Raw genomic sequence first — 139,129 nt, 5'->3', positions numbered from 1 at the left:
ACAACCCCCGAGGCGCATCCGTCTTCCACGTGACCGCCCGGGATCCCGACAGCGAAGAGAACTCTCGAGTCACATACTCCATTAGCGAAGGGCCCGAACACGGACCGCCTCAGTCGACCTACGTGTCCATTAACTCGGAGACCGGGGTCCTGTACGCTCTGCGCTCCTTCGACTACGAGCAGTTTCGGGAGCTGCAGCTGCAGGTCACCGCGCGGGACGGTGGGACCCCGGCCCTCAGCAGCAACGTGTTGGTGACTCTGCTGGTCTTGGACGAAAATGACAACGCCCCGGAGATCCTGTACCCCTCCTTGCCCACGGACGGCTCAACCGGGGTGGAATTGGCTCCGCGCTCGGCTGAGCCGGGATACCTGGTGACCAAAGTGGTGGCAGTGGATGGCGATTCGGGCCAGAACGCCTGGCTGTCCTACCGCCTGCTCAAGGCCACGGACCCGGGCCTCTTCTCAGTGGGGCTACACACGGGCGAGATCAGGACGGCGCGGGCCTTTCTGGAAAAGGATGCCCTTAAGCAGAGCCTCGTGGTGGTGGTCAGGGACAACGGGGAGCCTTCTCTCTCTGCCACCGTCACTATCACGGTGGCCGTGGCCGACAGCATCCCCGAGATCCTGTCGGATCTGAGCAGCCTCTCGAAGCCCGCAGACCCCGAGTCCAGCCTCACACTGTACCTGGTGGTCGCGGTGGCCGCCGTGTCCTGCCTGTTCTTAGCCTTCATCATCGTGCTGTTGGCCCTGAGGCTCCGCAGGTGGCGAGCTGCGCGGCTGCTGGAGTCGTCGAGCGGGTATCTCGGCGGCGTCCCGGCCTCGCACTTTGTGGGCATTGATGGGGTCCGAGCTTTCCTCCAGACTTATTCCCACGAGGTGTCCCTGACCACGGACTCCCGGAAAAGCCAGCTGCTCTTTCCACAGCCCAATTACTCTGACACTCTGACTAGCCAGCGGACTTATGAGAAAAAGGAGCCTTTGTTAGTGCCTGAGGATTTGAACCTGGTCAAAGATGACCAGTCTGTCCTGCAGGTGAGTGTCTTTTTATAATACTTTTGATGTAGGTTACACTATTTGCCTACTTAATTATATGTATTTCTTCAGTAGTCAATTCTTACTTTAAAGGCGTCCTGATAAATGAATCTTCTCTTTTTAAAGCAACTAGTTACTGATTAATGCCAAATGTCATTAAAATGGTTGAGGCTTCACGTTTCTATTTTTTAATGATTTTCTGACTATTCTTATTGGCTAATCCAATGCCGATATATGTAGTTCTCTGCAATTGCTCGAGTATCCTGGTATCCTAGTCCTTTGTTATAAAAAAACGCCATTGAAGTTTGCATGTGAGTTGTGACCGAGAATGGTAATGTGGGATCCATCATCATCATCATCATCAATCGTATTTATTGAGAGCTTACTGTGTGCAGAGCACTGTACTAAGCGCTTGGAAAGTACAAATTGGCAACAATTGTAACAACAATCCACAGGCCTGACCACATTGGGCACACAAAAAGTCGTCCCTTATTGTGTTGCAATACTTGATGTTTGTAGAGCCTGATGCTCCTTTTTCTTTTGCCTCTTTGCCTCTCTTTCTATACAAAGCTTTTCCTCAGAATCACTTTCTTTTTAATGACAATGCGCCGTGGAGATCTCTCCTTAGCAACTGACTCACAGTTTTCAGCTGTGATACTGCATTGCCTGAGGCTTTGTTTTACCTTTTATCGGCTCCTTAAAACTCTTCCTTTGTCCTCCTTGTTTTAGGTTTCCTAATTTCAATTTTCCACAATTCTCAGCCTTTTGATATCCTGCTGTAGCTCACTCTCCTCATATATCCCACACCACATTAATTAATAAGACCATCCCACCGTCAGTAGGAATTGCGCTTGAATAGTCTTTCTTTAGCTGGTGATTGTTGGCGCTGAGCCATCCTCATCCTCTTAGTTCCCCAGCAGCCAACAGCACACGTTGCGAAACGGTTGGTTAATGTGTGGGTATAGAGATCGTAATATGTCGGGATACAATCCCAGCAGCAATCACTTCCATGTTCTTATCCGATTTGAACTCCTTTGTTATGAGTATATGAGACACTCATATATCCGCGGTACCAGTAGTTGTGGTCTTCCTTTGAAAATCAAATTAAATTTCTTTTTTGGTTATGAAACAGAAAATCTCTGTGTGTGGGACTTGGACGTGTACTTTGAAAACATTTTTGAATGGAAAAGAGTGATCTTTCAGGACCACATGATCTAAGAGAGATACATAATATTTATATTCTGAAAAGAGGACTAATATGTTTTCTACATCTTTATTTCTAGCCAGAAGAGTATATTCTCACTTCAGGGAAATAGATCCTCTTTATACTTGGAGTAAAAGTATAAACGTTTAGGAGTAGTAAGATTGGTATTTACTGAGCTCTCAGTGATCACATTTTGCTGTAGTAAACTCTTGTGGATGTAAATAGAAGCATGTGACTATATGTTGCACATTCACGATCCTTATACCCATAATTTTTCCAATCCGTAATTTAATTTAATGACTGTCTCTCCCTGTGGATTGCAAACTCCTCGTAGGCAGGGATCTGCACGCAGTGAATGCTCAATAAATGCTATTAATTAACTGATGGATGTATCATGTTCCCAGTTCATGATGACTGTTCACTCTGAGAGGGGAAACGGATGTGGAACTATCTACAAACAGGGTTGGTCAGAATAAGAACATTGTTCAATCTTTTAAGAACATGTATGTAAGTGTTGGAACGCCGTATAAATATGTAAGTGCTAGATGGGTTTCTGTGACCCGGAACGTTAGGAGTTCATTGGGGAAGGCTTGTTGGAGAAAGTGAGATTTTATAAGGGTCTTTAGCATTTTAGCACTTTAGCCTTTTAGGTCTTTTATTTGTGAACTGTGCTGTAGGTGGGTTCCTTTGCTATGCCCCCTTTATATATATATATGATGTACGTTGGCTAGTACTAGACCGATCCTCTGTAATATTAGATAGAATGAAAAGAAAAGTCGGTGGAATCTCTGATCAGCCATCTTGTCATTAAAAGCTTCGGGAAGTTCAAAAATTTATAACTAAATCGAAGTGAATATTGAGTTAATAAAGGCACTACTGAAATAGCGATAATTCCAAACTCTCGAGAATGTTCCTAATTTATGTGTTGGATAATAACCATTTAACCAAGACCTTCTCTACACTAGTGGCTTGAATAAAATATACTTTATCTCCACTCCGGTAGAATAGAAGGTCTGGCAGCTAAAACATAAAACCTGAACTTTTGGTACCACAGATACGGCAAGACTTCTTCCCATCCATTGTGCTCGTTTGAGAAAGAAGTTAGGAAGGCACCGCCCATTGGCTTTAAAGGAAAGACTGCAGAAATAATAATAATTATTATTCAAAATAACAGCGATAGTTGTTAAGCGCCTACTCTGTACCAAGCACTGTTCTAAGCACTGGGGTAGATACAAGCTAATCAGGTTGGACACAGTCCCTTTCACATAGGGCTCACAGTCTTAATCCCCATTTAACAGATGAGGGAACTGAGGCCCAGAGAAGTGAAGTGACTGGCCCAAGGTCACCCAGCAGACAAGTGGCAAAGCTGAGATTAGAACCCAGGTCCTTCTGACTCCCAGGCCGAGGCTCTAGGGAACTAGGCACTAGGGCACTAGTGCCTAAGGGCACTAGGAAATGCTGCTTTATCCTTTACTAAATATGGCAACAAAGTTCAATGCCTGATTGATGTGCCTTTCTATGGGGTGTATTTGGAAGGATTGGCCTTTTCTGGGCTATTGCTTTTGTTTTTGACAACACCTGGTGCCATTTCTGATTCTTCCTGAAGTCTCGGTTCAAGAATACCACCCTCTGATAGTCGGGTCTGTCTATCACTGTTGTCTCTCAAAAGCCGACTCCTGTCACTGCAGGACATGTTTTCTTATGTCTTTAAAGTATTGTAACTGTCTAACGTTTTGGATAAAGCAATTGCTTGGTTATCTTGATATCATCTCACATAACTCAATGGGTGAGTCAAATGACACAGGTAATATCAGCATATCCAAGCCATGCATGAGCACCATATAGATCTTGGAAGAATAATTATAGTTGAACCTCACTGGTTGGTATTTGGTATTTGGTGATTGAGTTGAAATTGCTCTGGATGTTGCTTGCAGCTTCTATGCTAGAATATAGTCTATATCATGGTTCCAGAAGAATAAAAACATCTCATAAATATTCTTGAATAGAATGCAGTTTGTAAATGATGGCAAAATTCACCCTTTCCCTTAGAAAGGGGAAATTTCTATGATGAGAGTGAGAGTAAAATCGAAATCAAGTTCACAGAGTCCGTGGAAAATTTTTAAACATTCCTTTCTATTTTGTTCAATGGCCTTGAGAACCAAATTTCTTTACAGGTATGGAATTTCAATTATTATTTACTAGCAAAAAAGGAACGTGTAGAAGGCAACTTTCACACAAATAGCTTGCCATGCCTAAAATAACACACCTCGGAGGAAATGAGAATGTATACTCCCCCCAGAATGCTCTAATTTACAGTGGTTACTGTGCAATCAACCCCAACCCCCTTTGGCACACAATATTTTAAAGAAGAGACACTCTCAGGAAACTGAGTCATAATTAGAGCCGTTATGGATTAAAGCAGCATATTAATTCTTCCACGTCTACTCCAAACTAAGAGGCAGGAAATGCATTCTTATTCAGATACGTCTTAATAATTAGAAAAAAAGATATTATCTTCTACATTTTTGCATCACGATGAATTGGAAGAAAAAACGTAAAGCTGCATTACCTAAGAAGAGCCCACAGGGGCCGCTGTCGGCCACAGAGAGCCAGACATGAATTCCGAGATCCATTGGAAACTCCTGCAGGAAAATCCCTTGCACAGTCTCAAAGCGCAGAGCCGGGGCACACATTCAGTCGAGCTCGCGAACCCCCGTCCACCCTGAAGCCCCGGGATTCGCAGCCAAACAAAGTGGGAACAATAATTCTTCTTGGCCGTGGACTCCCTCTTTGCAACGGCCATTTGAATCGCCGATTATCAGAGCCGAAGCGACCTCAGAAGCGAGAAGAATGGGGACGAGCCCGGAGCAGAGGGGCCGGGAATGCAGGCGGCAAGTACTGTTTCCCTTCTTGTTCTCTTTGCTGTGCCAGGCGCTGGGCGAGCAGATTAGCTACTCGATCCCCGAGGAGATGGCAAAAGGCTCGGTGGTGGGGCATCTGGCTAGAGATCTGGGGCTCAATATCAGAGACGTGTCGGCTCGGAAGCTGCGGGTTAGTGCCGAGAAGCAGCTCTTTACTGTGAGCGCCGACAGCGGGGACTTACTTGTCAGCGACCGGATAGACCGAGAGCAAATATGCGGTAACAAACCCGAATGTGCTGTGGAACTGGAAACTGTAGTTGAAACCCCCTTGAATGTTTTTCATTTGCGTGTGACCATCACGGACATTAACGACAATGCTCCCCGTTTCAAAAAACAAAACATTGATTTAGTAATCAATGAACTTGCTCTCCCGGGAGCCAAATTTGGATTGGAATTTGCGCAGGACCCTGATATTGGAATCAACACGGTGCAGAGTTACCATATCAGTCAAAACTCGCATTTCTCGCTGGTAGTAAAAGAGAACCCGGATGGTAGTAAATTCCCGGAATTATTATTGGAGAAGCCTTTGGACCGGGAGCAACGGAGTTCCCATTATTTAGTCCTGACGGCTGTAGATGGAGGGGATCCGGTCCGCAGTGGCACCGCCCAGATCCGGATCAACGTCACTGACGCCAATGACAACGCCCCCGTGTTCAGACAGGACGTGTACAAGGTCGGCCTGAGGGAGAGCCTGCCCCCGGGTTCCCCCGTCCTGCTCGTGGAAGCCACTGACCGGGACGATGGAGTCAATGCGCAAGTCACTTACTCATTTAAAGCAATTCAGGACGACGCTCGAAATGTGTTCAACTTGGACCCATTTAGTGGACAGATTAAAGCCAATGGGATTTTAGACTTTGAAGAAACAAACACTTACACGATTACTGTGGAAGCGAAGGACGGCGGAGGTCTGACTGCCGAATGCAAAATCATCATAGAAATTCTGGATGACAACGATAATGCCCCGGATGTGACGTTTACATCGGCATCCAGTACGGTTCCTGAGGACTGTGAGCCAGGGACCGTGATAGCGCTGATCAAAATCCGTGATCGGGACTCCGGAGACAATGGGGCGGTCACGTGTCGGATAGAGGGCGAAGTGCCTTTCAAAATCATATCCTCCTCTAGTAATTACTACAAGCTCGTGACGGACAGTTTCCTGGACCGAGAACAGACCGCCGAATACAATATCACAGTCACTGCTACAGACAGGGGAAAGCCCCCTCTCACCACCTCCAAAACCATCTCCCTGTTTATCGCTGATGTCAATGACAACCCGCCCGTGTTCCCCCACGCTACCTACGAGGCCTATGTTCCCGAGAACAACCGGCCCGGAGCCTCCATCTACCGGGTCAGCGCCTCCGACCGAGACCTGGACGATAACGCCCGCATCTCCTATTCCCTGTTGGACAGCTCCGAGTCCGAACTGCCGCTGTCCTCTTCCGTGTCCATCAACTCTCACAGCGGGGACATCTATGCGCAGCGCTCCTTCGACTACGAGCAGTTCCGCGCCTTCGAACTGCTGGTGCAGGCCCAGGACTCCGGCTCCCCGCCGCTGCGGGCCAACGTGACCGTGCGCGTGTTCATCGTGGACCAGAACGACAACGCCCCCCGCATCCTCTACCCCTCCCTGGGGCCCGACGGCTCGGCCCTGTTCGACACGGTCCCTCGCTCGGCCGAGCCCGGCTACCTAGTCAGCAAGGTGGTGGCCGTGGACGCGGACTCGGGCCCCAACGCCTGGCTGGCCTACCACGTGCTGCAGGCCAGCGATCCCGGGCTTTTCAGCCTGGGGCTCCGCACCGGAGAGATCCGGACAGCGCGGGCCTTGGCCGATGGCGACCCAGCCCGGCACCGCCTGGTCGTGGCCGTGCGGGATGGCGGCCAGCCGCCCCTCTCGTCCACCGTGGCTCTCCACCTGGTCTTCGCCGACAGCCTGCAGGAAGCCCTTCCCGAGTTGAACGACCGCTCCTCCCCCACCGCCAGTCAGACCGATTTGCAGTTTTACCTGGTTTTGGCTTTGGCCTTAATCTCCGTTTTATTCCTCGTCACGGTCATCCTGGCCATCGCGATGCGCTGCCGCCATTCATCGAAACCCGGAGTGTTTGGCTGTTTGAGGCCGGCTTTGTACTCCCAGGCGGCGGGGCCCATCTTTCCCCCCAATTACAAAGAAGGGACCCTGCCATATTCGTATCAGTTGTGTTTATCGTCGGACCAGGGCAAAGGCGAATTTCCTTTCCCGATCTTGAATGGCCAAAGAACTTTAGGAGGGGAAGTCCGGTCAGATTATCCTTCTGATCTGGTGCCCGAGGAGTCAGCTAAAGATCTTGAAAATATTCTAAGCGATTTTGCTAACTCTGCACAGGTGAGTGTGTAAATTTCTGCATTTCCTGAATGTTATTATTCTTCCATTTAGTGAATGTATGTTGCGACTGTTCCTCATTTGTAATATGCACAATTTGTTTTAGGCGAAATTTGTCCCTCATGCAATTTAGGGAAATAAAAGGCAGGGCAGAATTTGGATAAGGTCTTTCACGTTCAGCTCTTCGGGAGGTTACTATAATAGGAGAAAACCGTCAGCGTTTTCTTTACACCTCTGGTCTGGTCTCATGCTTGCTACACGAATGGATCTGAAGATCAAAAGGACGGAGATGGAACCTCCGGCGCTTTGGAAAACAGTCCAATGTGTGAATTTCAGTATCTAAAGAAAATCCACGGGGAAAAATCAAGGAAAATGAAATTGGTGGAAAGATTCGCTTGGAACAATGGCTAAACCAGGGCGACCTGAGGGATTCACACATTCCTTCTTACGTTCCAGAGAACTTTCCGTTCCCGTACTGTCTGCAAGCAAGGCATGGATCAGGCTCGCTGAATAATTAGTTCCCACTTGCGAACGCTGGGAATGCGAGGACAGCAGGAGGAGCTCTTCCGCATTGGCGGAAAGGAATTGAAAAATCCCTTCGCTGATTTCAGGAATCTACAGTTCTTCATTCATACTCTGGGCGCCGCTGTTGACCGGTCAAGAGGGAAACGCAGACAGATCCAGCCGGGGGCCCGACCCCGCTGTAGCTTACTCGGGTCCGGTTCTTTAAGGATTCGAACCTCCACCACCGAGCCTTCAGTTTGAAAGGTCCATCCCTCCAGATATACCGGAGTCCGAGAAGGAAATCGGCAAAGCCCGTACCTTATCGGGGAGCGGAGAGAACCGAGCACCCGAGCAGCCATGGCAGCTCCGCAGATGCGCCGGGACTGCAGAGGGCGAGCCCTGCTTTGTCTGCTCCTGGGGATCCTGTGGAAGATTGGGTCCGGACAGATCCGCTATTCGGTGCCCGAGGAAATGGAAAAGGGCTCTTTCGTGGGGGACGTGGCCAAGGACCTGGGATTGGAGCCCCGGGAGCTGACGGAGCGCCGAGTCCGCATCGTCTCCAGAGGTAGGACGCCCCGTTTCGCTTTGAATGTCAGAAGCGGCAGCTTAGTCACAGCAGACAGGCTAGATAGAGAGGAGATTTGTGCCGATGCTGATAAATGTGTTTTGACTGAAGAGATTCTCGTAGAGGACAAAGTGAAGATTTACGGGATAGAAGTGGAAATAACCGATATTAATGATAACGCTCCCCGCTTCATGGGAGAAGAAATGGAAATAAAAATCAGTGAGAGTTCAGCTGTGCGATCCCGATTTCCCCTTCCGGAAGCTCATGACCCGGACGTGGGGGCGAACTCCCTGCAGGGCTACCAGCTCAGCCCGAACAGGCATTTTTCTCTGGACGTGCAAGACGGAACTGACGGGTCCAAGAATGCGGAGCTGGTGCTGGAGCGGGTCCTGGACCGGGAGGAGGAGGCTGTTCACCACCTCGTCCTCACGGCCTTGGACGGGGGAGATCCGGTCCGCTCGGGCACCGCGCGCATCCGTGTGACAGTGGTGGATGCGAATGACAATGCGCCGGTGTTTACTCAGTCTGTGTATCAGGTGAGTATTCCGGAGGATGCTCCCGTAGGCACCCAGGTGGTCACGGTAAACGCCACGGACCCGGACGAGGGAGTCAACGCCGAGGTGACGTATTCATTCAGGAAAATAACGGATAAAACCTCCCGGATATTCCAGCTAAACACGGTAACTGGAGAAATATGCACTTTGAAAAATCTTGATTACCAGGAATCCGAATATTATGAGATGGAAGTTCAAGCACAAGACGGACCTGGTCTCCTCGCAAGAGCGAAAGTGCTGGTGACGATAGTGGATGTTAATGACAACGCCCCGGAAGTGACTATCACATCTCTGACCAGTTCAGTCCCCGAGGACTCGCCCCCGGGCACGGTAATTGCACTTTTAAACGTGCACGACCGAGATTCCGGGGACGACGGCCTCGTCACGTGTTCCATCCCCGATAATCTGCCCTTCAAATTGAAAAAATCCTATGGAAATTATTACAGTTTAGTGACAGACAATGCTCTGGACAGGGAGTTGATTTCGCATTACAACGTGACGGTGACAGCCACAGACCGAGGGTCCCCGCCCCTTTCGGCACACACTTACATCACCCTGCATGTGACAGATACCAACGACAACCCGCCTGCCTTCGAGCAGACAGCCTATTCCGTCTACATTCCCGAGAACAACCCCCGAGGCGCATCCGTCTTCCGTGTGACCGCCCGGGACCCCGACAGCGAAGAAAACGCGCGAGTCACTTACTCCATCAGTGAGGAGCCCGGCCAAGGACCTCCTCTGTCGTCCTACGTGTCCATTAATTCGGAGACAGGGGTCTTGTACGCTCTAAGGTCCTTCGATTACGAGCAGTTCCGAGAGCTGCAGCTGCTGGTCACCGCGCGGGACGGCGGGACCCCGGCCCTCAGCAGCAACGTGTCGGTGACTCTGCTGGTCCTGGACGAGAACGACAACGCCCCGGAGATCCTGTACCCGTCCTTGCCCACCGACGGCTCAACCGGGGTGGAGTTGGCCCCGCGCTCGGCCGAGCCGGGATACCTGGTGACCAAAGTGGTGGCAGTGGATGGCGATTCGGGCCAGAACGCCTGGCTGTCCTACCGTCTGCTCAAGGCCACGGAGCCGGGCCTCTTCTCGGTGGGGCTGCACACGGGCGAGATCAGGACGGCCCGGAGCTTCCTGGACAAGGACGCCCTCAAGCAGAGCCTCGTGGTGGCAGTCAGGGACAATGGGGAGCCCCCTCTCTCTGCCACCGTCACTGTCACGGTGGCCGTGGCCGACAGCATCCCTGAGATCCTATCGGATCTGGGGAGCCTCTCGACGCCCGCAGACCCCGAGTCCAGCCTCACGCTGTACCTGGTGGTCGCGGTTGCCGCCGTGTCCTGCCTGTTTTTGGCCTTCATCATCGTGCTGTTGGCCCTGAGGCTCCGCAGGTGGCGAGCTGCGCGGCTGCTGGAGTCCTCGAGCGGGTATCTGGGCGGCGTCCCAGCCTCGCACTTTGTGGGCATCGACGGGGTCCGAGCTTTCCTCCAGACTTATTCCCACGAGGTGTCCCTGACCACGGACTCCAGGAAAAGCCAGTTGCTCTTTCCGCAGCCCAATTACTCTGACACTCTGACTAGCCAGCGGACTTATGAGAAAAAAGAGCCCTTATTAGTGCCTGAGGATTTGAACCTGGTCAAAGATGACCAGTCTGTCTTACAGGTAAGTTTTTTCCTCTAATATTTTCAGTAAAATCTCCCTATTGTTACATTTATTTCCTGAAGTTTCTACGAGATCCATCTATGACATTTTAGGGTTTCCGGAAAATAAATGTTTGGATTTTTATTTTTTAATGCATCTACTTTCTGAATTGTTGGAAATTACGTATAATTTAATTGAGAGGTTTTCCAATATCTATGTCTTGTGCTTTTCCAACTGCTGTTTGCAGCAAATGCAATTCTGATATTTTCATTAATTCTTGCGTTTTCTTTAGAAGGTAAGAATATAAGAGAAGGTTTATACATTTTCCACATCTTCATTTCTTGCAAAGAGAACCCAGTCTTCCTTCAGGGAAGTAGAAGATGTTTTTTTCAATGAGTTACGGGCAATTAAGCCCTTGGCAATAATGGTAGTGCTGAGGATATCTATCAAGCACTTGGAAAGTGTAACAGAAACTTGAGACTTGTTCTCTGCTCACATAGAGCTTTCACTCCAATTTGTGACACAAAAATATTTATAAAAGGTAAACCGAATAAGTAAATTAATAGTCTAATCTATTTTACATATGGTCATAAGTGCTGGGGGTATAAATAAATAAATATCTAAGTAGTACAGATGACTGGTTGCTGTGGCTGTGGCAGTTTACGGGGATGACTTGCTGGAGATGGGCGATGTTAAGGGTATTTAGCCCTTTAGAAGTTCAGCCTTTAGTGCTTGTATTTGTGAACTGTGGTCTTGGTGGGTTATTTTGGCATCCTTCCTTCCGAATCTGGGCTGGAGCTAATCTCTAGACTATAAGATCATTGTGAGCAGGGAAATATCTGTTTATCGTTGTGCTGTACTCTCCCAAGCTCTTAGTACAGTACGCTGCATATAGTAAGGGCTAAATAAATACGATTGACTGACTGACTAATCTCAACTTCCATAACAGTATGAACGACGTCAGGAGATAGAATTAATTATTCGGGAAGTTCTATCATTCATAACTAAATCGCGTTGACTACAGAGTTCATAAAGGCGTTTTTGAAATAGTATTAATTCTCCTTTTGAAAGATCAAATTTCAGCCTTATGTAATAGTTTGTAATTTAATCACAAACTGCTCCAATAACAGTTATAGTTCCCATGAAGGATGTTTTCAGGATGAACACGGGGGATCAGTGGGACAAGGGGAATTGAAGTTTTCTTTAATATTCAATGTAGTGTAGTTTTCTTCTAGGGTACAGTGAGCTGTTTGCTGTTTACTTATTGGTGGCATTCGTTCCTTATGAGACTCCAGTGTACCAGAGTCTTCAACTTAGTCAGCTAAGATTCCCATAAGTTACTTCTAGTCTGTGATATATAAAGAGATGCAACATTTACTTTTGGAGCTCATTCTATCTCTTATTTTCAACTACCCCTCCCCCCCACATCCCCAGAGTGTAAGGTCATTGTGGGTAGGGAATGTGACTGATTATTGTTGTATTGTACTCTGCCAAGTGCTAGTATAGTGCTCTGAACACAGTAAGTGCTCAATAAATACGATTGAATCAATGAATGAACTATCTAGCCATGTACCTAATTATCTATTGAGTCATATATCTATAAATACAGAAGTCTCTCAGTTCTGAAATTTCAGAACTGGGGCTTATCCATTGATACTCATGGGAAACTCCAAGCATCAAAGAGACATCCTCCATACTCATCACCTTCATATTCACAAATGATTCTCCTTAAGGTGAACTTCATTCATTTCCAAATGTGGTGGAAACCTTTAACCTTTGACTGATAGGCCTTTCCAAAAGCCATATTTTGAAAACTCTCCATTGCTAAACTATGTATTTGGTTTTTGAAGCACCTGATGTGGTTTCAAACTTTTCTACTTGAAATCCTTATCTTTCTGAAATTGCTGTTTAAGAATAGCAGCACTTGTTAGTCTAGTTTGTTGATCATTGCTAGTATACATCAATTGATGATGAGCGCCCTTGTATCTCTGAAACATCTGAATACCACCCGTCATGTTTGATTGATTAAGCGAGTGAGTGAGCATCATAAAGCAAATATTTTGGTATCTTGATAGCGTCAGTTCTTCTCACATAACCCAACCAGTGACATTTGGTGTGAGCAACACTTACATCCGGAAGAATACCTTTAGGGGTGAAACTCGCTGAGTGTTATTAGTTTTAGCCATTGGCCTTTGGTGATCGAGGTGAAATTGCTCTGGGTGTGCTATCTTTTCTAGAACATGTCCAGAATAGGACATCAAAGAATAAAACACCTAATAACTATTCTTAAAGAGAAAATAGCCTGTAAATGGCCTCCAAAATGTTTATTTCTCTGAAATGTAGATGAAATTCCACGATGATAGTGCATTTCAAATCGAAATCAGAGTTCTTAGAGTCCGTGGAAAAATTTAAAACATTTCTTCTGTACTAATTATTGATCTTTGGAGCCGAATTTTTGGAAGGGTAAGGTAAGTGTAAGCAAACAAGAAGCAGGATGAAGAAAAGTCCCCATAAACGGCGTTCTATTTATATATAATTGCAATTGCACAAGTCAGAGGAACCAAGAGGGTATATCTCCCACATACTCTCTAAATCACGGTGGATAATGTCTAATCGCCCAACATCCCTATTTCACACACAATTTAAAAGAAGAAACACCACCAGAAAATTAAATAGGAATTCTAAGCAATCTGGATTTTTTTAAAAAGGTAATTCTCCTCCTTCCGGATAAAGCATCACTGAAGAGTGGCATTTTGTACAGGTGATTTTAACGGTAGGAACCGGATAAAGCATCACTGAAGAATGGCATTTTGATTTTAATGGTAGGAAGAAAAATATTAATATCTTCAGATATACTTATCAAAACTAAAATTTCCTGGAGGAAAGGAATAAGATGCAGTTCTGAAACTGAGCTCACAGGGGCCGCTGTCGGCCACGGAGAGCCAGACTCGGAGACCGAGATCCATTGGAAACTCCTGCAGGAAATTCCCTGCGCAGACACAGCCAGAGCAGAGCCGGCGTCCACATTCATTCGGGCTCGCGGACCCCGTCCGCCCGGAAACTTACGGATGCGCATCCAAACAAAGGGAAAATAATAATCCTCCTTCACCGCGAAATCTTGGACTTCAATGGCCATAAGGATCGCCGACTATCGGTACTGAAACGGAGCTGAGAAAGAGAGGAATGGAGAGGATCCGAAATCAGAGGGGCCGAGAAGGGAGGCGGCAAGTACTGTTTCCCTTCTTGTTCTCTTTGTTGTGCCGGGCGCTGGGGGAACAGATTCGCTACTCGATCCCCGAGGAGATGGCCAAAGGCTCGGTGGTGGGGCATCTGGCCGGGGATCTGGGGCTCAATATCAGAGACGTGTCGGCTCGGAAGCTGCGGGTTAGTGCCGAGAAGCAGCTCTTTACTGTGAGCGCGGTCAGCGGGGACTTGCTTGTCAGCGACCGGATAGACCGAGAGCAGATATGCGGGGAAAGGGTGCTGTGCGAACTACAGCTGGAATCCGTGGTGGAAAATCCCCTGAATGTGTTCTATATCCATATCGCCATTCAGGACATTAACGACAACTCCCCCTTATTCAAAAAAGAATTTGTCGATTTAAAAATGAATGAGTTAGCATTACCGGGTGCCCGATTTGGATTGGAGTCGGCCGTGGATCCAGATGTTGGGATGAATTCCGTCGACACATACCAACTCAGCCCGAATCAGCACTTTTCTCTGGCGGTGAAGGAGAGTCCGGACGGTAGTAAATTTCCGGAAATTGTATTAGCGAAGTCTCTGGACCGGGAGGATCAGAGCTCCTATCACCTACTTCTGACCGCTGTGGATGGGGGAGATCCGGTTCGCAGCGGCACCGCCCAGATCCGGATCAACGTCACTGACGCCAATGACAACCCTCCCGTGTTCAGACAGGACGTGTACAAGGTCAGCCTGAGGGAGAGCCTGCCCCCTGGGTCCCCCGTGCTGCGGGTGGAAGCCACCGACCAGGACGAGGGTCTCAATGCACAGATCACCTTCTCCTTCAGCAACATCGAGGACACCGCCCGGCATATGTTTAGCCTGGATCCCGTTAGCGGAGAAATAGTAACCAAAAGGACCCTTGATTTCGAAGAGGCAAATAGGTACAAGATGGATGTGGAAGCGACCGATGGAGGTGGTCTGACCGACCAAACCAAAGTGGTGATAGAAATTCTCGATGAGAACGACAACGCCCCAGAAGTGACGTTTACATCTGTATCGAGTCCCGTTCCCGAAGACTCTGTATCTGGAATGATGATCGCTTTGATCAAAACGCGCGATCTGGATTCGGGAAACAACGGGGAGATCGCCTGTCGGATCCAGAACAATGTTCCTTTCAAAATCGTATCCTCCACCAAGAATTCTTACAAACTGGTGATAGCCAGTGTCCTGGACAGAGAGGAGATCGAGGAGTACAATATCACAGTCACAGCTACCGATAGGGGAAATCCCCCTCTTACCACCTCCAAAACGATCTCCATTAGGGTCGCTGATGTCAATGACAACCCGCCCGTGTTCCCCCACACTACCTACGAGGCCTATGTCCCCGAGAACAACCGGCCCGGAGCCTCCATCTACCGGGTCAGCGCCTCCGACCGAGACCTGGACGATAACGCCCGCATCTCCTATTCCCTGTTGGACAGCTCCGAGTCCGAACTGCCGCTGTCCTCGTCCGTGTCCATCAACTCTCACAGCGGGGACATCTATGCGCAGCGCTCCTTCGACTACGAGCAGTTCCGCGCCTTCGAGCTGCTGGTGCAGGCCCAGGACTCCGGCTCCCCACCGCTGCGGGCCAACGTGACCGTGCGCGTGTTCATCGTGGACCAGAACGACAACGCCCCCCGCATCCTCTACCCCGCCCTGGGGCCCGACGGCTCAGCCCTGTTCGACACGGTCCCTCGCTCGGCCGAGCCCGGCTACCTAGTCAGCAAGGTGGTGGCGGTGGATGCGGACTCGGGCCCCAACGCCTGGCTGGCCTACCACGTGCTGCAGGCCAGCGATCCCGGGCTGTTCAGCCTGGGGCTCCGCACCGGAGAGATCCGGACAGCTCGGGCCTTGGCCGATGGAGACCCAGCCCGGCACCGCCTGGTCGTGGCCGTGCGAGACGGCGGCCAGCCGCCCCTCTCGTCCACCGTGGCTCTCCACCTGATCTTCGCTGACAGCCTGCAGGACGCCCTTCCCGAGCTGAACGACCGCTCGGCCGCTACCTCCAGCCAGGCCGATTTGCAGTTTTACCTGGTTTTGGCTTTGGCCTTAATCTCAGTCTTATTCCTCGTTACGATCATCCTGGCCATCGCGATGCGCTGCCGCCGCTCGTCGAAACCAGGAGTGTTCGACTGTTTGCGGCCAGATCTGTACTCCCAGGCGGCGGGGCCCATCTTCCCCCCAAATTATGAAGAAGGAACGCTGCCGTATTCATATCAGTTGTGCTTAACGTCGGACCGGAGTAAAGGCGAATTTACATTCCTGAGTCCGAATGGCCAAAGAACTTTGGGCGGGGAAATTCGACCGGATCTTACCTCTGCTCTGGTTCCTGAGGAATCAGCTAAAAATCTTGATGTTATTGTGAGCGACCCCGCTCTCCCTGCGCAGGTGAGTTTATAAATTTCTGCATTTCTCGAATGTCGTTATCCTCCCATTTAGTCCAGTTCCGCCGTAATATCCAAGGTGTTTCCCTATTGCGATTTTCCACATTTGTATTATAGTTACCCAAATGCACTGATCGTTCATAGATAAATGTTTTCCGGGATATAACTCTGCAAAAAACAGTAAGCTTTCGAACAGTCTTTTGTACCCATTAAATGGTTATAAGGGACCATGTCTCACAGCATGGGATACTCCAATTTTCCATTTGGGGAACGGATCTCAGTGATTTAATTGGAAACATGGAGAAACGTCTCTCGTCACAACTACTACATGAAAGGTGATGGGGATCAAAGCGGACAAACTGGAATCATGGGACGCGTTGGAAAAAATAAATCCAATATGTACATTTCAGTATCAAAAAAAATCCTTACGGGAAAATCAAGAGACGTGAAGATTGGCTAAAAGTCTACTACAGAATCAGCTAGGAGTCGCTTAAAGACTCAAGTATTTATTCATTCATCCACTCACTCGTTTATTCTTAAGGAAAAACTGGCCCCCTCCTGGGCGCAGGGCGTGGAAGATCTTGGGAAAAAGTATTTCGCATTTACCCGATTTGAGGCAGATAGGACGGCAGGAGGAGCTCTTCCGCATATTCCAGAATAGAATCGTAGTCTTGCCACTGATTTTCAGGAATATGCCGTTTTTCCTTCGGACTCTGGGAGCCGCTGTTGACCAATCAGGAAGAGAAACGTAGAGAGAGATCCAGCCGGCCCTTTCCCGTTGTTCCACTGCCCAAAACACGGCCCCAGCGCAAACAGACCCTGGGGCTCCACGAACCCTGACTCTCCCACCCTCTGGCTCTGGAGGCCGGTCCTTCCGGACGCCCGCGACAGAGGAGGAAATCTGTACAGCTCGAGCCGGGAGGGAAAGCGGAAAGGTCGGAGAAACGAGGCGACGATGGCGGCTCGGCAGAGGTTCTGGCACCGCAGCGGGCGAATCCTGCTTTGTCTGCTCCTGGGGATGCAGTGGGAGACGGGGTCCGGACAGATCCGTTATTTGGTGCCCGAGGAAACGGAGAAAGGCTCTTTCGTGGGGGATGTGGCCAAGGACCTGAGACTGGAGCCCGGAGAGCTGTCGGAGCGCCGCGTCCGCATTGTTTCCAGAGGTAGGGCACCTCGTTTCGCTTTGAATGTCAGAAGCGGCAGCTTAGTCACCGCGGACAGAATTGACAGAGAGGAAATCTGTGCTCAATCATCTCCGTGCCTGATAAAGTTTGAAATTCTGGTTGAGGATAGCATGCACCTTTATTCTATAGAAGTGGAAATTACTGATGTAAATGATAATCCTCCCCGCTTCCGCGAAGAGGAACTAGAAATAAAAATCAGTGAAAACGCAGCGCCAGGGATTCGACTTCCCCTTCCCGAAGCGCATGACCCGGACGTGGGGGCGAATTCCCTGCAGAGCTACCAGCTCAGCCCGAGCCGGCATTTCTCTCTGGATGTGCAAAGCGGAGCTGACGGGACCACGAATGCGGAGCTGGTGCTGGAGCGGGTCCTGGACCGGGAGGAGGAGGCTGTTCACCACCTCGTCCTCACGGCCTCGGACGGGGGAGATCCGGTCCGGTCGGGCACCGCGCGCATCCGTGTGACAGTCCTGGATGCGAATGACAACGCTCCGGTCTTTACTCAATCTGTTTATCAGGTGAGAGTCAGGGAGGACGTTCCCATGGGGACCCAGGTGGTCACGGTAAACGCCACGGACCCGGACGAAGGAGTCAATGGCCATGTGACATATTCGTTCCGAAAAATAACGGATAAGACTTCTCGAATGTTCCAGCTGAACTCCACAACTGGAGAGGTGTCGATTTTGGCAAATCTCGATTTTGAGGAATCTGAATTTTATGAGATGGAAGTTCAATCCCAGGACGGTGGGGGTCTTCGGGCCCGAGCAAAAGTTCTGGTGACAGTCGAAGATGTGAATGACAACACTCCGGACGTGACCATCACCTCTCTCACCAGTTCAGTTCCCGAGGACTCTCCCCCGGGGACGGTAATTGCCCTTTTAAACGTGCACGACCGAGACTCTGGGGACAACGGCCTCGTCACGTGTTCCATCCCCAATAATCTGCCCTTCAAATTGGAAAAATCAATAGATAGTTATCTCCGTCTAGTGACGGACCGAACCCTAGACAGGGAGCTGGTCTCGAATTACAACGTGACGGTGACGGCCACAGACCGAGGGTCCCCGCCCCTTTCTGCTCAAACTCACATCTTCCTGCGTGTGACAGATACCAACGACAACCCGCCTGCCTTCGAGCAGACAGCCTATTCCGTCTACATTCCCGAGAACAACCCCCGAGGCGCATCCGTTTTCCGTGTGACCGCCCGGGACCCCGACAGCGAAGAAAACGCGCGAGTCACTTACTCCATCAGTGAGGAACCCGGCCAAGGACCTCCTCTGTCCTCCTACGTGTCCATTAACTCGGAGACTGGGGTCCTGTACGCTCTGCGCTCCTTCGACTACGAGCAGTTCCGGGAGCTGCAGCTGCAGGTCACCGCACGGGACGGCGGGACCCCGGCCCTCAGCAGCAACGTGTCGGTGACTCTTCTGGTTCTGGACGAAAATGACAACGCCCCGGAGATCCTGTACCCCTCCTTGCCCACCGACGGTTCCACCGGGGTGGAGTTGGCTCCGCGCTCGGCCGAGCCGGGATACCTGGTGACCAAAGTGGTGGCAGTGGACGGCGATTCGGGCCAGAACGCGTGGCTGTCCTACCGCCTGCTCAAGGCCACGGACCCGGGCCTCTTTACGGTGGGGCTGCACACGGGCGAGATCAGGACGGCCCGGAGCTTCCTGGACAAGGATGCCCTCAAGCAGAGCCTCGTGGTGGCGGTCAGGGACAACGGGGAGCCTCCTCTCTCTGCTACCGTCACTGTCACGGTGGCCGTGGCCGACAGCATCCCCGAGATCCTGTCGGATCTGAGCAGCCTCTCGACGCCCGCAGACCCCGAGTCCAGCCTCACGCTGTACCTGGTGGTCGCGGTGGCCGCCGTGTCCTGCCTGTTCTTAGCCTTCATCATCGTGCTGTTGGCCCTGAGGCTCCGCAGGTGGCGAGCCGCGCGGCTGCTGGAGTCTTCGAGCGGGTATCTGGGTGGCGTCCCGGCCTCACACTTTGTGGGCATCGACGGGGTCCGAGCTTTCCTCCAGACTTATTCCCACGAGGTGTCCCTGACCACAGACTCCCGGAAAAGCCAGTTGCTCTTTCCTCAACCCAATTATTCTGACACTCTGGCTAGCCAGCGGACTTGTGAGAAAAAGGAGCCTCTCTTAGTGGCTGAGGATTCAGGTTTTAGCAATGGAGATCAAAGTTTCCTCCAGGTATGTGCTCTTTCTGGATATTTGCCTTTTCAACAGTTAACCATCTGTGTTTCCTTTGAACCACAGGAAAGAAAATCTATGCTTTGGCTGAAAAATACAATTCAGTATTTTGAAAAAAATGGGTTTTCTCCAATTCTCTAAATCTATGCGACTTAATTGTTGTTTGAGATTCTGTTTTCTTTTCCGATCTCTTGTTTCGGGTTTATTATGTTGACTGGATTCTTCTCGCTGAAAAACTTAGAAATTAGAAATGAACCACATTTTTTCGTGCTGGGGTTTGCGGGAAGGAGGAGGAAGAAGACAGTTGATATAGTCTCGAGGACTTTCTCTAGCTTCCTTTGACTTTTGTATAGCCCTCGTTCAACTTCAATTCTGCTCTAGTCTGCCTTGTTAAGATAATGTTTAGGAAGCATCCAAGCTCCTTTAAGAACCATTTTACTTGCTCTCCAAAGGATAATGTACTGCTAACGGTCCCTGGTTAACTTAGTGCTATGGAAGAAAAATTCAATACCTTTTCTTCTTAAAAGCAAATAAGAACCTTTTAAAAATATTTCCTCTTTATTCTTTCAGTAGTACTAGGCATAATGGTACTTATTTAGCGTCCACTGAGTACAATGCAGTTTAGTAATCACTTGAGGACAGTGCAAAGAAATGAAAGAAACGTTTCCTGCCCACCAGGAGTACACTCTAACGGTGATGCATCAAATATGTTTTTGATTATCCCAAAGAGCCCATGAAGGGATGGATGTGTTGAAGAATCCAGTGGAGAGGAATATTATGACGTTAGGGCTTTTTTGAAAGTCTGCTTTTTCAAGTCACAAAAGACAACTTTTCAACTTGAATTTGGGGGACGCTGTTGGGGTGAGATTTTTAGAGGAGCTTGTGGGATGGGTTTAAGAGCTACAGACGAAATTAGGAGAGTTATGAAACAGGAGGCTCAATGTGTGCTCTATTTTCAACTGCTCCTAAGTCCTCGGGTCTTTTGAGAGACCTGAGAGTCCAGTTCATTCAGCCATGGGCGAGAGAGAAATGGCTTCACCCAAAGCTGATAACCCTTGGAAACAGCGAAGACCCACGGAAGTTCTATGTGGTGTTATCCCAAGCGCTTAGTACAGGGCTCTGCATATAATAAGCACTCAATAAGTGTCATTGATTGATTGACTGATTCTTACCATAATGTTTGTATTTTAAGTGTAGTAGTAGTAATAGTAGAAGTAGCAGGTAGTAAGTATAGTAGTAGTAGTGCATTCTCTGTCCACAAGAAGCTGACTTTCTAATGGGGCAGACCTAAAATATTTAAAACTATACAACTGAATGAAAGTATATAATAAAATGAACTTAAATATGTAAAATGAAATAGAAGAATTCAGACATGCTCTTGAGCCTGGATCTGGGAATGTTCTCTGAATTCTAATCTTCCTCTAGGGCACATCTAGGGAAGTATTTGACACTGAATATCTTTAGCTCTCGGCAAGCTCTTTGAATATCGAGTTTCCTGGAGATCCTGAACGGGGATTTGAAAAACAATATCCCTGAGCAGTCCAAGTACCTTCAGAACTTGGTTAGGGGCTCTACCGCGCCATTCATTAGCTCTTGGTTAAGGAATTTTTACTGGGTCCGGAACATCAAGGGTGAAGATTTTTAATTGAAGAACCATCTAGTTTTTTCCGTGGTGGAGACAGGTCCAGTGGGAACTCTGGATTTAACTGACTAACCCGGGCGGTGAAGATGTCAGCGGCTACCAAAGAAACCACCTGCGGGGTCCTGGCACTAAAGGACAGTTTCAGCACTGAGCTGTCGTCAGTGCGGCTGTCCAGCACGTGAAACACCTTCGGATGCATTTCACTATGTGTTGCACTCCTCCCTACCTGCTCTCTCGTTGCACTCCTTAATGCAGCAGGAACATGATTGGCAAAGACGAGAGAGTGTAAGTGGCACTAATAATAATAATAATGGAATTTTTCAACGCTTACTATGTGTTAGTGACTGTACTAAGCTCTAGGGTGGATACAAGCAAATCAGGTTGGACACAGTCCCTGTACCTCGTGGGGCTCACAGTCAAAACCCCCATTTTCCAGATGAGGCAACTGAGGCACAGAGAAGTGAAGTGACTTGCCCAAGGTCACACAGCAGGCAAGTGGAGGGCCGGGGATTAGAACCCATGATCCTCTGACTCTCAGGCCCGTGTTCTATCCACTACACCATACTGCTTCCCACTACGCACTACGCAAATCACTACTGTAACTCTGCGCTGACTGTTGTGAAGTTCAGCAATGCGTGTGTGTGCGGTTTGCAGAATACATCAGACCGGAGCCCCTGAGATGAGAGTTAGTCCGATCAAACTCTCTGCAAGCCTAAATTCGGCAAAAATTCCGTTGGAAACGCGGACGAGAATCGCTTCTTTCTGGATCTGGGAATGTTCCGATCCCAAGGTGGCGCTGACATAAGTTTCATGGGCCTGCAGTTTTCCTGTTGAGACTGAGGGCGCCGCTGTCGGCCAATGCGGAGCCAGAATTCCCGCCGAGATCCACCGGACGGGAATTTCCTGCCCATTCCCACAGAGAAGAGCCGGCGCCCAAACGCACTCGGACCCAGGGACTCTGGTCCGCCCTAGAGCGCACGGATTCCCAGCTAAGCAAAGCTGAAACAATCATTCTCCTTCGCCACGGATACCTGGACTCCAGTGGCCGTTTAAAACGCCGATTTTCCGAGCTGAAGCGGCCCCGGGAGAGAGAGGAATAGGGATGAGCCGGGAGCAGAGGGGCCCGGAAGGCAGGCGGCAAGTACTGTTTCCCTTCTTGTTCTCTTTGTTGTGCCGGGCGCTGGGCGAGCAGATTAGCTACTCCATCCCCGAGGAGATGGCGAAAGGCTCGGTGGTGGGGCATCTGGCCAGGGATCTGGGGCTCAATATCAGAGACGTGTCGGCTCGGAAGCTGCGGGTTAGTGCCGAGAAGCAGCTCTTTACTGTGAGCGCCGACAGCGGGGACTTACTTGTCAGCCACCGGATAGACCGAGAGCGGATATGCGGGAAAACTGTACGTTGTTCCATACTGCTAGAGGCAGTTGTTGAAAATCCCCTAAATGTCTTTCACGTCAATGTGGAGATTCAAGATATCAATGACAATCCCCCGCGTTTCCGCAGGAACTACATCGATTTAGAGATTTCTGAGTCCGCTGTGTCTGGTGCTAGCTTTGCCTTAGAACCCGCTCAAGATCCAGATGTTGGAATCAATTCCTTAAAAAATTACCTGCTCAGCACAAATCCGAATTTCTCCTTCGATGTGAAGGAGACAAAAGATGGAAACAAATATGCCGAATTAATTGTGGGGAAGCCCCTGGATCGGGAGAAGCAGAGTTCCTATCATTTAGTGCTCACAGCTGTGGATGGGGGGGATCCGGTCCTCAGTGGCACTGCTGAGATCCGGATCAACGTCACTGATGCTAATGACAACGCCCCCGTGTTCAGCCAGGACGTGTACAAGGTCAGCCTGAGGGAGAGCCTGCCCCCTGGTTCCCCCGTACTGCGGGTGGAAGCCACGGATAAGGACGAAGGCACCAACGCACGGGTCACCTTCGCTTTTAGTAATGTCGCTCAGACTGTCCGACACGCGTTCGCCCTGGACTCCGTTAGCGGAGAAATTTCAACGAAAGGGATCCTGGACTTCGAAAGCATCAAAGGCTATTCATTGGTTCTTGAGGCGAAGGACGGCGGAGGTTTGGTCACCCGGTGTACCGTAGAGATAGAAATTCTAGATGAAAATGATAACGCTCCCGAGGTGACGTTCACATCCATCTCCAGTCCGATTGCCGAAGACTCTGAGCCTGGGACAGTGATAGCGCTGATCAGGACACGTGACCGAGACTCAGGAGACAATGGGGTGGTCACGTGTCGGATAGAGGGCGAGATTCCTTTCAAGATTGTCTCCTCTTCCAATAATTACTACAAGTTGATGACGGGCGGTGTCCTTGACAGAGAGCAGACTGCCGAGTACAATATCACAGTCACGGCTACCGACAGGGGAAGCCCCCCTCTCACCACCTCCAAAACCATCTCCCTGCTCGTTGCTGATGTCAATGACAACCCGCCCGTGTTCCCCCACACTACCTACGAGGCCTATGTCCCAGAAAACAATCGACCCGGAGCCTCCATCTACCGGGTCAGCGCCTCCGACCGAGACCTGGACGACAACGCCCGCATCTCCTATTCCCTGTTGGACAGCTCCGAGTCCGAACTGCCGCTGTCCTCGTCCGTGTCCATCAACTCTCACAGCGGGGACATCTATGCGCAGCGCTCCTTCGACTACGAGCAGATCCGCGCCTTCGAGCTGCTGGTGCAGGCCCAGGACTCCGGCTCCCCCCCGCTGCGGGCCAACGTGACCGTGCGCGTGTTCATCGTGGACCAGAACGACAACGCCCCCCCGCATCCTCTACCCCGCCCTGGGGCCCGACGGCTCGGCCCTGTTCGACACGGTCCCTCGCTCGGCCGAGCCCGGCTACCTGGTCAGCAAGGTGGTGGCGGTGGACGCGGACTCGGGCCCCAACGCCTGGCTGGCCTACCACGTGCTGCAGGCCAGCGATCCCGGGCTGTTCAGCCTGGGGCTCCGCACCGGAGAGATCCGGACAGCGCGGGCCTTGGCCGATGGCGACCCAGCCCGGCACCGCCTGGTCGTGGCCGTGCGGGACGGCGGCCAGCCGCCCCTCTCGTCCACCGTGGCCCTCCACCTGGTCTTCGCCGACAGCCTGCAGGAAGCCCTTCCCGAGCTGAGCGATCGCTCGGCTCCTTCGGATTCACAATCAAAAGTGAACTTTTTCCTGGTCATCGCTTTAGCGATCGTCTCCTTTCTGTTCCTCCTGACGGCGGTCTTTGTGCTCCTTTTCAAGTGCCGAGAGCCCCGGCCTTCGACGGTCTTTGATTCCTTCCCGCCCGACCTCTACTCCAGTCTGGCCCGAGGGCCCTCCTGCGGATACAGCAGCGCCACTCTCCCTGTCCCCTACTCGCGCGGCGTGGGTCTGGCCACGGAGCCGACCCTCAGCGAATTCACATTCCTGAAGCCACCGGACCCCTCCGCCTCGGGTCTGATCGATTCTGGTATCAGCAGCGACTCTGACCGCGAGATCCCTGCTCTGGAACCGCTCTCCAAGGTGAGCTGAGCTTGTTGAAGCCGAGGCCAGTTTGAACCATTTTTTTTTTCCAAGCTCAAATACTCACGGGCAGAACCTCTGCCACCGTGGTAATTCCCGCAATCAAGTATTTTCTGTTCCGTCCTGTTATTGCTGCGGAGCCCAGGATTTCGGGTCCGACCTCTCCCACCCTTACAAGCCCACACCACCGCTCCTTTCCGGTTTCCTCCCACCTTTGAGCCTGCTCTTTCCTCCTCTCTCTTCCCGGGGCCAGGGCTTGGATCTTTCCCTCCTTCTCAGGAATAATGTAAGAGCCTCGATTTTAAGACCCTCGTCCTTCTATTGTACTTTCCCAAGAGCTTGGGACCACGTTTTTCCTTCAGAGAGAGCTAAAAAATACCTTCACCGCCACTACTGCTTGCGGTGCTGCTGTACCTGCTCGGATTTGTATCTCAGGCCTCGGGCGGACCATTTCGAAATGTGCTGATTGGATTCTGTAGACTGTAAGCTCGTTGTGGGCAGGGAGCATGTTTACCAGCACTGTTGCATTATTCTCTCCCAAGCGCTTAGGACATTGCTCAATAAATACCACTGATGGTGGTGACGTTGATGATGATGATGATCTTAGGCCTCTCCCCTTCCTGATAGCAATAGATCCATCTGTGTAGAGTGGACTTTTTCAGAGAAAAACCTGGACTCCATCTTAAGTGCGATGGGAGATTTATGAAGCGGTGGAGATTTAATTCCTCCTCCCCTAAACCTTTCCTACTTTGTTCATTGCTCTCATCAACTCTCTGTCACTTTCTTATTCACACTTTCCCTTTTGCTTGGAATGACCACCCCTTTTACCTCTAGCAGAAAACTGTTCTTCCTATCTTCAAGGTCCTTCTGAAGTCCCATCTCCTCCAGAAGACCTTCCCTAGATGACTTCTTATCTCCCAATTTTATATTCCTAGCTGCCATTTCAGTACTTTTCTGTAACTTAAGCATTTAAGTACTCAAAGCCCCCATATCCCATATATGTATATATATCTATATATGTATATATATAGATATATATCTTTATACTCTTTTATTCCATCCTATCTGCAATTTATTTTAGTGCCTGTCTTTCCTGCTAGATTGTGAGCTCTTTGAGGGCAGGGATCATATCTACTAACTCTACTGTACTCTCCCTACGACTTAGTACAGTGTTCTGTACAACAAAGTCACAAACAAAGCAGTGTGCTTTGAAACCCTTTCAAATGAACCTGGATAAAAGCTGACCAAAGAATTGAAGGGAAGAAAAGGGCTAGAAAAACTACAAGTTCCAGGAAACAAAGAGGCTAGCTAGCCTTCACTTCCCAGAAGCCACTGGGACATTCTGGGAGGAGTTTGCCTCCCCTGCCGATACTAGAAAAGATTTACCACGCTGCACTCTTTCCTCAGGGATGAATTTGGAGGAAGACTCAGTTTGCTATAGCACTTTGATTCTTGCTGCTAATTGTTTCCCTGCTCCTTGATCTGATCCATCTAGGACTCCGTTGAATACATTTTCTTTATGGTGAGATGTTTTTCTCTCAGTTTATGACATATATGAAAGAAAGGAGGCTCAGATGAGCTTATGTGGGCCTATTTCAATCCAAACCTTTCCCTACATCAGCCCCACAGCACTTATGTATATATCCTCATATTCTCTCATTATCCCTATCTGTAATTTATTTTAATGTGCGTCTCCCCATCCTTGTCTCACATGGGGCTAGAAGAATCTGAGTCCTTGAATGTTCAAGTTATTTTTCCAAAGTCACCAAGTGGGCCAATAGTGGAGCTGTTACTCAAACCTGGGTCTCCCGACTCAAAATTCTCTGTACTTTCACTGGGCCAGAGGAACTAGATGGGTTCTTGCCCCTCCCCTCATCACTCTACAGGACAGACTCAAGGGAGCTTTTGAGAGCAGATGCCAGAGGGCATAAAGTTGCCTTCCTCTCAGACGGAAGACCACTTCAACCCCCATCCCTTTTTCTCCACTTCATTTTCTGTTCCAAGCTCAAAGTAGTTCTAACAGTGTCATTAGAGGCAGAGGCCTGAAGCACAGACCTTGAAACGCTATTGAGCTTATGGACTACCAGAGCCCTAAACTGGCAGTGCCTAGATGCACTACTTAATGGACTTAATCTCATCCTGGTTCTTGTCATTCTGTACATTGTTAATAGGGCTCAAGAAACAGTTATTATATTTTATTTTTAAATTTAGCTTTTATTTTTTCTTTCCCTAGTATTTGAAGAATGCACTTCTGATAGCGAAATGAGTGTGTGGTACTTTTGTATTTATAAGAAAGATGGAAATGTGTGAAGGTTAGGGAAAAGAGGGGTTAGTCAGGGAAGGCTTGGTGGAGGAGATATGACTTGTGTATAAAGGTGAATTTGATATCACCTCACTGTACATACGGAAATTTGATAAAGTCATTCAAGTTAAAAGGATGTGGCCTTTTTATTTTGGTCTCTCTGAATCCTCCCATTCAGAAAACTCTGGAACTTCTATAGCTATTGACCCACATCTCCAAACCCCAGTAGCTTTCATCTCTGCCTGTCTTTCACCTCACCACACTACAGTCTAGCCCTTCCCTAGGCCTTCTCAACACCGCTATCTCTACAAGGCTAATAAGGCCTCTGAGCGTAGCTTCTTCTCTTTTATTGTCTCATCTTCTTTCCCCTCATTTCCTCATCTCTCCCCTCCATAACTGCCATCTCCATCCCTTCTAATTATGGAGAAAAGCAGCATGGCCTAGTGCAAACAGCAAAGGCCTGAGAGTCAGAGGACCTGTGTTCTAATTCTGATTCTGACATTTTTCTGTTGGGTGATCTTAAATAAGACACTACTTCTTTGTGCCTCAGTTTCCTCATCTGTAAATGGGGATTCAATGCCCACTTTCCCACCAACTTAGACTGTGAGCCCCCCTGGGACAGGGACTGTGTCTGACATGATTACCTTGTATCTACCCCAGAGCTTAGAACAATGTTTGACACATAGTAAGTGCTTAACAAAAACCACAATTTTATTATTATTGTTGTTGTTGTTGTTAGTAATAATGATAATAATAATAATGATGATGATGATGATAATGGAGAACCTGGAAGTAAATGGTAAGTTTTCTCCCAGTTCATCTCTAACAAAGCAGTAGTCAATCTACAAGGCCTGTAGTTGGAAGGGCTCAAGAAACAGTTATTAAATTGCATGTTTATATTTAGCTTTTCCTAATATTTGAAGAATGCACTCCCAATGGCGAAATTCACCTACGGTGCGTGGTACTTTTGTATTTATAAGAAAGATGGAAATGTGACTTTAATCCTTGGGATATGGAGAAGCAGAATGTGCCTGGCCCAAGTTGCTTCTGGTAAGGAAATCCAGCCCCTTTGGAAGGTACAGTTACTCTTCTGGGACTCTAGGTTGTATGTAATTCAGAGGTTGCAGCTTCTGTGTGTCAAGTGGATCCCCAATGTATTTCTTAAAGGGGCCTAACTTGCAGTTGTTGTAGTAGTAGCAACAATGATATTAATTACGCATCTGGAGAGTAAAATGCACTGTACTAAATGCTTGGGAAAATAAATTAAAAGCAAAGACATTCCCTGTCCACAAGGAGCTTGCACTCTAATAATGAGCTCACAATCTAGTGGCCTAACTCTTTAAAGTTCCATTAGGAGTCTTTGAAAAAGTGACATTCTTTTAAGTCTCCTGTTGGAAGGGTGTTTGAAGGTAGCTGATTCTAACCACCCCTACTGGTGTTGCTACTACTACTTGCAATTCTTTTTCTTAATCTGTGGGAACAGAGGTTGTGGATTTCAATTCCATTTGTGAAGTCCTGACATAATAATAAGATTAAAGTTGGGGTTCCATGTTTTGGCAAAGTCAGTGAGAAGGTGTTTTAGTTGGTAGAAACAGTGTGACATAGTGGATAGAGCATGGGCCTGTGAGTCAGAAGGATAATAATAATAATAATGATGGCATTTATTAAGTGCTTACTATGTGCAAAGCACTGTTCTAAGTGTTGGGGAGGTTACAAGGCAATCAGGTTGTCCCACAGGGGGCTCACAGTCTTCATCCCCATTTTACAGATGAGGTAACTGAGGCCCAGAGAAGTTAAGTGACTTGCCCAAAGTCACACAGTTGACAATTGGTGGAGCAGGGATTTGAACCTGTGACCTCTGACTCTAAAGCCCGTGCTCTTTCCACTGAGCCACGCTGCTTCTCCGGGTTTTAATCCTAACTCTGCCAGTTGTCTGCTATGTGAACTTGGGCAAGTAGCTTAACTTCTCTGTTCTTCACTTATCTCTTCTGGAAAATGGGGATTAAGACTGTGAGCTCTATGTGGGACAGAGAATGTGTCCGACCCAATTTATTTGTATCTACCCTAGTGCCTAGTACAGTGCTTTGTACACTTAAAAATACCACAATTATTATCATTATAATTATATTTTGTATGATAATCATATCATATCATTATTATTATATCATAGCATCACTGTCATTATAATTATTAGGTAGACAGGGCATGGAAGAAAGGATTATTTCTACCTAATTATTTCTTTTAAAGTTCCTGAATCAGACTTATTTCTGAATGAATGTGCTGAAGGACAATGAAGAAACTCCTTCAAGATTAAGTACGTGATATTTTCAGGAGTTTATAAATCAGCAAGGGCAATTTATGAATGATTGTGCTCATCAAGAGTCAAAAAACTAATTTATAATTTAGTATATGATATTTTCAGGAGTTTATAAATCAAAAAGCAATTCATTCTACCATGAATTATAATGAATGGAATTATTTTTACATGAATTCATGGACACTTTTCTCATTCAATTTTAAAGAAAAGAAAATGTATGGACCACCATCACCAAATTGAGTGGTTAGCTAGATAAAATAATTGGGTCCTATCAATCAATCAACCTAATTTATTGACCCTACATGTGAGTAGAGCCCTGCTTGGGGGAGTGTAATAGAGTTAAAAAACATGATCTCTGCTTTCAAGAAACTAACAATCACTTAAATGACCATCTTTCCATGTGGCAGAACTTAAAAGCAATTAGGCCAAGCTTGAATGAAGTCAGGGAGGGAAGCATAAAAGAAGTCAATTAGGGACTTATAGTAATCATTAAGGATCCCTTTAGGGAGGGGAGTATGTCTATTTATTATACTTTTTCAAGTGCATGCTGCGATGTTCTGCAAACAGTGGGTGCTCAATAAACACTTTTGGTAGAGCAGGACTAAAAACCAAACAAACTGCTTCTTTTCCTTATTACTCTTGGATTAGGTTTTCATGGATTTGTCTAAATGGGACCATTAGGGCCTAGGCATATCTTGTGCTCTCTCATCCTAGTGATGTGGAGAGCTTTAGTAGACACCTCTTTAGTTAAGTGAAGTCCTCTAGACCATAAGCTCACTGTGGGCATTATTGTTATTATTATTTTTACATCCAGATATATTAACCTTTACATTCAGTTATTTATTCTGTTACATTTCTTGGCATATTCACTTTACTGCTTAGTAAATTATTTACCCTTCTGCCCCCACTAGTTATAAATAATTGGTCAGTCTGACTGCCTCCCCCATTATATTTTAAGATCAGGCAATGTGGATTTTGCTTCTGTTACATTCCTCAAGCGTTTAGTGCTGTGTCTTGCTCTCAATAGTCAGTCAGTCAATTGTATTTATTGAGAGCTTACTATGTGCAGAGCACTATACTAAGGACTTAGGAGAGTACAATACAACAATAAACAGAAATGTCCCTTGCCCACCACAAGCTAAAAGTCTAGAGGGGGAGACAAACATTAATATAAATAAATAAATTGCAGATATAAGTGCTGTGGGGCTTGGAGAGGTTAAATAAAGGGAACAAGTCAGGGTGACACAGAAGGGAATGGGAGATGAGGAAAAGAGGGCTTAGTCAGGGAAGGCCTCTTGGAGGAGATGTACCTTCAGTAAGGCTTTGAAGTTGGGGAAAGTCATTGTCTGTCAGATATGAAGAGGGAAGATGTTCCAGGCCAGAGGCAGACACCTTAGTAGGAATCTTAGGAGGAGCCTGATTAATATCACTGATTGTTGTAGATGAGGTGGCAAATAATAAGAATAGTAATGTAATAATTCAGGACTCTGTGCCAAGCATTATACAAGATAATTCGATTGGATCCAATCCCTCTCCAACATAGATTTTACTTTCTAAGGGGGAGGAAGAACAGGTATTTAATCCCCATTTTAAAGATGAGGAAACTAAGGCACAGAGAAATAAGTGACTTGCCCAAGGTTACACAGTAGGCCAATGGCATAGTCAAGACTAGACCCAGGTCTCCTGGCTCCCTGGCCTATGCTCCTTTCACCAGATTATGCTGAAGTCAAGATCATCACTCTCTGAAATGATAGGCCTGGCAGAAATGATCCCAAAATGATGAGGGCAAAGAAGGAAGTGTTTCCTGTTTTACAGCAGTTTGATGAGTTCTAGCAACCTTGAGTCACTGACAATCAGAAATCTTCCTTGAGTATCCATAGGACATGATGTTGTACGTGGTGTTTGGGAAATGTGTTAGAGATGAGAGACAGTCATTTTCCTCAGGAAGTTTGCCACTCATAAGTGAAGACAGGGAGCCATACAAGTGACATAAATATGGATATCTAAAATAACTAAAAGGGGCTGATTAGGTAACCGAGTTGATGAACTGTGGAGTGGAGAGGGCAACATATTCTAAGAAACTACATCCATCTCTTTAGGCTATTCGGAAGCAATCAATTGATTGCTGCTTCACGTCACTTACTGGAGTGGTAGCTCCTTATGCTCAGGAAATGCATCTTATGTAACTGTTGTGCTTTCCTGAACACTTACTATGTTACATTCAGTAGGAGCTCAATAAATTCCATATGTCTGTTATTGGTGAGGGAAAAGATACTGTCAGGGTGTCTACCTCACTCCCAGCACTGATCCGTAGTAAAAAACATGGCCTAGTGGATAGAAAAGGGGCCTGGGAGCCTAAGCTCTTACCTCAGTCCACAATCTGTCTGTTCTGTGATCTTGGACAAGTCACTTAACTTCTGTGAGCCTCAGTTACCTCATCTTTAAAATGGGGATTAAGACTGTGAGCCCCATGTGGGCCATGGACTGTGTCCAACCTGATTAGCTTATATCTACCCCAGTGCTTAGTACAGTGCCTGGAACATAGCCTAACAAATAGAATTTTTAAAAATTAAAAAGAATATTGGCTAGCGTGGGACCCAATTAGCCATTGGAACTAACATATTCCAGGGTCAGGAGGCACGGAATGATTTTAAGAGCCAAACTGCAGTGGCAAGTAGTCAGTTGGTGGTATTTATTGAGTGCTTTCTGTGTGCAGAGTAGTCTTACTCCAGAAGCCTCCTTCCAGTCCCAGACTGATAGCAGTAGTAGTGTTAGTATATATTGGGCACCCACATAAATCTTGCTGCACTTTTCAGGGCAGCTGGGCATACTAAGTAATTGAGAAACAGTGTGACCTCATGAGAAGCAGTGAGGCCTAGTGGAAAGAGCATGAGCCTAGGAGTTAGGGGGCCTGGATTCTAATCCTTGCCTGCTTTATGACCTTGGACAAGTCATTTAACTTCTCTGGGCCTCCAATTCCTCATCTGTAAAATGGGGACTAAATAAATTCCTAGTCTCCCTCACCTTCATATTGTAAACCAAGGGCTTGACACAAAACAGGCGGCAAGGCCTAGTCATAGGAACACAGGCCTGGGAGTCAGAAGGACCTGAGTTATAATCTCAGCTCCACTACTTGTCCGTTGTATGACCATGGGTAAGTCACTTAACTTCTCTGTGCCTTAATTACTTCCTCTGCAAACTGGGGATTAAGACTGTCAGCCTCATGTGGGATATTGACTATCCCCCCCTTCTAGACTGTGAGCGCGCTGTTGGGTAGGGACCGTCTCTATATGTTGCCAACTTGTACTTCCCAAGCGCTTAGTACAGTGCCCTGTACACAGTAAGTGCTCAATAAATGCAATTGAATGAATGAACAAATGCCATAATTATTACCATTATGATTATTTTTCATTTCCAAAGCCCAGATTGTGTGAAATACTTTTGTAAGATATCTGAAAATTGAATAGAGGTTTTGTTGCCACTCTTTTTATTTCTACTTTATTGAACATTGTACCAAGAATATGTCCTTACCTTAGACCCCCCAACTTACATTTCAGCACTTCCTCATCATCAGCACACATAAAGTATTCATGTCCATCTCTATCTCCATTGTAGCACTGTTCATAGCCTTATATGCTATCCTTATACTGCGTCCTCCTACCTTTAATTTATTTTAGTGTTTATTTTTCCTGTTAGATTGTAAGCTCCTTGAAGCAGGGGCCACGTTTACTAATTCTATCATACTCTTCCAAGCATTTAGTTACAGTGCTTTGCACGCTGTAGGCACTCAAATCAATACTTTTGATTGATTAATTGATGCCCTCTGTACTATGGTGTGATCTGCAGAAAGACAGCAATTCCAGGAGAACAAGCCCAACAGCACAGCAAGGAAACATTTTTGTGTGCACAATGTGGACAAAATTGTGGGTCCCTTATTAGGCTTTTCAGTCACAGATGCCAGACACTGTACTAAGCACTGGGACAGATAAAAGTTAATCAGGTTAAATAGATTACCCACATGGGGCTCACAGTCCCATTCTCACGCTTCGGCTAAGATATCCTCGAAAATGCAGAGCACTGAGATGTCCCAGTACTAGCTACAGTTTCAGCTTTCACCTTCCCCTAGAGTGTAAGCTCCTCCACTATAGCGTAAGCTCCTTGAGGACAGGAATCACATCTATCAATTCTATTGTATTGTAGAGAAGCAGCGTGGCTCAGTGGAAAGAGCACGGGCTTTGGAGTCAGAGGTCATGGGTTCAAATCCCCGCTCTGCCAACTGTCAGATGTGTGACTTTGGGCAAGTCACTTAACTTCTCTGTGCCTCAGTTACCTCATCTGGAAAATGGGGATTAAAACTGTGAGCCCCCTGTGGGACAACCTGACCACCTTGTAACCTCCCCAGCGCTTAGAATAGTGCTTTGCACATAGTAAGCACTTAACAAATACTGTTATTATTAATAGTAATAATAATAGTAATAATAAGAAGAATGGTATTTGTTAAGCTCTATGTGCCAAGTGTTGAACCAAGTGCTGAGGTAGATACAAGATATTCAGGTTAGACACAGTCCCTGGCTCACATTCTAAGTAGAGGGAATAGGATTTAATCGCCATTTTACAGGTAAGGTAACTGAGGAACAAAGAAGATAAGTGACTTGCCCAAGGTCCCATAGCAGACTCCTGGCAGAGCCGGGTTTCGAATCCAGGTCTTCTGCCTGCCAGGTCTGTGCTCTGAGCACAGTAAATGCTCAATAAGTACCATCGATTGAATAGTTGATTCTTGAAGATGGTGATGATGGTGGTATCTCCTCTGTACTCTGTATGTTGTGTAAGAGCTTGTGTGGGTTGTTGAACAGTGTTTCCCCTCCACAGTTGTAAATACATCGTCAAATCCACACACACATGGCTCCGACTATAGTGTGTTTTCCGCAATAGTTATGTCTTCTCATGTTGGTAGGTTTTCTGTGGTTTGTAAGATTTCATTTGTTAAGTAAAATCCTCTAGACTGTAAGGTCGTGAGTAAGGGATGGATCTACCAACTTCTGTATTGTACTCTCCCAAGTGCTTAGTACAGTACTCTTGCACACATTAAGCATTCAGTAAATATCAGTACATGCCATTGATTGAAGTGGTGTATGAGAGACTATTGATGTATTGTTGCTAACTCTGCGGGATTTCCTCCTTTGTCTGTGATGAGGCTGGAGACATTTTCACCCTTCAGAGGGGCTTGTTCGTGTGAACAGGGCTATGCAGCTTCTTTAGAGATGGGTAGAAATCCTTGATTTGGTGGTGGTCTCTTCGGTTTTGCCATCTCACCACGTCTCGCATGTGGCCCTTAATTTGATTTGCAAATTACTAATTAGATTCATTAGAATGGAAGCTCCTTTTGAGCAGGGAATATATCACTTGCTTTCTTTTGTACTTCTTAATACAGTATATTGCACCTAGTGGGCCCTTAACATTGCAAGTACTATTACTACTACTACTACTAGGTCATAATGTAGGTTTTTATCAGTCTCTTTTAGTAAGTCAGGTTCTTAGGTGAAGTTGCTATACTACAGGGTCTTAAGGTGCTGAATTGCTTGATGCCTTGTTTTATTTTGCTGTAAATGATCTCTGAGTCATTGATGGCTTCTTTTCATCACGCTCATTGTCTTGATGGCTGGTTAACAGTATGAAAGGGAGGAGCTCTTCACTATGTATATTGGCTCTTATAGGTGGGGCTTTCTTGCTTCAGAGTTCCTTGAAGGTGTCTTCGTTCTCCAGATGACTAACACTGAGACTTCTAGTTAATTCAAGGAGCCAGTTTGATAAGGTGATAAATTGCCATTGTGTACTTAGAGGGATCGCCGGTTCCAAACTCCTGCTTCACGTTCATGTGCCCTTCAGCATAAGATGCTGGTTTGTAGTTTGTGAGTGCATCCAAGATGTTTTCCTTCTTTTTTATTGCTACACGGTGCACGGAAGCGCTATTTACTGACTAAATCCTGTCTACAAACTAGAAAACAAGTGGATGTTGCGTGTTATTATCTGACGGAGGAAAATAATGAGGGGAGAATGGAGGTTAAGACTGCCACCTCGTGAAATGTGAAATGTGTCCCCTATTCGGTATTCCCTGCTCTTCCTCACGGATCTGAAAAAGCTCTGTGATCCTTCCTTCATTCATGTCCTCGGTTTCCCTAGGTGGGGTCTGTAAAGCGTACTTTCATTTTTATTCATTCAATCGTATTTTTTGAGCGCTTACTGTGTGCAGAGCATGTTGTGAAAATAGAAACTATAAATAGTTCCGAAAGGGTTTGCCTCAGTAGTTCAGAAAGGAGTGTAGCAGTGGTTCAGAAAGAGTTTGGATCCATTTTCGAGAACTTCTTAACATAACATCTTTTTAGAGGGAAAAGTTAAAACTTAAGAAAGATGTAGGTAGATTCGTGGATGAGAGATCCGTGATTCAAAGGAAAAGGGAAGGGGTGACAGGCCTAACAATGAGGATGGATAGAGTGAGAGTCCCATCAGGAATGGCGAAAGAGCCTCGAACGAGACCCGAACGAGCCCGACCAAAAATCTGCACGGAGGAGTGGATGATCGCGCTGGTGGTGCCCCTTGCACTCTCTCGCTCCTGCCAGGAGTATCCCCACAGAGAGCAAAGAGCAAGCAGACGGGAAGAGGATCAACATACTGCAAAGTGCCTGCGCAGTCTTCGCCCATGTTAGCCAGCTCTACTTTTCGCAGAAGTCCTCTTGGAATTTCCAGAGCAATCTTTTAACTGGACCAACAACAAAGCAACGCGCCTACTCACACCTCTTCCAAGCCCGGTACCACTGTCAGAGTCAAAATATTGGGGAGAATGGACCCTATCTGACTCACTGTGGGTTTTCTCACGTTGTTATGCCTAACAATAGCTCCGTGAAGTTACCATAAAACAGTCCATGACTTCTTTATCTGGAAGATGGAAGAAATAAGGGGGAGGGACTGTGCCATCTGGTGGAGACAGATTGTAAAATTCCCCCCGTAGCCTCTAGTTTCCACAGGAAAACGCGATCGTGTCAAGGCTGTATAGTTCCGTCTTTCCACAGGCAGGAGGCTAGCCAAGGAGGAAATTGGGGAAAATTTCTGCCTGTGTTGTCCTGAGTGCTTCTGGACACTGAGGAAGGTCGCTCTGTAAGCGCGAGCTTGTCAAAGAAAGAGATACGAAGCGAACGTTTTCCTAACGATGCGATTCGTCTTGTGTAGGGTTTGGTTACAGGAAACGATTTTGAATGGTTCTAAGAGGCAGCTGGTAGTACTGTAATAATGATAGTAGTGATAATGATGGTATTTGTTAAGCGCTTACTGTATGCCAAATACTGTTCTAAGCGCTGGGGTAGATACACGGTAATCCGGTTGTCCCATGTGGGGCTCACAGTCTTAATCCCCATTTTCCATATGAGGGAACTGAGGCCCATAGAAGTTAAGTGACTTGCCCAAAACCTCCGGCAGAGCCGGAATTAGAACCCACTCCCAAGTCCAGACTCTTCCCACTTAGCCACGCTGCTTCCCTACTGTACAGAGTGTCCAGACTTGATGTCCCTATCAACTCCTGGGCATACTTGGGAGAGGTCAGAGAAGATCCTCCTTGGGCTTAATTCCGGCGGTCAGTAGCGTCTTGCCACCCCGTCCCTGGCTCCCCGCCCCGAGTTTTGGCCTCGGTTTCCCAGGGTGGCGGTGAGAGCGCATGACAAGTTGGGGAGAAGCCAGCGTGAGCTGAAAGTAATGAAGAAAGCGATGACTTGGTCACGGGAGCTGTCATGAGTCCGAGGGCGCCGGAGGGCGGTGCGCCCTGGTCGAAAGAGAAGTTTCCCCGGGCCAAAGATCCTGGAAGGAAACGAAAGGGCCTTGGCGGGGAACGCGCAGGAGGCGGAGAGCCAGTGGGAGCGCATTCCTCGTGCAGTTATTGGGCGAGGCTCTGTGTGCCGCTGTTGGCCAATGAAGAGGCCGGAGATCTGGCCCGGACACACTTCCCCGGAGCCTTGGGAAGAGGGGGAAGAGGAGCAAGGAGGAGGAGGAGGAGGAGAAAGAGGAGGAGGGGAGGAGGAGGAGGAGGAGGAGGTAGCGGCGGGGCAGCCGGCGAGCGAATCAGCGACTCCCGGAAGAGCAATGTCCGTTTCTGCGCCGCCGCCGCGCGCCCCGGCCCGGGGACTCCTTGCGCCAACCGGCTGACCGCCTCCAGGGCAAGCCGGCAGGGCGCGGGGGGAAGCCCCGCTGGAAGAGGCTGCCGCCCCGGTGGGAGATGATCCGCGCTGCCGGTAAGGGCCGCCTCCGGGACAGCGCGGAGAGAGTCGTCCGGGTGCTGCTCCTCTTGGGCGCCCTGCAGCGAGCTTCGGCGCAGATCCGCTATGAGATCCCGGAGGAGAGGGAGAAGGGATCCGCCGTGGGGAACGTGGTCGCCGACCTGGGCCTGGAGCTCGGCCGCCTGTCGGCGCGCAGGCTCCGGGTGGTGTCCGGCACCAACCGGGGCTTCTTCGGGGTGAACCTGGAGACGGGGGAGATGTTCGTGATGGAGAGGCTGGACCGGGAGGAACTGTGCGGCTCCTTCTCCACCTGCTCGGTGGCTTTGGAGCTGGTGATGGAAAACCCGCTGGTGCTGTACCGCGTCGAGGTGGGGATCCAGGACATCAACGACAACAGCCCCGCGTTCCCGACGGGCGAAATGAAACTGGAAATCAGCGAGTCCCTGGCGCCCGGGGCGCGCTTTCCGCTGGAGAGCGCGCACGATCCCGACGTGGGAAGTAACTCCTTGCAGACCTACGAGCTGAGCGGGGACGAGCACTTCGCCCTGCGCGTCCAGGCCCGGGAGGACGGCAGTAAGTACGCGGAGCTCGTGTTGGAGCGGGCCCTGGACCGGGAGCAGCGGCGAGACCACCGGCTGGTCCTGACGGCGTTGGACGGAGGGCTCCCGCCCCGCTCGGCCAGCCTCCCCATCCACGTGACCGTGCTGGACGCCAACGATAACGCGCCCGCGTTCAATCAATCCGTGTACCGGGCGCGGGTGGCCGAGGACGCCCCGGCGCACACGCCTCTGGTCCGAATCCACGCGTCCGATCCGGACGAGGGGCCCAACGGGCAGGTCGTCTACACGTTCGGCAGCCACAACCCGGCCCGCGTGCGCCAGCTCTTCGCCCTCGACGCCGACAGCGGGTTGCTGACGGTCCGCGGGAGGCTGGACTTCGAAGACACCAAGCTCTTCGAGGTTTACGTCCAGGCCAAGGATAAGGGCCCCAGCCCCGAGGGCGCTCACTGCCGGGTACTGGTAGAGGTGGTCGATGTGAACGACAACGCCCCGGAGATCACGGTCACCTCCGTGTACAGCCCGGTCCCGGAGGACGCGCCGCCGGGCACCGTGATCGCCCTGCTCAGCGTGACCGACCGGGACTCGGGAGACAACGGGCTGGTGAGCTGCGAGATCCCTCCGGGCCTCCCTTTCAGCCTCAGTTCCTCGCACAAAAATTACTTCACCCTGAAGACCAGCGCCGCGCTGGACCGAGAGGCCGAGGCCGAGTACAGTATCAGCGTCACTGGGAGGGACGCGGGCTCCCCCGCGCTCTCCGCCGTCACGGAGCTGAGAGTCCAGGTGTCCGACGTTAACGACAACGCGCCGCAGTCCTCGCAGCTGTCGTACGACGTGTACGTGGAGGAGGACAATCCTCCCGGGGGCCCCATCCTGGCCCTCAGCGTCTGGGACCCGGACTCGCCTCCCAACGCCAGGCTGACCTTCTCCCTCCTGGAGCGTGGCCCCGACACCGGCCTGGTCGGCCACTTCTTCTCCATCGACCGGGACAGCGGGCTCGTGTCCGCCCTGGTGGCCCTGGACCACGAGCAGCGACGGGAGTTCGAGCTGACGGCGAGGGTGGGCGACGGCGGCAGCCCGGCTCTGGCCACCAACCTCAGCGTGAACGTGTTCGTCACGGACCGCAACGACAACGCGCCTCGGGTCCTGTCCCCGCGTCCGGGCCCCGCCGAGACCCTCCCCCGCGGGACCGGGGCCGGCTACGTGCTCACCAGGGTGGTGGCCGTGGACGCGGACTCCGGGCACAACGCGTGGCTGGCCTACAGCCTCGTGGACGCCCCGAACGGGAGCCTCTTCGCCGTGGGGCTTCGCAGCGGGGAGGTCAGCACGGCCCGGCCCGTCCGGGAGGCGGACCCGGCCCAACAGACGCTCCGGATCGTGGTGAAAGACCACGGGGAGCCCGCGCTGTCCACCACGGTGACCTTAACGGTGTCGGTGACCGAGGCGACCCCGGAGGGCCAGGCGGAGTTCCCCTCCGGCTCCGCTCCCCGCCGGTCGAAGACGAACTTGACTTTCTACCTGCTGCTGGCCGTCGTCCTGGTCTCGGTGGGATTCGCCGCGACGGTGGCGGGGGTGATCGTGTACCGCGTGTACAAGTGGAGGCAGTCGAGGGACCCGTTCGGCGGCTCGCGGGGTTCGCTGGGCCGCCCGCCGGGGTCCGCCCTGCGTGCGGACGCGGTGCGGGGCGGCCTGGGTCCGCAGCCCCTGTGCCACCAGGTGTACCTCACCACGGGCTCGCGGCGCAGCGACCTCCTGCCCAAGATGCCCTACTCGGCGAGCCCCCTCGGGAGCCTCCAGGGCACCCTGAGGAGCTGCGACCCCATGCTCTATCGGCAGGTGATAGGGGCGGAGAGTGCCCCGCCCGGACAGGTAAGGCGGGCCGGGGCGGGGGGTGGACGAAAAGTGGCGGGAGGTTCCCACCGGGGCCTCCTCGAGGAGTCTCCCGCGGGCGTCGGCCGGGTGAATGAAAGAGCGAGGATGGACCCGTCGTGCGCGATGGAAACTTGCTTAGAGTTCGCCCAGGTCGTCAGAAGTGGGCCGCCGCGCCTCGGCCCGTTTCCCGTTGGCACGGCTCTTCCCCACATCCCTCTCGGGAATCCATGAAGTGGATTTTCCCCAGCCTCCACCCCGCCTCCTCGCTGGCGGGGCCCAGAAACCCTGCGCCTGAAACGGACCTCGGGGGCGGGAAGGGGTAGGTCTGGATGGGAGGAGGTAGCTGAGGAGAGAGGAGAGGAGAGAGCCAGGTGGCACTCAGCCTCTCCGGGAAGCTGTGAAAGTGACTTCCCGAGGTGTCAAAAGCTGCCGATTAAAGTATCCCGGTGGCAGGGAGGTCACTCCGGGTGACCTCCCGAGTCGGCGAAGGTGTCAGCGACTAAACAGGATCACTGCTTCTGCCCCAGGCGGCGGGCCTGGACCGAAAAGGGAGGGCGGGGCTGCGAGGGCGGAGAAGCGAAGCCCGTGGATCCTTAGAGTTCCCCCTGGAGAACCAGCATCCTGGGTGGGGGAAGTCTCGGATGTGGAATGATTTAGTCCTCTGGGAGGTGGCTCCAATCCCAATGAGGCAGATGCGAAGGATGGTGGGGAGGGGGACTGAGACGACTAGAACGAGGAGAGTCGTAGAGTCGCGGCACGCGGTTCCGCCCGGCTCTGTCTCCGGGATCGGGCGGAGTCGGGGGGCGGGATCGGGGCAGACTTCTGGACTGGTGGCCGGGAGGGGCGAGGGTTGCCGAAATGGTCAACCCCTCGACGCTGCGGTCTCCCATCAAAGAGGAGGACGGGGGGGGGGAGGGTGCCCCCGACGTTTGGAAAAGAGCGAGAGATGGGCGGGCGGGCGCGGTGCGGGGGGGCTTCCCGCCTTAAAACGCGAGCAGAGCCGGGCTGTGGAAGCTGGATGTGGCTTTTGATCGCTCCAGGGCGTTCAGGGCGAGGATGCCAGCTCCTAACGGTCCGCGTTCCGTCTGCTTGCGCGGGGAGCGACGACCTCAGGAGAGCCCGGATCCCAGGTCGCGACGGAGACCCCGGCGCCTGTGGCAGTTGTCCCGGTGCGGTCCCCTGTTCATACCGGACTATCGGATTCAAAGGAAAGAGGGTTTCTAGGAAAGGACTGTCCCCACCCTCCTGCTCCTCCCCCTTGTCCACTAACCGGCTCCTGAGTGTGCAGGTAAAGTCTGTCAGAAAAACAACAACAAAACACCCAAATCCCAAGCCAGAGGCATTTAGGCATTTGCGTCCCGCAGGGGCAAGAGCGGAATCGCGGCGTTTTCCAAACGCTCTTCGGCTTCCCCGAATTGCAGCGAGTCCCTCTCCCTCCCCCTCCCACCGTCGCCCCCCGCCCAGGACTTTGCGTCGTGTCCTTGAAAAGCTTTGAGAGGGAGCCCTGCGTTCTTATCCCGTGTGTGTGTGTATGTGTGTGTGTGTGTGTGTGCGTGTGTGTGTGTAGGGAAGTGGCACCGAAGCCGCCGCCGCCTCCTTCTCCTATAGCGCGGGGATCTTCTCCGCGATCGGTTCATTAGCCGTGATTTCTTTGGCTGCCCCACGGGCGAAATGGGCGGTGGCCCCATGCCCTTCGGTGTAGCGGCGCGGCTCCGCTGCGGGCAGACACCGAAGCCCGCGCTTCCCTCTGGGTGTCAGACAGACAGGTGAATGCAAACGGATCGGGTCCTTGATCGCCGTCGGCTCCCGCGCTCTCCCCGCCCCGAAGGAGAGGGCAGGAAGGGGGCCCGGGGCGAGGGGCCCGAGGCAGGGGGAGGTGAGGCAGAGGGGTTGCCCGCGTCTCCCGGCGGGGAGGGGGGGAGGTGAGGAGGAACAAATCCGGGGAAGGGAAGGTTGAGCCGGGAGGGAGGGAAGGCAGGAGGGAGGGAGAGCGAGAGACGGAGAGAGGGAGGAGGTAGGATTGCGACTCCTCCGTGGCGCACCGCATTAACCCTGCCGCTCGCGGGGCCGCCTTGGCGCTGCCCATTGGCTGAGGCCGGGCGGCGCTGTCTGCCAATGGGGTGCTGAAAGGAGGACGGATCGACCCCCGCCACCCGCGAAAGCGGCGGGTAACCCTTGCCGAGCCGAGCCCAACCGAACCGGCCAGGGCAGGCGCCGGGAAAGGCGAGCCGGCGGCTCCGGCGGCCGCGGCCGGTCGGTCTCGGGGGCGGGTGACGGGGCCGCGGCCCCCGATCGACGTCCCGGCGGCGGGGGCGGGGGGCGGGGAGGGGGGCCGGGGGCCGGGCGCCGATCGGCCGGAGCGCGATGCGCGGCGGGGCGCGGAGCCGGGCCGGCCCCCGGGTCCGGCTCCGGAGGGCTCCCCTTTTGTTCTTCCTCTGCCACCTGGGCTGGGCGTCCGGGCAGGTCCGGTACCCGGTCCCGGAGGAGGCCCCGGAGGGGACGTTCGTGGGGAACATCGCCCAGGACTTCCTGCTGGACGTGGGGAGCCTGTCGAGCCGCCGGCTGCAGGTGGCCGGCGAGGCGAACCGGCGGCACTTCCGCGTGGACCTGAGCAGCGGGGCCCTGCTGGTCCGCCACCCCATCGATCGCGAGGCGCTGTGCGGGCTCGGCGCCAGCTGCCTGCTGCCGCTCGAGTTCGTCACCGAGGGGCCCCTGGAGATGTACCGAGCCGAGGTGGAGGTGGTGGACGTGAACGACCACGCGCCCCGCTTCCCCCGGCCGCGGCTGGAGCTGGAGATCGGCGAGGCGGCCGCCCCGGGCCAGCGCTTCCCGCTGGAGAAGGCGCGGGACGCCGACGTGGGCAGCAACTCGGTCAAGAGCTACCGTCTGAGCCGCAGCGAGTACTTCGCCCTGGACGTGAAGAAGCGCGGCGACGGCAGCCTGGTCCCGGAGCTGCTGCTGGAGAAGCCGCTGGACCGGGAGAAGCAGGCGGACTTCCGCCTGGTGCTGACGGCCCTGGACGGCGGGTCCCCGCCGCGCTCGGGCACGGCCGAGCTGAGGGTGACGGTGCTGGACGTGAACGACAACGCCCCGGCCTTCGAGCAGTCCGCCTACCGGATCAGCGTGCCGGAGAGCGCCCCGGCGGGCACCGTGCTGCTCCGGCTCAACGCCTCCGACCCGGACCAGGGCCCCAGCGGCAACGTCACCTACGCCTTCGGGAGCCACACGGCCGAGCGGGTCCGCGGCCTGTTCGGCCTGCACCCGGCCAGCGGGGAGCTGACCCTGCGCGGCCCGCTGGACTTCGAGGCGGACCCCTACTACGAGTTCGACGTGCGGGCCCGGGACGGCGGCGCCCCGGCCATGGAGCAGCACTGCAGCCTGCGCGTCGACCTGCTGGACGTCAACGACAACGCCCCGCAGATCACCCTGACGTCCGAGCTGGGCAGCATCCGCGAGAGCGCCGAGCCGGGCACCGTGGTGGCCCTCATCAGCGTCCAGGACCCGGACTCCGGCTCCAACGGCGACGTGAGCCTGCGGATCCCCGACCGGCTGCCCTTCGCCCTCAAGTCGGCCTTCCGAAACCAGTTCTCCCTGGTCACGGCCGCCGCCCTGGACCGGGAGGCGCAGGCCAGCTACGAGATCCCCGTCACCGCCTCGGACGCCGGCTCGCCGCCGCTCAGCAGCCAGCGGACCGTGGCCCTCAACGTGTCGGACGTGAACGACAACGCGCCCGCCTTCGTCCGGCGCTCCCACGAGGTCTTCGTGCAGGAGAACAACCGGCCGGGCGTGCTGCTCTGCTCCCTGGCCGCCTCGGACCCGGACTCCGGCCTCAACGGCCTCATCGCCTACTCGCTCCTGGAGCCGCGGGGCCGGGACGCCGCCGCCGCCGCCGCCTCCTCCTCCTCCTCCTCCTCCTCCTCGTCCTCCTCGTCCTCCGCCGCCGCCGCCTCTTCCTCCTCCTCCTCCTCCTCCGCCGGCGCCGCCTCCTCCTTCCTCTCCCTCAACCCGCAGACCGGGGCCGTCCACGCCGCCCGCTCCTTCGACTACGAGCAGACGCAGACGCTGCAGTTCGAGGTGCAGGCCCGCGACCGGGGCGAGCCGCCGCTCAGCAGTACCGTGACCGTCCGCCTCTTCATCCTCGACGTCAACGACAACGCCCCCGCCGTGCTCCGCCCGCAGGCCCGGCCCGGGGCCCTCTGTCCCCAGGCGCTGCCGCCCTCCGCCGGCGCCGGCCACCTGGTGACCAAGGTGACGGCCGTCGACCTGGACTCGGGCTACAACGCCTGGGTCTCCTACCAGCTGTTCGAGGCGCCCGATCCCACGCTCTTCGCCGTGTCCCGCTACGCCGGGGAGATCCGCACGGCCGGGCCCATCCCCGCCGACCTCCCCCCGCAGCGGCTGGTCATCGTGGTCCAGGACAGCGGCAACCCGCCGCTGTCCACCTCGGTGACCCTCCTCGTGTCCCTGGAGGACGACGCGCAGGCCGCCCTCTCGGAGGTCGGGGACTCGTCGGCGCCACCGGACGGCGACTCGCGCCTGACCCTCTACCTGGCCGTGTCGCTGGTGGCCATCTGCTTCGTCTCCTTCGGCTCCTTCGTCGCCCTCCTGACCAGGTGCCTCCGCGGCTCGGCCGGCTGCCCCCGCTGCCCCTCCCGGGCCCGCGCCTGCCTCGGCCGGCCCCGGAGGCGGGAGGGCCCGCCGCCCACCAACGGCATCCTCCGCATCCAGCTGGGGGCCGAGGAGCCCATCAAGTTCGTGGACGTGGGCGGGCACTCGCACGGCTGCACGCCCCTGGCTTCCGCGCCCCCGCGGAGCGACAGCTTCATGATGGTGAAGCCCGGGAGCGCGCCCTCGCCGGGCGGGGCGGTCCGCCCGAGCTGCCCGACCTCGGACCTGCTCTACGGTCCGGAGGTGAGATCCCCCCGGGCGAGCAGGTGGGGCCCGGGAGGTTGGGACCCGGCGGGGCCCGGCGTCCATCACGTGCCGGGCGCTTGGCTTTCGAAGCCGCCCGGGGCCGGAGGAGCCTGAGGAGCGCCCCCGCCCCCTCCCCCCGACTCCCTCCCGGCGGCTGGGGCTTCGGCACCGGCCAGCGCCTGGTCCCGCCTTTGCGCTCGGACGCGGCCGGGCCGGGGCCTGAGGCCCGCGGGTCGGGGCCTGCGGGTCGAAGGGCTGGAACCACGAGCCCCGCGGGGCCGCGGCCGCCCGATCCGGCAGGAAGAGGAGCCCGAGGGAGAGCCGACGGATCCGAGGGCGCTCCTGGCAAGCGCGGGTCCGGGGAGGGAGGGGAGAGACCCGTCGGGAACCCGCCCTCGAGGCTCCTCGTCCTTTCTATCCAGGCGTCTTCGCAAGGTGGGAGACGACGGCGGAGAATCCCTGGCGTCGGGGAGGGGCCGGGGTTCAAGCGCCCTCCCCGGGAGACCCCCCGCCCCCCTGCCTGAACCGGTGGGGTCTGGGCCTCCACCGCTCCCGGGAGCCGGAGGGCGGGGCTCGGACGGGAGGGGTTCAGAGCCTCCCGCCTGTCTTTTCTGGAAGGTTCCGTCTCCTCCCCGCCCCAGCCCGCCCCTCTCCAGCGCCCAAGGCTCCCGACGCCGCTCCTGGCTGCGGGTCCGAAGGGAGAGAGCTGAGGCCTCGGCTGCTCCGGCGCGGGAGAGGCGGAGACGCCACGAGGCCCGGGCCCGAGCTTCTCCTCCGCCGGTGCCCCCCGCCCCCCGGATGGAATCCGGGGTCCGGGTTGGCCGGGGAGGGCAGGGGAGGTGGAGGGGACTCCAAGTCGGAGCCGGGGAGTTCCTCCCCGCGCCGGGAAAAGTCTTCCTCCCTGGACCCGTCCGTTCTAGCTGGCGCTGCGCTCGGCCCAGGCTTGCGGGGACTCGGAGGCTCAAGGGGACGAGGAGCTGGTGGGCGGGGGGCGGTCCGGGCTCGGGACCCAAAGTCGTCCCCAGCCTCTGCCCTCCGCCGCGATGCCCCGAGGCCCGCACCCGGCCGGCTGGGAGCGCGGAGTCGGACGGGCGCGGAGGCCTCAGGCTCCGTGCGCGCCAACCTCCGCCTTCAGGGACTAGGAAGGGAGACCCCGGGGCTTCGCCCCCCGCACAAAGGCGCGTTTTGTCGGCGGTCCAGGCGAATTGGGGGAAGCGTCTGAAGGCCCGCACGAAGCTGCCGGAGCGGACAATGAGGAGTTCTGTGCCGTCTCGGCATCCGAGCCTCGCGGCCTCCCGGCGAGCGTCGTGAGAAGCTGTCAAGTTTGCCCGCCAGCTGGTCCGATTCAACCGGCGGCGCGGAGCGCGGGGGCCGCCCTCCCGGGCGGTGGATGGCGGGGGGCGGGCCGAGGCGGGGAGGGTCTTCGGCCCACCCCGCTCGCCGGTTCCTAAGGTTTCGGGGATCGAGGAGTCGTCGTCATTGGCCCACAGCGGGTCGGATTCCCGGCCAATGAGGCGCGCCGCCAGGCTGGGGGAATCTCCTCTCCGGGCCCGCCGCTCTCCTCCTCGCTGCTCCAGCTCTGATTCTGCGCCCCCCCTTCTCCTCCTCCCCCCCCCACTCCTCACCCCCCCCCCCCCGACGAGCCCACCCCCGCCACTCGGTGACTAAGGCTGCAGGCAGACAAGCCCCGGAGCCGTTTTCAAAGCGAAGGGAGAAAGCCGCAGGGACCTCGGCCGCTCGGATCCGGCCCCCGGAGTCACCTCGGAGTCCCCTCGGGAGCGCCCGGCCTCGACGGGCCATGCAGTCCCGGACCCCCCAGCCGCTCGCTGGCAAGTGGCCCTGGCTGGCCGCGCTGACCCTGTGCGCCTGGGGCTGGGCGGCCGGACAGCCGCTTCGCTACTCGGTGGTGGAGGAGTCGGAGCCGGGGACGCTGGTGGGCGACGTGGCCCGGGACCTGGGCCTGAAGGGGCCGGAGCTGGCAGGCCGCCGGCTGCGGCTGGGCTCGGACGAGAGCCGGCGCTACCTGGCCCTGAACGCCACCGGCGGCGTCCTGGTGGTGAACGAGAAGATGGATCGGGAGAGGCTGTGCGGGGCCAGCGCGGACTGCCTGCTGGCCGTGCAGCTAGTGACCGAGCAGCCCCTGGAGCTGTTCCGCGTGGAGGTGCGGATCCTGGACCTGAACGACAACGCCCCGAGCTTCAGCCCCGCCGAGCGGGAGGTGCGCATCGCCGAGTCGGCCGCCCCCGGGGCGCGCTTCCCGCTGGCCAGCGCGCAGGACCCCGATGTGGGCTCCAACGCGGTCAGCGCCTACTCGCTCAGCGCCAACGAGCACTTCTCCCTGAGCGTGCACACGCTGCAGGACGGCCGGCTCCTCCCCGAGCTGGTGCTGGACAAGCCCCTGGACCGCGAGGCCCGGGCCCGGCACCTGCTGGTGCTCACGGCCGTGGACGGGGGCAGCCCGGCCCTGTCGGGCACGGCCCGCGTGGCCGTCACCGTGCTGGACGTCAACGACAACGCGCCCGGCTTCCAGCCGCCCAGGCTGCGCGTCCGGCTCCCCGAGGGCACCCCGGCGGGCACGCTGCTGCTGCGCCTCAACGCCACCGACCCGGACGAGGGCCCCAACGGGCAGCTGGACTACTCCTTCGGCGAGCCCACGGCCGAGGCGGCGCGGGGCCTCTTCGGCCTGGACGCGCGCACGGGCGAGATCCGGGTCCGGGGCCCGGTGGACTTCGAGGAGCGGAGCTTCCACGAGCTGCACGTCCGGGCCCGCGACCGGGGCGCGCCGGCCATGGAGGGCCACTGCGTGGTGCAGGTGGAGGTGGAGGACGTCAACGACAACCCGCCCGAGGTGCTGCTCACCTCGCTGCTCAACCCGGTGCCGGAGGACGCGCCCGTGGGCACGGTGGTGGGGCTGTTCCGCGTCCGGGACCGCGACTCGGCCGGGACCCGCGGCCTCAGCCTGGCCCTAGCCCCCGGCCTGCCCTTCGAGATCCGGGCCCGCCAGAACCACTACTCGCTGCTGACCAGCGCGCCGCTGGACCGGGAGGCCGTGCCCGCCTACGCCGTGGAGCTGCGGGCCCAGGACGGGGGCTCGCCGCCCCTGGGCACCCGCCTCACCATCGCCCTGAACGTCTCCGACGTGAACGACAACGCGCCGCGCTTCTCCCGCCCGCTGTACCGCGCCCACGTGGCCGAGAACCGGCCCCCCGGCTCGCTGCTCTGCACCGTGGCCGCCTCGGACCCGGACGCGGGGGACAACGCCCGCCTGACCTACTCCCTGGCCGGCGGCCCGGCCTCCGTGTCCGTCCACCCGGACGACGGCCGGGTCTTCGCCCTGCGCGCCTTCGACTACGAGCTGGTGCAGGTGCTGAGCCTGGTGGTGGCCGTGCGCGACGCCGGCTCCCCGCCGCGCGGCTCCAACGCTTCGCTGCACGTCTTCGTCCTGGACCAGAACGACCACGCTCCGACCGTGCTCCGCCCGCCGCCCGGCCGGGAGGGCGGGCCCCCGCGGCGCCTGCCGCGCTCGGCGCCCGCCGGCTCGCTGGTCGCCAAGGTGGCCGCCGTGGACGCCGACTCGGGCCGCAACGCCTGGCTCTCCTACTCGCTGCTGCCGCGGTCCACGGCGCCGGACCTCTTCCTCGTGTCGGCGCCCACGGGCGAGGTCCGCACGGCCCGCGCCCTCCGGGACGGGGACGACGCCCGGCAGCGCCTGGAGGTCCTGGTGCGGGACCACGGGGAGCCGGCGCTCTCCTCCACGGCCACCGTGTTGGTCGTGCTGGAGGCCGGCGCCGCCGAGGAGCCGCCCAGGCCCCGCGGAGTCTCCCTGGCGCGCCCGGCGGAGGGGGCCCAGCTGACCCTCTACCTCGCCGTGGCTCTGGCGGCCGTCAGCCTCCTGGCGCTGGGCACCGTCGCCGTCCTGGCCGCCCGCTGCCTGCGGGGAGCCGGGGCCGGGGCCCGCTGCCGCTGCCCGCCCCGGGCCTCCCCGTCCAGGGACTTCTACAAGCAGTCCAGCCCCACCCTCCAGCTGAGCTCCGACGGGACGCTCAAGTACATGGAGGTGACCCTGCGGCCGGCGGGGCCCCGGGACCGCTGTTACCGGACCTGCTTCTCGCCCGGCTCCGAGGGGAGCGACTTCACCTTCCTGCGGCCCCTCGGCGGCCCGCAGCCCCCGGGCCCGGCCCCGGCCGCGGAGCTCGACGCCTTCCCGCCCCGCTCCGGGACGCTGACGGGGCCGAGCCAGGTGAGGGGGCCGCCCCCTCCCCCGGCTCCGCCCCTCCGGCCCGTCGAGAAGCAGCAGCGTGGCGTGGCGGAGAGGGCCCGGGCCTGGGAATCGGAAGGTCGAGGCTTCTCATCCCGGCTCGGCCCCTTGGCCTGCTGGGTGACGTTGGGAAAATCGCTTCACTTCTCTGGGCCTCAGTCGCCTCGTCCGTAAAGCGGGGATTAAGCCTGGGAGCCCCACGTGGGACAGGGAGTGTGTCCAACCCGATCACCTTGTCTCTACCCCAGCGCTCAGTACGGTGCCTAGCACATAGGAAGCGCTGAACAGAGACCCTAATTGTGATTAGCTCCCCGGAGGGAGCCCCTGGCTGGCTGGGGAGCCCCTCGCACTCCGTCTCCGGGAGAGGGGACCCCGAGGGTCTCGCCTCCCCGTGCCGAGTTTGAAGGATTGATCGAGGTCCGGGGGCAGTGGAGAGGAATGGCGCCAAAGGGCACTGTGGACCCGGGGGTGTATTCGGGAGTCAGGACATACACGCGGGGACAAGTGTACTGCGGGCTCTGGTACCGTCGTGTACTGTGTGGGGGGAGGTGTTCCGTGATGGAGGCGTGGGCCATGCGGTTTTGGTACGTTCCGTGGCGGCAGGGTGTACTGTAGTGTTAGGGTGTACTCGGCGGGTCGAGGGGTACTCCGAAAAGCAGCGTGGGCCCAGTGCGAAGAGCCCGGGGCTAAGAGTCAGGGGACCTGAGTTCTAATCCTGACTCTGCCGCCTGTTGGCCGTGTCACCTTGGGCTGCTAACTTCACTTCTCTGTGCTTCAGGTTTCTCAATCGTGAAATGGGGATTAAGTCCTAATCCCTCCTACTTCGACGGTGCGCTCCATGTGGGGCAGGGACGGTGTCCAACCTGATTAGCTTGCGTCTACCCCAGCGCTTAGAACGGTGCTTGACACATAGTAAGGGTCAAACGAATACCGCAATAATTACAACTAATATATTATTAGTATACTATAGTAATAAGGCTCTGAACGCTCCGGGGTTGGGGTGCATTGTGAAGGTCGGGGGTACATTATGGGGCTTGGGGTGGACTCTGGCGGTTTTGTGATTGGCTGTAGTGCCTTCCGAGCAGAGTCTGTAACCATGAGAGTGGGAGTCTATAAAGGCAACCAGCACCCTGTTCCACCAACTTTCTTGTTGCTATGGAGACTGGATCCTAGGCTTTTTGCATCGAGGGTCTGACCCAGGAATGGCGCTTCTGTGAGCAAGTGGTCTTTTTCGGGTTATTGCGGTAAAAATGTGCCCCCTAACAGGTCGGGGATTGCTCTGGGGATCAGTCCCCGGCCGCCGGTTGCCCCACATGGAGGCTGCGGAGTGCCTTTTCTCCCGAAAACGGGCCCCGAGGCGAATCCACCCGACAGAGCCGCTGTGTTCTCTCTCCTCCCGGGAGACGTGGGTCTTGTCTGGCCCGGACGAGGATGGGGGCTGGGCGAGACGCAGGGAGTCGAAGATGGGCGAGGAAGAACTGTACGGGGCCCGGGGGAGCAGGAAATGCCGGCATCGAGGGCGGGTGATCCCCCTTTCCTGGCTCTCGGGCCTGGGGCAGAGGAGCGGGTAGATTTGGGGAAGGGGGTGCTTTAGGATTGGTGAGTTGGTGTTATTCCCCTTGGTCCCCTCCCCTCCTTCCCCCCACTCTCCCCTACCCCTGACAGCCCCACTGTCAGGGTCGAGTCTCCCCCTCTCCGCCCTCACTCGCTGCTTCTGTTTCCTCCGCAGCAAGCTCCCCCCAACACGGACTGGCGTTTCTCTCAGGCTCAGAGACCCGGCACCAGTGGGTAAGTGTCGCTTCGGTTTCCCCAGCAGCCGCCTGGGAGCGGGCAGAGGGAAGGGGGAGGAGGGGAGAGGAGAGGAAAGGGGGAAGGGAGATCGGGAAGGACGGAAAGGGAGAGCTAAGGGAAGGGGAGCTGGGGAGGGGGGAGGGGAAAGGAATGGAGAGACGAGAGGCAGAGGGAGGGAGAGGAGCAGGAGGCGGGGCATTAGGCCCTTTTAGAGGGATATATCTAGCTTCGATCCAGCGCAGGATCGGAGAGAGAGCGAGTAGATCCCCGAGAGGGGGGACGGTCGCGCCCCCATTCCATCCCCCAACACATACAAGAAATCAGGGGTCTCGTTTCGGCCGGGATTGGAGGCAGAGCTGGGGGAGGGGAACGTCCTCGGGGTGTGGGGGAGGGAGACAGGGAGGGAGAGACACACACAGAGAGACAGAGACAAAGAGAGAAAGAGGAAGGGGGAGGGGAGAAGCTAAAAACGGTCAATGAGACTGTGTGCTGAGGAGAAGTGCCTGAGGCAGCGGAGGAGGCAGTGGTCAAGTGATAGCCTCATCTCTGCTTCATCACCACTCTCTGCCCTGTCTCTCCCTGTCGCCCCCCTTTCCTTTCTCTCTTTCATTCTCTCTCTCTTTCTGTCCCCCGATCGCCTCCTTTCTCCCCGTCTCTTCCTTCCTGTCTTTCTCTGTATCCCCTTGCCTGTCTCTTTCCCCCTCTTTCTCCCTATTCTGGTCTCTCTCTTCCTTCCAGTCTCCCCTTCCCTGTCTCTCTCCCTCTCTGTCTTCTGTCCTTGTCTTTATCCCTCCCTGAGAAGAAGCAGCATGGCTCAATGGAAAGAGCACGGGCTTTGAAGTCAGAGTTCATGGGTTTAAATCCCGGCTCTGCCATTTGTCAGCTGTGTGACTTTGGGCAAGTCACTTAACTTCTCTGTGCCTCAGTTACCTCATCTGTAAAATGGGGATTAAAACTGTTAGCCCCACGTGGGACAACCTGATCACCTTGTAACCTCCCCAGCGCTTAGAACAGTGCTTTGCACATAGTAAGCGCTTAATAAATGCCACTATTATTATTATTATTTTCTCTTGCCTGTTTCTCTTCCTCCATGTCCCCCACCCCCACCCCCGCTTGCTGGCCTCTCCCTCTTTCCCTTTCTCTATTCCCCTCCCCCTTTCTTTCTCTCCTCCTTACAATATCCCGCCTTCACCCACCACATCCAAACGCCCTCCACCTTCCGAGGCTCTTCTCTGCCCCTCATGCAATTTAGCTCTTCCCCCTTCCCACTTTCCCATCACTCACGCCGCCCCCTCCCACCCCACTGCTCGGGCGTGACAGGTGGCCAGAGGATGGGATTTAGGGGGGACAGTGACCTCTAAGGGACCCCCCCCCCCCATGTTGGCCTACGCTTCCCATATGATAAACAAGGTCGGACTCCTGACCCTGAGGGGATGGGCGCGGGGGGTGGCAAGGGGGGTGGCAAGGGCGGGGGGAGCAGAGACCCTGCCCTGTGAAGCCCCAGAAACACAGGCCTTATCCTTGTGAGCTCTCTATTTGGGAGAGGAGCCCATCCCCCTGCTTGGGGAGGGGCGGGAAGATCTAAACAAACTTGTACTTCCCAAGCGCTTAGTACATGCTCTGCACACAGTAAGCGCTCAATAAATACGATTGAATGAATGAATAAATAAACCGAGACTGCGACTTGGGTGGCCCTGCCCCCACCCCGGCTGTCCACGTGAGGACCCAACTCCATCATCTCTCCAGGAATCCACCTCTCCCCTCCGCTCTTCCTTTCCCCTCCTTCTTCTCCTTCCGTTCCTCCCATCCCCCTTCCTCTCTTCCCTCGTCCTCCCCCACCCTATCTTGTGGGGGCTTCTCTCCCGGTCTCACTGCGGCGCCCCTTGTCCATTTGCCCTTGGGATCTCAAAGCATTTTACCGATGAAGGCCCGAATGTGGGGTAGTCCTGAAACAGACCGGACCTCAGCAAAGCCCCCACCAAGCGCCCCTCTCCGCCTCCCCTAGTCCCTGAGCTATTCCATCCGTTCCCTCTCCGGCGCCAAACAGACATCCCTGCCCCCGCCACCAACACACACCATGGCATTCACTGGTCCTGCCCTCTCCCCCGCCCGGAGGAATGGTAATAATAATAATAATAATAATAATAATAATAATAATAATAACAATAGTACTGGTTAAGCGCTTACTATGTGCCAGACACTGCACTAAGCACTGGGGTGGATACAAGCAAATCGGGTTGGACATAGTCCCTGTCCCACGTGGGGCTCACAGTCTCAATCCCCATTTTACGGATGAAGTAACTGAGGCACAGAGAAGAGAAGTGACTTGCCCGAGGTCACACAGCAGACACGTGGTAGAGCAGGGTAGAACCCATGATCCATGGTACTGTCCAGCCCTTACATCCTTGCTACTCTGACGACTCCCATCAGGTGCCAGAGCTCCCAGCAGGGCGGGGAGGGGCTCCAGAGAGGAAGAGGGGCTATAATAGCTCCTTTAATAACATTATTAATAACTGTGGTATTTGTTAAGCGCTTACTAGGTGCCAAGCACTGTACTAAGCGCTGGAATGGATACAAGCAAATCGGGTTGGGCACAGTCCCTGTCCCACAATGGGGCTCAATGTCTCAATCCCCATTTTCCAGATGAGGTAACTGAGGCTCAGAGAAGTGAAATGATTTGCTCAAGATCACACAGCAGAGGTGGAGCCGGAGACTCCCAGGTCGGGCCGCTCTCCACTGAGCCGTGCTTTAACTGCCCTGTTGAATCTGGCTCTCGCCTCCAACCTCCTCTCCAGCCTGTCCAGAGCAGAGAAGCGCAGGCAGCTGCCGCAGCCATCACTCTCCTCACACTAAGGAATCGGTCCTGCTGCTTGGTTCCCTGACCCTCAGTTCCTCGGCCTCTGGGCCTTTTGGGGTGCAGAGCCTCCTCCCCCTCCACTCCACCCTGCCCTGCTCCCCCGACTCCCAGCCCCGGCCGCCCTTCCTCCGGATAACGGGCTCTACAGAGTCGTTGACTCGGCCGGTTATAGCACCAGGGCCTGGCCTCATCGGGGAGGTTGGGTCCAGGCGGATGTGCATCTCCCCTTCCCCTCCTAACACATCCCCCCCCCCCAAAAAAAAAAACCACACACACACAGAGCCGGACCCCTCCAGCTCCAACCCTCCTCTGCGGCTTCCTCAACTGGACCACATGTTTTGTTTTGTTGTCCGTCTCCCCCTTCTAGACTGTGAGCCCGTTGTTGGGTAGGGGCCGTCTCTATATGTTGCCACCTTGTACTTCCCAAGCGCTTAGTACAGTGCTCTGCACACAGTAAGCGCTCAATAAAGACGATTGAATGAATGAAGGAATCTCTGCACCCTTCAGCTAGTTCTGCTGCTAAAGGACCTTCGCTGCGTCCCACCAAAGTATCCGAAAATCGACCCCAGGGGGAACATTTGAGTCTCTTTCGTGGCTCACGGGTCGGGAGCCAGGATCTCTAGCATGGCCTAGTGGATAGAGCACGGGCCTGGGAGTAAAAGGTCATGGATTCTAATCCCGGCTCTGTCACTTGTCTGCTGTGTGACTTTGGGCAAATCACTTAACTTCTCTGTGCCTCAGTTACCTCATCCATAGAATGGGGATTGAGACTGTAAATCCCACATGGGACATGGCCTGATTCCTACCTGATTAGCTTATATCTACCCCAGAGCTTAGTTTAGTGCCTGTCACATAGTGACTGCTTAATAAATACCATTTAAAAATGAAAATAATTAGAAAAAAACACCGCAGGATGTGAGAGTTGAATGGTAGTGAAGAGCTGGAGGTGACACCAAGGTTGCTGGCTTCTTGGATGGGAAGGATAGTGGTTTTGTCGATGGAAATGAGAAAGTTATGGGGAGGTGTAGGTTTAGGAAGAGAAATAAGGGGTTCTGTTTTAGACATGCTGAATTTGGGGTGCTGATAGGACATCCAAGTGGAGGTAAGAGGAGATGCGGGATTGAAGGTCAGATGAGCCATCAGGGCTAGAGAGATTTGGGAGCCACATAGAGGTGGTAGATGAAGGCACGTGAGAGGATGATTATAGGATAGTGAGTGCGCATAAGGCTGAGCATCTCAGAGTTTTAGGGGATACCCACAGAAAGAGGATGAAAGTCAGAGCAGGAGTCAGCGAATGAAACTATGATGGAGTGGCCAAAGAGGTAGGAAGAGAATCAAGATGGCACTGTAATAATAATAATAATGGCATTTATTAAGTGCTTACTATGTGCAAAGCACTGTTCTAAGCGCTGGGGAGGTTACAAGGTGATCAACTGTCCCCCGGGGGGCTCAAAGTCTTAATCCCCATTTTACGGATGAGGTAACTGAGGACCAGAGAAGTTAAGTGACTTGCCCAAAGTCACACAGCTGACAATTGGTGGAGCCGGGATTTGAATCCATGACCTGTGGCTCCAAAGCCCGTGCTCTTTCCATTGAGCCGCACTATTTCTCTGTACCAGCAAACCCGAATCCTAACAGTGTTTTGAGGAGGGGGGAGTGATCCATATTGTCAAAAGCAGCAAAGAAATAAGGAGGGTGTAGAATTAGTCAGTCAGTCAATAGTTTTTATTGAGCACTTACTGTATGCAGAATGCTGTACTAAGCCCTTGGGAGAGTACAGTATAACAGTCAACAGATACATTCCCTGCCCGCAAAGTCTAAAAGGGGAGACACGATCCCTCCTTTCAAGGAGTTTACAATCTAGTAGGGAAGACAGACATGGTTACAGATGACAGTTAATAGAAGGAAAAGGGTTGTGTATATGAGCTTACTCTAGTGTACTCTTCCAAGCTTCGTAATACAGTATTCTGCACACAATAAGTGCCCAGTAAATACCACTGATTGATGAATTTGTGCTTTCATGATAGTGTATGTAAAATATATAGAAAAGTGCTATAACAACCCAACCTGCACACTTTGCTTCTCTAACATCAACCTTCTCACTGAACAGCATGGCCTAGTGTCTCTCCCATTAAAGGGTAAATTCCTTGGGGACAGATAAGCAGCGTGCTCAGTGGAAAGAGCGTGGGCTTGGGAGTCAGAGGTCATGGGTTGGAATCCCACTCCACCACTTGTCAGCTGTGTGACCTTGGGCAAGCCACTTAACTTCTCTGTGCCTCAGTTACCTCATCTATAAAATAGAGATTAAGACTGTAAGCCCCACATGGGACAAACTGATCACCTTGTATCCCCCCAGCGCTTAGAACAGTGCTTCACATATAAGTGCTTAACAAATACCATTATTATTATTATTATTATTATTATTATAACATGCCAGTTGGTAATTCAGTGCTTCCCAAGTGCTTAGCACAGTGCACTGCATCAAGTGGCTGTTCAATAAACGTTACTACTACCACTATTGTACTCCCCCAAGCACTTAATAGTTGAGAAGCAGGGTTGCCCAGTGGAAAGAGCACAGGACTGGCAGCCAAGAGACCTGGGTTCCAATCCTGCTCTGCACTTGCCTGTGACTCTGTATGTGTGACCTTGGACAAGTCACTTCACTTTGTGGGACCTTAGTTTCCTCATCTGTAAAGTGGGGATTAAATAAGGACTGAGTTGATCTATCCCAGCTTTTGGCACATAGTGAATGCCTTACAAGTACTACAATTATTCTTGCAAAGAGTGGGTGCTCAAGAAATAGAATAGATTGTTTGGGGCTGACCCAGAGGGACATCACACAGGCCTGACAGGTGGCATGGGAGGAGCTGGGCCCTCACAGCTGTAGAAGCTTGTTGTGGGCAGGGAATGTTTCTATTTATTGTTATATTGTACTCTCTCAAGCTCTAAGTACAGTGTTCTGCACACAGTAAGTGCTCACTAGATTTGACTGACTGAATGAATGAGACGGCCACAGGGAATCTTGAGTCTGGGAGGCGAGCTCGTGGGGGCAAGAGGGACAAGGGGGGAGGTGAGGTACTCTCTCTTGGGCCGGGAAGGGGTTCATGCCCTCTCTGTCCCCCAGATCCCAGCCTGGTGATGAAGGAGGCACCTGGCCCAACAACCAATTTGACACGGAGATGCTGCAGGCTATGATCTTGGCCTCTGCCAATGGTGAGTTCCCAGGAAAGGGAGAGGGGTGGGCGAGCGGGGGGGAGGGTCAGAAGGCTGGGGGAGGGCCGGGGCTGCCACTGAGGGCTTCATCACCCCACTCCCAGGCCCCAGGCTGGGGCCCGGAAATGCCCAAACCAAGTCCAGCCATTAGGGGAGACCAGGAATGGGGAAGGCCTCAATCCAGCGGTGGGTCAGACTGAGAAGGATCCCAGGATGGGGGGGAGTAGGAAGGGGCCTGAGAGGAAAGAATGACCCTTCTTAGAGCTGGGAGCAGCTGGGCCCACAGATAAGCCCAGGGGGCGCGCTGGGCTGGGGGAAGAGGTAGGTGGGGGGCACTTTGGAGCCATTATCAATCAATCAATCGTATTTATTGAGCACTTACTGTGTGCAGAGCACTGTACTAAGCGCTTGGGAAGTACAAGTTGGCAACATATAGAGACAGTCCCTACCCAACAGTGGGCTCACAGTCTAAAAGATTGGTGGGGTGTGAGGAGGCTGGGCCATCTTGGCTCCCGGGAGGCCTCTGCTCTCAGCCTGGGGGGAGCCCGTCCCCCCCGGAGAAGCCGGGATGGAAAACGTGCGGGGCTGGAGTCTGGATTGGTGTGGCAGACGGAGCCCCCGAGCCGGGCCAGGGTTGAGCAGGTCAGAGAGGCCGGAGGCACACCGAGCTTGGCCTGGGTCCGGGCCGTGGGCGGGATGGGGAGGGACGGGGAGCTGCTGGAGCTTGGAGGATTTTAAGTAAACAGAGTGGAGAAAGTGGAAAAGGTTGTGGTTTGAAGCCAGCCCAGCCTCAGCCCCGCTGGCCCCGGCCCTGGGAGACAAAGTGAGGGCAGGGGTCGGGAGCTTCTGGATTCACAGACAGAGACTCCTAGACACACAGAGACCTACAGGGAGGGAGACAGAGGCACACACTCATTGAGAGAGTCAGAGACGCACAGGCAGAGAGACCCAGGCAGGGACAGAGACAGATTCTGAGAGAGACACGTGAGCAGAGACACATACTGAGATGAAGAGAGGCAGAGACACACAGGCAGAGACATCGATAGTCACTAAGAGAGACACATGAGTAGGCAGACACACAGACATGGAGACACACCCGCTGAGAGATGCAGAGATAATAATAATAATGGTATTTGCTGAGCGCTTACTATGTGCCAGGCACTGTACTAAGTACTGGGGTGCATACAAGCAAATTGGGTTGGACACAGTCCCTGTCCCACGTGGGGCTCAAAGTCTCAATCCCCATTTTCCAGATGAAAGAACTGAGGCCCAGAGAAGTGAAGTGACTTGCCTAAGGTCACACAGCGGACAAGTGGTGGAGTGGGGATTAGAACCCACGACCTTCTGACTCCCAGGCTGCTATGACAAGCACAGGGGGACAGACCCCAGCAGGAACGGAGCCAGACACACACTGAGAGATGCAGAGAGAGAGACAGAGAGGCTCACACAGGGACGGACATACACATACTGAGAGATACAGACACACACACACACACACACACAACGTCAGGCAAAGAGACACACAGACAGGAAACAGACACTCGGAGAGATACATGGACATAGATACATAGACTGTGAGCCCACTGTTGGGTAGGGACCGTCTCTATATGTTGCCAACTTGTACTTCCCAAACTCTGCACACAGTAAGCGCTCAATAAATACGATTGATTGATTGACAGGGAGCAGAAAGAGACACACAGAGGGAGAGACTACAAACAGACTAATGGAGGCCCCGCAGCTCTGTATCCCCCCCAGCGCTTAGAACAGTGCCTTGCACATAGTAAGCGCTTACTAAATGCCATCATTATTATTATTATTCAGGGGAGGCGAGGGGCTGCGGGGTCAGGGGGCGGCCAGGACGAGGAAGTCGGAGGGTAGTGGAGATGAGCCAGGAGTCCTGGAGCCGGGGCTGGGTCAGGCCTGCTCTCTCCCTCTTGCTCAGCGCCCCGCCTCGCCTGTGGCTTCCCTAGTCCCGCAGTTTCTCCGAGACCCAGGCGTCCCCCTCCGCCCCGCTTGGGGTTCCTCACTGGGTGGGAAGGACTCCCCGGAGTGGGTGGCGAGGCGAGGTCGGGGGCTGGGAGACAGGAAAATCGAGGGGAGGGGGCCAGGGGGCAGGGCAGGGACCGTCCCTTTGGTCTCTCGGACCCGGGTCCTGGGGCTGCCTTGAGAAGCCCCCCGGGGCAACAACCCACCGCACCCCCCTTTCTGGTCCCCAGCCCGCCCCGGCCCCTCCCTTGGGGGTAGGAAACGTTTCCCGTTTTCCCCGCCCCCGCCTCTGTCCTGGCCGCCGCCTCGACTGGTCGGAGTCCCGGCGTTACTCAACCTCTCCGGCCTTTAGTCACCACCACCATCATCCCCCTCCCGCCCTCCTCCCCCCCTTCTCTTCTCCCTCCTCCCCCTCCCCGGGCGCCTGACTGTGCCCTCGACGTTGCTCCGTGCGGGGGGCGGGAGATAGATGGGAGACCCTCCCCTTCCCGGAGAGGCTGGGCGACTCCGTGCGCGGGGAGAAAGCCGGGGCCCGTTTGGGGAGGGGCCATTTATTCAGAGAAGCAGTGGAAAGAGCACGGGCTTTGGAATCAGAGGTCATGAGTTCAAATCCCGACTCCGCCAATTGATTCATTCATTCAATCGTATTTATTGACCGCTTACTGTGTGCAGAACACTGTACTAAGCACTTGGGAAGTACAAGTTGGCAACATATGGGGACGGTCCCTATCCAACAACGGGCTCACAGTCTAAAAGGCTCACACAATTGTCAGCTGTGTGACTTTGGGTAAGTCACTTCACTTCTCTGGGCCTCAGTTCCCTCCTCTGTACAATGGGTATGAAGACTGCGAGCCCCCCGTAGGACAACCTGATCACCTTGTAACCTCCCCAGCCCTTAAAACAGTGTTTTGCACATAGTAAGCGCTTAATAAATGCCATCATTATTATTCATTCATTCATCCAAACATATTTATTGAGCGCTTACTGTGTGCAGAACACTGTACTAAGCGCTTGGGAAGTGCAAGTTGGCAACATATAGAGACGGTCCCTACCCAACAACGGGCTCACAGTCTAAAAGGCTCACACAATTGTCAGCTGTGTGACTTTGGGTAAGTCACTTCACTTCTCTGGGCCTCAGTTCCCTCCTCTGTACAATGGGGATGAAGACTGTGAGCCCCCCGTAGGACAACCTGATCACCTTGTAACCTCCCCAGCGCTCAGAACAGTGCTTTGCACATAGTAAGCGCTTAATAAATGCCATCATTATTATTCATTCATTCATCCAATCGTATTTATTGAGCGCTTACTGTGTGCAGAGCACTGTACTAAGCGCTTAGGGTTCTCGGGATTGGAGTGTCGTGGGGGAGGAGTGTGAGCCCGTTGTTGGGTAGGGACCGTCTCTATATGTTGCCGACTTGTACTTCCCAAGCTCTTAGTACAGTGCTCTGCACACAGTAAGTGCTCAATAAATACGATTGAATGAATGAATGGTCAGGGAATGCGACTGGGGTGACGAGGTGAGGGGGCCCGAGAGTGGGATATAGTGAGTGAGGGTCGGGGAGGGGGAAATGATGGGATAGGGGTGTTAATAATAATAATAATAATAATAATAATAATAATAATAACGATAATGGTATTTATTAAGCGTTTACTATGTGCCAAGCACCGTTCTAAGCACTGGGGTATAGGTAATCAGGTTATCCCACGAGGTGGCTCACAGTCTTAATCCCCATTTTACAGATGAGGTAACTAAGGCACAGAGAAGTTAAGTGATTTGCCCAAGGTCAGACAGCAGACAAGTGGCGGAGAGGGGGTTAGAAGCAGCGTGGTGAAGGAGCACGGGCTTTGGAGTCACAGATCATGGGTTCAAATCCCGGCTCTGCCAATTGTTAACTCTATGACTTTGGGCAAGTCACAACTTCTCTGGGCCTCAGTTACCTCATCTGTAAAATGGGGATGAAGACTGTGAGCCCCTCGTGGGATAACCTGATCACCTTGTAACCTCCCCAGCGCTTAGAAGAGCGCTTTGCACATAGTAAGCCCTTAATAAATGCCATCATTATTTATTATTTATTTATTAGAACCCACGTCCTCTGACTTCCAAGCCCGTGGTCTGTCCAATAACCCACGCTGCTTCTCAGCTACGGGGGAGGGTTGGAAGCGGGTGGAGGGATGGAGGCTGGGGTTGGGGTGATAAGGGGAGAGGGCCGGCAGGGAGGGCATCGTGGGGAGGGGCGAGGAGGGAGAAAACATGTGGCATTGGGGTGCCGTGGGGAGAAGCTAAGAGTGGAGTGGGAGTGGAGTGGAGAAGGGGAGGGGGCAGGGGTGTTGTTGGGAGCTGATTCATACATTCATTCATTCAATCGTATTTATTGAGCGCTTACTGTGTGCAGAGCACTGCACTAAGCGCTTGGGAAGTACAAGTTGGCAACATATAGAGACGGTCCCTACCCAACAACGGGCTCACAGTCTAGTAGGGGGAAGACAGACAACAAAACAACATGTGGACAAGTGTCAAGTCGTCAGAATAAATAGAAGTAAAGCTAGATGCACATCGTTAACCAAATAGAATAGTAAATATGTACAAGTAAAATAAATAGAGTAATAAATCTGTACAAACATACAGAGAGGTGCAGTGGGGAGGGGAAGGAGGTAGGGCGGGGGGGATGCGGAGGAGCAGAGGAAAAAGGGGGCTCAGTCTGGTTGGGGTGGGTATTGAGGGGGGCTGAGAAGGGGTGCCAAAAGGGGAAGAGGGCTGGGGTTGAGGTATTGGGGAGTGGGGGCACTGGAAGGAGTGTCGGGGGAAGGGGCAAGGGTCCAAGAGGGGGGTCTTGTCGTCAACTCTCAGCTGCTCCCCCTTGTCTCTCTGTGTCCCCGTGTCTCCCTAGAAGCGGCGGACGGGAGTTCCACCTTGGGCGCGGGCACCATGGGTCTGAGCGCTCGCTACGGGCCCCAGTTCACCCTGCAGCACGTGCCCGACTACCGCCAGAACGTCTACATCCCGGGCAGCACGGCCACGCTGACCAACGCCGCGGGCAAGAGGGATGCCAAGGTTCCCGCCGCCGGCGGGGGCGGGGGCGGCGGCGGCGGCGCGGGGGCCGGAGGCGGTGGCGGCGGCAACAAAAAGAAATCCGGGAAGAAGGAAAAGAAATAGGAGGGGAGTCTCGTTCAGAGCCCAGAGCCCAGCGCCCCCTCCCCGGCCCCTCCACCCCCCCCGTCTCCCTCCGGGCCGCTGCCCCCCACCGTGGCTGCCCTGTGCTCTGGGCTCCGTGTATGCCCCGCCCCTCTTTTTGCTCCTTCGCCCCCCGGCTGGGGGTCTGAATATGCAACGGGGGTCCTCCCCTGGACCCCCGATTCTGGTTAGAGCCACCGTGGTCGGTGAGATGGGGAGACCCCCCGCCCCACTCCGCCCCCCGCCCCGGGGTTCCCGCTTTGAGTGACCCCAACCCTCACCCCTGACCACCCTCGCCCCTTGCCCCCGTGGGGGTCACGCGTGGCTTCCACCATCCGTTAGACAAATCAACCCCGCCCCCAAAGTGTGACACCCCCTCCCTCCTCCGGCTCCCAGCGTGGCACAGAGGGCAGACCTCTAATAGCCAGAGAGAGGGTCCTCCGCTCCTGCCCAGTCAGTGCCCGGCCCCTGGCTGGCTGTATAGAATGGGGGTGGAGGCCTTGGCACCCCCAATTCCCCCCACCCCGAGGCTGAAGCAGGAGGGGGCTAGAATCCGGATGAGGGGAGGGTCCCTTCCCATTCCTTCCCACTCCACTGCATGCCAACGTCCACCTCCCAACGCCCTACTCAGCCCCTCGACCCCACGGGCAGGTCTCTTGGCGGGCCTCTGCCCTTCTAGAACAACGGAAATCTCCCTCCAGTTTGGGCGCCCTCCCACCCGCAACTACTGGAGCCCGGCTGGAGCGGGGGGTCTCGAAATCCGTGGACCCCTGGGGAGGGGGAGACCGAGGGGGCGGGCGACTAGCGGGTGGCCCGGGCGAAGGCGCCCAGTGGGCACCGTGTGCCCTTGGCACGTGGCAAGCCAGCGGGAAGCCCGGCTGGGCTCGGGGGGGAGACGGGCCTCCTCCAGCGGCCCCCCAAATGCCAGCCACCTGCCCGCTCCGCCTCGCCCCCTCTGCCCTCCTGTGCCAGGCCCCGGCCCTCCCTCGGGTCCTCCGCTGCCTTCTGGTACCCAGACCCCAGGGGAAGGGGAGGGAGGGGGTCGGCTGCCTGGGGGCGGACGGGGGGATATCCCGCTAGCCAACCCCGGGTTTAGCCCTGGTACTGCACTAGATCCGTTTACACCGCCGGAGGGGCCCGGGGAGCCCCCTCCCCACCGGCCCACGACCCCATTGGCGTAGTGAATAGTGTCCTTGCCCCCGCCCCCAGCCCCCGAGCTGGTGTAGAGTAGCCGTGCGTAGCCAGTGCCGTGTGCTTTCTCAGTCCCGCTCCAGTGCGCCTTGTGTCTCCCTCCGTGAGCTGTAGCCCCCCTCCCACGCCCCCCCCCCCCCGGCCAGTACTGACCACTTTTTTGCCCTCCCAGCCTCTAAAACGCTTCTCTTTCCGTATAGCCGTGTAGACCCGCCCACGCCACTCCCCCCCCGCCCCGCGCCTCGCCGTGTCCTACGCCAGTTTTATACTCTAATATTTATATGGCTTTTTTTTTTCTTTGGGAAAAAAAAATTAATAAAATGGTCTCTTCGGAGCGGCTCATTCCGGTGTGTCCGAGGGAGGGGGAGGGATTGGGAGGGCGAGAGACAGAGAGACAGAGAGAGTGGTGTGTCTCGCCCCCTCGATCCAAGGGGCCGGGGGATGGGGAAGGGGTGGCGCATCTTGGGCGGGAAGCAGACATTACGGGGTGGGGGTGGGCGTTTCCTTGCTCCTGCTAAAAATAAATATCCATTCCCCTCCCTTTCCCCACCTCCCGAAGGGGATCAGGGAGGGCACCGTCTCCCCATCCCGCGGGGGGGCCCGGCTCGGCCCAGCAGGGGACCGCCCCGTGCCTCAGTTTCCCCCCGGGCATACAGAGCCGGAGAGCCCCTCCTCCCCTCTCTCTTTGCAGTGAACTGGGGGGCGGGGTGGGGGAGGGAATGGTAACCTCGCCGGGGATTGGCCCGGTGTATCCGGGAGGAAATGGAAACGGTCCCTCCCCCCGCATCCCCCATCCCTGCCCACGCTTTCTGGTCTCTTCTCCGCATCGGTCTCCCCCGCCCCCTCCCCCCCGCCGGAGCACATTGGAATTCCGAGCCTGTTGCTGCCAAGCTGCGACAGGAATCACCCCCAGGGGCGCGGGCACAGCGAGACCCTCGGACGGGCGGGTGGACAGGCAGCCGGGACAAGGCCCAGAAGGGTCCGGAGGAGGGCGAGGACTTGGGACGGGGGAGAGAAGGAAGCGTGGCTTCTGCTCTCCCCCTTCCCCGCATCGGCATCTCCCCTCCTGTCCCCCCCCCCCAAAATCCCCTCCTCCCCCCTGGCCCCAGCCCAGCCAGGGAGGACGGTGGGAGGAGAGGATACGGCTCTCCCAGCCGGTTGTCATGGAAACCAATCCTTCCATCCGGTGCTCCAGGCCATCTCTGCAGTGGGGACAACTGCAGAGAGGGACAGGGGCGCACGCGCTCTGGCTTCAGAGACAGACAGAGTGTGCGGGAGAAAACTAAACAATGCTGGATGTCTGGCTTCTATTCCCGGCCCTGTCGCAGGCTCTGGGGGGCCTTGGGAGCCTGCCACCTCTCGAGAAGGGGGGTGACAGCCTCACTGCAGCCCCCAGGTCCACCACCCCCCAAAACAGGGCAGCTGGACACAGCTGCCCCGGAGCAGGGAGCTATTTCCAGGCCCGGGGCCGGTCACTGCGGTTTCACCTCGGGTGGGTGGTTAGGTGGCTCTCCCGGAATAGCTAGGCCCAATCCGTGTCCAAACGGACACACCTGTGCCGGTCCATCTGGCTGGACACACTTGCGTCTGGGCATTTCCTGCCGCCTCCGCCTGCTTCCCAGTGGCCGGCACCGCCAACCCCTCAATTGGCAAGTTTCGGGGGTGGGGGGCAAGACAAACCTCTCGACCAGAGACTAAGAGAGTTACAGCACCCAGCCCCCCAGCAACCCCAAGGGTCAAAACGAGGACAAGATCGGGGAGGGGAAGTGCCACCTGCCCGGTCCTTCTGCCACAGGGACGTGTTGCCACCCAGTCCCTCCACCTCCAAGCCCGTGCGGGTGGGGAAATGGCAGAGCACTTGCCCCGTTCGGAGTTAGGACGCCAGGATCGGACTGTGACAGAAGACTCCCAAAGTTTTATTGACTGTTTCAAAGAAGAATAAACCCAGCTCTCCCGGCAGCCTCAGGGACCAGAGAGAAGGAGGTTTGCATCTTGTCCTTTTCTATCAAATACAATTTAGCAAAAGTCGATTAAAAAAAAAAAAGGCAGCAAAGCCCCAGAGTACCAGCGAGCAGGGGGGCGGGGGGACGGCAAGGGTGGGCAGTGGCCAACTGGCTCAGGATCTCGCAGCAGCTGACCCTGAGGCCCACACAGACCCGGGCCGCCCCTTCTCTTCCCTTGGGCGTGAACTGCCCTTGGAAGCTGCGACTCCCATGTTCCAGGATGATTCGGCTCCCACATATCCCCCACCTCGGGGAGGAAGTGCGGGTGTCTGAGCCTTGGTCTCCAGCCACTCCCCGGCAGGGCCCACTCGGAACTGGGGGAGACACCCCTGGCTCAGGGGGTCCCCTTCCAGTTGGGCGGGGCAGGGGAGGCCGGGGATCCTGGTGCTGGTGGAGTTTGTGGCACGATTCCGGTCTGTGCCCCCGACCAAGAACCACCCTTGTTCCCCCCGGGGCCCAGTTTAGTGGTGTTTGCACATTTGGCTCCTGAAATATATTAAATTTATAAAAACTCAGCAAGCTCAGGCCCAGGGTTGAGAGGGAGGGCAGGGGGGAATAGGTAGCACCCTGCTTCCACAGAGGGTGGGGCGAGAGGAGAAGACTGACTCCCCCCCCCCTCAGTGAGCACCCCCCCACTGTGGAGGGGGATGGGGGCAGGAAGGGGAGCTGTCTGCCAGCCAGCTTGGGTGGGGAAGGGGCTCTAAGGAGAGAGATCAAGACCTCACTAGTCACTACCATCTCGACCCCATACATTCGAAAGGGAAGGTGGGGAGGGGGGACAGAAGGGTAGTGAGGGGGCGACTGTTTGTCTCTTCTTTTTACACAAAATCTCATATAAAAATAGATCCATTTTGCAAAGTGATTTCTTAGCCAGGAGGCTCCGCCCCCTGTTGCCCGGGTCCCCCCGCCCCCCTCAGCCCCTGAACTGCAGACAGGGTGCAAGTGGGGTAGGGCAAGCAGACGAGAGGAGGGGGTGGAGGCAAGGCGCAGAGGGCCTCAGAGGCAGCTCAGGATGGTCCTTTCTCCAGCGACCCGGGGCAGCGGGTGATTGGAGCTGGCTCCTTCCTCTCCGGGAGGGCAGGCCGGTGTGCCAGCGCCGCCCTTGGCCAATAAATACCAACAGTGACAGAGCGGGGAGGCGGGGTGGCAAGGGTCTGGGGTGGGGGTGGGGGGACGACAGCCAGCTGGGGGGTGGGGAGGGCTCAGCCAGGCGCAGACCCCCAGCCTCAGACTGCCCAGGGATGAGAAGCCACAGGACACAGCTTGGCAGGAAGATGAGGGCAAGTGCGGTAACCCCGCACCCATTCCCGTGCAGTCAGACCGTGCCTGTCATTCAGTAACGGCAGGGTGGGGGTTCGGGGTTGGGGAGGGTTAAGGCAGTGTAGACAGTTCCTGGTCCCTGCTTTGGTACTGCTCCAGCCAGGGCCGGGGGAGGGTTTGTCTGCCACCCCCTTGGCCCCGCCCCCGCCCCGACGCTGCTGAAGCGGTACATACGCTGTGTAGAAGGGCCTGCTGGGGAAGCGGGCCGCCCCCTCTCTGGCACCCGCCAACCCCTCCCTGAGGCTCGGCTCTCTGGATGGCCGGGCCCGGGCCTAGCTTGCACAGCCCACCAGTTCCTGGGCTTCGTCGTGGAGGCCACCGTGGGCCCCTTCGACTCTCCTGGGCACTTTGGAGGGCAGCCTGGTGTTGTCCTGGGTCAGCTCTGAGGCCAGGATCGCAGTCAGGGCACAGCCGGCTTTCCTGTTGGCTGGGGAAGAAGAGGGGTTGAGGGGCGGGGTTCCCGGTCAGCCCCCCCACCCCCACTGCAGCCAGTCAAACTGCGAGGGGACGGACGTGGAGAGGGGGAGCGGGAACAAAGGAGCTGGTCTCCAGGGAAGAAAGAACGGGGCCAGGTGTGTGGGTGGGTCACCTTCTCTGCTCCACAAACCTCATTCAGAGCCCTAGAAAATGCCGAGCTGCGGGCTGCAGGGTAGCTGATAGACTGTCTCCCGGGACCACCCAGCTGCCCACCGCAGCCAGGAGCTCGGTCGGGTGCGCCAACTCCAGCGAGGGCCCCAGACAGTGTCATGGCTACTGCTAACTGCCCCAGGGTTTCCCCCCACACCCACCCCCACCACTGCCTGGGCCTGGCCCACTGTCATCTTCCTGGCAAAGGACCGTAAAATGGGTCGGGGGAGGAGTGGAGGCAGAGCGGATTAGCTCTCTTCCTGTGACCCATCCCGAGGAGCAGATGGTGGGAGAGGGGCCAGGACTCGGGCACGGAGATAAAGCTGGCTCGCTCAGGGCCGTGGGACATTGGTTGGGGTTTCCCCAGACACTGGGCCGTTGTGAGGAGAGACGGGCCGGCACACAAGGTGGCTTGTGCCCGGCTCTTAATGAAGTGGCCCAGGCCACAGCCCTGACAATGGGGCTCTCTGTGCGGAGGCCGGTCCCCCAAGGCCTGCGGGCCTGCCCTGCCTCAGCCAGGAAAGGCCTCCATGGGGCCGAGCAAGAAAGGGCTGGGATGGAGAAAATGACTCTTAGCTGTGGGGAAATGGGATCCAAGGGTCAGGCTCCTCTGCTCTCAACCTGCTCCTGTTCTGTGCACAGCATCCCCTAGATTGGAAACTCCTTGTGGGGAGAGAATGGGTCCTACCAGCTCTGTTATACTGTACTCTCCCAAGGGCTTCGTACAGTGTCCACACACAGTAGCCATTCAATAAATACCACTAATTGACCGGGAAAACCACATCTCCCCTCCTAGGGGCTCTGTTCTCCTAGCCCATCACTTCCCTTGGAGACCCAGGCTACCCTCGGTCTTCCCCACATGCCCCAAGCTGGGATCCAGTTGGCTCTGCCCGCCCTGGGTGGCAGGGTGCCAATAAGGTCTCTGCCCACTTCACCTTGAGTTCCAGCTCCCTGCTCTGGTGGGGCAGGAGGATTCCAGAAGTTCCCACCCGGGGAAGCCACGCTCAGTAACTGCTGCTCAGGAAGCACCTGGGATTCCCACAGCGCGTCTCCGCAGGAAGTAGAGCTCTCCGGGAAGATGGGAATTCCCCGCCAAAGGGCCGGAGTTGGCTCAGGCTCCCGACCGAGGGGGACTCTGGGCCGGGATTGGGCGCTGTGCCCGGCGGCAGAGTGGGGGGGTGCTACTGGCTGTGCAGCAGCAGCCTCCAGACCCTGGGGTCTGTGGAAGAGGGTAAGTTCTCTTCTCCTGCCCCTGCCTTGGTCAGTCCAGCTGGTCCATGCCCGAGGGCTCGCAACTGCACCCGCGCTGGCCACTACCCTTTGGGTCTGCTCTCCAGTCCCCGTTAGGGCGGGGAGGAGAGGAGAAGCTGTCTGACACTGCTCTAGGGCACGACTCGGTACACCTCATCCTGAGCAAATTCCCCACGGGTGATGCATCTGGGCTGCTCTGGGGCACGACTCGGTACACCTCAACCTGAGCAAATTCCCCATGGGTGACGCGTCTGGGCTGGGAGCCCTACAGAGGAGCAAGGGGCAGGGAGGTACCCGTCAGCCCCATGGCTGGTCCGTGCTGACTCAAGCCTCCTCCGCCCTCTCCCCACCTGGACGCCCCGCCGGGGCTGGGCACTGCGATATGCTAGCTCAGAGCCAGCCAGGGGAACCCCGCTCCCATCAGAGTGGTGGGGGAGCCCCTGCTATCCTCTAGACTGTAAACTCACTGTGGGCAGGGAATGCGTCTGCTTACTGTAACATTATATTCTCCCAGGCACTTGGTACAGTGTCCTGCACACAGTAAGCGCACAATACATTCCCCTGAATGAACGAATGAATGGAAGGTGGAGCTGGGAGGCGGAAGAAGGGGGTGATGGCCATCTAGGAGACCGCCCCTGACAGGCAGATCAGAACTATGGTGGGACAAGTCCCTCAGGAAGCCAGCCCGCTGCCCTTCCCAAGTCCAGAGGACCGGTGAGGGTGGTGGTGGTGGTGTAGGGGGTCACCAGCTCAACTGCCCTAGTGCTTCTGGCCTTTCCTCCTGGCAAAAGGGCAACCAGCCTTTCGCCAGTGGCCTCGTTGGCTGTGGGAAGACCTCTGGCCACGCCCCGTGCCACAAGCCACAAATTCACTTGGGTGGGAACCCTGGTCACATTCCCCTTCCAAATAGCTCGTTTCCCTCTCATCAATGTTTTTTTGGTGCTGTTGATTCCCTCACCTGGGGTGGTCTCTGCCCCCTTCCCCTCAATCTGCTGCTTTCCTGTAGCAAAGAGATTGGGGACTCTGCTACTTTCTTTCCCTAAACACTTCCAGGGGGTCAGGGGTCCCGTTTTCCTCTCCAGGACCCAAATGTTGGGCACCACCTCTTCCTGGCCAGAAACTGGCCTCTCCTCCCCTGGGCCCTCCTTCACAGACTTCCCTCATCTCATACACTGTAGCATGGCCAAACCTCCTTCCTAGAGCTAAAAATCACCTCTCAGGTCCCTGTACGTGGATGGGGCAATTCCAAGGGTGTTCGCAACCCCCTGCCCAGGGTTAGAGTGGGGTGACACTCTCCTTTCCCCCAGGCGGGGTCCGTCAGTTCTGACCTTCTCCCCACCTAGATTCCTGGCTCCATCCCCGGATCCCAAGGACTCACCCCCAGCCCCAGGCACCTGACTATTCAGCAGCCCTGACCCTGCCCTGCTCACTCACCCTGGCGCGGTGCCCTCTTCCGCCGGAATGCCGCTCCAGACTGCAGGGCCTCCAGGAGGCTGTCCATGACCCCCGTCTCTTCGCCCTCTGCAGAGAATCAAAGGGGTGGGGGGCAGGGTGAGCAGACCCCTTCGCCTGGCCACTCCATGAGGCCGCTCAGGACTGGCCACTGCCCAACCATACCCCACTCGGCTGACGTTGGCTCAGTGGAAAGAGCACGGGCTTTGGAGTTAGAGGTCATGGGTTCAAATCCCGGCTCCACCAACTGTCAGCTGTGTGACTTTGGGCAAGTCACTTAATTTCTCTGTCTCAGTTACCTCATCTGTAAAATGGGGATTAAAACTGTGAGCCTCCCGATCACCTTGTAACCTCCTCAGCGCTTAGAACAGTGCTTTGCACATAGTGCTTGGCAAGTACCATCATTACCCCTTCCAATGGGAACCCCCCAGCCCTCTCACAGGGAGAGTGGGGGTAGGTGAGGAGGTCTGTCTCTAGGTGTATGATGGGTTGAGGGGGAGAGAGGAACACTTCTTCCCTGTCAGTCCTCCTTAATTTCGTACTTTCTCAGCACCAAGCCCTGTGCTAAGCACTAGGGTGGGCCCAGGTTACTCAGGTTCAACTGGGCTCCTGTCCCTGGGATCTGAGGTTATCACAGCAAGCCATTTGGCTCCTTTCCCTTTCCTTGCCTGGGCTCAGCCGCAATGCCCGCTTCTCCCTCACCCCACCCTCCCAGCCCTGCTTATTTGTGGGGGAAGCAGCGTGGCTCAGTGGAAAGAGCCCGGGCTTGGGAGTCAAAGGTCATGCGTTCTAATCCCGGCTCTGCCACTTGTCAGCTGTGTGACTTTGGGCAAGTCACTTAGCTTCTCTGTGCCTCAGTTCCCTCATCTGTAAAATGGGGATTAAGATTGTGAGCCCCACACGGGACCTTGATTACCTTGTATCCCCCCAGCGCTTAGAGCAGTGCGTGGCACATAGTAAACGCTTAACAAATACCAACACTATTATTATTATGTGGGCCAGGAGTAGCACCCCTGGGGCCTCGGGCCACCACACGGCCCGGGCACAGGGAATGGGACCATGGAAGGGCAAAGGGATCATAGCCATTTGCCACCGAGGGTGTTTGTTGTTTGTGCTTGGAACGTGGGTGGCAGAAGGGCAGGTCGGGCGAACCGACAGGCAGACGGGGAAGGCAAGCGGGGTAAGCAAGCGTGCAGGGATGGAGGATTTACAGTTAAGCCTTCCTGCTGGTGGCGACGGCTTGCAGCTCTCCCTTAACGAGTGAGCGGGGAAGCTTTGCGGGGAAAGGCTCACCGGCATGTCAGGGGTTAAGCTGGAGCCCGAGCTCCCGGCTCGGTTGCCATGGCAACCGCTCTAGGGTGGTGAAACCCGAAACTGCGAAATCCCCGAGAAACAGCTGAAACAGCTGCCCCCGGCCGCTCGGCGCGGGACTCGCTGCCCGCAGCGCCACCTGCCGGGCGAGCGCCGCAACGGCCGCTGACCTACATACAGGGGAGGCGGCCGGGGGCCCGGCCTCCGGCGCCACCTGCCGGCCGGGCTCGGGGCCGCACCGTGGGCCCAACCAGGGGGTCGTAGCCCACCCGAAACTCGGGCGCGGACCCCCTCCTGGGGACCCTAGCCTGGCCCTCATCCACCCCCTATGGCCATGGGGCTATGGAGGGGGGTGGGGGCGTGCAGCCGAGGAACAGGCCCGGGGGCTGGAGGCGGCGGTGGTGTGTGTCTGGGGGTCCTCCTGAAGGGGCAGAGAATTGGGGCTCAGACAGCTGGGGGTCCCCGAATCTCCGGGTGGGGGGTGGGGACGGAGGGGAGCCAAGCTCAGAGAAGTAGCTTCCGAAACCTGCCTCCCGACTCGTCTCCCGCGGCATCTTTCTGCACACGGCTCGATGCCAGCAACGAGTCCCCTCCACCCCCCACACAGGGAATGCCAGCTTTGGGGCCACGGGGAGGTGGGTGAGGTGGAGGTGCCAGCCTAACCCACACTCCCACGCTAGAATGTTGGCTTCAGGGCTCCTGTGGTGTGGGGGCTGCCAGTCTACCGGAATCCTGGCCTCTAGGCCCTGGGGGGTAGGCGAGGTGGGGGTGCCAGCCTAGCCCCCCGGCCAAACCACAGTACTGGCCTCAGGGTCCCGGGATGTGGGTGAGGTGGGGTGCCAGCCTAGCCCCTTGGTAGAAAACTGGCCTCGGGACCCCTGTGAGGTGGGGGGTGCCAGTCTAGCACCCCCTCCCCTCCAGAAAGCCGGCCTCAGGGCCCCCCCTGTGAGATGGGTGAGGAGGGGGGGAGGTGCCAGCCGGGTTCTTGAAGCATTGTGATTCCACTTCCACTGCCCGCAGCAGGAGCAGCCAAGGAAGAGGGGGAGGGGGAAGGCAGGGAATTAGCAACAGGAAAGGAGCAGAGGCAGGAAACAGAGCAGGGCAGTAATTGAGGCCATATGTTCTGACAGAAAAATGCAGCCGGGAGTGAGGGACCCAGCCTGTTCAGGAAGGACAGGGACTCCTGGGGGCGGTGGGGGGGGGGAGGGCACCCAACCCTCCCCCCAATTACCTAGAAGCCCCAAAGGGCTTGGTGGGGCCCAGACCGAAGGGCAGGCTGAGTGGGGTGGTGGTGGTGGGGGGGCTCTTGGGAGGGAAATGGTGCAGAGGGCAGGAAGGGGAGATTACAACACAAAGGGTTAAGGCAGGGGGGCCTCCTTCAGCAAGGAGGGCGGGGGCGAGGGGAGATCAGAGGCATTTTTGAAAGGGTGGTGGAAGGGGAAGCGGGCACGCTAGCTGAGATAGAGTGTCACTGCCACGCCAAGATCAGAGCCCAGAAGGAAGGAGGATGGGGGGAGGGAAAGGGGATGGAATGTCAGAGACGAAACAGCAAAGACCAAATAGGTGGTAGCAGACGGTTTCTGCGTCCACCCTGGCTCCAGAGCCCGACAGCTGGGACTTCCTGCGTGTGGGCGGGGTCCGTGCCCGCCCCCCTCCCCCTGGGTCCCCACCCAAATCTCCCCAGCCTCCAGCTGCCCCCCATCTGGCCACCCCCAGGGCCGGGGGACCCACCTGCATTCATGTCAATGAGCTGCGCTCTCTTCTGCTGCTTCTCCAGACGCTCCTTCTCCGCCTTCTCCTTGGCCAGCTTCGCCCTGCGCATCTTCTCTTCCGTCTCCCGCCGCTTCTGGTTCTCCTTGACGGCTTGCTGCGGGCAGAGCGCCACATGGAGGGGCTGAGCTCTCCCCACCCCGGGGAGGGTGTCACCCGGGGACGGGCAGCTCCCTACCCTCGGGGCCCCTCGCTCACCAGGAACATGTTCTTGAAGTTGTGCAGGTCCATGAAGAACTCTTCCACGGTCATCTTCTTGGGGTCGAAGAGGAAGTAGTCCCCCAGCTCCTTGAACAGGGTCTCCATGTTGGAGTGCATCAGCCGCAGCTTCTCGTACTGCTCCTTGGCGTCCTTCACAAAGCTGTGCTGCCCGGAGTCAAGGATCACGGCCTGCAAGTCGGGGGCTACGAGCCATGTCCAAGACACTGCCCGTTTCCTCTTACCCCTCAAACTCACCAACACACGTTTTCTAGATCTCCTCAAGTCACTGTATCATCTGTAGCCACTCCAACTCCAACCACAATGCCCCCCAACCTGAAAACTCAGATCTCTAATCTGTCTCCCCTTTTTGCAAGCCATCATGGCTCACCTGGGATCCCTACCGACCCTCCCCTTCAAGACGGAGACCCATATTCCTAACATCATCCTCTCGCCACCCACTCCCTCTGAGGCCCGGGCACTGGCAACGTCCAATTCTGGATTCCCTCCGTAGTACGCCTCCTTCGCTCATGCTCCTGGAGAGAATCCAGGCACCAGGCCGACTTTTACCCTATTTCCCCCACTGATGGGTTCTAATCCCGGTTCTGCCATTTATCCGCTGTGTAACCTTGGGAAAGTTACTTAACTTCTCTGTGCTTCAGTTCTTTCATCCGCAACCTGGGGACTGAATATCTGTTCCCTCTCTGACCGTGAGCCCCATGTGGGACCTGGTTATCTTGTTTCTATCCCAGAGCTTAGGACAGTACGTGGTACATAGTAAGTGCTTAAATACCAGAATTATTATTATTAGTTAATAATTACTATTATTGCATCACCTCTCCCCTTGAGTCTTCTCTAAGTACTTGGGTACTCCCTCCCTCCCTCTATAACACTTACAAATCTTTCAATTCAGTTGCCTCCCCTCTCTGCAATTTATTTTAGTGCCAACTAAAATATTTATTTATATTATACATAATTTTTATTTATGTTGCCAACTTGTACTTCCCAAGCACTTAGTACAGTGCTCTGCACGGTAAGCATTCAATAAATACGAATGAATGAATGACTAATGGGTTCCCTCGAGACTGTAAGCACATTGTGGGAAGGGAACATGTCTACCAACTCTGTTATATTGTACTCTCCCGAGCACTTAGCACAGTAATTTGCACCCAGTAAGTGCTCAACAAATGCTATGGATTGATTGTTAGCTCCTAAGAGGGCAGGGATTATGTCTATTAATTCTACTACACTCTCCCAAGTGCTAAATACAGGGTTGTGTATGAGCCTGTAAGTTCCCTGACGGCAGGGATGGTGTTTACCAACTCTCTCGTACTCTCCCAAGTGCTTCGCTCAGTGTTCTCCACAGAGAACAAGCTTAATAATTGTCAGTCTCCCCCTGCAGACTGTAAACCCACTGGGAGAGGAATCACGCCTACCAACTCTACTATACTGCACTTTTCCAAATGCTTAGTAGAGTGCCCTGCACACAGTAAGCAATCAATAAACTCCACTGATTGCCTGATGAGCTCTCACTATTATTTACCCACTCTATTCTCCCTCAACACCACGGCTCATACGTTTTGTCTCCCAAGCTCACCTGCTTGCTGGGCTTCATTCTCAACTTTCTGGCTTCTGACCCCGGCTCAACGCCTTTCCTCCCTGCCAGGAACTCCCCGCCACCTTCACACTCCTACACCACGTCTCTCCCCATCTTCAGGACCCTCCCAGCCCCTCCGGATTAAGCTCCTTTTCCTCCACATCATATCAAACCAACTACACCTTCAGCAGGTGCTCCCTCCCCTTATTACTTTTGCACATTCCTGACAAATAAACGTTCACTGGATGGCTTGTATGTGTCAGTCTCCCCCGTTTGATGGTAAATTCCTGGAAGGGAGGGCCCAGGCCTCCTACTCAACTGTAGTCTCCCAAGTGCTTGGTGCAGGGCTCTGCAGGGGCTCAGTATGATTGGTTGACTTCTTTGGCCCGGCACAAGATCCCAAGACTTCCCTACCCTGATCCTCTCCCACCTTCAACTCTCTCCTCCCATTCGTCTGCTTTTCCTCCTCCTCTCAATCTGGGCACATCTCCCAACCCCCTGTTTCGGAGCAGTTTCCAAGTGCAGAACAGTTGCCGCTACTGCCTTAGGGAAGGACCCTGCTTGTTTTCCGGCTACGACCAGATCAAAATTACCCAGGTGCTACCCGGTGGCCCAGGAGATGGAAAATGGGCTGCCACCAGCCCCAGAAGGCTCTCTGGCTGAGCAATTTTCCATGTCCAAGGTCCAGCTGCTTGAGGTAGGGTGATGGAGGAGTCCCCGCCCCCCCTCCCCTAGCTCATCCTATCAGAGAGGATATGGTCATCTTCTCCACAAACTTATCCTTCTCATCGGTAGCAGCTGGGAAGTTCTGAATGTCGCGTTCCACGTCCGAAATCTGCTTCCTCATCATGTCCAGGTTCTTCTGTAAATTCTCAGCGGAGACTGAGCGAGAGGGGTGAGGGGTGAGGGTGGCTGGGCGGAAGTCTCCCCGCCGGGTGCAGCTGGGACAAAGCCCTTTCCCACGCGTCCCTGCTACACACGCGAACCCTGCCCCGGCTCACGCTCTCTGCTTGGGGCTCCCTGGGGGAGTCCAGCCTGTGGGGGCTCGGCCAGAGTGGGCAGCAGGGCCCCAAGCGGAATGTGTCGGAGGATGGGGTTGATGGGGGCCCAGGAGGAAACGTGGAGCCCTTGGTGGGAACTGGAACTGGGGGAAGGGTGGGATGCTGGCAGCCACTGGCCCCTCCTTTGGGAGGAAGCTGCTCTCTCTGTTGCATGAGGGAGGTCTCCCTAGGCTTTGCCGGGGCCATCTTGGCTCTCCTTTCGGCCCGGGACCGCGACCGAATGTGCCCGCTCTCCTGCGCAGCCCAGAGCCCTCGGGCCTCCTGCCGCTGGCCCAGCCCCAGCCCCCCAGCCCGCCTCTTGAGCCGTCCCCACCTCGGCTGGCCTTCTCCACGTGGGTCAGCTCATTGGGGAACTCGAGCACTTCGGGGTGGTCCGACTCGCACAGCTCCGCCAGGAAGTGCAGCAGTGTCATCTTCTGATCGGTGGACTTGGTGTCCCGCAGCTGGGTGGGCGGGACGGAGGGGAGAGGGGCTGTGAGCGGGGCTGGCCGGGAACGGGCGACCGCCGGATTGGGGCCTGGGTTTCCGAGCGAGGCCCTGCACGGGCCAACCGGGCGGGTGCCGGCTCTCGATTGCCGCAGGGGCTGCCCGCACTTCGGCCGGTGAGCCCGGCTGTTGTGATACGCTTACACTGTGCTGACCAGATACAGTCCCGGTCCCACACGGGACTCGGAGGCATCTCCGTTTAACAGATGAGGACACTGAGGCCCAGAGAGGCCGAGCGCCTCGCCCCAGGTCCCCCAGCTCCCTGCTCTTTCCCCAGGACCACACGGCCTCCCTCCCCTCCTCCCTTCCGGCCCCGCCCGTCACCTTGCAGAGGAAACTGATGTTGAAGCCGAAGGCGCCGGCGTTCCGGGAGCCGGCGTTCATGTAGTTGCCGACGAGCAGGGTGAGCTCCAGGAGGCTGGAGAAGTTCTGACTCTTGCGCACTTCCTCGCAGGCCGCCGTCACCGACACGATCTCGGGCTTCACGTTCTCCACCTGCTCGCCGAACTGCAGCTTGAAGAGGATGGCGTTGAGGCGCGGCCGCAGGCGGGGAACCGTGCCCATCTGTCCAGGGTGGGAGGAAAAACAGTGTCACCACCTGCCGAGCTCAGGGAGGGGAGAGCTGACATTATCGGGGAGGGCACGCACCCCTGAGGGAAGGAATAAATCCACTAATAATAACACTGACTGCTACTTGTTAAGCGCTTCCTAGGTGCCAAGCACTGTGCTAAGTGCAGAGGTAATTAATGGGAGAGAAACCAGCAGTAGTAGCGGATAATACTTCCCTTCAAGGCCCTACTCCAGGAGGCCTTCCCAGACTGAGCCCCTTCCTTCCTCTCCCCCTCATCCCCCTCTCCACCCCCCCATCTTACCTCCTTCTCTTCCCCACAGCACCTGTATATATGTATATATGTTTGTACATATTTGTTACTCTATTTATTTTACTTGTACATATCTATTCTATTTATTTTATTTTGTTAGTATGTTTGGTTTTGTTCTCTGTCTCCCCCTTTTAGACTGTGAGCCCACTGTTGGGTAGGGACTGTCTCTATATGTTGCCAACTTGTACTTCCCAAGCGCTTAGTACAATGCTCTGCACACAGTAAGCGCTCAATAAATACTATTGATGATGATGATGATGATGATGATGAAAGGAGCCTGAAACCCCACTCTTATTCCATCCTCGCCCTCATCTTTCACGTTGGTTTTGGGTTTTAATGGCTTCACCTTTCCCAAAGGACCTATCACCAGCCCCCCTCCTCTTTATTCTTAGACTGTGAGGCCCTTGTGACTAATTCTCACCTATTTTCTCCCCAGTGCTCTGGCCAGTGCTTTGTACTCAGAAGGCAATTAATAAATACTACCACTACTACTTTAGGATACAGTCCCATCTCCCATCCAGAGAAGCAGCGTGGCTCAAGTGGAAAGAGCCCGGACTTGGGAGTCAGAGGTCATGGGTTCTAGTCCCACTTGTCAGCTGTGTGATTTTGGGCAAGTCACTTCACTTCTCTGTGCCTCAGTTCCCTCATCTGTAAAATGGGGATTAAGATGGGGAGCCCCACGTGGAACAACCTGATCACCTTGTGTCCCCCCAGCGCTTAGAACAGTGCTTTGCACATAGTAAGCGCTTAACAAAAGCAGCGTGGCTCAGTGGGAAGAGCACGGGCTTTGGAGTCAGGGATCATAGGTTCGAATCCCGGCTCCGCCACATGTCTGCTGTGTGACCTTGGGTAAGTCACTTAACTTCTCTGAGCCTCAGTTACCTCATCTGTAAAATGGGGATTAAGACTGTGAGCCCCACATGGGACAACCTCATTACCTTGTTTCCCCTCCCCAGCACTTAGGACAGTGCTTTGCACATAGTAAGTGCTTAACAAATGCCATCATTATCATTATAATAATTATTATTATCTAATACAGGGCTCGGGATCTAACGGGGAGGGAGAGCAGGTTTCTCGCCCCCATTCTACGGAGGAGGAAAATGAGGCCCAGAGAGGTAGAGTGACTTAGCCTGGGTCACCCCAACAGGACGGTGCCACAGGTGGGGCTACAATCAGGGTCTCCAGCCGCCCAGGGAAGAGGGCGAGGGTCAATCCCATCCCCGGTGCCCCCGCTCTCTGTGGGGAGATCATGCCGACTGGGGTTCCTGGCCCGGACCCCACTCACCACGACGCCGAACTGTTCCGACTCCGCCAGGTCATCGTACTCGTCCTTCAGCTCCGCCAGCATCTTCAGCTGCTCGGGCTCCGGCATCTGCTTGATCAGGTTCTGAGAGCAGGAGGGAGGGAGAGAACAACATTGTGCTCTGTCCCCCTCTGAGCATCCCCAAACCTCAGCCTGAGCCTCTGCCCCTCCGCCCCACCCATCTACCCTGCACCTCACGGGCCGGGGGCGGAGGGGGAGGAGGAAGGGGACACGGACCCAGGCAGGAGCCGATTCACTGACCGGGCCAGAGCCAGTGGTCATTCAAGGGCCAGAGCTGGAGTCAGGGGCTCCTCCAGGGTCAGTGGTCGGCTTGAGGACCGCACCAGGCAGTAGGGGGTTGGAGGGCCTGGACCGGGCCCAGGAGAACGACATGCCACCTGCGACTGACCCCCTCTGAGTCAGGGGAGCCGACGGGAAAGGCCTTAGAGGGAGGACCAGTCTCCAGCTCGGACACCCTGATTCACCTGCACCATTGACTCAGTCAGGACAGTCTCATTAACTTCCAGAATCACGTTCTTGATATCCTGGTAGGCCATGCGGAAGGAGCCCAGGAAGATTGCTGCCGAGAAAGGAGAAATCAGTCACTCAGGAGCCAGGATCCCGCTTCTGCCTCGTGCCCCAAGCCCATTGCCCGTGTTCCCTGTCCCCCTGCATAGCCACACGTGGGATAAACCCCTTCCTCGTTCCCCCGGGCAGCCCAGCCCAAACTGAAGCACCTCTGGCTCCCCTCAAGCTGAACAGGGCAGAGTTGACGGTGGAACCCCGAACCCCCAGTCAGCCAGGACAGGGTCAGGGTCGGAAACCCAAACTCCCCGCTGGCCAGGGAAGGGGCGGTGCCTAAGACCTCAAACCCCCATCCGGCCAGGGCCGGGGCTGGAGCCAGCTGGTCCTCCTGCTCTGAATGGGTTGAGAACTTGGAGCAGGTCCCAACCACCAGGCTGGCCCAGGCTAATGGTCTCTCCACTGTCCCACCTAAGCATCGGCCCAAGAAAGAGGGCAGCTACTGCCGTGCCATCTAAGCATAGGCCCAGGAAGGAGGGCGGTATCTTCTGTCCCATCTAGGCAACCCCCGCAGCACTTATATTCACATTTTTATATTCATTTCATTCATTCATTCAGTCGCATTTATTGAGCGCTTACTGTGTGCAGAGCACTGTACTAAGCACTTGGGAAGTACAAGTTGGCGACATTTGCTTCCCCTACCTGTAATTTATTTCAACAACTGCCTCCCCGTTAGACTCTAGGCTTGTTATGGGCAGGGAACAGGTCTGCTAATTCTCTCAAGCATTTAGTACAGCACTCCGCACATAATAAGCACTCAATAAATACCACTGATTAATTCTTAAGGACAGGAAAAGCATCTCTACTAACTCTACTGTCCTCTCCCAAGTGCCCAGTCCAGTATGGTGCACACATTACACTAGGCTCCTTGGCTAGTGATTGTGTCTTAACTCTACTGTACTCTCCGAAGAGCTTTGTGTAGTACTTTGCACTCAGTAAGTGCTCAACAAATACCAGTGATTGATTGGCAAGGAGGAGGAGAGCAGTAAGGGGGAAGAAACAAGGGGAGAGGGAAGAAATGAGGGGGAGGGAGGAGAGTAAGTACTCTGCACACAGTAAGTGCTTAATAAATATGACAATAAGAGGGGAGAGGGAGGAAAGGAAGAGGGAGAGGGAGGAGAAGCAATGGAATGTACTCTCCTGTGTCTCCACACAAAACCAAGAGACTACGTGGCTAGGTTGCTGGCCCGGGTCAAGCCCAGGTCAAGCCTCAGCCACTTGTGAGAAGGCCACAGACGCCTCCTGGGTTTTCCACACTTGCCACAGTGGCTTTGGAGAGGATCAGGAGGCGAGGAGGCCATGGGGAGAGGGGCCCAAGGGGTGGGGGGGCCAGATGGGGAAGCAAACCTGTTGGCCCTAAAGGGTGAAAGGAGTGGTGGGCCTCCAGTTCCAGACCCCTCGAGGCAACAGGCGCCTGCAGGCCAGCCATCACAGCACCCCGCTCAAGAGCTTGTTGTGGCCAGGGAATGTGTACTGGACTTTCCCAAGCATTTAGAAGAGTGCTTGGCACACAATAAATCCCACTGGTTGATTAATTGATTGACTGAGAGACTTACAGAGGTTCTGAGCTGTCTTGGAATCCAACACCTTCAGCTCCTTGACTTTTTTCTTCTGCACGGCCTTCTCCTCTCCGCCCTCCTGATCCTTCTTGGCTGCAGGGACAGAAAGAGGGATGGACGGTGAGCCTGGACCCCTGGCCTCTGAGGGTCAACATCTAGGAAACAGCCGGCTGCCCTGTTTTCTGGAAGGGGGACAAAGTGGGGGTGTCTACAGGATTCTGTCCAGGCAGGAAGGGAACTTCAAGGTGGTCAAAAAGGGGCAGTGTGCCCCATCTCGGACCCCAGTTAGGAGGAGAGGAAGATGGGAGGGCAGGAAAGATTCCAGGATTACTGAGTTTGGCTTGAGGGGAAGGGGGAGGATGCAGTCTGTTAGGGCAGGTAACTGGGGTCCAGGGAGTGGAAAGAGGACAAGCCTGGGATACAGGAGACCTGGGTACTAATCACTGTTCTGCCATTTGCCTGTGGTGTGATGTTGGGCAAATCACTTCTCTTCTCTGGGCCTCAGGGAAGTGAGGATTCAAAACCCATTGTCCCTTTTCCTGTGAAGGAAAGGGAAAATCCTACTAGACTCTCTCATACCTACCCCAGTGCTTAGTATATTGCTAGACATCTAGTAGGGGCTTAACAAATACCACAGCTATTACTAATTCCTGGAGGGAGGGGAGCAAAATGGCCTGGCCCTTCTGCTCTGATGTTCCTCAACTGCCCTCTCATCCATTTATTTATTTTATTTGTACATATTTATTCTATGCTGCTTCAGCAGAAGCAGCATGGCTCAGTGGAAAGAGCCCGGGCTTTGGAGTCAGAGGCCGTGGGTTCAAATCCTGGCTCCGCCAATTGTCAGCTGTGTGACTTTGGGCAAGTCACTTAACTTCTCTGTGCCTCAGTTACCTCATCTGTAAAATGAAGATTGACTGTGAGCCCCCCATGGGACAACCTGATCACCCTGTAACCTCCCCAGTGCTTAGAACAGTGCTTTGCACATAGTAAGCACTTAATAAACGCCATTACTACTGCTATTTATTTAATCTTGTTAATATGCTTTGTGGCCTGTCTCCCCCTTCTAGACTGTGAGCCCGCTGTTGGGTAGGGGCCATCTCCACATGTTGCCAACTTGGACTTCCCAAGCGCTTAGTACAGGGCTCTGCACACCGTAAGCGCTCAATAAATAGGATTGAATGAGTGAATGAACCCACAGATCTGCCACGAGAAACGTGGAAGCCCAAAGCTCGCGGTCTGGGCCCGCTGCCGAGAGAGGTCAGAGCTCCGCGCCTGCACCGGTGAGGGGCCGGGCCCCACGAGAGCACGGGACCGACGGGCCGTGCCGGGGCTCCCCAGGGACCGAGGACGGAGCACGGGCCGGGGGCCAGGCAGCTGGCTCCCGGACCTTGGGCTGGGCAGCACTCGCGGAGGGTGTGACCCTGAGCGGCCGGTGAGCGCCAACCCTACAAGCGGGCCCAGCGGGCCAGCTGTGACGCGGGGCAGTCGGCCAGCAACGGTCTCTCCGGACCTGCCCCGCCGGCCCTCGCGTCCTCCGCCCTCTCTCCTCCTGGTGACTCGGTCAGCAGGCCTCTCTCCCTCCCTCCTCCCCCCTGCCCACGCACCCGCCCAAGGTTCGGGAAGTTCTCCGCGGTGGCTACGAGCCCGGAGCCTCTGACCCAGTTCTGAGTGGGACAGAGGGAACATCAGAGCGAACAGAGCTCGGAGTTTATCTGCCTCGGCTCATCCTCTGAGCCGCGTGGGGGTGGGGGCAGGGGACCCCTCCCCCTCCCCACATCCACCCAAGGAAGCTGACAATAATAGTAATAATGGCAACAATTCAGCTCTTACTATGCACAAAGCACTGTTCTAATCAATCAATCATCAATCGTATTTGAGCGCTTACTATGTGCAGAGCACTGTACTAAGCGCTTGGGAAGTACAAATTGGCAACACATAGGGACAGTCCCTACCCAACAGTGGGCTCAGAGTCTAAAAGGGGGAGACAGAGAACAGAACCAAACATACCAACAAAATAAAATAAATAGGATAGAAATGTACAAGCAAAATAAATAAATAAATAGAGTAATAAATATGTACAACCATATATACATATATACAGGTGCTGTGGGGAAGGGAAGGAGGTAAGATGCGGGGGGACGGAGAGGGGGACGAGGGGGAGAGGAAGGAAGGGGCTCAGTCTGGGAAGGCCTCCTGGAGGCCTGTTCCAAGCGCTGGGGAGGTTACAAGGTGATCAGGTTGTCCCCCGGAGGGCTCCCGGTCTTAATCCCCATTTTACAGATGAGGTAACGGAGGCGCAGAGAAGTGAAGTGACTTGCCCAAAGTCACACAGCTGACAACTGGCGGAGCCGGGATTTGAACCCCCGACCTCTGGCTCCAAAGCCCGGGCTCTTTCATCATCATCATCATCATCAATCGTATTTATTGATTTCTTTCTTTATTTCTTTCCACTGAGCCATGCCGCTTCCCTAATGAAGCTGATGAAAGCCGATGCCCGGTGGTCACGGTGTTGCTCCCCGTGGGCGGCACAACAGGGCTGGCCGAAACACTAGGGTGGTGAGAGGGAGGGGAGCGGCTTTGGGGGTGAGCGCTGCCGCCGGTGACTGGGGATTTTCCACTGGGCTCCAGCTACTGCACAGCTGGCACAGAGGAGTCTCCTCGCGGATTAACCCTCCTCAGCTCCCCGCCCTCCGCGTCAGGACAGGGAGGTGTCCCCGCTCCCCCGGCGGCCTGGCCTGCGGGGTTCGCCCCAGCTGGGCCTGCGGTTCGGAGAGGCACCCTGGGCGCGTCAGCGCTTAGTACAGCGCTCTGCACATAGTAAGCGCTCAATAAATACGATTGATGATGATGATGATGATGATCCCTCCCCGGGGCAAGAGCGGGTGACACAGGCTGCGTGACTCAGTGGAAAGAGCCCGGGCTTTGGAGCGAGAGGTCACGGGTTCAGATCCCGGCTCTGCCACTTGTCAGCGGTGTGACTCTGGGCAAGTCACTTCCCTCATCTGCAAAATGGGGGTTAGGACTGTGAGCCCCCCGTGGGACCACCTGATCACCTTGTAACCTCCCCAGCGCTTCCTAGTAAGGAAGAAACTATCAGGCAGAAACTCCTCACCCTGGGCTTCCAGGCTGTCCATCCCCTCGCCCCCTCCTACCTCACCTCCCTTCTCTCCTTCTCCAGCCCAGCCCGCACCCTCCGCTCCTCCGCCGCTAATCTCCTCACCGTACCTCGCTCTCGCCCGTCCCGCCATCGACCCCCGGCCCACGTCATCCCCCGGGCCTGGAATGTCCCCAATCCCTCTGCCCCTCCGCCAAGCTAGCTCTCTTCCTCCCTTCAAGGCCCTGCTGAGAGCTCCCCTCCTCCAGGAGGCCTTCCCACATTGAGCCCCTTCCTTCCTCTCCCCCTCGCCCCCCTCTCCATCCCCCCCCCATCTTACCTCCTTCCCTTCCCCACAGCACCTGTATATATGTTTGTACATATTTATTACTCTATTTTATTTGTACATATCTATCCTATTTATTTTATTTTGTTAGTATGTTTGGTTTTGTTCTCCGTCTCCCCCTTCTAGACTGTGAGCCCACTGTTGGGTAGGGACTGTCTCTAGACCAATTTGTACTTCCCAAGCGCTTAGTCCAGTGCTCTGCACATAGTAAGCGCTCGATAAATACGATTGATGATGATGATAGTGAGTGCTTAATAAATGCCGTCGTTATTATTATAGGGCCTCGACGCCTGCGCGGGCAGAACCCTCGTCCCCTCGGGCCCGGATGCCGCCGCCGCCGCCTCGGGGAGGGGGCACGGGTGAAGGGCAGCTCCAGCCGGGGTGGGTGTCTGGCGCGAGGTGTGGCCCTGGCCGGAGGCGGCTGAGCGGGGGAGGCTGCGGCCTTGCCTCGGCTTGTCTCCCTCCCTCTCGCTTCCCCCCGCCAGACTCCCTCCTTGGCAGGGCCCTTTTCTGTCCTGCGTCACAAGCACAAAATGGAGCTGGGCAGGGAGGAAAAACACACTGCGTGAAATGGCTGCATGAAGCAGGGCGAGCCAGGCAGCCGCACTGCGGCACAAGGACACCCCCTGCTGCCCAGCGCGGGCACCTTCCTCCCCTCATCCACTCAAATTTAACAGGAAATATTAATTAATTAATATTAATATAACTACGAAATGGGCGGAAATACTCATATTTAATAATAATAACAATAATGATGGCATTTAGAGAAGCAGCGGAAAGAGCCCGGGCTTCGGAGTCGGGGGCTCGCGGGTTCACCTCCCCACTCCGCCAACCGTCGGCCGTGTGGCTCTTGTCACTTCACTTCTCCGTGCCTCGGGTCCCTCGTCTGCAAAACGGGGATTACAACTGTGGGCCCTCCGTGGGACCACCTGATAATAATGACGATGGCGTTTATTAAGCGCTTACTAGGGGCAAGGCACGGTTCTAAGCGCTGGGGAGGTGACAAGGTGATCAGGCTGTCGTCATCCTCAATCGTATTTATTAAGCGCTTACTAGGGGCAAAGCACGGTTCTAAGCGCTGGGGAGGTTACAAGGTGATCAGGCTGTCATCGTCATCAATCGTATTTGTTGAGCGCTTACTGTGTGCAGAGCACCGTACTAAGCGCTTGGGAAGTACAAAGTGGCAACATCTAGAGACAGTCCCTACCCAACAGTGGGCTCACAGTCTAAAAGGGGGAGACCGAGAACAAAACCAAACATACTAACAAAATAAAATAAATAGAATAGATATGTACAAGTAAAATAAATAGAGTAATAATGTGTACAAACATATATACAGGTGCTGTGGGGAAGGGAAGGAGGTAAGATGGGGGGATGGAGAGGGGGACGAGGGGGCTCACAGTCTTTATCCCCATTTTACGGATGAGGGAACTGAGGCCCAGAGAAGTTAAGTGACTTGCCCAAAGTCACACAGCTGACAAGCTGCGGAGCCGGGATTCGAACCCATGACCTCTGACTCCAAAGCCCGGGCTCTTTCCACTGAGCCACGCTGCTTCTCTAATCACTTTGTATCCCCCCAGAGCTTAGAACAGTGTTTCCCCTTCTAGACTGTGAGCACACTGTTGGGTAGGGACTGTCTCTATATGTTGCCAACTTGTACTTCCCAAGCGCTTAGTACAGTGCTCGGCACACAGTAAGCACTCAATAAATACGATTGATTGATTGATTATTAAGCGCTTACTATGTGCAAAGTGCTGGGGAGGTGACAAGGTGATCAGGCTGCCCCCCGGGGGGTTCACAGTTTTAATCCCCATTTTACAGATGAAGCACAGAGAAGTGAAGTGACTTGTCCAAAGTCACACAGCTGACAGTTGGTGGAGCAGGGATTTGAACCCATGACCTCTGACTCCAAAGCCCGTGCTTTTTCCACTGAGCCACGCTGCTTCTCTTACTGAGCGCTTATGGTGTGCAGAGCACTGGACTAAGCGCTTGGGAAGTACAAGTTGGCACCAGATAGAGACGGTCCCTCCCCAACAACGCAGCGTGGCTCGGTGGAAAAGGGCCCGGGCTTTGGAGTCGGAGGTCATGGGTTCAAATCCCGGCTCCGCCAATTGTCAGCTGTGTGACTTTGGGCAAGTCACTTCACTTCTCTGTGCCTCAGTTACCTCATCTGTAAAATGACACCTGTCTACATGTTTTGTTTTGTTGTCTGTCTCCCCCTTCTAGACTGTGAGCCCACTGTTGGGTAGGGACTGTCTCTATATGTTGCCAACTTGTACTTCCCAAGCACTTAGTACAGTGCTCTGCACACAGTAAGCGCTCAATAAATACGATTGATGATGTGAGCCCGTTGTTGGGTTGGGACCGTCTCTCTATGTTGCCGACTTTTACTTCCCAAGCGCTCAGTACAGTGCTCTGCACACAGTAAGTGCTCAATAAATACAATTGAATGAATGAATGAATTGTCAGCTGTGTGACTTTAGGCAAGTCATTTAACTTCTCTGTGCCTCAGTTACCTCATCTGTAAAATGGGGATTAAGACTGTGAGCTCCCCGTGGGACAACCTGATCACCTTGTAACCTCCCCAGTGCTTAGAACAGTGCATTGCACATGGTAAGCATTTAATAAATGCCATTATTATTATTACTATTATTATTAGAAGGGGGAGACAGACAATGAAACAAACCATGTAGACAGGTGTCAAAACCATCAGAATAGAGTTATAGCTATATAATAATAATGGCATTTATTAAGTGCTTACTATGTGCAAAACACTGTATATAATGATATATGCACATCATTAACAAAATAGAGTAGTAAATATGTACAAGTAAAATAAATACAGTAATAAATCTGTACTTATGTATATATACAAGTCCTGTGGGGAGGGGAAGGAGGTAGGGTGGGCGGGATGGGGAGGAGGAGAGGAAAAAGGGGGCTCAGTCTGGGAAGGCATCTTGGAGGAGGTGAGCTCTCAGTAGGGCTTTGAAGGGAGGAAAAGAGCTAGTTTGGCGGATGTGTAGAGGGAGGGCATTACAGGCCAGGGGAAGGACGTGGGCCGGGGGTCGATGGCGGGACGGGCGAGAACGAGGCACGGGGAGGAGATTAGCAGCAGAGGAGCAGAGGGTGCGGGCTGGGCTGGAGAAGGACAGAAGGGAGGTGAGGGAGGAGGGGGCGAGGGGATGGACGGCCTTGAAGCCCAGGGTGAGGAGTTTCTGCCTGATGCGCAGATTGATTGGTAGCCACTGGAGATTTTTGAGGAGGGGTGTGGAAACTGAGGCTCGGGGAAAGGAAGGAGTGAGCCGAGGGCTGGTGAACGAGGGCGGCCCCCCGAGAGCCCGCACCAGGGCTGCTGGAGCCCCTGAAACTGGTGCCAGTGACTTGCCGAACCCCAGAGGCCCATAGCCGGGGTCATCTCCTCCCAGGACATCCCCGGTCTAAGCTGAAGTCACAAACAGGAAAGGGGGTGTGGAGGAAGCCTAGGGGACACTGGCCATCCTGGAGGCCAGGTGGGAATGAGTCAGCGGGGACGGGGGCCCGGAAGCCTTGGCCTTGGAAGCTGCTTTGGAAGATCGCCAGCCCCCCCCGCCACCCCTGCGTCATGCCCCACTACAGTGAGTGGCTTGGGCCCAAGGGAGCCTGAAGTCCACTCTTGTCTCTCCCTGGCCCCTGGGGGGTAACGCACCATGAGCACCCTGCTGCAGGTCTAAGGATAACAGCCTGGCCCCGCCAGTCGAGAGACCTGGGTTCTAGTCCTCGCTCTGCCCACTGGGGCCGGGTCGCTGAGGGGGAAGGTTCCTGACCAGACAAAGGCGCTCCTCGGGGGAGACGGGCCCAGTGGGAACCCCTTGCCCACATCCTGGAGGAGGCCTTCCCAGACTGAGCGCCTTCCTTCCTCTCCCCTTCATCCCCCTCTCCATCCCCCCCATCTTACCTCCTTCCCTTCCCCACAGCACCTGTATATATGTATATATGTTTGTACATATTTATTACTCTATTTATTGATTTATTTTACTTGTACATATCTATTCTATTTATTTTATTTTGTTAGTATGTTTGGTTTTGTCTCCCCCTTTTAGACTGTGAGCCCACTGTTGGGTAGGGACTGTCTCTAGATGTTGCCAATTTGTACTTCCCAAGCGCTTAGTACAGTGCTCTGCACACAGTAAGCGCTCAATAAATACGATTGATGATTGATGATGATGATCCTGCCTCTAACCTGGAATGCCCTCCCCCTCCTCAAATCTGACAGTCACCCTCCCCTCCCTCAAAGCCTTACTGAAGGCACATCTCCTCCAAGAGGCCTTCCCAGACTAAGCCCCACTTTTCCTCATCTCTAACTCCCTTCTGCATCGCCCTTTCTCCCCTTCTAGACTGTGAGCCCACTGTTGGGTAGGGACTGTCTATATGTTGCCAACTTGGACTTCCCAAGCGCTTAGTACAGTGCTCTGCACACAGTAAGTGCTCAATAAATACGATTGATGATGATGATGATGATGCTCCCATTGCTCTTCCCCTGTCAGCCCCACAGCACTTATGTCCGTATCTGTAATTTTATTTGTACTGACGTCTGTCTTGTACTTCCCAAGTGCTTAGTACAGTGCTCTGCACACAGTAAGCGCTCAATAAATACGATTGATGATGATGATGATGCTCCCATTGCTCTTCCCCTGCCAGCCCCACAGCACTTATGTAGATATCTGTAATTTTATTTGTACTGACGTCTGTCTTCCCCACTAGAGACTATGAGCTCGTTATGGGCAAGGGATATTGCCGTTTACTGTTGTATTGTACTTTTCCAAGTGCTTAGTACAGTGCTCTGCACATAGTAAGCACTTAATAAATACAACTGAATGAATGAACCCCGGAAACAGGCAGCTAACATGGGTGGCAAAGGCCTCATCCTGCCCGGTCTCAGCACTGGTGCTGTCAGCGAGTCCTGTGGGGGTACCACACTATGTCTGTGTGCCCACCTGCTGCCCTCGCATGCTCTGAGGAATCAGAGTGACGTTCATGGGGGTGAATTAGGGCCTTAACTCCTCTGTGAAGACCCCCCAGCTGTGGGAAACCTGGCCATCAAGGCTGGAGGGCTTCCTTCCCTCCCCCTCCCTGGACTGAGGTCAGCGAGGATGGGCAGCAGAGGTTGGCGCAGCCCAATCCTGGGGCGCTTCCCCTCAGGCTCCTCATAATAATTATGGTATTTGTTAAGCGCTCACTATGTGCCGGGCACAGTACTAAGCGCTAAGTGGATACAAGCAAATGAGGGCAAATTGGGCTGGGCACAACCCCTGTCCCGCATAGGGCTCACAGTCTTATTCCCCATTTCACAGCTGAGGTAACTGAGGCACAGAGAAGTGGAGTGACTTGCCTAAGGCCACACAGCAGGTAAGTGGCGGAGGTGGGGTTAGAAGCCATGACCTGTGTGATTTTGGGCAAGTCACTTAACTTCTCTGTCTTCCAGACTGTGAGCCCACTGTTGGGTAGGGACCGCCTCTATATGTTGCCAACTTGTACTTCCCAAGCGCTTAGTACAGTGCTCTGCACACAGTAAGCGCTCAATAAATACGATTGATTCTCTGTGCCTCAGTTACCTTATCTGTAAAATGGGGATTAAGGCTGTGAGCCCCCCGTGGGACAACCTGATCACCTTGTAACCTCTCCAGCGCTTAGTACAGTGCTTTGCACATAGTAAGTGCTTAATAAATGCCATCATTATTATTATTATGACCTTTTGATTTCCAGGCCTGTGCTCTACCTACTTAGGCCACGCTGTTTCGCCACCAAATCCCCAGCTGGGGAATACCAGGCCACAGGGGTCGAGGGGTGGGCTGGCTAAAGCTATGGGGGGCATGGGGGGCTGCTTAGAGAAGCAGTGTGGCTCAGTGGAAAGAGCCCGGGCTCTGGAGTCAGAGGTCATGGGTTCAAATCCCAGCTCCACCAATTGTCAGCTGTGTGACTCTGGGCAAGTCACTTAACTTCTCTGTGCCTCAGTTACCTCATCTGTAAAATGGGGATTAAGACCGTGAGTCCCCCGTGGGACAACCTGATCCCCAGCGCTTAGAACAGTGCTTGGTAAGCGCTTAATAAATGACATTATTATTATTATTATTATTATGGGGCGTTTAGGGTGGCTCCCCAAGAACCAGAGGAGGGAAGCAGGGTGTCTGTGACTGTCGGCCGGGGGAAAGACTGACAGCACCCTGTTCGCACAGACAATGGTGTCATTCACACTCAGGGCCGCTACTTTCCCAGCACACCCAAGCTGACTCAGGAGGGGAGTGCTGGGAACAGATGAGTATCACAGCTTTGGGTGGGAAGGGGAGAGACCGGAGGAGCCGGCTCTGTCTGCCCCGGGCCCAGGACTGGGAGGTCATCATCATCATCAATCGCATTTATTGAGCGCTTACTATTTGCAGAGCACTGTACTAAGCGCTTGGGAAGTACAAATTGGCAACATCTAGAGACAGTCCCTACCCAACAGTGGGCTCACAATCTAAAAGGGGGAGACAGAGAACAAAACCAAACATACTAACAAAATAAAATAAATAGAATAGCTATGTACAAGTAAAATAAATAGAGTAATAGATATGTACAAACATATATACAGGTGCTGTGGGAAAGGGAAGGAGGTAAGATGGGGGGGATGGAGAGGGGGACGAGGGGGAGAGGAAGAAAGGGGCTCAGTCTGGGAAGGCCTCCTGGAGGAGGTGAGCTCTCAGCAGGGCCTTGAAGGGAGGAAGAGAGCTAGCTTGGTGGATGGGCAGAGGGAGGGCATTCCAGGCCCGGGGGATGACATGGGCTGGGGGTCGATGGCGGGACAGGCGAGAACGAGGCCTAACGGTGAGGAGATTAGCGGCGGAGGAGCGGAGGGTGCGGGCTGGGCTGGAGAAGGAGAGAAGGGAGGTGAGGTAGGAGGGGGCGAGGGGATGGACAGCCTTGAAGCCCAGGGTGAGGAGTTCCCGGCAGAAGGCTGAGGAGACTGTGGGGACAGAAGGCAGGAAGGGGAGCCTGCCACAGAGCTGCTGGGATGGGGGTCAAAGACAGCAAGCACTGGCCCCCAGAGCCTGGGCCGAACCCCTCCGTCTCTCCTGTTTACGGGGACTGTCGTTCCCATCAGTGCGGCTCAGTGGAAAGAGCCCGGGCTTTGGAGTCAGAGGTCACAGGTTCAAGTCACAGCTCTACCAACCGTCAGCTGTGTGACTTTGGGCAAGCCACTTCACTTCTCTGGGCCTCAGTTACCTCATCTGGAAAATGGGGATTAAGACTGTGAACCCCCTGTGGGACAACCTGATCACCTTGTAACCTCCCCAGCGCTCAGGACAGTGCTTTGCACGTAGTAAGCGCTTAATAAATGCCATTATTATTACTATTATCCTCCAAACTGGGCCGAACCCCTCTGCCTCTCTCACTCACAAGCACAAAGAAAAGCCGCCGGAGAAAAACAAGAGCAGTATGAGGAAGCTTGGCTGGAGGGTCTGGGGAGGGCAATGAATCAGCACTTTGCTACATTCATTCATTCCTATTCACTGAGCGCTTACTGCGTGCAGAGCACTGTACTAAGCGCTTGGGAAGTCCAAGTTGCAACATATAGAGATGGTCCCTACCCAACAATGGGCTCACAGCCTAGAAGGGGGAGACAGGGGCCGAAACACCCCTACGCCCGCACCCCAACACAACAAAAGCAGCTATCAGGATTTAGTGACCCCAGAGCGGAGATTTTGGCCCCCTCTCTGCCTCATCTCCTCCCCCCACTACGGTTCCTGCAAGGGGGCTGGGGGAGGCCCCTAGGAGGAAACGGATGGAGCGGGCTATCTTCCCTCCCCCCTGCTCCGGCCTGGTATTTCTGCTGATCCTTCTGCAGCTGCTCTGGTTTCGTCATGGCCCTGTTTTTTTCCCTTCTTTGTTCCCGACCTGGAAACCAGGAAAAGGGGGGGTGGTGATGGGCTGGGTGGGGATGGAGGGGGGGGGGGGCTGGACCATCACCATAGTTACGGAAAGTCACCTGACCGTCTCCTCCAATCAGCGGCCTCTGACCTCACAGGCGGAAACCCGGGCCAAAGTGGCTCAACTGCGCGCCCCTCGTGGCCGTCGGTGGCAGTTCAGGAGAAATGATTTCAATGGGCAGCCGCCCGGGGATGGGAGTGGGGGGGACGCCTTTCCGGGGGGATCCCACCCCGGGAGGGGGGTCTGAGGGGGAGGAGAAGCCGCCCCCCCCGCTTGCCTATCGCCCCGTGCAGCTCTGGGGGCCTCCCCAAGGGTGCCCGGCCAAAGACAGCCCCCCAGGACCCGGGGAAAGGAAGGTACCACCCGTCTCTGACCCCCCTGGAACCCCAGCACAGGGCCCGGGGGTGGCACCCCTCACAATTTGGGGTCTCCCCCAAATTAGAGGTAGACCCCCACACGTCTCTGTCCTCAGGCATGGCCCACCAGGGGGTTCTGAAGCGTCTCCCGCCCTTCAGCGCTCCCCGAGATTCCCAGCACCCCATCAGTGCAGCCGGGGCGCTGCCCGCAGGGCCCATGGGGTCTCTCACACCTGAGGGGTGCGAGGTTCCTCCATGGCCTCCCCTGTGGCCTAGTGGAAAGAATCCAGGCCTGGGGGTCGGGGACACCGGGGTTCGGGTCCCGGCTCTGCCACCTGCCTGCTGGGTGACCCTGGACAGGCCGCTTAACTTCTCAGGGCCTGTTTCCTTACCCCTAAAATGGGGACTCAATAAGTGCTCTCCCTCCTCCTTGTCCTGGGAGGCCCACGTGGGACAGACATTAAGTCCGACCCGATTACTTTGTACCTACCCCAGTGCGCCCACGTGGGACAGAGATTAAGTCCGACCCAATTACTTTGTACCTAGCCCAGTGCGTAGGCACTGAGTACACGCTTAACAGATACCCCAATTACGGTTATTAAGGGCAGGTCAGAGCTGGACGGAAGGCCTGGGGCTGCCCCAAGAGGCCCACAGATATCTATGTCTCTTAGCCTTCCGATCTCGAGCAACTAACTCCCCAGGAGGAGAGGGGGCCTGTCCCTCCCCTACCAGGTGGTCCAGGGGCACGCAGGGGGAGAATGACCAGAAGCATGATCCATTAAGAGAGAGCAGGGGTCAGGATGCAGAAAGGCCGGGATCCAGTCCCAGCCTTGCCCCGGGCCTGCCCGCAGGACTGCAGGCAAGTTGCATCACCTCACTGTGCCTCAGTTTCCTTTCCTGGAAAACGGGGTTGTTCACTCGTGCCTCCCCCCATCCTCCCAGAAACAGGAAAGGACCTCCTTTTTTCATAAGGCGTTTGCTAAGTACAGGTACTGGGATAGGTACAAGCTGATCAGGTTGGACACAGTCCAAACTCCTGGGGCTTACCGTCAATCTCCATTTTACAGCCGAGGGAACTGAGGTACAAAAGTGAAGTGACTTGCTCAAGGTCACACAGCAGGCAAGCTAGGATCAGAACCCAGAACCTTCTGACTTCCATGCCTGTGCTGGCAGGAGACACGTCTACCAAGTTCGTTATACCAAGCACTTAATACGGTGCTCTGTACACAGTAAGTGCCCAATAAATGACTGACTTGGAAAAGGAAAAGCATGTGCCAAACCAAGGTGCTGAATGGTATTATTACTACTCTGAGGGTGCAGAGCGCTTGGATGACTGTTATTTATAATAAGAGTAACAGGTTGCAGAGCCGTTCGGGGTGGGTGGATTTTGATTCTGCTTGTGAGACCCACAACTGCTCCATCAGCACCCTGGGAAAGCTGGCCACCCCAACTCACCCCTCCAGAAAGCCCCCCAAAAGGCTCTCCCGAGCCAGGAGAATTCCAGCCGGGTCATGGGGCTCGCGATGCCGAGAGGGTTGGCAGAGAAAAGTGGACAGCTGGGGACCGGAATCAATCAATCAATCAATCGTATTTATTGGGCGCTTACTGTGTGCAGAGCACTGTCCTAAGCGCTTGGGAAGTCCAAGTTGGCAACACGTAGAGACAGTCCCTACCCAACAGTGGGCTCACAGTCTAAAAGGGAAGGGAAGCCTCCATGGAAGGGCAGGGAGGACTCCTGGGGCCCGTTCCCTGGTGGGCACCAGCGCTTAGGGATGGAGCAAGGACGGTGGCTTAAAAGGCTCAGGGCCCGTTGGCCCAAGGGCGCCCCAAGTCCCTGGCCCACATCCCCTGCCATCTCTGAAAGCCAAAGGGCAGAGGGAGCCAGGGAAGACCCTGTGCTCCAAAGACGCTACCTCCACCGTCCTTGCGAAGCACCCAGACTCCCTGGCATAATAATAATAATAATGGCATTTATTAAGCGCTTACTATGTGCAAAGCACTGTTCTAAACGCTGGGGAGTTTACAAGGTGATCACGTTGTCCCACTGGGGGCTCACAGTCTTAATCTGATTAAGTGTGAGTCCACTGTTGGGTAGGGACTGTCTCTATATGTTGCCAACTTGTACTTCCCAAGTGCTTAGTACAGTGCTCTGCACACAGTAAGCGTTCAATAAATACGACTGACTGATTGATTAATCCCCATTTTACAGATGAGGTAACTGAGGCCCAGAGAAGTGAAGTTATTTATTTTTTATTATTTTTTGTTAATATGTTTGGTTTTGTTCTCTGTCTCCCCCTTCTAGACTGTGAGCCCACTGTTGGGTAGGGACTGCCTCTATATGTTGCCAACTTGGACTTCCCAAGCGCTTAGTACAGTGCTCTGCACATAGTAAGCGCTCAATAAATACGATTGATTGATTGATTGAAGTGACTTGCCCCAAGTCACCCAGCTGACAATTGGCAGAGCCGGGATTTGCACCCATGACCTCTGACTCCAAAGCCCGGGCTCTTTCCGCTGAACCACGCTGCTTCTCTGGCATCCTGTCACCTGGTCGTACTCGTAACCACGGTCACTACCGAGAGCCCACTGTGTATCATGCACTGTGCTAAGTGCGTGGACAACCAGCACCAGCATGGTCTAGTAAACACCATTATTATACAGCACGGAGCTGGGAGTCAGAAAGACATGGATTCTAATCCTGACTCCACCACTTGCCTGCTGGGTGACCCTGGGCAAGTCACTTAACTCCTTTGAGCCTCCAGTTACCTCATTTGTAAAATGGGGATTAAGACTGTGAGCCCCACGTGGGACTGGGGCTGTGTCCAACCTTATTAGTCTGCATCGACCCCAGTGCTTAATACAGTGCCTGGCACATAGTAAGCGCTTAACGAATACCACAAAAAGGCCAACAACAAAAAAACAGAACTAAGGACCTATGGTAGCACTAGAAGAAAAGCTGACGGGTTCAGAATTGGGGATTTCCCAGGTTTTGGGGGAAGGAGCGGGAGGAGGAGGAGAAGAGGAAGAAGGAGGAGTATTTCTTCGTACTGAGTAGTGAACTAAGCGTGGGGCTGAACAGAAAATCTACAAATTCAGACAAGGGCACTGCTAGGAATTACACACTCATTCTTTCTCCCACTCAGGCAGTGAACCTCTTGTGGAATAGGGACTGTGTCAGACCTGCTTATCTTGTATCCCCCTAAGTGCTTACTACAGTGTTTGGCACATAGTGCTTAACAGATACCGTAAAAAAGTGGGCTGGGGAAAAATCCTGAAAAATTTGGGGATCTCCAGCTCAGGACATGGTACAGAACCGGGGAAAAAAACTGCTATTTGTACCTAGAAGTGATGTCGCCCAGGGGAAGGTTTAGCCCAGGAGAGGTCCAGGGGCTGGGAGCTCAGAAATTACCCTGCGTTGGCACTGGCTCCCTGGATGGCAGGGAAGGGAAGTCAAGGCTGTGGTCTGCAGGTGTGCAAGCTCGTTGTGGGCAGGTAATGTGTCTGTTTATTGTTGTACTGTACTCTCCCAAGCGCTTAGTACAGTGCTCTGCACACAGTGAGTGCTCAATAAATACGACAATGAATTAGAAGGGCTCTGGGAAGTGAATTCGGGGGGATCAAACAGAGACTGAGGCAGAGCTGCAATGAAGACTTGTGCAGTGGGGGAGGCCTGAAGCCACAGGCCGCAGAGATTGTGACCAATGGCTGCCAGAAACAGGTGGCTTAGCCCTTCTACTCCTGTGACAGGCTTTGGAGTCAGAGGTCGTGGGTTCAAATCCCGGCTGCGCCACTTGTCAGCTGGGTGACTTTGGGCAAGTCACTTCTCTGTGCCTCAGTTACCTCATCTATAAAATGGGGGTGAAGACTGGGAGCCCCCCGTGGGACAGTCTGATCAGCGCTTAGAACAGTGCTTTGCACATAGTAAGCGCTTAATAAATGCCATTATTATTGTTATTAAAAGCCAGGGACACGGCCCCTGAGCTTGTGGTAGATTAGAAAGAATTCACAAGCACTGATGTACACGAACACGCTGAAAAAACGCTGTCTGCTCCCTCTCAACATGTTCCTGTAACCGAGCAACTAAAAAGGGGATGGAGGATACTCCTTTCCTGAGATGGGGGAGACACCATTTTCTAGCTTGTTTTGCCTTTACTCTCTTCCCGTTCCGGAAGGGGTCCCCCGAGCCGCCAGAGGGCAGCAGAGCACTGAGCTTGTCGCTGGAGGAACGACAAGCGAGCGGGCGGTCGCAGAGTGATGACGTTGTCACCCTGCGCAGCAGAATAACCCTGCGTCATCGCGGAGGGACGAGAGCGTTCCAGGTGCCATCTGGTGGGCAACAGCAGAACTGCTCGCTACTCCCAAAGATTAATAATAACGATGGTATTTGTTAGGCTTTTACTATGTGCAAAGCCCTGTTCTAAGCACTGGGGGGGATACAAGGTGACCAGGTTGTCCCATGTGGGGCTCACGGTCTTAATCCCCATTTTACAGATGAGGGAACTGAGGCACGGAGAAGTGTGAGCCCACTGTTGGGTAGGGACTGTATATGTTGCCACCTTGGACTTCCCAAGCGCTTCGTACAGTGCTCTGCACACAGTAAGCTTTCAATAAATACGATTGATTGATTGAAGTGACCTGCCCAAAGTCACACAGCTGACAATTGGCGGGGCGGGGATTTGAACCCATGACCTCTGACTCCAAAGCCCGTGCTCTTTCCACTGAGCCACGCTGCTTTTTTAAAGCACGGAAGTAAAAATGACCTGCCAGTCAGGGGGCCTCTGACCGGATTCTCGCGAATCCTGGGCCCTGGGCTGTTGAACTTTGACCAGCTGGCCAAGAAGGCTGCTGTTTCTGCTCGGCCCAATACTGACAAACAACTGGGGAATCTGTTAAGTGCGTAAAGCCATGGGCCAAGCACTGCACTAAGTGCTGGGGCCCGTGGAGAATAATCAGTTCGGCTACAGTCCCTGTTCCACAGTCTAAGGGGTTGGGGAAGACGGTTAATGAAAACTCATTTTACACAGGAGGAAGCTGCGACCTGGGAAAGTGGAGTGACTTACCCACAGTTACGCAGCAGGCAAGTGGCAGAGAGGGGAAGAAAACTCAGAGCGGACCTCCTGGCAAGCCATCGTGCTTGGTTGGTCCCGCCTGACTATCTTGTCTCTGTCCCAGTGCTGAGCACAGAGTGGGAGTCAAGTAAGGGAACCATACGAGCCACTTTCAGGAGCTGTCAGGGGTGGTCTGGCTGCTGCCTTTCAGAAACACCTTCAAGGGCAGTTTGGCCCCATCACAACGGCTTGGGGGGCGAGGGGGACAATACCACCCACAGAGCTGCAAATTTTGCCATGGTAGGGTGAAGGGATGTATCCTGAAGCTGTCCTTATTGTTTCCACCCACACAAGCACCTCAAAGTCAGAAGGAAACTGATGAGAGCTCTAGCGGTTGTGAACGTTCCCCCTGGAAATCGCCGGAGGAGGGTAGCAATGGCAGGGGCCAGCAGAGGGAATGAAAGGGCGGCTGAGACCACCGTGGAGAATGACGGGGCAGGCCCTAGGAGAAACTCAATTCCAGGGAAGACTGTATCTTTTGCCCTCAAAAAGAAGGTAACTATCGAGCCCCGGTGAATAGGAGCAGACAAGTTCATCCTTGTAAAAGGGATTTTCCCAGACAGTCGACTTGGTGAGGACACTTACCCTTGGAAGCTGCGGGGGCACGGGGTCACCCATCGCATGGAGCCAGACGGAAGGATGCCGAAGAGAGAGAGAGGGAGAGAGAGAGAGAGTCAGACCTAGGTCACTCAAGCTGCAGCCATCCCCCACCCATGCCAACTACCCAGCCAACCCCCTGTTGGCCATCACAGAGTACCTGGGGGCTCCTGTTAGATGCCAATGGGGCACTATCAAGGCTGGACTACACCAATCTTTCCTGTAGGTCTAATAAGGCTGGGTCCTAATACCTCCCCCACAACACCAATTAAGATTTTTCCCATTCTTCTGGGACCCACTGCAGTGAAATAGGGTCAGCAGGTCGCACCCAGCTGCTGGAAAAGACTTGGACCAATCCATCAAATCCATCAGTAGTATCTGAGTGCTTACTGTGTACAGAGCACTGTACTAAGCACTTGGAAGAGTACATTCTAACAGACGTGACAGCCCTTTCCTACTAAAATTTTCCCTCCCTTCATTCTCTTTGGGGAGGGGGCAGTCTGCCCTGGCACGCTCCTGGCCCTTGGCAACTGGCAAGGCGGCCACTCACTCTTGGTCTGGGCGGAGAAAGTGAGCGTCAATTTGGCAAAGAGTTCGCTGTTCTCAAAGCGATCTTCCTTCGCCGTGGTCCAGAAGCAGTCTTGAGAGAGGTCTTCAGCGGCAAACTGTGGGGGACAGGTAGGCTTGCTGGGCAGAGACCCCCACTCCCCACCCCACTGCCAATAGACCAGGGAGGGGCGACTAGGGACCTCCCCCTTGCCCCGCTGACAATGCCCTCGGCCCTACTAGGACCTCCTCAGGCCCCTCCTGAACCCATGCGGCTGGAGGGAGGGAGGGGAAGAAGGCTCTCGGGCTTCTTGGAGGATTCGGAACTAACTAAAACAGGAGTTTAACTAAAGAGTCAAGATCCCTCACATCCCGGGGATGGGGGCCCTGAGCAGACTGGCTGTGGTCATAGTTCAATTGCTCTAAGATGTTCAGGTTGGGGGCAATAGGAGAGAGAAGGAGGACTTCACATGGACTGAATAATAATAATAATAATGATGGTATTTGTTAAGCACTTACTATGTGCAAAGCACTGTTCTAAGCGCTGGGGGGATACAAAGCGATCAAGTTGTCCCACGTGGGGCTCACAATCTTAATCCCCATTTTGCATATGAGGTAACTGAAGGGACAGAAGGGACCCCAGCAGAGGAGCACCGGAGTTTGCTGGGGGCTGTGGTACCTGAGGTGACTGGGGTTATTAAGTGGGACATTGTCACGGGGCTGCCTTCCAAATATTTCCACGGTAAGTCATGGATAAACTGAAGGTGAGAAAGTGGGGGCTCTAGGCTGGTAGGGTGCCACAATTCTCCCTGGCCAAGCCAGGGCTAGGGATCCAGAAACTGGGCGGAGCCCTTCTGGAGGAGAGGCCGAGTGGGGCTGCTGGGGCCTGGACCTCAGAGAGTCGCCACAGAAACCAGGTTGGTCCGCAAGCCTGCACCTCCCACCAGGTGTGGGCACCAAGCACCAGATGCCCAACTGGGCCGTTGTTCCAAAGCCCTAAAAGGGGAAGGGTAAGGGCGAGCCCATCCGGGACCCCAGGTGCGCCTCCTTGGTTCCCGACCCAGCTGGCCACTCTGGACCCGCTGGGCTTGTCGCCTGCGGACTGCCGAGGCTGGCACGGGCCCAGATCGGGGCCAAGGAGAGAAGCAAGTCCCTATCATCGGCCCAGCGGCCGCACACTCCTCGAGGAAAGCCAGGAAGTTGGGGCGGCCCCTCGGACTAGAGGCCGGGGTCACGGTCAGGAGGAGGTTGGGGGGGGGGGGATCCTCACCTTGGACCAGTTTGGCCTCCGTAACTGCACCTCAGGCTTGTATAGCTTCTTGGGAGCCAATCCATACGGCAGGACTGGAGCTGCAGGAACTCCCCCGAAGCCAGAGGGGAGGGGAGGGGGAAGCCCCATTCCAGGGGGAGGTGGGGGGATGCCGGGACCTCCAGGGAACGGAGGGGGTGGAGGGATGCCGGCACCTCCAGGCAGCGGTGGAGGGGGTGGGGGGATGCCGGCACCTCCAGGCAGTGGGGGAGGCGGTGGGGGAAGGCCAAAACCTCCAGGAAGAGGGGGAGGGGGCGGAGGAGGGGGGATGCCAACACCTCCAGGCAAGGGGGGAGGGGGAGGAGGTGGGGGTATGCAGACCCCTCCTGGCAAGGGAGGAGGGGGCGGAGGTGGGGGGACTGCGATGCCCCCAGGCAAGGGGGGAGGGGGAGGAGGTGGGGGGACGGGGATGCCCCCGGGCAAGGGGGGAGGGGGAGGAGGTGGGGGGACGGGGATGCCCCCGGGCAAGGGGGGAGGGGGAGGAGGTGGGGGGATGGGGATGCCCCCAGGCAAGGGGGGAGGGGGAGGAGGTGGCGGGATGCCGACCCCAACGACTTGGGGAGGCGGAGGAGGCACAGCAGATATTTTAGCGGTGAGAGACTCCATCTCCTTTTTGGCATCTTCCAACTCCTTAGTCAGCTTGGCGACCTGCAGAAGGAAGTGGCAGCGGGGAGGTGAGACTCCCCCTAGCCCCCCGCCCCGGGGGGGCCCGACGGTTCCCCTCGGCTATTACCTCCCCGCTCAGCTGCGACACCTCGGCCTCCAGGCCCTGTTTCTCACTGGTGACTTGCAGCTTCTCGGCATCTGAGGTTTCCTTCTCCCCCTGCAGGTCCTGGAGCTTCTGTTCAAAGTCGCTTTCCATCTTTTTCATTTCCACCTGGAGCTCGTGCCGGGCCGTCAGCTCCGAGTCCAGCTGTGGAATTAAGGGGATGGGTCAGAGCCAGCCGACAAAGAGCCCGTCCCAAGAAAATCTGCCCCCTCCCCTTTAGCCGCGCACCTTCTTCTCCAGCTCCACAGCTTTGGCTTCCATTTTCTCCACCTTGGTCTTATCGATCATTTGATCTGCAAAGAGGAGAAGGAGTGAGCAACACTGTGGCCCCCTGTAACGGCTGGGGCAGATGGAACTTCCAGCCTTCAGTGGTGGGGGTGGGCCAGGATGGCCCGTCCTCCTGATCCCCCGACCACCGACATTCATTCATTCAATCGTATTTATTGAGCGCTTACTGTGTGCAGAGCACTGTACTCAGCGCTTGGGAAGTCCAAGTTGGCAACATATAGAGACGGTCCCTACCCAACAGGGGGCTCACAGTCTAGAAGGGGGAGACGGACAACAAAACATATTAACAAAATAAATAGAATAAAAATGTACAAATGAAATAAATCAATAAATAGAGAAATAAATACGTACAAACATATATACAGGTGCTGTGGGGAGGGGAAGGAGGTAAGGTGAGGAGGAGAGGAAAGAGGGGGCTCAGGGTTTAGATGGGGGCAGGGCATCCCTCCCACCCCTGGGCTCACCTATCAGACTCTCAATGTCCATCTGGAGGTGCCGGCACTTGAAGTCGGGATCGGCTCCGTTCTTGTGCAGGACGATCTGGGACACGCATTCGTCAATCAGCTTATAGTACTGGGGCCTGTGGCGGGAGAGGTCATAGGGGAAGGCTCAGAGGAGAGGGACGGTGGTCAAACCCCAGAAAGGACAAGTTGGTGTGGGGGACGGGATGCGGGAGAAGCTGCAGGCCAGTCCGGCTCCGGCTGGGAAGAGCTGGCAGCAGGCAGTGTCGTTCATTCATTCAATCGCATTTATTGAGCGCTTACTGTGTGCTGAGCACTGTACTAAGCACTTGGGAAGTACAAGTTGACAACACCTAGAGATGGTCCCTACCCAACAACAGGCTCAGAAGGGGGAGACAGACAACAAAGCAAAACATGTGGACAGGTGTCAAGTCAAACAGAATTAAAGCTAGATGCACATCATTAACAAAATAAACAGAAGAGTAAATATGTACAAGTAAGATAAATACAGTAATAAATCTGTCCACACATATATACAGGTGCTGTGGGGAGGGAGAGGAGGAGGGGAAAAAGGGGGCTCAGTCTGGGAAGCCCATCCGGCAGTCATCATCATCATCATCAATCGTATTTATTGAGCGCTTACTGTGTGCAGAGCGCTTGGAAAGTACAAGTTGGCAACATATAGAGACAGTCCCTACCCAACAGTGGGCTCACACTCTAAAAGGGGAGTCCAGCCCTCCCCACTACTGGGTGGGCTGGGGGTCAGGGACTGGACTATCCTGGTGGAGAGGGCTGGTCTGCTGGGTGGGCTGGGGGTCAGGGATGGTAGTTCTAGTGGGGAAGGCTGGTCTACTGGGTGGGCTGGGGTTCAAGGGTTGGACTGCCCTGGTGGGAGGGCCAGTCTGCTGGGTGGGCTGGGGGTCAGGGATGGTAGTTCCAGTGGGGAAGGCTGGTTTACTGGGTGGGCTGGGGTTCAAGGGTTGGACTGTCCTGGTGGGAGGGCTAGTCTGCTGGCTGGGCTGGGGGTCAGGGATGGCAGTGTCCTGATCATGCCCAACAGCTCCTCGCCCTCCTGGGACCCACCATCTCCAGCTGCCTGGACCTTCCAGCTCCCTCCTTCCCCCAGAGGCCCCAGGATTCTGGTTCCCTTTTTCCCGTGGTAAAGAGCCAGCAGGCCACCACTAGCCACACGCACCTCCCTACTAGGGCAACTGCCTCCCTTACCCCGGCGGACGATTCTCCAAGGGGGCACGGCTGCTAGATTGTCAGCTCCTTGAGGGCAGGGACTGTGATGACTAACTATTTTTAGACTGTGAGCCCACTGTTGGGTAGGGACTGTCTCTATATGTTGCCAATCTGTACTTCCCAAGCGCTTAGTACAGTGCTCTGCACACAGTAAGCGCTCAATAAATACGATTGATGATAATAATAATAATAATGGTATTTGTTAAGCTCCATGTGCCAAGCCCTGTACGAAGCGCTGGGATAGACGCAAGGTAATTGGGTTGGACATGGTTCCTGTCCACACTCGGCTCACGGTCTTAAACCCCATTTTACAAATGGAGTAACTGAGGTAGAGAGAAATAAAGTGATTTGCCTAAGCTCACATGCCAGTCATGGAGGAGTCGGAATTAGAACCCAGGTCCTTCTGATTCCCAGGCCCATGCTCTCTCCACTAAACCACGCTGCTTCCCTAACACTTACGAGAGAGCTCTGCACTCGGGTCATCATCATCATCAATCGTATTTATTGAGCGCTTACTATGTGCAGAGCACTGTACTAAGCGCTTGGGAAGTACAAATTGGCAACATATAGAGACAGTCCCTACCCAACAGTGGGCTCACAGTCTAAAAGGGGAAGACAGAGAACAAAACCAAACATACTAACAAAATAAAATAAATAGAATAGATATATACAAATAAAATAGAGTAATAAATATGTACAAACATATATACAGGTGCTGTGGGGAAGGGAAGGAGGTAAGATGGGGGGGATGGAGAGGGGGACGAGGGGGAGAGGAAGGAAGGGGCCATTGAGCAGGGTCGGTGCTCAATAAATACCAATGACTGCCTGACAGGGAGGACAGAACAGAGGCCCATTCTGCAGCAACCTCCACGGGCCGGCCGCCCCTTTATGTCACCTTTCCAGTTTGCCCTGTGGCTCTTCCTGCCCGCTGCTCTGCTCTGGGTTCGAGCCTGACAGACTGCCCAAACCTGGATGGCAGCCAGCCTGAAACGGACGTCTCAGGGGAAGCAGCATGACCTAGTGGAAAGACCAAGGGCCTGGGAATCAGAGGACCCGGGTTGTAATCCAGGCTCTGCCACTTGCCTGCTCTGTGACCTTGGGCAAATCATTCCACTTCTCTGTGCCCTCCATTTCCTCATCTACAGTGGGGATTAAAACCTCCTCAATCCAACTTAGCCTGGGAGTCCCAGGTGGGACAGGAACTGTGTCCCAGCCTGATTATCTTGTATCTACCCCAGAGCTTAGTTTTTTTATTTTTTTTTATAATGGCATTTATTAAGCGCTTACTATGTGCAAAGCACTGTTTTAAGCGCTTGGGAGGTTACAAGGTGATCAGGTTGTCCCACGGGGGGCTCACAGTCTTAATCCCCATTTTACAGATGAGGTAACATTTTTTTTTTTTTATGGCATTTATTAAGCGCTTATTATGTGCAAAGCACTGTTCTGAGCGCTGGGGAGGTTACAAGGTGATCAGGTCGTCCCACGGGGGGCTCACAGTCTTAATCCTCACTTTACATATGAGGTAACTGAGGCCCAGAGAAGTGACTTGCCCAAAGTCACACAGCCGACAATTGGTGGAGCCAGGATTTGAACCCATGACCTCTGACTCCAAAGCCCGTGCTCTTTCCACTGAGCCACGCTGCTTCTCTAGTTCAGTGCTTAACATACAGTTAGCACGGAAATACCATCATTACTATTATTATTATCTGGTGGTCCCTACCTGTCCATTGGCCTTGTTTTGTTGTCTGTCTTCCCCCTTTCTTGACTGTGAGCCCATTCACTCATTCATTCAATCGTATTTATTGAGCGCTTACTGTGGGCAGAGCACTGTACTAAGCACTTGGGAAGTACAAGTTGGCAACATATAGAGACGGTCCCTACCCAACAACGGGCTCACAGTCTAACGTTGGGTAGGGATTCTATTTGTTGCTGAATTGTACTTTCCAAGCGCTTAGTACTGTTCTCTGCACACAGTAAGTGCTCAATAAATACCACTGAATGAATTGAATGAATGAACGAATGCCCGACCCCCACCGACCCCTTCTCCTCCTATTCCTCCTCCTCCTCCCCGGGGAGCACATTGGAGATGAAGGTGGTCTTAGAGTGCAGATGCAAAGAGCCCACACCCACCCGCCCGCCCCCGGAAGGCCCCTTGTTTTACCTGGCCTCATAGTCGTTGCGGACCAGAAGCAGGTGTTGCAGGATGGAGAGGAAGAGGGGCTCGGCCTTGGAATCCTTCACCGTGTTCAGGAGGATCTGGAAGACTTCACCGAAATCGGTACGGACAAAGCTAAGGAATGTTCTGCCGGAAAGCACTCCCCCCTCCGCAGGGAGGTCACAGCCGGTGACCCTGCAGAGATGATCTCCGATCCTGGGCGGGACGGGGCGGAAGAGGAAGGGATCACGGAGTAGACCACGGGCCCGGGGCCGCACACACCATTCCAGGTCCGGGCCCTGTCCTGGGGCTTTGGATCCCAGCTACAGAGCCAGGTCTGCTACAGAGCAGTTCCTTCTCTGACTTTCATTCATTCACCCACTCAATTGTATTTATTGAGCGCTTACCGTGTGCAGAGCACGGTACTAAGCGCTTGGGAAGTACAAATTGGTAACGCCTGGTGCCTACCCTGGGCCCAGGGGTGAGCTGAACCTTTGACGTCTCTCACAGGCTCTCCTGCCGACAATCTTTCATCCAGCTGACATCCTCCCGTATCTTAGGGAAGTCTATGCTAATTTGGGGGCTGGGCCCTGGACTCCTGAACACTTGGAGCTCTTGGCCAAAGCAAGGCTCACGAGGTGCTGGAGAGGCCGCTGGGCCGGTGGAGGCCCACGCAGGACCTGCCTCCCCAGGGCCAGGTCTGTCCACCGACCACCACGCAGGGCAAGGATATTCCATCTCCATTCGGATGTCTTCCAGGCGGCCCTTCAAATCGTAGGAATCCTCCTCCCCCATCTCGTCGAACACATTGAGCTGCACTTTCATGTCTTCATTCTCCATGAGCCGCAGGTCCTGCCCAGGCCAGAGGGGTCAAAGCCAATGAGGGGCTGGGGGGGCTGGCCCCCCGCCCTCCAACCTCCAGGGGGGTGGGGGCTGGCTGCCGCAGGAGGGAGACCCCTTACCTTGAGAACGTCCTGCAGCCCCAACCGCATCAGCTCGCTGCGGATGTGGACCCGGAAGTCCAGTTCTTCTGCTTGAGTGATGAGGGCGTTGATCAGCTGCAGGCAGCCCACCTGAGGCCGAGAAGGGAAGTAGTGATCCCGATGCTGACACTCGTGGGAGCCCGAAAAGACACCCTTCCCCACCACGGGGCCCGCTGAGGGCGCAGCCCACCCACTCCCAGAGGAGACCCCCGAAACTGCTGTTGGGGAAGCCAGGGCAGCGTCCCCACCGTGTCCACCATCTGCCTGGCACCAGGGACAGGTGAGTCGTGGCCAGCTCCCCCCACTCAGCTTTCTCTGAACGGACGTCCCCCCAGATCGCTCGAGCAGCTGCTGGAGAGGAACCACCTACGGCACCCCGGGGGAAGACAACTGTGGGAGCCCCTCCCCTGACCCTGCTCCGAGAGCCCCGCACCCACCTTGAGCGCAATGGACGTGCCGCTCTTCAGTCCTTCCAGGAGGGGCTGGAACCGCTCCACCTCATCCATCTCGGCCCGATCGGTCAGGGCCCCCAGGACCCGCTCGTTCCTGCCCGGGAGATGGGGGAAATCAGCCAGGGCCTGGACCAGCGGGAAATACGGGGGGCAGGAGCGAGGGAGAGGGCAGATCGGGCACTGGGGCTGGGGAGAGACTCCCCTGTCTCCACAACCTCCCAAGCCATCGAGAGGCGGCCAGGGAGGGACAAGATGACCGGGGAGAACCCCCCGGCTACTTACATGTCCTCAGGCTCGGGCAGGATGCACAGGGCCGACAGCAGTTTAGCGGCATCAATCATCATATTGGGGACGGCCGGGTCCATGGCCCGGACAAGCAGCAGGATCCCTTCGTTGTTTTCCAGCATGGTCTTGATGCCGTACTGTCGAGGGGAGAGCAAGAGCTTGAGGCCTGGACACCGATAGCCCGGGCCCGGCCTGGAGAGAGCAGAGGGGACCCCGCCCTGCCCGGGACCCAAGGAAACACCACGGACGCCAGGATGCCCCGCCGCATCACAGCCCGGGTCGCTCCGGGTGGTGGCACAGGTTTGACCTCACAGACTCAGTTTCCCTTTTTGGGCTGGATGGGGAAAAGGTAGGGGGGTGGGGCGGGGAGAGGGTCTCACCGTGTTGTTCATGAAGGCCTTCAAGCAGCGAATGATCTCATGCTTGTTGCGGCTGTCGTAGCTCCTATGTGGAGGGAGAACCAAACCGTCAAACGTCTCCTTTGTTTCCCCCTCCCCACTATCCTGAAGAGCCCACCCTCCGAAAGTGCCGGAGAAAATCTTGGGACACGAGGCATGGTTTCAGGACCTAAAGCCAAAAGGACGGACAAGGGATTGAGAGACCCCCCTCGACTAACCCTGCCTCTCTGCGGCTTCAAGTATGGCCTAGCAGAAGGAGCAACAGGCCTGGGAGTCTGAGAACCTGGGTTCTAATCCCGGCTCTGACCATCTGCCTGCTGTGGGACCTTGGGAAAGCCACTTCACTGGGCCTCAGTTTCTTCATCTGTAAAAAGGCATTTCACTACCGATCCTCTTGCCCCAGTGGACTGTAACTTCCCTGTGGGACACAGACTGTGTCTGTCCTGATTATACCTACCCCACTGCTTGGAACAATGTTTGACACCGAGTAATTGCTAACAAATAAATAATAGTAACACCACTAATATTAGAGACCAATCTGGTTTGGTCTAGCCTTGCAGATGGCAGTTCATTGCCCTCCATCAATCAATCAATCGTATTTATTGAGCACTTACTGTGTGCAGAGCACTGTACTAAGCTCTTGGGAAGTACAAGTTGGCAACATATAGAGACAGTCCTTACCCAACAGTGGGCTCACAGTCTAGAAGGGGGAGACAGAGAACAAAAAAAAAACATATTAACAAAATAAAATAAAATATTTTATTTAAAATAGATTAGGCCAATGGGATTCCCCAACCCATCTTGGATTTACTATTGGCCCAGAAGGCTCAGAGAAGCAGCGTGGCCTAGGAGAGCACAGGCTCGGGAGTCAGAAAGACCTGGGTTCTAATTCCAGATGTACTACTAGTCTGCTATGTGACCTTGGGCAAGTCTGCACCTAAATTACCTCATCTGTAAAATGGGGATTAAGACTGTGAACTCCAGGGGGTCAGGAGCTGTGCCCCACCTGATTAGCCTGTATCTACCCTAGCACTTAATACAGTGCCTGGCACATAGTAGGCACTTAAAAAATACCATTCGAAAAAACAAAAAGGAGGTTTTGAGGCAGGCCTGCAGAATCTAAACCTAGCTAACCCAAACTCACTTATTTTCCCCCGCGTCTTCCGAAGTTGGGAATCACTGGACTAGATGGGTGCAGGGGCTGGGGACCAGCCGTGGCACGGCAGGCTCCAGCCCCTCCCAGACCAGGCCTTGGGCTTCCACCTCTGTACCCCCACTGGGCCTGGTCTCCTCCCCACCCCAAGGCAATCAATCAATCGTATTTATTGAGCGCTTACTGTGTGCAGAGCACTGTACTAAGCGCTTGGGAAGTACAAGTTGGCAACACACAGAGACAGTCCCTACCCAACAGTGGGCTCACAGTCTAAAAGGCAAAGCCCCGCCGCTAATCAGACCATCTGCCCCAAAGGCCAGGAATTCCCTCCGATTTCCCAGTGTTCCTCACCCGGAGATCTCCTCTCTCTCATCGTGGAGCCGTTTCAGGATATCCAGCAGCAGGGCGAGGCCTTCAGCTCCAAATGACTGCACCCAGCTGGGAGGGACACACCAGGTCAGAGCCCCCGGGAACTCCCCCAGGGCCTCTGCCACCCAGCCAGGCCCCACCGCCCCCAACCCGCCGGGTGGCCACTCACCTGACGGGATTGTTGTTGAGGGACACGCGCAGGGATTCCAGGCAGCTGAGCAGCTGCCCGTCCCGCAAGCCAGACTTGAGTTCCTGGATGTACATGACGGCGGACTTGGAACTCTCCTTCTGGTTCATGCCCTAAGCGGAGACATGGAAGCTGCGTCAATCCGAGCTGCACCTCAGGGGAGAGGGAGGCTGCACACCTGTTTGGGCCACTTGGAGGGAACCAGCCAATTAACTGATGGAATAGGGGACTCAGTACCTCACCCTGTATGCAGGAGAAATCAATCGATCGAATGATGGGCCAGAGGACTAAACACCTCTCCATGAGCTGTGGGAGGAAATCAATCGATCGATTGATTTGATTGAGAGACTTAAATCCCTCGCCACAACTTAACACAAACTAACTGATCATTGAGCAAATGATCAATTGATTGGGGAACAAAACCAGCTCTCTGTAAGATAGTGTGGGAAGCCGGCCACACACTCCTGAGCCAGGTAGGCTGATTTAGTGGAATGATGAGGGGGTGAGGGGGAGTGTGGCAGTGTGCTCTGGAGGCAAACACAAGCGGAAAGTGGGGGAGAAAAGCAACTTATAAAAGGAGGGACCCAGTCACAAAGCCTGATCACCTGGAATGAAACAGATTGGTATGGGCAAAAAGGAAACAAACAAAAATCTTTGGAACTAAGCGTCTCTAGCCGCAAGACGCTGTTTTCACCTATTCTTCCAGTTCCACTATTTCTACGCTTACCCCTTTCTCTTTAATTCCTCCTTTTTGGGCCTCTTCCTTTCCATCCCTTTCCCACTCTCTCTTCTGCCCCTCTGCCATCTGCCACTGCCCCTTCCATCCCAGAAAATTCGGGCTGTTTCCGCAGTCTCCCCAGGAAACATGGCTTTGCTCTCTCCTGGTATGTGGTTTCTTTGTTAACAGTTACCTAGTGGGACAGTTCTGCTATCCAAGCGGGACAATGGTAATGTCTCCCACTTCCCCGCTGCCCTCTGCCCTATACCGGCCTTGCTACTTTGCCCTGTTGTGATGGCCTCTTGGGCTATAAAAGAACACCACCACTTGGGAATGAACTTGGTAAGGCTCACCTAAGGAGAACAGAGAGACTCTCCCCCACTTCTTTTAGAACACCTTTGGAAGCTAGCTAGAGAGAGGAAACTTGTTAACAGTACTAGTGTGAGGAGACGGGTAGGGGCCAGAGGCCTCAGTGCCCACTCCAGCTCCTCTGACCCAGGCCTCACCGCCTTAGAGGTGTGCAGGTACTGGGACACCATTTCCCTCTTGATGATGATGTCTTTCTCCCTCAGAGGTTGCTGCTTCTCCTCATTCAGGTTCATATCCACCTAGGGGTGAGGAGGGAAAAAAAAACACAAAAAACATTCAATACTGGTTGTCCCTGTTTCTGACAACTTCCCCATTCTTCCCCACCCCTAGCCTCTACTGGCCATTCGCACCATCCTGGGTACTCAGCAGCCCAAGGAAAGCCTTTCCCCTGAGGTCTCCGCCCTCTCTGGGGCATCCTGACCACAGAAAGATGGAGAATGGTGTTAGTCTTTGGGGATGTGAGTCCCTTATGGGGAGCTAGGGCAAGTTGCAACAGCTGTGCCGAGCCCATGGGCACCAGATACTGGCCCGTATCTGCCCTGCAGTGGCGACCACTTCCCCGCCTCCACTGCCACTGAGAGGGCTCCGGCCTCACCCACCTTGGGCCTAACTTGGGGAAATGGACTCATCCAATGCCACAGCCCAGACTCGCCCCAAAGATAAGCTCTGCCAGCAGAATGGGCTAGGACGGGCCCACTGGCCCAAACCTCATGGGGCTGGCCCTCGGGGACTCCCTGTCTCCGACTCCCCCTTAATGCCTCAGCTCTTGGAGGATTTTGGCCTAGTAGTGACGGGACCCAGCCCCTCCAGAGGCAGCTACTCACCAGCATCTGTTCAAAGAGGCCTAACACCTGCTCGTCGGATACATCCTGCAGGGACTGGGCGGCAGGGTCCTCTCCGTAGTAGGCGGAGGAATTGCGATGGGACGCGTTGGGCTTTTCCTTCTCCTTCTTCATCCTTATGCTTGTGAACCGCTCCAGCTGCAGGGCGGCAGGGGAGGAGAGAGAGCACATCATCCACATGGAATCGGCAGAACCCAGGGGAGGCAAACCACCCTCTTGGGGCTCGAAATGTAGAACTCTGCGGGCCCTGAGCCGCCCTGCCAGGGGCAAGAAATCCCCCAACGGCATGCCTGAAGAGGCGATCCTCCTGGGCCTCGCTTGACAGGGGGATTTGGAATGACCTGCCTTTCCTAGAAGTGTGAGGTACCAATGATACCGAGCCCCTCCAAAACAGCCAGAAAGCCTGCTCTTAAAGTTTACGTCTGTCCCAAACCCGAGCTCTGTGGCCCCAAGGAAGAGGTAGAGGGTCCTCAGTCCCCTTTCCGAGACAACCAGCCAGCCAAGAACGCAAAAGACTTTGGCTTGAGGATCCACAAACCAGTGTCCTGGAAGGGGACGCCACTGCCGAGAGAGACAGGTGACCCTCTCTCTGTCCAGGGTGCCCAGACCGCCCCAGCAGAAGGAACCCAGAAGTCTGCAGGCACAGCTGAGCCACTGGCTTCCGTGGTGCCACACTGCCAATCTTCCCCTGGAAGCACCCAGCTGCCAAAGTCTGCCTCCGAGCTGCGAAATGTAGACCCAGCTGGGGGGCCCCTCGCTGTCCCTTGTCCCAAAATCAGTCGGGACTGAGGAGAGGGGGGAGCGGGAGGGCTCTCCACAGGCATCACCCAAGCCAGGATGATGGCACATGCATTGAGCTAAGCACTCAGCAAAGGGGGGAGAGAGAGAGAGAGAAAGGAAGAGAGCACATATGCCTCTACATGGGCCATGGAGAAAGCCCCAAAGGCACCCTGGGAAGCACAGCAAATGGCAATCATCAGAACACTGGAGGTTAGAGCAAGTGAAAAAAGGGCACGTGCAGAACAAAAATCGGCTTACCTCGTCTGCCATGAGCCGCTTCAGTGTCTACAAGGCAGGAAAGGGGGGTGGGGGGACACAGAGAGAGCGAGAGAGAGGGAGAAAGAGAGAGAGGGAGAGAAAAAGGGATCAGTGAAACACCAGGAAATACCCAAAACATCAGCGGGATGGGAAGAGAGGAGAGAAGAGAAAAACCGACAAGACATCTTTTCCACGCCACACACTCGACAGCGTGCAATGTTCCCACTGGCACATGCCTTTTCGGAAAGGCTGACCCTGTTCTGGGGGGATGGGGGTGACTGAAGGTCCTTTCACAGAGAAACTGGACCCATGAAACAGGCAATCCTTTCCTTCCCTAGAAACTTCTGAAGATCGGCTCAATCCTAAATTCCACTCCAATCAGTAGTATTTCCTGAGCGCTCACTCTGTGGGGAACACTCAATCACTGGTATTTATTGAGCGCTTATGTGTAGAGGACTGTAGCTGATTCTTGGGAGAGTATACAAGGGTAAGTAGAAAAGATTCCTGAACTCAAGGCCATTAGAGTCTAGCAGGCATGGTGCTAAGCACTTGGAAGAGGGCAACAAAGCTGGATGAGGTCCCTGCCCTCAAAGATCTTAGTCTAAAGTGTGCAGACAACTGCAGCACTGGGCTGGAGTGGTTCACCAGCAAAAAGACGGAGAGTACGATATAGCTAGTAGACACAATCCCTGCCTTCATGGAATTTACAGTCTAACAGACAGGGTACTAAGCATGTGGGAGAGCACAATAGAATGAGCAGATACAATCCCTGACCTCAATGACCTTACGATCTACTGTGTGCAGAGCACTGGACTGAGCTGAAGCAGTTTACCAACATAAGGATGAAGGTGAGCACAATACAGTTAGCAGACACGATCCCTGGCCTCAAGAAGTTTGTAATCTAGTGGGCGCAAGCACTGGACTAAGCTCCTGGGAAAGTACAATAGTTAGCGGAGGTGACCCTGGCCCTGGGTTTCTGAATGTTGCCTCTGGGGAAGGAAGGAGGGGAGGTGACCTGGGCTTTGCAGATACAGAGACAGAGGCGCTCAATAAATACGATTGATGATGATGATGATAACTGTGGGGGACAGGGACTCTGTCTGAGCTGGTAGATTTGCAACTACCCCAGAGCTCAGCACAGTCCTTGGCACGGAGCAAGTGCGTAACACACGCTGAAACGAACTAACTAGGGCTTAACACGGTTCGGGGCATCGAGGAGCCGTAGCAGTTAATAATAATATAATAATGATGGCATTTATTAAGCGCTTACCATGTGCAAAGCACTGATGTCTCCGTGCCAGGGCTGTTTCCTAAACCCGGTGGGGGCCGCAAATTCTAGCATGGCTCTGCCCAGAAACCACACCTAAGGGGATCCAACAGCTATGACCCAGGTCTGGAGGGAACGTCTTTGCAGCCAAAGATCTTAGCCAGGGCCCCGTGGACCCACTTTGTCCTCCCTTGAAGGAGAAGCTGAAATTCTGCTTCTGGGACACTTCTGTCCTAAGACGGGATCTCTGACTCCAGGAGGAGAACTGGTCTGCTTTCGGGATCTCCAAATTCAATACTTCGCCCGGCCAAGAGCTAGTCTCCTGGCTTGACTTCTCCTGGGAGAGGAGGGGAGGGAATCGTTCGCTTCGGTGCCGGCCTGTTTTTCAGATCATCCCCGCCGAGAAAAATCTCCCTCCCAGGGCCGGACGGTGGAAGGGTCAGTCCAGGGTGCTAGTCTCTCCCTCCCCAGGCTGGTGAGCGACGGCCATAACCCAGACTGAGCCCCCTCCTTCCCCTCCCTATCCCCCCCGCCTTACCTCCTTCCTCTCCCACAGCACCTGTATATATGTATATATATTTGCATGTATTTATTACTCTATTTATTTTATTTGTACATGTTTATTTTATTTTGTTAATATGTTTTGTTTTGTTCTCTGTCTCCCCTTTCTAGACTGTGAGCCCGCTGTTGGGTAGGGACCGCCTCTATATGTTGCCAACTTGTACTTCCCAAGCGCTTAGTACAGTGCTCTGCACACAGTAAGCGCTCAATAAATACGATGGAATGAATGAATGAATGCAGAGGCTCCAGCAGAGGGCAGAGGCGAATCACAAATGACTTCCAGGCAGAGGATTTCCTGCCCAAACCAAAGACCTTCCTCGATGAAAAAACGTGCGAGAGAGTCCTTGTCATTTATCTCCGCTGTGCCCCTGAGCCAACTGACCACAACGAGAAGGAAAACTCACTATGGCTTCTGCTGTGGGCCACACAAGAGTCCAAGCCAGCTCCTGCTTGAAAACTCAAGGGTCTGAAGACCCCGGTGCTCACAGGAGCCAAGGGGCCGGTGGACCGGGTGGGAACCCTGCTCGAGCAGTGGCTGCCAAATCCTCCCTCGGGGAAAAGGGCCAGTTTGGGAGCGGATGAGGTAGACTCTCAGCCAGAACTGCCCCCCCCCAGTCTCAGGAAGGCTCAGGCTGAAGAAATACGGCCCTACTGGGGCCCGGCCCCGGAAATGCCAATAGGGTCACGTGAACCACTGGGGCTCTGGGGGCCCAAGAGCGCTGCTCGAGGGCTGGGGGATGCCTCAGACCTCGCTCACCAATGCATTACGGGAAGGCTGTGGCAGTTGGGCGGGGAAGTCCAGGCTGGAGCAGGGAGGGTTATCGCTGTGGTTACTGGTCTGCTGAATTTGGCCTGTCATTTCTCCCTGGGGCCGTCTGTCCTTCCCTCCTGTGATAGAGAGCTCCTCAAAGGACAGGAACCACGGCGGATGACACGTCCAAGGAGTTTTCCCAGTGCTCAGAGTTCAGTGCTCCACATGTTCTAAATACTTACTGCCCACGTGCACCTGACTCTGCGGGAGCTCCAAATCTCCGGCACATGTGTGATTCTTTTTCACATATGCACCTGTCCCCAGGAGAGCCCTAGGGGGCTCCAAGGCTCCTGCACATGCATGATTCGTTTCCACACATGTGCCTACCACCGGGAGAGACCTAGTGAGCACCGAGACACCTGCACATGCATGATTCATCTTCACTGCCCCTCGCCCTCTTTGCTAGGGGAGCCCCAAGATGGGTGCCCACAGGTCAGTCCCAGCCGAGTCTAGAGAGGGCTATAAAAGAGAAGATAGCTCTTAGGATGATTCTCAGTTGACCTCTCTCGCAACAATTCCCATAATCCTTAGTTTTCCTCTAGGTTATTGGGCAAAGAAGTCACAGGACTCTGAAAAAAATTAAGGTCATAGGGCCCGAGGGCAGCCAGGATTAAGGCAACCGGCCACAGGAAGGAAGCACCAGATCTCACCCAGCTCTGGGAAGACAAGGACAGTATCAAAACAGAAGGGCAACAAGGGGTAAATTAGTGTTTCACGTTACAAGGCGACACTGCTGACAGTTAAACCCACCTGCTGGCATGCATGCACTTCGACCCCACCGGGGGACAGGTGCGTGTACACACATACATACACACACACACCCCATCCCCATCTCTTATTGAGGAAGAGGTGGTTGGAATGAGACCATCAGGGCCACTCCTTGACCATCCCCCGACTGAGAATCCATCCATCCTGGCAGTTTGCCTCTGACAGCAGCAACAGGGATCTTGACAGTCACCTGACTCCAGCCTTTCCAGTCTCCAATCAATCACATTTAAGCACCTGCCTTGCACCAAGCACTGTACTAAGCGCTTGGGAGAGTATGAGGGAGGTAGGATACACGATCCCTGGCCTCGAGGAGCTCACGGTTTGGTGCCGAGTCGGGAGGACGGGACGGACTTACAGAAGAAGTGTTTCAGCAGCCCAATATGGAAATGGCCAGGCCCAGCTGGTCGGTCGTGTGGGCACTACAGCGGAGGCAGGGGAAGGTTGCTTGGGCAGCAGTTGGGTGGGGGGGGGGGGGCATACAATTTAGGCAGAAATCAAATTAATCTGGGGAAGGCTAAGGGGAGGCAGGATTTCAGAAGGCCTGGAGCACCACTCCCTGCGACAACCCTGGAGTTCTGGGGTCCATGGATGTGGTTTGAGGCCCGGGGTTGCCTTCTCTCACCCTCCACCCACCATGATCTTCTGGGTAGGTTGTGGCAACTGGGCGGGGCAGCTCAGGCTGAGGGGTTATCGTTGTGGTTTCTGCTCTGCCGAATTTAGCCTGTTATTTGGAAGAAGGATTTCAGAGGCGCTCTGACAACTGGGGGAGTCATGGTCTCATCCCCTCCATGTTGTAGTAGAAGCATTTTACTAAGTGCTCACTGTGTGCAGAGCACTGTACTAAGTGCCGGAAAATACAGTTTCTTTCCCCTCCCACCTTGCCTGCTGATCTACCACAACCCAACCTTCGCTCCTTTAACACCAACCTACTCACTGTGCTTCCATCTCATCTCCAACCCCTCACCCACATCCTCTCTCTGGCCTGAAACTCCTTCCTCCTTTATATACAACAGACACCGCCTGCCTCCCCAGCTTCAAAGCCTTCCCAAAATCACGACATGCCTACCCAGACTGGCTCCGACTTCCCATGGTAACACAGGGTGCTGCGGAGGCCTTGGGGGCTCCCTCCCATCAAAACTTCAACCCTCTTGTGAAACACCTGTGATTTGTTCCCAGCCTTGGCATATCCGGGTCATCTCCCATAGCCACCCGAGTTCCTGGGAAATGCAGTTCCTGGGAGGGGAGGAGGCACGGGAGAGAAGGGGGAATGGGATATAGGAGAGCAGGGAAAAATAAGAACCAATAGAACCCCAAGCCCACCCTCAATAAGGCCATCTATCCAACCTGGTTAAAGACATTGCTTGAGAGTTCTTTTTTTTTTTCCTTCTCTTTTATTATATTTGTTAAGCACTTATTATGTGCCAGGCACTGAACTAATCACTGGGGTACCTACAAGATAATCGGGTTGGACACAGTCCATGTCCCACATAGGGCTTACGATCCTAGTTCTCATTTTACAGATGAGGTAACTGAGGTGCAGAGAAGTGAAGTGACTTACCCAAGGTTACACAGCAAATGGTGGAGCTGGGATTAGAACTCAGGTCCTCTGAGTTCTTCTCTTGTAATAATAATAATAATGGCATTTATTAAGTGCTTACTATGTGCAAAGCACTGGGGAAGTTACAAGGTTATCAGGTTGTCCCACGGGGAGCTCACAGTCTTAATCCCCATTTTCCAGATGAGGTAACTGAGGCACAGAGAAGTTAAGTGACTTGCCCAAAGTCACACAGCTGACAATTGGCAGAGCCAGGATTTGAACCCATGACCTCTGACTCCAAAGCCCGAGCTCTTTCCACTGAGCCATGCTGCTTCTCTGCTTCTCTTGTACTTTTCTTCTGCTTCTCCTGTACTCTCTCAAGTACTTAGGACAGTACTCTACACACCATAATTGCTCGAGAAATACGATTGATTGATTGATTGGTGACAATCAACAAGTTTGGGGCAACAAACATGTCTGTTGACCTTTCCCAAGCACTCAGTCTGGTGCAATGTCCCAGTCCTCCCCTCCGATTCAAGCTTCCCAGCCATCAAAGCCAACCACAGTCCCGCCCTCTCCCGCAGGGCTGGTGTGAAGATTAACTAATAAAATGATTTTAGAGCACTTTCCAAAATATGAAGTGCCACGTTAATGTTCAATAATAAATGAGAAGCAAACCCACGAGCCAGTCTTGGCCCAGTTGCTCCTTCAGGTCGGATCAGAGGTAAGCAGGGTAGATGAGAAAGGAGTTCAATGGCAAACCTGGGGAAGAGGCTCGCTACTCTGTAGAGTGGAGGCTGTGGGGCCTCTCCGGGGAGCCCTGGCTGGCCAGGTGGAAGCCACTCGCCAAGAAACCACCACCACGGTGGTCCAAACACTTGCCATGTTCCACCTCAATGACTGCTTCGGCCTCCCCCGCTGGCCTCCCTGCCTCTAGTCTCTACACACTCCAGTCCAGACTTCACTCTGCTGCCTGCGTCATTTTGCTACAACTTCGTTCTGTACACGTCTCCCCTCTGCACAAGAACCTCTGGTTACCCATCCCTCCCCCCGCCTCAAGCAGAAAAGCCTCATCATTGACTTTAAGCCCCACAGGGGACAGGGACTGTGTCCACCTTGATCTGCTTTTATCCACCCCAGCGCTTAGTATAGTGCCTGGCACATAGTAAGCACTTAAACACCATTATTATTATAAGGTACTCATCGGCTCTCCCCACAACACTGCCTAGTCCCCTCTCTCCCTACAACCAAGCCTGCAAATTTTACTCCCCTAATAGCAACCTACTCACTGCAACTGCCAGTTACTCCCTCCTCTTTGGCACCTTCAAAGCCCTAAGGAAAAACAAACACATCTCCACCAGGAAGCCTTCCCTGATTAATCTTTCATCTCCCCGCCCTACTTCCCTCCCTACAGTGTCACCTTCGTACTTTTCAAAATTTGGTACCTGTTAAGTTCTTAAAATGTGTCAAACACTATTTTAAGTGTTGGGGCAAATACAAGTTTATCACGTTGAACACACTCCCTGTACTACATGTAGTTCACAGTGTATGTTGGAGGGAGGATTTAATCCCCATTTTACAGATGAGGTAACTGGCCCAGAGAAGTCACTTTTGTCCAAGGTCTCACAGTAAACAGCAGACAGAACTAGAACCCAGGTCATCTGAGTCCCAGGCCTGTGCTCTTTCCACTTGCTGCTTCCTGTGGCCTAGTCCATATCCTCTCAGCATTTATGCACAGAGCCTTATAACTGCCACCCCCCGTGCCAATTTATTTTAGTGTTTGTGTTCCCAGCTGGATTATAAGATCCTTAAGGGCAAGAATGGGGTTTACTAGCTCTACTGTACTCTCCCAAGCCCTGATCAGTACTCTGTGCAGGGTGAGTGTTCCTAAATACCATTGATTGATGGACTCTGTGCAGGGAAGAGCCCCCAAGGAATGAGAAAACGGGTCCTCCAGGCAGAGGCAGGAGAAAGATGGGACGTTGAGCCTTATGGAAGAGAAGTCCCAGCGGATTTAGAGGCCACGGGGTAATGTCCCCTTGGGCAAAAATAAAATGGCTACATAATTCTGGAGACTTGGGCCTGTGGGGCTTCCAGCCAACTGCCTTCCCTCCGGCCACACTCCTTACTGGGCTCCTCGGCTCAGCTCTCAATCTATCGGATTTACTGAGCGGTTTACTGTGCGCAGGGCCCTCTGCTAAGCACCTGGGAGAGTACACTATAAAAATAAACAGACATATCCCCTGCCCACAACAAGGTAGTCAGAGGTCATGGGTTCTAATCCCGGCTCCGCCACTTAACGGCTGTGTGACTTTGGGCAAGTCACTTCACTTCTCTGGGCCTCAGTTCCCTCATCTGTAAAATGGGGATGAAGACTGTGAGCCCCACGTGGGACAACCCGATTACCTTGTATCCCCCCAGCACTTAGAACAGTGCCTTGCACATAGTAAGCGCTTAACAAATACCATCATTGTTATTATTATTAATACATAAGTGCGATGGGGTGCTGAATAAAGGGTGCAAATTCAAGTGCAAAGGTGACACAGAAGGGAGTGGGAGGAGAGGAAATGAGGGCTTAATCGGGGAAGGCCCCTTGGAGGAGCTATGCCTTCACTAAGGCTTTGAAGGTGTGGAGAATGATTGTCAGATATGGAGGAGTGCATTCTAGGCCAGAGGCAGGACGTGGGTGAGAGGTTGGCGGTGAGAGAGACGAGAGCAGGGGAGGGGAAGCCAGTATGGGGAACGAGTCTTCAAACCCTAGGACTTTTCTTCTTCCCCCCCTGGAGCCGGAGGCCAGGGATGGCATACACCAGGCTGGATCCAAGTGAGCCCTGGAATACTGGGAAAGCTGAGGCGCTTTGCTTCCTGACAGCGTGCCTGGGATGGGGAAGAACACTGAGGCTGTTCCCTTGTCAAAGCCTTCTCCTCCCTCTTCTCTCAATTCTTGTGTCTTAAGTGCTCCCTACTGCCCGTGGCTCATCTCAAATTTCTCTCTTCTGCACTCCAAGACCCTTGGGGAGCAGGATTCGGGTCTGAATTTGTAGAATTTTTTTTTAAGCACCCCTGTGCTCAGTACACTGCTCAGCACAAAGCATGAGCTCAAAAAATGCCACTATTTTTCTCTTCCTCCCAAAGGCAATATACGGAAACTCCCCAACTCTGACCTCTGTCAGCCTTTCTCCTAGTGCCACCATAGGTCCTTGATCCTGTTTCAGTTTTTTGGGACTTTTTTACAGTATCTGTTAAGCACTTACTATATACCAGGCACTGTACTAAGCACTGGGGTAGATACAGGATAATCAGGTTGGACACAGTCCCCGTCCCAGATAGGGCTCAGAGTCTTAATTCCTATTTTAGAGGGGAGGAAGCTGAGGCCCAGAGAAGTCAAGTGACTTTCCCAAGGTCACAAAGCAAACAAGGGGTGGTGCCGGGATTAGAACCCAGGCCCGCTGACTCTGAGGCCTGGGCTTTATCCACTAGGCCAGGCTGCTTCCTGTCTCTTAAGATGCTCAGGATCCCAGCAGCCTCCATGGGTCCCTCCTCAGCAGCGATGCCTGATAAAGACCGGCTGGGCAGTTCTGGCCCAATCCCCACTGTCAATCGATGAGTTTCCCCCAAAGCAGGCTCCAGAGGGACGGACGAGGAGAGCCGGCCCTCCAAAATAGTAATTCAGGGAGGGAGGTTTTATGGTAACATCAGGGTTCGGGACCTCTTTCCATCCGGCTGGCCTAAAAATAAGCCGTTCAGACGGGAGCTGAGAGAGCAGGACTCCGGGGAGTCTGGTGGTAGGGGGCCGGGGGCTGGACGGGCCTGTGCCCCATTGAGAAAGCAGAGGGCATCCAGGGAAGGAGGCCCACTCGGATTTCACACCCCATCCCCGCCCGGCAGGAGGTGGGAGACGGCCGAGGATGTCACAGGCCTCATCTGCCCCTTCCCTGGGTTGGAGGCCTCGCTCACTCCCCCTGCCTGGCTAGGACTCCTCCTTGGGGAGAGGGCTGGGGCTCCACTTCATTTGGAAACACTGTCCGGGTGACTCAAACGTTGTTTACAGATCTCCGTGGCAACGTCCCTCTCCTCCCGGGCCGGCCGGGCTGGCCGTCGGCAGCAGGGGTGGTTTCGCTTCCGGCCGAGGGGCACGTGGCCCCGCCGACAGGAACTTTCTTCAGCCGCCGTGGCTTCCGCGCCCAACCAGGAAGGCCTGGGCTTCCCCGAGTCAGGGCGGACCCAGATCGCCGCTCCAGAACCAGCCCGGCCGCTCTTCCGGGCCTTTTCCACCCGGTCTCCGGGCAATCACCAGTCCTTCCTTGCTGATCTCAAATCCCTGTTGGTCACTCGTACCCCTCCCAACCTCAGCCCTCAGCCCGGTGGAAACACCGGGGGTTGGGCTGGTAGGGAGTGGTCCACAGCTCAGCCTCCTTCCCTTCTTAGGCCCTCTAGATCTGTGGGCGTGACAATGACGGCGTACACAAGGTTTCGCGGAAATCCAGCAAACTCCAGCACCAAGAGACAGACCAGAGACGCGCTCAACCGCAGCTCGGCTGTAGCCCAGATGTGAAGTCTAAAGGGGGAGCCCAACCCTACAGACCACCCAGTCCTCCGAGATCTCCCGCTCCCCCACAGACCCAGAAGTGTGGGAGGGCAACTCCTGGGAAAAAAGGAAACCGGGGTGCTGAGTCCCTAGATCTGGGTGACACCCCGGCCCCAGGGGGATGAGCCAAAGGCGACGGCGGCAGGCTGGGTTCGGTGGGAAGTCCAACTCGAAGCCGGCCACTTGGGCTGGCGGCTGCCCGTGGGGTGTGGCGGCTGCTGCCTGCCTGATAGGATGGACCCAAAGGAGGCTTTTCACCACTTCTTCCTTGCGGTTTCCAACGCAGGAAACGGACGTCACCGGCGATGAACCTCGGAGTAACGGCACAGGCTGAGGCGGATGCAGAGAGCGGCCAACGAGGCAGCTCGCCCAGCGCCCAAGCTGAGTCAGTCCCGGGGGCCCCAGGGGTCCGGGGAGTCCCTGCTGCCTGGTGGCTCCAGAAACATGGCTCTGGGGCGCATTTTGGAGGAGTCCTGGCAGGGTGGGCTCAGTTGCGATAACTTCAAAGAGAAGCAGCGTGGCTTAGGGGAAAAAGCCATGGGGCTGGGAGTCAGGGCCTGGCTTCAAATCCCAGCTCTGCCTCTTGACTCCTGTACGGCCTTGGGCAAGTCACTTCACTGGGCCTCAGTTTCCCTACGTGCAAAATGGGGATTCAATACCTGTTCTCCTTGGGGCTTAGACTGTGAGCCCCAAGTGGGACCTGATGATCTTGTATCTGCACCGGCACTTAGTACAGTGCTTGGCACAGAGTAAGCGCTTAACGAATAACACAGTTATTATTATTCAAACCCGGAGGCTTGAAACGAGGCCTTCGGGGATGCTAGAAGAATTATAGGCCTCTCTCATCCCTATTCAACAACGGTAAAAATAACAATAATGCATGGTTAGTGTTTACAATACGCCAAGCACCGTGTTAGCGTAGACAGAATTAACAGACTGGACACAGTTCCCACCCTACATGGTGCTCAAAGTTCTGCTGGTGGGTGGGGAGAACCAGTATTTAATCCCAATCTTACAGATGAGAAGCAAGCCCAGAGAAGTTACGTAATTTGTCCAAGGTCACCCAGCAGGCCAGAAATGGAGCCAGAATTAGAACCCAAGTCTCCTGACTTCCAAGCCTGTGTTCTTTCCACACTTGAGGAAGTAGGAAGATTACCCTCACATTCTCTCTCACAGGGAGGGGTGCGCTGAACTTTTCCAAGACCTCCCCCTGTCACCAACCCCCTCACAGATCAATCTGGATTAATTCACCTATCCTGCCCAGGCTTTTAACGCTCTGAATGTTTCTCTTGAATAATTAGGTGGGGCCTAGTTTGGCCAGTTTCCTACTACTGGCTCGCAGCCGGTCGGTGCCCTGTTTGGTCCAGATTCGGGACCGGGGACCTTTCTGTTTTCGTCAGTGCCCACCCCCACAACCCCGTCAAATCTCGTGGCTCGAAAGTAGCGCCCGTGAACATGGGGACTAGGGAGGAAAACGATGGCTCTGTAGCAAATGGGGGTGAGGGGTAAAAACACACCCAAAGCGGCCTTGGCCAGATTTCTGCAGAATTTCTGCAGAATGGCATGTGCGATCCCCAGAGGGACGTCAGTGGCCTCACGCCATATGAATTCATCTCACCCGATGGCTACTCCCTGCCAGCTCCACAGAAACCAACGGCACGGGCTTACTGGCTGCTGGGAGGAAAGTGGCTGCTGTAGTTCCTCTTCACCACAGCATCACCACATCACCATAAACATAAACCGGCGGCCCCTTGGGGCCAGTGGACTTGGTGAGACACAAGCCCGCGTTAGCCCTGTCCATGCTTACAGATTTCCGCCACTTGCCATCTTGGCCTTGGTCACCCTGGACAACAGCAGCGCGCTGCTCCTTCTGACTGACTCTTGAACCAAACTTAAGTTCCTTCCCAATCTTGCTGGCCCCGGTCACCCATTTTGCAGCCCTATTTCTAACTCTCACGTCGGCTGGAGCTGCAGAGGGCATCCAGGGTGGAGTTTACATTTGCCTTTTGCTCCCCTTCTTGGTGGGTTCAGCTTCCCATTGGCTTTCTCCAGCAGCTGTTGCCCCCTTGGCTCCTACGGTCCTGCCCTGATTTGAAACTGAGAGCTCAGAGTCCAGTGTTCGGAAGGCAGAGGCCAAGTGGTGGTTCTTTTCTCCCCAGATCATCATCATCATCATTCGTATTTATTGAGCGCTTACTATGTGCACAGCACTGTACTAAGCGCTTGGGAAGTACAAATTGGCAACATATAGAGACAGTCCCTACCCAACAGTGGGCTCACAGTCTAAAAGAGTGGGCTCACAGTCTAAAAGATGTGTTTATTTGCTCGGGCTCTTCCAACAGGGCTCCCAACTCCCCCTCACATCCAAACGGAGAGCCACAGGGGAAGGCCTTAGCTATGGGCCTGCGAGTCCAAAGGACCTGTGGCTCAGTGGAAAGAGCATGGGCTTCGGAGTCAGAGGTCATGGGTTTGAATCCCGGCTCTGCCACATGTCTGCTGTGCGACCTTGGGCAAGTCACTTAACTTCTCGGAGCCTCAGTTACCTCATCTGTAAGATGGGGATGATGACTGTGAGCCCCACGCGGGACAACCTGATCACCTTTTATCCCCCCAGCGCTTAGAACAGTGCTTTGCACATAGTAAGCACTTAACAAATGCCATTATTATTATTATTATTATTATTAATCCTGGCTCCTCCACTTGTCGGCTGTGTAATCTTGGGCAAGTCACTTCACTCCTCTGGGCCTCAGTTACCTCACCTATAAAATGGGGGTTAAGATTGTGAACCTCATATGGCACCTCCTCCAGGAGGCCTTCCCAGACTGAGCCCCTTCCTTCCTCTCCCCCTCGTCCCCCTCTCCATCCCCCGCATCTTACCTCCTTCCCTTCCCCACAGCACCTGTATATATGTATATATGTTTGTACATATTTATTACTCTATTTATTTTACTTGTACATATCTATTCTATTTATTTCATTTTGTTAGTATGTTTGGTTTTGTTCTCTGTCTCCCCCTTTTAGACTGTGAGCCCACTGTTGGGTAGGGACTGTCTCTATATGTTGCCAATCTGTACTTCCCAAGTGCTTAGTACAGTGCTCTGCACATAGTAAGCGCTCAATAAATACGATTGATTGATGATATGGCACGTGGACTGTTTCCAACCTGATTAGCTTCACTTCTCTGGGCCTCAGTTCCCTCATCCGTAAAATGGGGATTGAGACTGTGTCCAACCTGAATTACTTGTATCCACCCCAGCACTTAGTATAGTGCCTAACATATAGTAAGCACTTAAATACCACAATTATTATTATCACCCCAGCACTTAGTAGTAATAATAATAATAATAATAACGGCATTTATTAAGCACTTACTATGTGCAAAGCACTGTTCTAAGCGCTGGGTACATCACCTGGGGCACAGTAAAGGCTTAACAAATGCCATTAAAAAAAAAAAAGCAGCACCAGAGCAGGCCAGGGTTGTCCGCTCATTTCCTCGCTCTCTGCAGCGAGCTGTGGGGAATGACCCTGGGCCCGATGACCTGGGATCTGAAGGCGGAGGGAGCCCAGGGGGAGGGGGCGGGGGATGCCAGGCTGGCCAACTCTGAGCTGCCCACTCCTTTCCCCTCTCTGCCACCAGACTGAGCCAGAGAAAAACCCTGATTCTCTCCCCCAGCAAAGGCCTGTAATCATTAACTACGAGTCGATAGTCACATAACATTTCAGCTCCCCCAGACTCAGAATTAACCCAAAGGAGAGGAAGGGGCTATCCAGCCCATCCCTGCTCCAACAACAGCAGCACTGCCCTGAGCCCCCAGGAGTCAGCGAGATGAGCCCTCTGGGGCAGGAGGGAAGATGAGGCTCCCCCTCCCCCTGGCCGCTGGGCCACGGAGGCTCCCACAGCCGAAATTCTTGCTAGGTGACGCTGTCATGGAGTGGGCTCCGCCTTCAGAGGCCACGAGGCCAATTCCTCCCTCCCGACCCATGAACCCGGGTAGGGGCAGGCTGTGTGAGGTTTCCCGTAGGACTCGGAATGGCATCGGAAGGGGGTGGGAGAATTCCACTCCTCCCCGCCTTGGGGCAGCTGGGATCCAGGGCCGGCCCTGCCCGGGGCCACCAGGAGAGCTGGGCTGGACAGATAAGAGCCCTGTCTTTCCCCCAAGAGTTCCTCGGAGGCTGGTCGAGATCCACTCTCCTTCTCCCTCATGGAATGGGATAGCCATCCCTGGCCTCTGTCCCCAGCAAACAAATCCGCTGCAGCTCAGAAAAGCGACCTTTGTCCCCGCCCCGGCTTTGGACGCGGAAAAACGGCCACCTGTTAGGCTCAGGTGAAGGAAGAAGCGTGAGGTGCAGAGCTGGAAAAGTAACATCCTTTTTTCTGTTCTCACGGAAGTCACCCAGCCTCCTAACATGAGAATCCAAAGGCAAATCTAAATTCCCACAGTACTCAGGAGCAAGGATGGGGCTCCATGGCTCAGTTGGGTCTGGACGGACGGGGGTGGGGATTGTAGGGGAAGAGGCTGACCAGGGGCGGGGAGGACTGGGGCAGAGCGCCCAAGGTGGGTCAGGAGCTTTCCTGCTGGGCCAAGGAGTCGAGTTTCACATGGGAGCCCGGCCCTACCCTCCGACATAGCTGGGTCACAGGGCAGGAAGTTAGTCACAGAACCAGAGATGGGGAAAAAATAAAACCATTATGTCATCCACTCCACCCACTCCTGCCAGCCCAGAACAGTGCCCAACTACTTAATTGTACTTTTTGGCTCTCCCACTTCTGTCCTCTTAATCCATCTCATGCTATCAAATAGATGTACCCTCCTTCAGTCTAACCGACTCCGTTACCCTGCTTGCCTTGCCCTAGTGGATAGAGTAAGGGCTTGGGAGTTTCACCTTCGCTCTGCCATTTGTCTGCTGTGTGCCCTGGAGCAATTTACTTAAATTCTCTGGGCTGCGGTTACCTCATCTGTAAAATGGGGATTAAGACTGTGAGCCCCACGTGGGAGAGGAACTGTCTACTGAAACACGTTAGTACAGTGCCTGGCACACAGTACGCGCTCAACAAATACCATGTCAAAAAAAGGGCTGTATGGGTTTACTAAGCACTTCTAGGTGTTGTGCCAAGATCCAAGGTACCCAAGTGTGACAATCCCCACCGCGGACCCTAAGTGCTCAGAGGCAGGAAGGGTGAGGACTCGGTTATCCCCATTTCACAGGTGAGGAAGCTGAGGCCCGGAGAGGTTTGGCAGCCCAACCAGCAGGCCGCCGGCAGAGCTGGGATTTAATCCTGGGTCTCCCGATGACCAGGTATGAGCTCATTCCACGCTGCTTCCACTAGTTCTCTTCCTTTCCGCTCCTCAGTGCCAAGAACCTCAGACAGGCGCTCAAAGGACAGCACGCCTCTCCTTAACTGTCACTTTGTAAGCGATACGGATTTGCTTCTTTTAATCTCTCTTCGGTCACTCCCTCAGACCTCCAGTTGTTGCTGTTCCTCTTCAGTTTCCTCCTACACCGAATTTGAACCAGTTGCGGTGGTGGGGGGGAGGGGGGGTGGTTGCCAACTACACAGAGTAATGGACCAACCAAATCCAGATCCTCTTCTAGAACTGCCCGGTAACATACTCCTGAAAACATGCCAAGAGCTCAGGACTGAGTGGGGAGGGGAGAGGCGAGAAGAGGGAGAGGAGGAAAGGAGATGGGGAGGGAGCCGACTTCAAGTCTTATAACCGGGGGTCTCATCATCAAGCGAAATGGAAACAAGGGCTGATCAGCTCTGCCTAAGCCGGGTCTACCCAGGGCAAGCACCACCCCACTGTGCTGCCATGTCCAGAGGCCGGAACCTGACTTCTCGGGGGTTTGCAGCCTTGGTTTCTCCTGGAACATTCCTGATCGGCATCCCTGATCCTGATGGAAAATTACGGCCCAGGAGGGTACTCCACCCAGGTACTGCTGAAACAACTGGAGTTTCCTGCTTCCACAGATTCCCCCCCTGCTTGGGATCCCAAACCAGTGCTTTTCCACCCCTCCTTCATAGAGGTTAATGTGTGACCTTGGGCAAATTGCCTAACTTCTCTGGGCTTCAGTTGCCTCATTTGTAAAACAGGGATGAAATACGTGCTCTCCCTCCCCCTAACCCAGAGCCTCATGTGGGATGGAGATTGCGCCTGATCTGATTGCATGGAATCTGCCACACCCAGTGTTTAGCACAGAATAAGGGCTTAACAACTACCACTATTATTATTACTACTTTTTAATAGTATAAGCTCTTGGTGAGCAGGGAATGTGTCAGTTATTTTGTGCTGTACTCTCCCAAGTGCTTAGTGCAGTGCCCTGCACACAGTAAGCACTCAATAAATACAATTGACTCATTATATGTCAAGCACTGTTTTAAGCGCCGGGGTAAATACAAGCTTATCAGGATGGACACAGTCCCTGGCCCACGTGGGGCTCAGAGTCTCAGTTGGAGGGAGGAGGAGTTCAAAGAGGCACAGAGAAGTAAAGTAACTTACCCCAGGTCACACAGCAAGCAACTGGCCCAAATGGAATTAGAACCCAGGTCCCCTGGCGCCCAGGCCTGTGTTTTTTCCAGTAGGCCATGCTGCTTCCCAATAAAAATTATCACTCGTAGTAATAATAATAATTATTATTATAAACTAAACAGCCTCTGAGAGTTGCACTTGTACCAAAGGAGATTAATTTCCAAAGAAAGAACGGATTGGGGATGGTGCTCCCTCATTCATTCATTCAATCGTATTTATTTAGTGCTTACTGTGTGCGGAGCACTGTACTAAGCGCTTGGGAAGTACAAGTTGGCAACATAAGTACGTAAGTACAAGCCCTCACACACCACGTGGTCAGGCAGCTAATGAAACATGCCCCTGTTGGCAGCTCTGTTTCAGGGACTCTCCAGGATCCCCCCGCCCGGAGGCTCTGGGAAGCTGGGGGCACCTCCGACGTCTGCCATTCCTACAAGGCTGCTAACCGGCTGTCGGGTTGACTGGAGGCAAAATGCCCATCTGTTCGTCAAGTGCCCTGGGATCCCTCAGGATGGCAACGCATCATTAATCCCCACTGCCAGAAGGAAGAAGATCCCCTGAGCTATTGGGCTGGTTTCCTCTCGGCTGCAGGCTCATTGTGGGCAGGAAACGTGCCTACCAACTCCCAAATGCTCAGTACAGTGCTCTGCACACAGTAAGCCCTCAAGAAACACGATTGACTGATGTCTTCCCTCTAGACTGTAAGCTCGTTGTGAGCGGGGAGTGTGTCTGTTATATTATGTTCTCCCAAGCAGCAGGTCTCCCCACCCTCTAACATGCCTAGTTCTGGTTCTAGAGGTGGCCCAACATACAGACCACCACGGCACACAAGTCCAAAGCTCCTGGGGGTTGACCCTACACCAAGAGCCTAGAACAAACGCTACTGGAAGAGGATGTTAGCCCCCAGGCCGTGGACTACAATGGCACCTCTGTTTCTCCTCATTACAGGCCATGCTTGCTCAACACTGTGTGGCTCCTGGGGACTCCGGTCTCGACAGAGTTTAGTGAAGGGGACTCTGACTGCCTTCCCCCTTCGACTGCGGCCAAAACCAAGACTGAGGTACCGCTGGCGAGATACCCCTCGTAGTCAATCCCAGCCTGCGTCTGGCAGGGTTCGGCCTCCTGGCTATGGCAGCCTTCAGCAGCAAGGAAGTCCCATGGGCTGGAGGGGAGGAGGGACATCCCCGGATTCACCCTCTCTCAGTCAGCTGATATAGCTGGTGAGGGAAAGCACAGTGAGCTGTGATTCCAAGAACCACAACACCTCTCAGCCTCTTCATATTGAGCACTGAATTGGGGCAGACTGGTGGCCCCTTTGGTGTCAGGCCAGCGCTTTGCCCACTGCCACAGGTCTGGGTTTCCCCACTCCCTGGGGCCACTGCTTAGGAGGGAAGGGCTCTGGGAGTGTGGAGGGAAGAGGGAAAGGGCAGACCAGGCCTCCTCAGCCTATGGCCTGGCTGGGCCCGGGGACTGTGTACCCCTGCAGGTCACAGACACTACAGAGCTCGGGAAGGGGTTTTTTGCTCTCTTCAGTAATGAAGATGAGAATCACGGTTCCCTAAAAATAATGCCAAGCACTGGGTTAGTTAGATACAAGACAAGTGGCTCGAACACACTGCCTGTACCTCATGGGCCTCACAGTCCAAAGGGGGAGAGAAAATGGATATTTCATCCTCATTTATGCAGAAACTGAGGCAAAAAGACAAACAGAGTGACTTACCCAAGGTCACCCAGCAAGAAACTGGCAGAGCAGGGCCTGGAACCCCAGTTGCCTGAATCCCAGGCCTGAGTTCTTTCCACTCGGCCTCACTGCTTCCCCCGATCTTCCTCCCGACATGGTACACACAAACACACGCATGTACAGACACCCCCATGTACACATACATGCCTAAGAAGCCTACCCTTTAATAATAATAATAATTGTGGTATTTGTTGAGCACTTGTTATGTGCCAAGCACCGTTCTAAGCACCAAGGTAGATACAAGATAATCATGTTGGACACAGTCCCTGTCCCACATGGGGCTCAGAACCATAATCCCCATTTTACAGATGAGGGAACTGAGGCACAGAGAGGGGAAGTGACTTGGCCAGAGTCACACAGCAGACGGGTGGCGGAGCTGGAATTCAAACCCAAGTCCTTCTGAGTCCCAGGCCCATGCTCTTTACACTAGGCCACGCTGCTTCTCACTGCTTAAGAGAGCTTTAGTCTCAGTCTTCCTCCAGAGGAAATGGAATCAGACTGGGATCGCGGCCTGGTTTCCCTTTGGTGCCTGGCCCGAGGCCCCCCATTCCCTTTCTCTGTCACCTCCATCTTTTCCCCGAGGGCCTCCCACTGAAGGCTAAAGACGGCTGACTTGGGGACTTGCTTCGGGAGCCCGGGTGGCCAGCTGACATTAAGGAAGCGGGGAAGCAGCAGGAAGGTTTTCTTCTAGAGGGGGGTGGGAATAGCAAATGAGTTGGCCCAAATCTGCCCACGAAGCCAGCCCGTGGACCAGGAGCGAAAAACCAAAAATCCAGCTATGGCTGAGTCAGAAGGACTGGGGAAAGAGGGGGCCTTGTCCCTCCTCCTCCTCCTCCTCCCCCACCTTCCTAATAATAACAGTGGGATTTGTTTAGCACTCAACTAGTTGCCAAGCACTAGGGTAGAGACAACGTGATCAGGTCGGACACGGTCTCTGCCCAACCTGCAGCTCCCGGTCTAAGGAGGAGGGAGAACAGGGTTTGAATCCCCACTTTTCCGATGAGGAAACTGAGACTCTGAGAAGTTAAGTGACGTGCCCATTGTCCACAGCAGGGCAAGTGGTGGAGACCAAACTAAAATCCAGGTCCTCTGACTCCCAGGCTCAGATTTTTTCTGCGAGGCAATGTGACTGCTACGGAATGGGAACAAGAGAGGGTAAAGTTGGGATAGGATTGGGGGGGGGGGGGGGGGGACAAGGGAGTAAATGGGAAAGGGACGGAAAGGCAATTTAGTGTCTGATTCCCTGGCTAGACTGTAGGCTCCTTGAGAGCAAGGACTGTGTCTAATTACACTGGACTCTTCCAAGTGCTCTTCACCCAGGAGGTGCTCAATAGATACTACTGATTGACTGGTTGAAGAGAAGAGGGAGATAGGGGCGGGGGTAATGAGAGGGCATGGGAAGGTCAAAGGCAAGAAAAGAAGATGAAGAAGAGCAAGGAGACAGAGACACTCCCACTCAGAACACTGCTTTAACACATGGGTCAGCATAGTAAGCGCTTTTCCTCTCCTCCTCTCCATCCCCACCACCCCCGGCCCTACCTCCTTCCCCTCCCCATAGCACCTGTATATATGTTTGTACAGATTTATTACTCTATTTTACTTGTACATACTTACTATTTTATTTTGTTAATGATGTGCATTTAGCTTTAATTCTATTTGTGCTGACGACTTGACACCTGTCCACGTTTTGTTTTGCTGTCTGTCTCCACCTTCTAGACTGTAAGCCCGTTGTTGAGTAGGGACTGCCTCTCTATGTTGCCAACTTGTACTTCCCAAGTGCTTAGTACAGTGCTCTGCACACAGTAAGCGCTCAATAAATATGACTGAATGAATAATATCATCATCATCATCACTCCACCCTGTCATTCTCCAGCTCTGTCTCCCACAAAGGGACACCTGGGGTTCCTTCCAAGCCAATCAAGGCCAGACTGGGTCCTTCAATCAATTGTATTTATTGAGCACTTATGTGCAGAGCACTGTACTAAGCAGTCATTCTGATGGGGAAAAATTTGGGTTTTTTTTTTTTAAATGGTACTTGTAAGCACTTTCTACGTACCAAACACTGTTCAAAGCACTGGATCTTGTCTTTTGCTGTCAAGTTAATTAGGCTGGACACGGTTCCTGTCCCGCATGGGGCTCACAGTTTAAGTAGGGGGGAGACCACATATTTAATCCCCATTTTACAACTGAGGAAACTGAGGCACAGAGAAGTTAAGTGCCTTACCCAAGGTCACACAGAAAGCAATTGGTGAGCAGGGATTAGAACTAAGGTGCCATGACTTCCAGGACCATGCACTTTCCACTAGGCCACACTGCTCCTTAAGAGCTGCCAGCCAATAGCCTACTGGGACGAGCCCAGGCATCAGGGGATCAGGGTGGCCTCCAGCGAGTCACTAAATTTCTCTGGGCCTCTCTTTCCTTATCCGTAAAATGGTCCTGTCCTTCCTCCAGCTTAGACTGTGAGCCCCATGTGGGACAGAGACTGTGTCCAATCTGCTTATATTGCATCAACCCCAGCGCTTAGTATGGTGTTTGGCACACAGTGAGGCTTGACAGACCACCACAATTATTACTATTCGTGAAGTGTTTACGGTGCCACCAGGGGAAACATACAGGGCACAAATAGAAGGGCAAGTGCAGACCAGAGGGGCTTCAAGGGGGGGCCGAGAGGTGAGGAGGCAAAGCTTGACACTGCCCTGTCTGGCCCACCTCATCAGCCACCGGGGAACTGGAACCAGGGGCGGGTCCCAAACCCTCCTCCCTGAGCGTGCCCAAATGGCCAGACTGGAAGAATGCTCTGGGCTCAGGGGGTGGGAGGGGCCGGGGGTCGGGGGACTGTGTATGTGTGTGTTCGTGTGTGTGCGCACATGTGCACACACGCTTGCCAATGGGCCACTAACTGGGGAGGGCAAGGAGGCCAAGAGGAGGGGAAAGGTGGGAGGAGCTGGAAGAGGAAGGCATGGCATGCTACTACCCGCCCATGCTCACCCCTCCCCGCCCCCCATCTCCGGCCAGCACTCAAGGTGCCTAGGAGACCCCACTCCCATCCACTTCCTCAACTGGTTGGGAAGCCACAGATGCCTCTTCACCCAGCAGCTCCTCCCTCCTCTCCCACTCCCGGCAAACATGGGGACCTGCCAAGGGCGGTTGTCAGAAGCCACCCCAGCACCTCCTTACAGCATTAGTGATGCTCGGGGCCCCACGGAAGTACTCGGCAGAGGCCCTTGATCAGCCCGCTGCAGGGAGCTTCAAAAGAGACACTGCCTGGCCCTCTGGGACAGGAACTTTGTCAGCGAGCCGGCATCCAGGGAACACAGCCGAGCTGCCTCCTGAGGATTCTGCACCTCCCGCCTGAGAACCCAAAAATCTCCTACTGAGGCTGAAGCAGAGCCAGCATGCCAAGAGTCTGGTTCTCCCCCAGATCCATTTGGGGGGTGGGGGGGGGGGGGAGGAACCTCAAAGGTTCCTGAGTCCTCCTTCCTCGTGTTCCCACAGAGCACTGCTCTCTGAGGCGACTACAATCGTCTATTTTGTCATAAATGAAAAGCACGCTGCTTAAGAGAAGCAGCGTGGCTCAGTGGAAAGAGCACGGGCTTTGGAGTCAGAGGTCATGGGTTCAGATCCCGGCTCCGCCAACTGTCAGCTGTGTGACTTTGGGCAAGTCACTTCTCTGGGCCTCAGTTACCTCATCTGTAAAATGGGGATTAAGACTGTGAGCCCCCCGTGGGACAACCTGATCAGCTTGTAACCTCCCCAGCGCTTAGAACAGTGCTTTGCACATAGTAAGCGCTTAATAAATGTCATTAAAAAAATAAAGGTTCAACAAACAGCGCTTCTTGTTGGGCAAAGTCCAACCTCCCTGGGCTATAAGACCAGACCCAAAACTCCAGTGAGAGAAGGGTTAAGCCCCACAACTCCAGAAAGGGCAGTTCAGCTCCCCACCTCCTCCCAGCTTCTAAACAAACACAAACAACTCCTGCCAAATTCACTCTGCAAATGTGGAGGAAAAACTCAGTCCTCCGTCCACATTCCAAGTTCAGGTGGGACGGAACGAACGGGAATACCAGAGGCGCCTCGCCCCACACAGGTGCAAGTGGTGGCAACGGGCCAGGGCCGGACTCGGTGGAAAGGGCAGGGGTGACCCTAATGGGCCCCAGTGGCAAGCAAGAAGCTGGAATTCTGCAAGGACGAAAGGAATCTGAGGAGGGAGGAGACCTGGAGGGACTGAAGAAATTCATTTGGGGGATCAGGAATGTTATAGTCCCTGCAAAGGGAGGGCGGGTGGTCCTAGCCCATCGGACCATCCGGTACACCCCGCCCGGCATCATGGACCGGCCCCACCACGGACCCAGTCGAGGGTGGGGGTCAGGACCCAGAGGGAGATAGGGGCCACCAGCCTGCACAACCCACATGAGATGGTCAACAGCAAGAAAGGCAAAAGTGGGAAACGAAATAAATCAGTTCACGGCAAAAACCAGCAACCTCAAGGACCCTGGGCCTTGCTGGAGAGAGGATGGATTCAATGGGCCACTGCTCTGCTCATGTCCAAGCCATCCCATGACAACCCACACCAACGTCCTATCACCTTCTCTCTTCTCAAACACTTACGGGGAAGACAGAGTGGAAAGTGGGAAGGAGGGGGAGCAGGAATCAGGGAGGAGGAGGAAGAATGTTACCAAAAAAACCTGTGGGACAGGGAGGTTGGGAGGGCAAAGGACAGGGAGAAGGCCCTTGAAACAGTCACAACTTGCACAAAACGGTTACTCCATGAGGACCTTGGGGCCCCTCGCCTTTCTTCTGTCATGGGGGCCAGAGGGCTCTAATTCTTTCCAAGTTGAACAGTCCCCAGGATAGAGGAGTTGGGTTGCGGGGAGAGGGGTGTTATGAACACAAAAATGGATCAGGTCACTCTTTAGGGGCAAAGGGGCCTTGCCCAGATTCTCCAACAGAAATAGTTTAGCTCCCCATTTCAGTAAAGCGGGGTGGGGAATTGGGGATAGGGATGATGGTGAGGGGCTCGATTGGGATATTAGTGGCATATGGAATGACTGGGGAGGAGGGAGGCATGGGGGAGGAAAGGAGGGGCTAGTGGAGAATTGACAACACAGTTATCACAGGAAATGTATAAAAAGTAATAAGATTACTCACGAATTTCTTGGACTTGGGTCATCCCTCCCCACGTTGGGGAGGGAGGGGGAATACTATTTTCCCTAGGGGAGAAGGGGATGTTATGAGTGGGGTTTACCCCTCTTCTAACCGCTTTTAGGGACAAAGGGAAGAGGCTCTTAGAGGGAAAATAACCACAGGTAACTGAACAACATCTCAGGGGTTGGTCCTGGAAATTACTCTTGCAGATGAATGGCAAACTCGGGGGGAGCAGGGGAACATTATTTCCAAGAGTAAGGAGGCGGGATATTTAAACCAGGTGGGGTGCGGGAGTCATCAACAAGTCAGGAAATATTCCCGAGGGGAAAGATTATCGGGTGACACCGGGCGGAGGGCCCGGCGGGGCAGATTTCAAGGAAGGCTGGCGGTGAAGAGGAAAGGATCGACCAAAGGAAGGAAGGAATTTGGGGTGGGGGGCAAGGAGGGGTTGGGGGGAGGAAGATCCCCAAAGGGGTGGGTGGGGGGGAAGGAGCTTGAAGCAGGTGATGGAGAAGAAAGGATGTTGGGGAGGATGAAAGAGGCTGCTAGAGAAGCCATATGGGAAAAGGTCAGTAAGGGGGCACGAATTAGGGAAAGGGGATTGGGGTTGGGCAGGAAGGAGGGGGCGAGAGATGAAGAAAAGGGGGAGGTTCCAGGACTGATGAGCAGAAGATGGGGGGCTAAGGGAGGAGGACAGAGATAAAGAGGGGACTCTAGAGCTGAAGAGGGGAAGACGCGGGGGCTAACAGGATAGGAGAGAGATAGAGAAAGGGGAGTTTCCAGGGTCGGAGAGGGGAAAATACTGGGGGGAAAGGAGAGAGTTGAAGAAAACTGGGGTGCCAGGGGTGCAGAGGGGAAGATGGGGGGGCCTTAGGAAAAAGGAGATGAAGAAAAGGGAGTTCCGGGGGGGGGAAAAGGGGGAAGGCGGGGAGGTCTTAAGACTGTGAGCCCACTGTTGGGAAGGGACCGTCTCTATATGTTGCCAACTTGTACTTCCCAAGCGCTTAGTACAGTGCTCTGCACACAGTGAGCGCTCAATACATACGATTGAATGAATGAATCAATTAAGAAGGAGGAGATGAAGAAAGGGGGGTTTCCAGAGTTGAAGAGGGGAAGGCGGGGGAGATCTTAGGAAGGAGGAGATGAAGAAAGGCGGGTTCCAGGGCTGAAGAGGGGAAGATGTGGGGGGACTTAGGAAGGAAGAGGTGAATTACGGGGGGTTCCAGGGTTGAAGAGGGGAAGATGTGGGGGGGACTTAGGAAGGAGGTGGTGAATTAAGGGGGTTCCAGGGTTGAAGAGGAGAAGGGGGGGCCCTTAGGAAGGAGGAGATGAAGAAAGGGGGGTTCCAGGGTTGAAGAGGGGAAGATGGGGGGGCCTTAGGAAGGAGGAGATGAAGAAAGGGGGGTAGATGGGGGGGGCCTTAGGAAAGAGGAGATGAAGAAAGGGGGCTCCAGGGTTGAAGAGGGGAAGATGGGGGGGCCTTCGGAAGGAGGAGATGAAGAAAGGGAGGTTCCAGGGTTGAAGAGGGGAAGATGGGGAGGCCTTAGGAGGGAAGAGATGAAGAAAGGGGGGTCCAGGGTTGAAGAGGGGAAGATGGGGAGGCCTTAGGAGGGAAGAGATGAAGAAAGGGGGGTCCAGGGTTGAAGAGGGGAAGATGGGGGGGGGGCCTTAGAAAGGAGGAGATGAAGAAAGGGGGTTTCCAGGGTTTTAGAAGGGAAGGTGAGGGTGTAAGGTGGGGAGAGAGATAAAGAAAGGGTGCGGGGGAGGGTTCGGGGCTGAAGATGAGGGGCTGTTATGGACGAAGCACCGGGCGGAAGGGCTTGAGGGGGCGGGGGCTGAAGAGACGGTTGGGGCGGGGGCAGGAAGGGAGGTGGGGGGGGGGGGGACACACTCACGAATTTCTTGGACTTGCTGCCGTCGCCGGCCGCGGAGGGCGGCTCCTCCGGGTTCCGGCCCTTCTTCTTGTCCCGGCCTCCGCGGCCCGGGCCCGACCCCGGCCCCGGCCCCGGCCCCGCGGCGGGCGGCTCCATGAGTGCGGCCCCCGGACCCTCACACCGGGCGACAGAGCGAGCGCGCGCGCGTCCGTCCCCCTCAGCCCGCCCTACTGCCCGCGCGCGCGCGCCGCCTCGGCCCACACCTCATTAGCATGCAGGGCTGCGCGCGCCTCATGAATATGTAGCGCCTCCGCCCCCCCCAGGCCCCGCCCCACTTCCGCCCCCCGCTCGGCCCGAACCAATAGCGCGAGGGAGCCCGCTACCTGCCTGGGCGGGCCCAACCATTCGCGGGGAGCTCCCGGGGGGGGGGCGGGCGGGAGAATGGAACGCTCCACGGCGGCCGCGGGAAGCAGCGCCCCCTGCCGGGAGCGGTCCCGCAGCACAGCACCATCGCCCCCCCCCCCCCCCACACCGGGCCCGGCCCACACGTGCAAAAAGGGGCAGCCGACCCCGCCCTCAATAATAATGATGGCATTTATTCACTCATCATCATCATCATCATTATCAATCGTATTTATTGAGCGCTTACTGTGTGCAGAGCACTGTACTAAGCGCCTGGGAAGCACAAGTTGGCAACATCTAGAGACAGTCCCTACCCAACAGCGGGCTCACAGTCTAGAAGGGGGAGACAGACAAGACAGAACGTATTAACAAAATAAAATGAATAGAATAAATATGTACAAATAAAATCAATCAATCGTATTTATTGAGCACTTACTGTGCGCAGAGCACTGTACTAAGCGCCTGGGAAGTACAAGTTGGCAACATCTAGAGACAGTCCCTACCCAACAGCGGTCTCACAGTCTAGAAGGGGGAGACAGACAAGACAGAACGTATTAACAAAATAAAATGAATAGAATAAATATGTACAAATAAAATCAATCAATCAATCGTATTTATTGAGCACTTACTGTGCGCAGAGCACTGTACTAAGCGCTTGGGAAGTACAAGTTGGCAACATATAGAGACAGTCCTTACCCAAGAGTGGGCTCACAGTCTAGAAGGGGGAGACGGACGACAAGACAGAATGTATTAACAAAATAAAATGAATAGAATAAATATGTTCAAATAAAATCAATCAGTCGTATTTATTGAGCGCTTACTGTGCGCAGAGCACTGTACTAAGCGCTTGGGAAGTCCAAGTTGGCAACGTATAGAGACAGTCCCTACCCAACAGTGGGCTCACAGTCTAGAAGGGGGAGACAGAGAACAAAACCAAACATACTAACAAAATAAAATAAATAGAATAGATATGTACAAGTAAAATGAATAGAGTAATAAATATGTACAAACATATATACATATATACAGGTGCTGTGGGGAAGAGGAGGTGGTAAGGTGGGGGGATGGAGAGGGGGACGGGGGGGGAGAGGAAGGAAGGGGCTGTCAGGGAAGGCCTCCTGGAGGAGGTGAGCTCTCAGTAGGGCCTTGAAGGGATAAATTCATTCATTCAATCGTATTTATTGAGCGCTTAATGTGCGCAGAGCACTGTACTAAGTGCTTGGGAAGTACAAGTTGGCAACATACAGAGACGGTCCCTACCCAACAGCGGGCTCACAGTCTAGAAGATTTATTAAGCAACTGTTCTAAGCGCCGGGGAGGTTACAAGCTGGTCAGGTTGTCCCACGGCGGGGCTCACAGTCTTAATCCTTATTTTACTGATGAGGAAACTGAGGCACAGAGAAGTGACTTGCCCAGTCACAGATGACAGTTGGCGGAGCAGGGATTTGAACCCATGACCTCTGACTCCAAAGCCCGGGCTCTCTTCATTCATTCACTCATTCAATCGTATTTATTGAGCGCTTACTGTGTGCAGACCACTGTACTAAGCGCTTGGGAAGTACAAGTTGGTAACATATAGAGACGGTCCCATTGAGCCGCACTGATGATGGCATTTATTAAGCGATTACTATGTGCAAAGTGCTGTTCTAAGCGCCGGGGAGGTTACAAGGTGGTCAGGTTGTCCCACGGGGGGCTCACAGTCTTAATCCCCATTTTACAGATGAGGGAACTGAGGCACAGAGAAGTGACTTGCCCAGTCACAGCTGACAGTTGGCGGAGCAGGGATTTGAACCCATGACCTCTGACTCCAAAGCCCGTGCTCTTTCCATTGAGCCACACTGATGATGGCATTTATTAAGCAATTACTATGTGCAAAGCACTGTTCTAAGCGCCGGAGAGGTTAC

General features: G+C 54.5%; 6 protein-coding genes across 6 annotated transcripts in view; 5 read left to right on the top strand and 1 right to left on the bottom strand.

Annotated features, from left to right (window-relative positions):
- The window catches only part of LOC119949204 (protocadherin gamma-A12-like), a 2,680-nt gene extending 1,631 nt beyond the window's left edge, over positions 1 to 1,049 (top strand). The window contains exon 1 of the mRNA XM_038770758.1: positions 1 to 1,049. This exon is cut by the window's left edge and continues 1,631 nt beyond it. Coding sequence (XP_038626686.1) covers positions 1 to 1,049 — 1,049 coding nt within the window.
- Positions 1,050 to 4,770: 3,721 nt separating this feature from the next.
- On the top strand, positions 4,771 to 8,022 carry LOC119949601 (protocadherin gamma-B7-like). Its single transcript, XM_038771469.1, has 3 exons — positions 4,771 to 4,829; positions 5,058 to 7,515; positions 7,969 to 8,022. The coding sequence occupies exons 1-3, from the start codon at positions 4,771 to 4,773 to the stop codon at positions 8,020 to 8,022; spliced, it is 2,571 nt and encodes an 856-aa protein (XP_038627397.1).
- Positions 8,023 to 8,373: 351 nt separating this feature from the next.
- On the top strand, positions 8,374 to 14,938 carry LOC119949600 (protocadherin gamma-A4-like). Its single transcript, XM_038771468.1, has 4 exons — positions 8,374 to 8,581; positions 8,693 to 10,794; positions 14,053 to 14,844; positions 14,888 to 14,938. The coding sequence occupies exons 1-4, from the start codon at positions 8,374 to 8,376 to the stop codon at positions 14,936 to 14,938; spliced, it is 3,153 nt and encodes a 1,050-aa protein (XP_038627396.1).
- Positions 14,939 to 17,337: 2,399 nt separating this feature from the next.
- LOC119949599 (protocadherin gamma-A10-like) lies at positions 17,338 to 21,582 on the top strand. Its single transcript, XM_038771467.1, has 3 exons — positions 17,338 to 17,545; positions 17,696 to 19,758; positions 21,487 to 21,582. The coding sequence occupies exons 1-3, from the start codon at positions 17,338 to 17,340 to the stop codon at positions 21,580 to 21,582; spliced, it is 2,367 nt and encodes a 788-aa protein (XP_038627395.1).
- Positions 21,583 to 42,573: 20,991 nt separating this feature from the next.
- Positions 42,574 to 63,799, top strand: LOC119949597 (protocadherin gamma-C4-like). The gene is made up of 5 exons (XM_038771466.1): positions 42,574 to 45,120; positions 51,111 to 51,169; positions 57,154 to 57,242; positions 62,117 to 62,320; positions 63,738 to 63,799. Exons 1-5 carry the CDS (start codon positions 42,574 to 42,576, stop codon positions 63,797 to 63,799), a joined length of 2,961 nt encoding a protein of 986 aa, XP_038627394.1.
- Positions 63,800 to 66,765: 2,966 nt separating this feature from the next.
- Positions 66,766 to 136,930, bottom strand: DIAPH1 (diaphanous related formin 1). The gene is made up of 28 exons (XM_038770856.1): positions 136,845 to 136,930; positions 112,005 to 112,031; positions 110,949 to 111,104; positions 110,262 to 110,363; positions 109,020 to 109,150; positions 108,833 to 108,919; positions 107,311 to 107,374; positions 106,928 to 107,067; positions 106,631 to 106,739; positions 106,173 to 106,283; positions 105,944 to 106,062; positions 105,217 to 105,333; positions 101,814 to 101,929; positions 101,290 to 101,354; positions 101,026 to 101,205; positions 100,254 to 100,940; positions 98,988 to 99,102; positions 98,426 to 98,434; positions 80,990 to 81,085; positions 79,337 to 79,431; positions 78,834 to 78,935; positions 76,992 to 77,231; positions 76,495 to 76,624; positions 75,878 to 76,002; positions 73,524 to 73,688; positions 73,287 to 73,422; positions 70,227 to 70,313; positions 66,766 to 67,341 (listed from the first exon to the last, which is right to left on the bottom strand). The coding sequence occupies exons 2-28, from the start codon at positions 112,014 to 112,016 to the stop codon at positions 67,187 to 67,189; spliced, it is 3,651 nt and encodes a 1,216-aa protein (XP_038626784.1). The 5' UTR covers positions 112,017 to 112,031; positions 136,845 to 136,930; the 3' UTR covers positions 66,766 to 67,186.
- Between the last annotated feature and the right edge of the window lie 2,199 nt (positions 136,931 to 139,129).

Source organism: Tachyglossus aculeatus, chromosome X2 (genome assembly GCF_015852505.1).
Source record: "Tachyglossus aculeatus isolate mTacAcu1 chromosome X2, mTacAcu1.pri, whole genome shotgun sequence".
NCBI classification, from domain to species: Eukaryota; Metazoa; Chordata; class Mammalia; order Monotremata; family Tachyglossidae; genus Tachyglossus; species Tachyglossus aculeatus.
Note: the sequence above shows the minus strand (reverse complement) of the source record. Positions and strands in the feature narration are given on the sequence as shown.

Excerpts from the sequence above, each read along its gene's own strand:
- DIAPH1 (XM_038770856.1), bottom strand. Across the intron at positions 99,103-100,253 it reads GGAGGCCAAACTGGTCCAAG|TTTGCCGCTGAAGACCTCTC; the intron begins GTGAGGATCCCC and ends TGTCCCCCACAG. Across the intron at positions 78,936-79,336 it reads TGACTGAGTCAATGGTGCAG|AACCTGATCAAGCAGATGCC; the intron begins GTGAATCAGGGT and ends TCCTGCTCTCAG.
- LOC119949597 (XM_038771466.1), top strand. The coding sequence starts at position 42,574 with ATGCGCGGCGGGGCGCGGAGCCGGGCCGGCCCCCGGGTCCGGCTCCGG. Across the intron at positions 45,121-51,110 it reads ACCTGCTCTACGGTCCGGAG|CAAGCTCCCCCCAACACGGA; the intron begins GTGAGATCCCCC and ends TTTCCTCCGCAG. Across the intron at positions 51,170-57,153 it reads CAGAGACCCGGCACCAGTGG|ATCCCAGCCTGGTGATGAAG; the intron begins GTAAGTGTCGCT and ends TCTGTCCCCCAG.
- LOC119949601 (XM_038771469.1), top strand. The coding sequence starts at position 4,771 with ATGAATTGGAAGAAAAAACGTAAAGCTGCATTACCTAAGAAGAGCCCA. Across the intron at positions 4,830-5,057 it reads AAGAGCCCACAGGGGCCGCT|AGCCGAAGCGACCTCAGAAG; the intron begins GTCGGCCACAGA and ends GCCGATTATCAG. Across the intron at positions 7,516-7,968 it reads ATTTTGCTAACTCTGCACAG|AGAACTTTCCGTTCCCGTAC; the intron begins GTGAGTGTGTAA and ends CTTACGTTCCAG.
- LOC119949599 (XM_038771467.1), top strand. The coding sequence starts at position 17,338 with ATGGCGGCTCGGCAGAGGTTCTGGCACCGCAGCGGGCGAATCCTGCTT. Across the intron at positions 17,546-17,695 it reads CGTCCGCATTGTTTCCAGAG|AAGTGGAAATTACTGATGTA; the intron begins GTAGGGCACCTC and ends TTTATTCTATAG. Across the intron at positions 19,759-21,486 it reads GAGATCAAAGTTTCCTCCAG|ATGTCAGCGGCTACCAAAGA; the intron begins GTATGTGCTCTT and ends CGGGCGGTGAAG.
- LOC119949600 (XM_038771468.1), top strand. The coding sequence starts at position 8,374 with ATGGCAGCTCCGCAGATGCGCCGGGACTGCAGAGGGCGAGCCCTGCTT. Across the intron at positions 8,582-8,692 it reads AGTCCGCATCGTCTCCAGAG|AGATTCTCGTAGAGGACAAA; the intron begins GTAGGACGCCCC and ends TTTTGACTGAAG. Across the intron at positions 10,795-14,052 it reads ATGACCAGTCTGTCTTACAG|ATTCGCTACTCGATCCCCGA; the intron begins GTAAGTTTTTTC and ends CTGGGGGAACAG.